At 40.4% G+C, this 144,179-nt stretch overlaps 1 protein-coding gene, 1 long non-coding RNA gene and 1 pseudogene across 2 annotated transcripts; 1 reads left to right on the top strand and 2 right to left on the bottom strand.

Annotated features, from left to right (window-relative positions):
* Positions 1-26,342: 26,342 nt before the first annotated feature.
* Positions 26,343-58,569, top strand: LOC131231536 (E3 ubiquitin-protein ligase IPI1-like). The gene is made up of 6 exons (XM_058227753.1): positions 26,343-26,771; positions 32,338-32,507; positions 44,746-44,801; positions 56,262-56,287; positions 56,373-56,757; positions 57,726-58,569. The coding sequence occupies exons 1-6, from the start codon at positions 26,600-26,602 to the stop codon at positions 58,234-58,236; spliced, it is 1,320 nt and encodes a 439-aa protein (XP_058083736.1). The 5' UTR covers positions 26,343-26,599; the 3' UTR covers positions 58,237-58,569.
* An 8,880-nt stretch (positions 58,570-67,449) lies between these two features.
* On the bottom strand, positions 67,450-138,559 carry LOC131231838 (uncharacterized; annotated as a pseudogene).
* LOC131231554 (uncharacterized) lies at positions 128,577-134,579 on the bottom strand. Its single transcript, XR_009164432.1, has 2 exons — positions 134,142-134,579; positions 128,577-128,899 (listed from the first exon to the last, which is right to left on the bottom strand). It is a non-coding gene; the product is annotated as an uncharacterized LOC131231554 (long non-coding RNA).
* Positions 138,560-144,179: the final 5,620 nt, after the last annotated feature.

The following is a 144,179-nucleotide window of genomic DNA, read 5'->3' as shown; positions in this document are numbered from 1 at the left end:
ATGTTTATGACGTCAGGAAGCCCTGTTGTTCACCATCGTCTCATGGGCATGGTCGGATGGCGATACCCTTTCTAATCTTCATACATTGTTGGTTGGTTGGTAATTAGTTTAATTCTGTTGTTTACTTTGTCTCTTGGGCATGGTTTGGTGATGGATCCATTCTAATTCATATACCTTTCATCTTTTGAAAACCGGATCAAGTAAGTTCAGTTTAAATTCCATAATTCTTGATGCAGGCATAAGATCTCCCTGATCTCTACAAGTGGATCCTCTGAATCCCTAGTTTCTTTCCTCTGAATTCCTTGAAGTTTTAGAAAATTATTCCACAATTATTCCTTAAAATTCTATTTGGTTAGATCACATCTTAGTCTAGTTCTAACTCTACTTGGCTTCAGATAACGTACAGGTATCAGTCCCTGTGGATTCGACCTCGGTCTTACCGAGTTTATTACTACATCACAACCCTATACTTGGGGAGTGAACACGGTCCACAATGGATATCCCTCTGATGTGCATTTTTTAAAAAATATCGATAACTTTTTAGATTGTTGTATTGTTCTTGTAAGTCTAATAGCTTCAGCTTTTTCCTTTCAGGTACATCATGGCTCTCCGGCCCATATATTGCTATTATAATAAAAAGCTAGTATATAAACAATGGAATTTGTCTTATAAGGGTGACGTGTAACACCCTAGTTTTCGGGACCCAAGTATACAACTCATTTCCTGAAAACTCGAATGTTATCAGATAATTAAATAATAATCAACAAGAACAAAGTGCGATTAACGGAAATTAAGCGTAGCATAAATGTAACTCAATGATAACAATATCCTGGGCTGGGGCCCATATACAAAACTTAAGTTCCCAAATATACTGAAATAGATATAAGCAAATAGTCTACTGATTTAATCCAAAATAAGAAGCTGCCTCCTGGTACGGCTCATCCTCGAATGACTCCTCCTTTGCTGCGATGGTAGCAGTCTTGTGGTCCGCTACGTAGTCGTCCACCCCTGCTCCTGTATTCTCAGTACGGTTGAACATTTATGAATGACTGGCCAGCTCAGTGTGATTTTTCTTTAAGATTTCACACCACCACCCTAGACATGAAAGAACGTAAAAATATCGAGGTAACCAAAATATAGTAGAATGCACTCTTGTTATATGCATGGATGCGTGAATGCAGTCATCAACCCAGGGATGCTCATCTGTTTGGAAGTTAGGCTCGTCACCCATGCAAAGGCTGGCTAATAGCGAAGCACATCACGTACCGCATATTAACTGCCTAGCGTACATCACGTACATTAGCGATATACACTGGTCTGTGCCATGTATGCATGATTAGCCAAACCATTATTAGTCCAATTATAATCAGCCAATTTAAATAAACTCAAAAGTTAGTCCGGGGGCTCATCGCCAGTGTATGCCGACGGCTCGGGCATAGTGTCCCATGACCACCATCCCCGGCCCATGAGTTTACCGCCTTAGGGTATGTATAGAACTCATCATCATGTGACCAATCAACTTCTCTTGTACGAGGACTACCATTGTACGCCGACTATGAATGGAGTATTACAACATTAAAACAATGACTAAGGTGAGACGGTATGTATGATTAAATTATGAGTAAATAACGGTAATAACAATTGTTGAAAGGTCATTCCATAGTCGGGTAGATGGTAGATGGTAAACTCCATATTCAAACTACCACTAATCATAACCTCCATATTGAGGGTCTATACTTATCACAACCAGTCTAGTTACACCCTAAGTATGGACTCTCTTTAAATAGAGGTTCCCATAGAGAGATTTCAGACAATATGTGACTTACAACCAAAGCAATCATATGGAGGCTCAGGCATGCTTCAATATTCAAAGTAAAACTCACATATACGAATAATTCAATAATCATGTATTGATAACCTATCAATTTCTAAAGCATATATCTCTAGGAAGCAAATCAAGTGATCCCTATACTTAAATAATTTGTTAATCAATTCTTTGAACATGTACTCCAGTAACTAATCGTGAGTTCTAATCAATCCAATAAATGTTCTTAAGACAAGCTCATCAAGTGTTTAAGTCTAGCTAATCAAGTACTTCAATTAATTCTAGTACATTTAGTTAAGTAATTAAATCAAACATCCTACTAAGTGTTAAATAATCGATCAAATAGTTTATTTCTAATACAGGTGATAAGCTGATTAATCAATTATTCTAATCAATTCACATCATGTCTAAGGTATGAGTTAAGCTATCCAAATATTCAAATCAATTTTAAAGCATAAGTTTAAGTAAACTAACCAAGTATCAAACCACCAAATAAACATAAGCTCAAGCAACTAATCGAATGATTTACCATTTCAGGGTTATCATTCATGGTTACTATAAAGGTTACCCTTAACATAGCTTGGGGATGGAAAGCCCAAGGGGAGAAGTCATCACCTGAGTTGTTGTAGTCCTACCCTTGACCCAATTTCCTGCGTGTAGCTAGTGGCCCCAAGTTACGCAAACAGCTTCCTAGAGGACCAGTTTGCATTAAACAACAATTCTTAAGCCTTTAAGCATATTGAGAATTTGTGGGGGTTTGAAGGGCCCATAAATAAGATCATTTGGGCCCGATCTAGAGTGGCTAGGCCCACCGAATCTTATCCCACTGATGGCCCAGATTGGGCCTGGAATTTGCTCTAAGCTAAGGTCCAAATTGGGCCTAGTTTGGTGCAAACCAAGCTACAACATCAAGGTCCCAAAAGGCATGGGCCAATGAAATTTGTCTGATCGGCCTGGCCCATTTAGGTGGCCCAAATAGGACTGGGCTAGGCCAGCGGCGTGGCCCATTTTGGCAGCCCTCCCATCGTCCAGAGATTGGTTGGGGCTGGACCCTGTCCGGCCCAACTTGGCAGCCCTACTCGCTGCTTGAGTGTGGCCCGCTGCAATGTAGTGAGGCCCACTGGGACGTGGCCCTTAAGGTAAGGGCCATTGGGATTTATGGCGAGGCCCACTGTGCTTCAAATGTGGTGCGGCCCACATGATTTCAGCCCCCTACCATGGCCCGCTGAAGGCCTGCATTCTAACCAAGGTCAGGGTCTCTTCAAGGCTTGATTCCGACCTAATTTCAGGCCCATTTACAAGCCATGACAGCTCGTTTCGGAGCCCAGATAAGGGCCCATCTTCTGTCAAACCTCCGGTCCAATTAAGGGCCTGTTTGTAACCCTTCCACGGCCTAGTGATTGTTAGATTTCAAGCCAGGTTTCAGTACATTTACTTAGCCTGGTGAAGGCTGGTTTCAGTCCAACCCGAAAGCCGTTTTCGGCCTATTACAGAGCCCAATTAAGGGTCTGTCTTTGGTCCGATTCAAGGCCCATAGGGAGGTCCGGTTGGAAGCTATTTTTAGCTCTATACATGGCCCAATTATTGTCAGATCTCAGCCTGATACACAGCCTGATGGAGGCTAGATCTCAGTCAATTTTCACAGCCTGATGGAGGGTAGATCTCAGTCTTATGCTCGGCCCAGAATGTGGGCCAGTTTCAGCCCATAGCTTGTGGCTGAGACCCAGCAATGGGCGAGTGGATGGTATATGAACATTGTGTTGATGCTCCTCAGATAATCCTAACCATCGACTGAAATGGCAACTGCTGATCAGTGGACTATCATCCGTTTCTGTTGATGGTGCAGTTACGAAGGTAGGATGTAACACCCCAACTTTTTAGGACCCGGGTATATGACCCGTTTCCCAAAAGCTCGAGTGTTAACTTATAGAGAGCCAAATTTTATTTTATTTTATTTTCATTCAGAGTAAGCAGTTAGCGTAGAATGGACAAGTCAGCATAAAGAAAAATTTATATTTAAATTTAGAATATAAAAAGGTTGTCCATAATGACTTATATAAACCAATGTCTCCACATTAACAATTACAAGATTACACACATGAGAAATTTAAAAGCATATGAAACATATAAACGAAAGTCGTAAGATCGCGCAGTTTCCTTGACAGGTACAACCACGTATCCTTGACCACCATAATGGCTCCTCATCAATCTGAACCTGCATACCACTTAAGCCACCTGTGCTACCTGTACGGTTATATATTTGATGGATGAGTAGCTAACTCAGTATGAATTTCTCTCAAGATTACACACCGCCGCATTAGGTAAGCATAACCATAAAACAAAGCATACAAAACAATACATGATGCAGGTCTTATTAGATGCATGGATGCGTGAATGTAGTCATCATCCCGGGAACGCACATCCGTACGGAAGTTAGGCTCGTCACTCATGCAATCATCGAACCTGGAAAAATCATCCAGTCGGAAAGGGGCTACTCGTCAGTGAAAACATACTATGTGCGGCGTAACGACTGCCTATCGTACATCACGTATGTTAACGATAAACGCTGGTTTGTGCCATGTATGCATGATTAGCAAAACCATTATTAGTCCAGTTACAATCAACTAGTTTTAAATAAGCTCAAGGTCACTATGGGGGCTCGTCACCAGTGTAAGCCGACAACTCGGGCATAGGTCTCATATCACCATCCCCGGCTCACGAGACCACCATCTTAAGATGTTTAATAAAAACCCGTCAACTAGTGGCCAATCATATTACAGTATATGGGGGTCACCATCGCATGGTTGTACGGTATAAAACATCGAACCCATATATGAAAAATAACAGAACAAAGCCACATAAGGCGATGTCAAAACAAGCCACATAGGGCAAATATCAAAATAAGCCACATAGGGTAATTTGCAAAATCATGAGATAAAAGACTATCTTTGAAAATCAATTAGACACAACAACCCTGGATGGTAGGCCCACATCAATGATCTATCTAGACCACCACTTAATAACCACTAGATCGAAGGTCCATTGCAATCACCATCAATTGAGTTACATCCCAGGTATGGGTGTATATTTATAAGTGGGAGTTCCCCACTAATGTACAAGTTTAAATCCCAAAAGCAATCCACAAGTAATCCAATAGCATGAATTAAATATACAGGATAAACATTAAGCATGTGATGTAGCAACTCAATTCTAACAATTAACACATGTGGTTATAGAATGGAGATATCATTTATAAATTAAAATAAAACTATAACTTAAGCTAATGGGAAAATGGAAAGCTTAAGGGGAAGAATCATCATCTGATGAATCGAATCACTTTTTAGCATCGCTAAGTGCTTGCGCCCTTAGAATTGAATCTTACCACAATCATGAACTTGTACAATTAGATCCAAGTTCTACACACTATCTAGGTTTAAGATCATAGCCTAGGGTTTGGATTACCTAAGTTCCAGGGTTTAGTGTCTAATTAGGGTTTCATCCTTGAGTTTAGTCCTAAACTTAGATTCTAGGGCTAGAGCTCTAGTTGGTGTACCATTAATTACAATATAACTTATTAATTATACAAGAACTATTAGCATTAGTGTTATAATTTATATTTGCTAACGTGACACTAATGATCATAATAGTGAAAATACATATTACTCTCTAATATCAATGATAGTATTTAATAATGACAAAATAAAATAATAATATTTAATAATGATAATTCTTATATGTAATAACTAATATCAAAATAGATAATTTACTAACGGCCATTCATTTCTAATATTAACAATCCTAATATTAATAAAAATGGTAACAATGTGTGATTGATCACAATGTTAATCACAAAATTGCCATTAACATTTACAATGAAATTGATATTAGTTATCATGATAATAATAGTCATTATGATGATGGTAAATAGCGTGATCTATTATCAATGATAATATTTAAGAATACCAATATCTAACATTTGATGGTTGTAGTTTGTTTATAATACTGATATTAGCATACATAACATGATTTATAATTGCAATAAATATAACAATACTAATTATAATAATAAATCACATGATTTTCTTTGGGAGAGAGTCGACTTACATTGGTTAACTTGACAGCAAGTTGGGTTTGAAGGGTCCCATGAATATGGTTATTTGGGCCTGCATTGGGGTGACCAGGCCCACCAGATTTTGTCCAACAAGTGGCCCAGATTGGGCCTGAAATCTACCCACAATTAGGCCCGAACTGGGCCTGACTGGCTCAATACTTTGCTGCCCATTTGTAGCCCGAAGTGGGCCTGAACTCAACCCAACTATGGTTGTCCAACTGTGGTCCAGGACTGGGCCTGGTTTGGCCTATCACTATTGCCCACTGAGGCCCAAACTGGGCCTGAACTGGCCTAGCCCGTTATATGCATTACGTGCCCAGAATTTGGCTAGGCTGGGTTGACCGTTCTAGGCCCAATGACCATTCGAAAGGTTGGGTCGTCTCTAGCCCAGCAACATGGCTGCAAGGGCTCGGCATGGCGCTGCTTGGTGCAACCCACTGAGACCTGAAACGTGGCCCACCTGCAATGTGCAGGGCCTGGATTATTGCACAGGTCCACTGCCTCATGTGGTGCGGCCCATTGAGTTATATACTCAGGTGCGGTCCACCCTTTTTGACGGGTGGCCCACTGAGTTCTATAAACTTAGGTGCGGCCCACCAGATTTTAGCATGTGGCTTATGACGATTTAAGGTGTGGTGCAGCAATGACAGCAGTGGCAACACCACCACCCAACCTCTCTCTCTTGTTTCTGCTTCTCCTCACTTCCTTCTTCTTTCTTCTCTCTTCCTGCTTCTCTTTCTTTCTTTCCAGTTAGAAACGTCCCACGGAGGACGCCAACCCAGCTAGCCTTGGTCTAGACTCAACGCGGATGACACAATGCGGCTCCAACGAGGAAGGAGTTGCCATTAATGGTGGATCACAAATGACAGGGTTTCCTTCATATTCTATCCTAGTGGAGGGTCTGGATTGGTGGTAGGGAGCTTTTGGAATATGGTTTTAAAGTATGAAGGAGGTTTGTATGGTGGTTTTGAAGGTAGGAGGAATCGATCGTTCCTCAAGCTCGGCTGTAACAATGGAGGGTGAGCTCCTGTTGCTCAACCCTCAGGCCTTTTATGCACTCCCTAACTATCTCTCAACCCTTAAATGGGCAATGAACGACCTGGATTTAACTTGCCTAAAACCGCTAAGTACACAGCCATAACCAAAACCAGCCACTAGTTTTTCTATTAAAACCATGGTCCTATGAGTGAAATGGATGGTTAGGATATTCCTAGATGAGTGGTTGGGATTGAGAGGCTCCACTTCATGCAGATCGCCCTCCAGGCAGACCGAAATAGGAACGACAGTTTTTCTATTTTTAGAAATGCCGCACGCGGCTTTATTTGGGCCCAGTTTGTGTATACACATATATATGAAAGCGTGTACGGACGACATGGATTTGATCAGACGGAACTACTCTATTGGATGAGTGGTTTGGATTGGCCTAAGGTGGCTCACCTTGATTACAATAGGTTAATCTTATAGAGTCTGGAAACACATTTTCGCTCGTATGTCAGCTCAACTTAGTTGAAACTACACTCACGCTTGCAGCGTCCAAACTCTGGGTTCTAGTAGAATTTGAGGGTCGCACCTAATAGATATTGAGGGTCAAATATTGCATATTAGACCCCAGTTATTACCTGATTTTACGAACATGGTATCGGTTAACGCCCTACTTTAATCGTGTTTGTGCTGAATGGTGAATTTAGGAGCCTAGATTGGAAAAGGGTATTAAAAGCATGTATTTAACACTCATAAATCACCAAGGTAAGGGATGGACCCCAGAGGACCGAGATCGAAGAATTTACATGCCAGAGATCTGAGAAAATCACGCCACTCACATTAAACGGGCCCAAAAATCATCCAGAATACGAGATCACAGGGTTCCCACCATCCATTTGGCTCAAAACTTTATATATGGCCTGAGGACCATAAATTAACCGTACACGTCAAATTTCAGCCATTGGATCATTCTATAAGAGGCCCAACGGACAGATTAACCCTTAAATTCTCGATTTGGGGCCCGCCTGATATCTGTATATGCTTCAAATTCAGTTTCAATCCCTTAAATGGGGTGAAAAAATAGATGGACGAAGCGGATTTCTCACATACATCATAATGGAAACAGTGCACGTGCACTTGTAGTGCACCAGATTGGAGAAGTCCGGTCAACAGAAGCTGACCCGAACTCAGAAACAGAAAGCTCTGTTTCTCGCCAACGTCCCACAGACGATTGCGGTTAGGTCCTTGTGGGCCACCATCATTGTGACGCTCCATCACTGTGATCATATGTGGGTGAGCACACTTGGGCGGGGCATGTGGACCTGAGCGAGTTACTAGTGATTGAGAGGCTACTGTGCTGGTAGGCTACTGTGCACACTATGAAGGCAGAACCTTGTCCCACATCGGGAGCATCGTCTGACATTGTGGTGGCTATAAGTTGAATTCTTTCCTTAACTATCGTGACGCGTTTTAAATCAGTGAGCCTATCTTGATATTTAAACTAAATCCGGCGTCTTTCTGTGGACCCCCATCATTTGTATGCATGTTGTGATGGATGATTGATTAAAGCAGATGTCATTGGGCTGAGATGCTTATGGGACTCCTTGTGAGATGGAGTTATCCCCACATGATCGCGCGATACGCGCAGGTTTGATGTATGGCCTAGATTCTTCTGTCACGCCCCAAATTCGAAAACCAGGCTCACAAAATTTTCAATCACTGAATTCGGTGTCGACAGCCTCCGTAGTGCCCCATTCTCTGCTCCCAATGCGCATACGCTAAATTCCAATCCTGGGATCCTAAAATAAGGATTTTTTAACGTACATTGTCTCATAAGAAGTATAACCACAAGTTTACCAAATCACAAAGGCAACATCATCATCACATATCCACTAATATAATCAATTGAATACAATGCTGAAAGGGAAATACATGTATCGAAAATCAAAGCTCCAAAAGATCGTTACACGCTCCAAGCTCAACGCTGATGCGACTTAACACCACCTGCACGCATCTATCATGCATAAGCTTATAGAAAGCGTAGAGGGTGGTGTAAGTGTGTGCGATGCACATGCCAAGCATATACCTATCGGAGTAAGCGGAAATACTGGCAATTCATAAATCGTACAATATCAGAGTAATGCGAAAACATGCTGGTAAGTTCATGAATATCATCAGCATAATCCAGACTATGCGATGTAAAAGCATAAACCAATATCATATACTAAGGAAGCAATGTAGATCAGCTATGCAATGCGGAGACATAGTAAGCTAAATATTAGATACCGATGATGCAATGCAATATACAAATCCTGATGAGTCTTTGAATACCGTCAACCTCATCCAGGCCATATAAGTGGAGAAATATAGCAACTCAAAATGCCATATGCCACGGATGTAATGCAATATACAGTACGAATGACATGACCAAGTTAGAGTGTGAAGTTGGGATGATAGTACGTAGTATCGTAAGCTATGGGGTCCATCCCAAGGGACTTTTATCCAAACTAGTCTCATACCTAAATTTGGATAGTCAAACTCAATGTGGTAGACTCCTGATCTTAGGTTAGTCGCACGCCCCAACTGAAATCTTGGCCATTGTGAAGGTACACGTAACAAATAGTTGCGCACCACCAGCCCGAGTGCATAGTAAATGAATGAATGGATGAATATGCAACTCCTGCTCAATAAGTCCACATATCAGTACCGTACATCTCTGGGATCATCACCGGGGTCTAGTAAACTTCAAACTAAATTGCTGCCCCATCACGTGCAACTAGGTGAGTGAAAGAGACCTCACTATCCGCCTGGCCAGTAGTCAGTCATTACCTACTAGGCACGTCAATAACGGACCCATTTATGAGCTGGTCAAACTCGGTCTAGTTTTGCCCACTATGAATCAGGCGGATAAGGCCACACCCTCTTCCAACCGACCAGACACAGTTGGAGACGCGACCTACTGGTATTCGGCACTCGGGCGCTCATGTAATCCACTTGGTCTAGATGTTGGAGCATCTCTTGGCCACGAAGGATTAGGGACTTTCACCCACGGACATCCAAAGTACCCAGATGCTCGAACCAAACATTTTCTATGTCTCATTTAGCTATCCATGACATGCGTGTGGAGGCTACGGCCTTGATGTCGCTAGGGCGTATAGTAATTACAACACACAATTCAAAATGCATGAGTCATACAATCCAGTCATGCATCAATCCTACGCATACCATGCGCTTATATGAGACAATCTTCGCCTATCAGGGAGTCTTATAATAACCTACCCAATGACATATGCAATGGTCAACCACGTCTCATAATAAACATGCAGATGATGTGTATGGGCATGTACATGATGCTATGCTGTCACATACTCATAATCGGTATCGACAATCGGCACCGATAATCGGCCTCGATAATCAGCCTATACAATCGGCCTTGACAACTGGTCTCGGTAATCGAAATCGGCCTCGACAATCGGAATCAGCCTCGACAATCGGAATCAGCCTCGACAATCGGAATCGGTCTCGACAATCAGCCTCGATAATCGAAATTGGCCTTGATAATTGGAATCAGCTTCGATAATCGGCATCAATAATCAGAATTGGCTTCGACAATCAGAATTGACTTCGACAATTGAAATCAGCCTCAATAATCGTAATCGGCCTCGACAATCGAACTTGGCCTAACAAAGGGCCTAAGGAAAGGTCACAATATAGACATTTAATCATCATTGCCCATCAATGTGGACATTTAATTATCATTGCTTCCAAGGAGTGGCCCACATAGAGCCAAACATATAGTGGGGCCCATAGCCTCACACAATGGCCTAATACACATCATTATGGGCCTCACTCATGGGCCGCAAATACATCACAATGGGCCTCGACACATGGGCCATAAATACATCACATCGGGCCTCACTCATGGGCCGCACATACATCACATTAGGCCTCATCAAAGGTCACGAACACATCATAGTGGGCCTCGCCAAATGGTCACAAATATATCAGATTGGGCTGCACATATGGGCCTCTCAAGTAGGCCACAAATACATCAAGGTGGGCCTCATTACATGGGCTGCACCATTGGGCCAATATACATCACATCGGGCCTCATCAAATGAGCCCCAAATACATCACATTGGGCCTCAACGAATGGGCTGCAAATACATCATATTTGGCCCCAACGAATGGGCCGCAAATATATCAAATGGGCTACATCATCGGGCCACAGCAACTACACCATTCATCTATTTTTTTAGATCATTTTAGAGTATTATCCAAAAAAATGAATCATATCAAAAGATCATTTGGACCATACCACAAATAACAGTGGTGATAATGATTTCTACTGTCGAAACTCCACAGGGCCCACCATAGAGTTTATTTTCCATACAATCTATTCATAGGGTCACAAAAACCTGAATCAAAAGGAAAACAAATTTCATATTGATTCAAAGCTTCTGTGACCCCAAAACAGTTTCAATGGTGGACGTTCAATCTTCCACTGAATTTACAGTGTGGTCCACTTGATAGGCAGATCTGCCTTATCCTCGTCTAGGCCTTATCCAATGGTGGATGGTGAGAATGAAACACATGCATCATAGTGGGCCCGTTAGACGGACGGCACAGATAAAACATATACATCATGTGGGTCCCACCGTCCAAGGATCGAACGATGTGGATGCGCCACATAAATATCACAGTGGCCCCCCGGGAGGACCCCACCGTCCATATGCACACACCTCACGTGGGATCCACGTGTTGGACGAGTGGTTCGGATGATCACATACCCCACAGTGGTTCCTACTGTCCAGACAGCTGGATGGTGTGGATTCCACACGTGAGGCAGATGCGTCCAGTGAGATGGACGATGTGGGTATAAAACATATACATAACGGTGGGTCCCACGGAACTTGGTGACATCACTCCATCAGCTAAATAGCTAGTGTGAGATGCACCAACCAATCCTCATCCCTCACGTACGAGGTATACCAGCCAATCCGTCCAGAAGGTGGGTCCCACATGGGGCCCACCACATACATATATATATATATACATATATATATAGGGAAAAGGTACTATGCGCTCGACCTCACGATAAGCTCCCGTGAGGTCGAGCTGTGTGGGCCCCACCGTGATGCATGTTGACCATCAACACCGTGCATTTGATGGGTCCCCTTTAAATTATGGGATATCCCAAAAATCAGCCGTATACTGAACTCAGGTGGGCCATACCATCTAAAATCATGTGAAGACACCGTTAAAACATATAAAAGTACTTGGTGGGGCCCACTTGAAATTTGCATGCGTCTGAAACTTGTTCTGAACCCTCATGCAAGTGGAACACACATAATGGATGGGTTAGATTTGCAAACCACATCTCGGTGGGCCCAAAAAATGATTATGAATGTTTTAATGGTGCACGGCCCCTCCCCACTTCTGTTTGTGGTGTGGCCCACATAAGTCATGGATTTACTTGATTTTTGAGACCTAGGCCCACGATGGAATGGTGCATCTGACTGATGGGGTAGATGTTCGAAACGCATCACGGTGGGGCCCACACAGCTCGACCTCATGGGACGGACTCGTGAGGCCGAGCGCATAGTACCTTTTCCCATATCTATATATATATATATGTATATATTATACGGTGGTGTACCGCCCATGATGTAAGGGTTATATCTAGACCGTCCATCTAGATGGTGGGCCAGTAGGCCACACGAGCGTCATAGTTGTTGTATCACGTCAGCCAGTCTGTGGGTCCCATATGAGGTATGTTTTATATCCAAACCCTTCATCTGTGTGGGACCCACACATGATGCATGTCTTATATCCACTCGTCAGTTTTCTGGACAGGTGGGAGACCACCGTGATATGTATTATAACCCATCGTCCGTCCGTTTTCTGGACGGGTGGGGCCCACCTTGCTGACATATATCCAAACCGTCCATTCATCTGGACGCTGGCCCTTTTTCAATATATGTGTGTGTGTGTGTATGTATGTATGTATGTATGTGGTGGGCCCCATGTGGGACCCACCTTCTAGACGGATTGGCTGGTATACCTCGTACGTGAGGGATGAGGATTGGTTGGTGCATCTCACACCAGCTATTTAGCTGATGGAGTGATGTCACCAAGTTCCATGGGACCCACTGTTATGTATATGTTTTATACCCACGTCGTCCATCTCACTGGATGCATCTGCCGCACGTGTGGAATCCACACCGTCCAACTGTCTGGACGGTGGGACCCACATGATGTATATGTTTTATCTACGCCGTCCATCTAACGAGCCCACTACGATGCATGTGTTTCATTCTCACCATCCACCATTGGATAAGGCCTAGATGAGGATAAGGCAGATCTGCCTATCAAGTGGACCACACTGCAAAATTCAATGGAAGATTGAAGTCCACCATTGAAACCATTTTGGGGTCACAGAAGCTTTGAATCAATATAAAATTCGTTTTCTTTTTTATTCAGGCTTTTGTGACCCTATGAATAGATTGTATGGAAAATAAATGTTATGGTGGGCCCTGTGGAGTTTCAACAGTAGAAATCATTATCACCACTGTTATTTGTGGTATGGTCCAGATGATCTTTTGATATGATTCATTTTTTTGGATAATACTCTAAAATGATCTAAAAAAAATTAGATGAATGGTGTAGTTGGTGTGGCCCGATGATGCGGCCCATTCGTTAGGACCTAATATGATGTATTTGCGGCCCATTCGTTGAGGCCCAATGTGATGTATTTGAGACCCATTTAATGAGGCCCGATGTGATGTATATTGGCCCAATGGTGCAGCCCATGTAATGAGGCCCACCTTGATATATTTGTGGCCCATCCATGAGGCCCACCTCGATGTATTTATGGCCTACTCGAGAGGCCTATATGTTATATATTTGTGACCCATTTGGCGAGGCCCACTATGATGTGTTCGTGACTTTCGATGAGGCTCGATGTGATGTGTTGAGGCCCATGAGTGAGGCCCATAGTGATGTGTATTAGGCCCTTGTATGAGGCTATGGGCCCTACTATACATTTGGCTCTATATGGGCCACTCCTTAGAAGCGATGATGGTTAAATGTCCACATTGATGGGCGATGATGGTTAAATGTCCACATTGTACCTTCCCTTAGGCCCTTTGTTAGGCCGATTTCAATTGTCGATGCTGATTTCAATTATCGAGGCTAATTCTGATTATTGAGGTCGATTTCGATTGTCGAGGCTGATTCCAATTGTCGAGGCCAATTTCGATTGTCGAGGTCGATTCCGATTGTCGAGGATGATTCCGATTGTCGAAGCCGATTCCGATTGTCGAGGCTGATTCCGATTGTGGGCCAGTACCATCAGATGAAGATCCAAAATTGATCAGAAGGTTAGCTAATGGATGAGGTGGGTCAGACTCAAGTTTTTCACCTGATCCACCTCTCACGGCTGTCCGATCAGGTGAAGCAAACAGGGCCCGCGCAAGCCTTTGTTGTTGCGTAAGGTATTGTGGAATTCGCCAGCCGACCTCCTTATCCACCATCCACACCTTTTCACCGCCTTTGTGGTGAGAAAGCCCTCACCGACCGACTCTGGCAACTATAAAGAGGAGAGAAGAGAGAGTTAGAGGATCTTTTTGGGTTTGAACGTGAGAGAGAGAGAAAGATAATAGTTTTTTTTTCTTTTCTTTTTCTTTTTATTTTATTTTTTTGTTTAAGGGATCCAACCCATTCATGTTGGGCTGAACCTCTTAGCCCGTGATGGGGTTGATACTACGGCTTGGATGCATGTGATGAACTATATTTGATTCTAGTTAAATGAAAGAATGCTTTAGTTTTTAATGATTTATTGTGACTTACATTAAGTAGATATGCGATGGCTTGAGTATTTCCTTTTCTTTTCTTGTGATTATGAAGCCAGGATGCCCTGTTGTTCATCATCGCCCCTTGGATATGGTGGAATGACGAAACTCTTTCTGACATTCATACATCGCTCAGATTGGCTATGAATTGGTTTAATTCTGTTGTTTACTTTGTCTCATGGGCATGGTTTTGTGATGGAATCCATTCTAATTTACACCTGTTTGATCTCTTGAAAACTAGATTAAATGAAGTTCAGAATTGATTTTCAAGTTATATCTTCCAACCAGATGAAGATGGGACTCGAAGTCCAGTTGAGTTCATGAATCAACTGTAGATCTCCCTGATTGCTGCAAGTGGATCCTTGGCACCGTAGTTTCCTACATTTGATTTCTATAAATTTTAGATTAATATTTTCACCATTATTCCCTCATATTCACCTGATTTAGATTTCGTCTTAGTCTAGTTCTAGTTCTACTTAGTTTCAGATAACGTATAGGTATCAATCCCTCATGATTCGACCTCGGTCTCACCGAGTTTATTACTACATCACAACCCTATACTTGGAGAGTGAACAAGTTTTTGGCATCGTTGCCGGGGATTGACAGTTACGTTTTCTGAGATTAATTACTTTTAGAATTAGGTTAAGATTAGGATTTTACTAACTTTAGGTTAAAGTTTGTTTTATTTCTAGAAACTAACCTATTTCCTATTTTGTAGGATCCTGACATAAACTTCTATTTTGGTAATCTCTTTCTAAATTCTCTACTTTTTCTAATTTCTATTTTTAGAATTAAGATTTTATTTTTTAGAAATTTTCTAATTCTAGGCTTTCTTTTTTTTAAATTTTCTATTTTCTAATTTTGGATTTTTTGTTTTCTAGTTTTAGAAATTTTTCCCTTTTTAGAAACTAACTTAGCGTTTTATTTCTAAGATTAGAAACTTTCTTTTTTAGAAACTTTCTATTTTTATTTTTAGTAACTTCCTAATTCTAGGATTTTCTTCCTTTTTAGAAACTAACTCGTTTTCTTTATTCCTTAGAAAATTTCTAATTTTAGATTTTCTGTTTTTAGAAACTAACTTGTTTTGTTTTCTATTGCAGGTTTGCTCCCTACTGTTGACACATAAGGAATATCTTTCATCTTGTCATTTTCTAGGCTGTTCTTAAGACACTGAAATTGGTCAAACTTATCACCTTTTACAATAGGTGCTTAGCCAAGAGCACAACTTTACATGTCAAATCTTTCGAGAACCCTATCGATATAGGCCCTTTACGATAAGCCAAGCAGTCCACGTGATCTATCTCAACTAATCTGAATGCTGATGACAAATGACGCATCACCAATATCTTCATGTTAAAGTTTTGAGATAGAAATTTTTTAGTCTCACGCGACAATCCAATATGACTACTGGCCAACAAAATATCGTCAACATATAAGACTAAAATAATAAACTTACTCCCATTGACTTTCACATATATACATTCATCCGCAGTGTTTTCAATAAAACCATATGGGGAAACAACTTCATGAAACTTTAGGTACTACTGTCGTGATGTCTGTTTCAACTCATAAATGGACTTCTTAAGCTTGCAGACCAGATGTTCTGAGCCTTTGGCTTTGAAACCTTCTGATTGCAACATATATACGTTCTCACTTAGGTCTCCATTGAGAAACGATGTTTTCACGTCCATTTGATGCAGCTTTAAATCCATATGAGCAACAAGATCCATAATGATCCTAAAGGAGTCTTTCTTCAATACAAGTGAGAAAGTCTCCTTAAAGTCAATGCCTTCACGCTGACTGAAACCCTTTGCAACTACTCTGGCTTTATACCTTTCGATATTGCTCTTAGAGTCCCGTTTGGTTTTGAATATCCACTTACAACTAATCGGCCTAATCTCTTTAGTTAATTCAATAAGGTCCCAGACTTTGTTGTCCTTCATGGATTTCAATTCGTCCTTCATGGCATCGAACTATTGAGAAGAATTGACACTTTGTTCAACTTACAAAAAAGATATAAGATCCTTTTCAGCTCCAATGTCAAAGTTATGTTCCTACAGATAGACGATGTAATCGTCTGGAATCGCAGATCTTCTCTCTCTATGTGATCGTCTTAAAGGCTCATTATTCTGAATTGAGTTTTCTGTTTCATCATCAGTGGATTGTATTTGAGGCTTTACATGGTCATCCATAGGGATCTCAGGGTCCAATGCTGGACGAACGACCACGCTACTCTGAATGATTGTGGTGAGAATCACAATCCGTTCTTCCTCAAACACAATGTTTCTAAAGTTTATGCTCCCACTATCTTCAGTATTCTCAATAAACTTAGCATTCGCAGTCTCAATGACTCTCAGGGAATATGATGGACAATAAAATTTGAATCCTTTGGATCTTTCTAGGTATCCAATAAAGAAGCAATTAACCGTTCTAGGGTCAAGCTTTCTTTCATGCGGATTATACGGTTTGACTTCTGTAGGACAACCCCATATATGAAAGTATTGTAAACTGAGCTTTCGCCTTGTCCACAATTCATATGGAGTTTTCGTTACAGCCTTACTAGGGACTTTATTAAGGATATGCACAGCTATTTTCAACGCATCACCTCACAATGATTCTAGTAATGTTGAATTATTAATCATGGACCGCACCATGTCCTTTAAGGTGTGATTTCGCCTTTTCGCTACACCATTCTGCTCTGGAGTATCAGGCATGGTGTACTAGGTGACGATGACACAATCTTGTAGGTATCTAGCGAATGTCCCTATATTATGCCCAGATTCGTCATACCTTCCGTAGTACTTGCCACCACGGTCGGATCTGAAGACTTTGATCTTTCTATCGAGTTGATTCTCGACTTCAACCTTATATATCTTAAATGTATCCGGGGCATCTGATTTGTCGTTAATGAGGTATAAGTACCCATAACGAGAGTAGTCATCTATGAAAGTGATAAAATACTTCTGGCCATTCCAAGATGCTGTAGGGAACAGTCTATAAATGTCTGTATGAATCACTTCCAAGAGTCTTATACTCCTGTGACACCCTTTTTCCTGGTTCTAGTCTATTTACCTTTAATGCAATCTATGCAGACTCCAAAGTTTGAGAAGTCCATAGAGTGAAGAATTCCTTCTCGCATGAACCTTTCCAATCTCCCATGAGAGATATGACCTAATCGCCTGTGTCACAGCATGAAAGAATTTTCACAATCTAACCTTCGCTTAATGCCTTTAGTGTTTCTATGTGATGAGTTAATACTGTAGATATATAAAACATCCAAATCTAGCTGATAAAGGTTATTGACTAAAGTGCTAGAACCAATCATAGCGGAATCATAGGAAATACTTAATTTTTTATTTTCAAGTTTAAACTCATAACCAAATTTGTCTAAACGAGAAATGAAAACCAAATTGCACCTTATAGAAGACACACAAACAATATCTACTAGATCAAGAATGTATCCTAACGATAACCTAAGCCTACAGACTCCAATAGCTTCCACGTTTGCTCTAATGTCATTCCTCATACAAACCGATCTTTCTGTATTAGTTGGTGTCCGACTTTGGAGTATATCTTGCATGAAATTACATATATGAATAGTTGTACCAGAGTCTATCCACTGGGAATCTGTGAACATATCAGCTAAATTAGATTTAAAACATACTAAAACTTTATTCTTACCCTTATAAACTACCTATTCTTTAAATTGTGTGCAATCCTCTCCAGGACCGAAGAACGATTTCTTAAATAATGTTTCATTTTCTTAAAGTTAGACCCAGTAAGCAAATGTATGGAATTATACTGGTTTAGAACATTGGAAACAATCATGGTTGGACATAAAAAAAGCCTAACACTCACATTAATGAATGAACAAGTCCCACATAACACTACATGAATAAAAATTACAAACATTATGCATGTATTAACATTCGATTGATTTGGGCCTTCAATCAAATGACACATAATGATGATGGGTCATAGCCATCAAATTCTTGCAAGAGCCCGGCGTCTCATTGTGACTCCTCATTTGGGTGAAATTATGACATAGAAGAGGCTCTACTGAATATGAAGCTGACCAGTGCTAATGAAATAAATCTAAGATGTCCATCACCTTTGGGCAAAATGAATGTCTTAAAGTTATATTACCATCACCAATCATTTCACCCTGCTCATATCCTGCCAAGCGATGATACCTCTTTATTCTGACTATCGCCCGCTATGGAAACAAACGCAATTAAATGCAATCTTAATATGGATGGTCACTGAATTCCATAAACAGAAGTTTGAAAGTAAAAATTTTCGCCGATTGAGGTCACTTTAGTAGCTAACACTACCAGCTCTAATTCCCACTCCCAAACTCAAGGATTGTCACATGGTCCTGCCCATAATGGACCATTTTATAATAGTTCTGACTTGGCCCAAAATACGGCTAATGTTGACCGCCCATAGGCTAAATATATTTAAAGTGATGGTTAGATTAAATTCCAAATGGTCAACAACTTAATATCAGTCCTAAACGTATGGGTAATGGCCCTATTTGATGTCAAATTAGAACTTAATGATGCATTTAACCATATTTATTGAATTACTAGAGCCTACTAACCATCAATTAGGTTTTATTTATTCTAAAATGGCCCAAGGTGAGGCATAGAATGGGCATCAAACAAAACCAAATTAGGGCCTAAGGTAGCTTGCAAACAGACCTTGTCAACGGGCCTGAAATAATTGGGAATGGGCTCAAGCTTATCTCCAAGGTGGGCACTAAAATAGAGGCCAATATATGCTTAAATTAATCCAAATCAAGCCCACAACCTGTTGGAAACAGGTTTATCATTTGGGCCCAACTGAGTCCATAAATAGGTCTAAAATAGGCCAGGTGCACAGCCTAGCTAGACAGGCCCATAGAGAGAATCCACGTGCCGGAGCCACTACACAGGCCCAACGGCCTATTCCACAGGCCCAAGTACTGGACCTAATGGACAATTTCAAAAAGGCAAACACTTTTCAAAAGGGAAATTGCCAATGCTCAGATGTTTCCTAGAATGTAGCTGCACATCTCAATTCCTTGCCAAATAGGAACTATTGTCCTCAGCAGTTCCTGAAAACCAGCCGCATGTCTCTCCTCTCTGTTTCTTCCTTTAGCCTCGACGCCACCGCATCTCGCCACCGTAACCATCAGCTACTATCGATTACCATTCTCCATCCATCATGTTGACGGCAATGGAAAACCCATCAAGTTACAACAACTCCTCATGGCTGCTGAATCCAGTGGCTGCGGCGGAATAATGTGGTGATGGGAGATGGGTTTAGCCATTGATGGCTGTTAGAGGCGTTGGAAGAGATGGGCTGCGGGATTGCCGCTGAAGCAGTTAGATGTGGCTGACATATCCAGGGATCCAAAACCCTTAATCATTGCTGCCGTTAATGGAGGTATATTCCACCATAGATCACAGCCGAGAGTCGTGCCATGGGAGAGAAAGACGGTGGGTTTCTGCAGATGCGGTAGCCATGGGTACCGACCCTAGTCGCGGCTGCTACCGTTGATGCAAGTGCATTTCACCATTAATGGCAGAATGGATGTGGTATAAGGCTGAAGCCCATGTCTGCTAGAGCGCCACCGTCAATGGGTTGTTGTCGCCGAATCTGATGGCCATGGCTGCCGAAAATGATGAGGTTTCAATCCTTGATTCCATGGCAGCCGATAGTAGCCATCCAACCATTCATGTATGCCGGTGCTCGAGACAGGCTATGGCCATGATGGTTCATGGTAGGACAATCATGGCTACCATACGCCCACCAATCCACCGCCAGTGCACACTGATTGCAAGGGCGACCCACAAATATTGATTATACATAAAACCTTGCTAAAAACCCAAATCGTTGAGACTGAATGAGTGCTCGACAAAGGAATCTATCATAATCGATGTATAGGAAGCTTTTATACCAAATGTTACACCTGTATTGCATAATTGATGGATCGTTTATGCATCAATAATGGAGATCCAATACAATAATCTTAAGGCGTGCCTGATTGGGAAGACATTCTTGATTCCTTGTTGTAGCCGACAAGAATCCTGATCTTCCGCACCTCACGCCTTTAGGAGAATCTCTCAATGGGACTAGGGTTTTCTCAGTTGTATTGGTGAGGGGACTAAGACATCTATTTATAGGAAAAGGAGCTAAGAGCTTACCCATCACACTGAGAACCTCTCAATGGGACTAGGGTTTTCTCAGTTGTATTGGTGAGGGGACCAAGACATCTATTTATAGGAAAAGGAGCTAAGAGCTTATCCATCACACTTCTCCCTCTAAGGTCTCCACACCGTAGGTTTACATATCTGGCTTAATAACCGAGTATAAGGATAGCGGTTCAAGTATCCCGCCCCAAACCTATATACAATGATTACAACTGTAGTGGGGCCCACTGAATCGTTCAATTTGAATAATCCAACGGTCATATCTAATGATCATGTGTGGCCCACCTGATAGGAGTCTTACACATTCTTCCTGCTATAGAGATGAAATAACCATCTTAATCCCTTTGCGTTAATAGGCAATGGATCAAAGGTTTATTTGGCCTCCATACTTCTTCATTGAAATAATTGGATTTTCCTAAACATCTCCCTACTAATAGGGCAGTTGTTGAAATCATGCCTCACAACACTGAAAAATGTTGTCAAGCACTTCAGGGATACCTTTATGTTGTGATAGTCCAGGCAGAGGCCGAGTTCCCTCGCTCGCAAAAGGATTTTGTAGTAAATGAAAGACAAAGTATTATATTTAAATATGATCATACCAATATATCCAAAGACACCATCTGTACTTTACATTCACATAGGGCCGCTGATATTCACTATGAATCACGGATATTCATATAAGACCGCCAATATTCATTAGGAATAATGAAAATTCACAAAGAACCCCCGGCATTCACTATGGTTCACGGATATTTACAGAGGACTGTTGATATTATTTGTGAATATCAGCGGTCCTCTTATAATATCCGTGAACCACAACTAATATCAGCGGTACTCTGTTAATATCCGTGATTCACAGTGAATATCAAAGGTTCTCCGTGAATATCCGTGATTCATAATGAATATTAGTGATCCTATGTGAATATCCGCGCTTCATAGTAAATAACAATAAATAATCACAATGCATGTGGTCTCATTATTTATACAACCAAATAAAAAAATGAGACCTCGCGCTCTTTTCTCTTTTATTAACTCCCACCATTTATATAATAAGAAAAACTCACAATATTTATAAAGGAATTGCTACACCCTCTTTCTTTTCACAAACTCCCATCACACCCTCCTTTCTTTTACCAACTGTCACCATTTATGCTCACCAATAAAGACAAAACAAAGAAGAAGAAAAAAACTTACTTTTGCTCACCATACCTTATACTTTAGAGATTGTGGTTGTAAAACTTAAAATTTTTTTTTTCCAGAAGTTGTCTGAATCTCGTCGGATCTTAACTGAAGGTATTTGTCGTTGCCCAGAGAGTGGTGACTATGGCTGTACAACTACCAACTGTTAAAGAAGCTTTCACTTCGTGTGATCCCAAGGAAAAAAACAGAAAAAAAAGAAAAAAGAAAAATAAAGAATGAATCGCCAAATGGCTTTGTCAAGGGCTCCATTTTTTGAACCCATTCACATTTTACGTGGGGCCTACTGTGTTGTCTCGAAGCAAATTCAACTCTTTCATAAGCAAGTGATCTTAATTTCATGTCATTAGTCCAAGTTTGAGGGTAGATCTCATCATAAATGGAATATATCAAAAGAAATAGTTCAAAATTAACACATAAAGTTAGCGTATTGGTGGGCCACAGACACCTTCAAACAGAATTTTGAGAAGTCGTGGATTCACGAATATCTAATTAAATTGAACAGATCAAATTGATAAAGAGATATTTTTGCCCCAAAAAAATTAAAAAGTAATTTGAAAGTTAAATTTTTTTATTCTGGTTCATAGATGCCTCCTTACACAGCTACAAAATCCCGAAGGGCCATGTAAACTAAAAACCCACCCTATCGCAAGCATAGTCCTTCCCCTATGGATGGATTCTGTCAGAGGCCTGGGCTATGAATCAACGTGGTGTTAGGACCCATCGTGATATTTTTTTTTTTTCATAAGGTCACCTATACCTGAATGAACACACATATAAGATGATCAAAACTTTTGCGGCTCCCAAGGAGTTTTTAATGGTGGCGTTCAATCCAAATTGTGTGGTCCATTTGTCCCTTGGATCTGCCTCAATTTTAATCATAGATCTTAAAATGATCTGAAAATAATGAATGGACGGCGTGGATAAAACTTATACATCACTGCGGGCCCCACGGAGCTCCTGCCTGGACCGACTCAATCCACATCCCTGTCTTAACCCGAGTTAATTAATCGAGTCAGTTCTGACACGGACATGGAAACTCCACACTCGCGCGTAGGATTAGAATCCCACTCGAGAGAACATGGTGCCGGCATGGCATACTTGTGCAAGATCCAGGCTGTTTATAGTTCGAGGCCCACAGATTATCACTCTATTATAACCATCAATTCCGTCCATTCATTATGTGGGAACATCTCTATTGTGAAAGTGTGTGCACCGTCCGTCAGTTTCTTTTTCATCCATTACCGTACCTCTATCGTCCAAACAATAACATGCTTGGTATGATCAGGAAAACACATATTGGGTCCACTGATGAACAGCTAGGATCTTTCGTCCATCAGACAGTCTGCCACGTACGCCCGCGAGTAGGTTTTCATTCATAACCATGCCAGTTTCCTTAACGGCACGTCAAACTGGGATTTTTGTAAGCGGCGGTCAACCTAATCACTTCCGAAACAGGTTTGCTATAATACGTCTCGTGATGTATTGTTATATGATACGTCGGGATATAACAGTTGGATCTAGATATATTTCAGATGATCCAAATCGTAGATCTGATGAGATACAGATCTGGTGATGTCTTATTAAAACATTTTCAAAATTGGAAATTTCTGAGATTTTGATCAATGCCTCAGAAAGTGGTCCGTATTTAAAAGAAAAATTGAATATAAGAATTTTTCTCTTAATTGGACCCCAAACCATTAAGGAAAATTGTGTATACGGTTTGGATCATTGACATGACCCAGATCCAACGGCTACATTCCCGACGTATACTGTAACAGTACGTCGTGACGTATGGGAAGCATTGTAAGCTAACCATTTATTCAGGAAGCTTTTGATACGCTAGAAGAGTGTGATGTCCATACGCAGGCACTAATTATTTTTACATGTGTCACATAATTAGTTCAAATCGAACCAGACCATTTATGTTCCAAGATTAGATGAACAACAAAAAAACTATGATCTGATTGAAGCATAGTTTTTGGACGGTAAAAATGAAGAATATCCAACGGTCCCATTTCACCCAACAAGTGTCCACAAAGCAGAGGTTAGGTTTATTCAGCCAATCTAATTTTGGGAGTATGACTTAGTTTCAGTGACTTAATGCGGTTTAATATGGGTTGATTCGTGACATTTGCATACGATTTTATGAGTGCTTGCATATCATACATCATACACTTCAGAGTATCAAATAACTCGACGGAGGTTTTTATTTTTTGGCTGCGGATGACGGTGCAGACGGACGCGGATATCCTGCAAAAGCTCTTCGCATGAAGTTCTGCGAAAGTATTCTGGTTGGGGCCCACTGCGATTTCTGTGAGAAATCCAACCCGTCCATCAGTTTTTCGAGCTCATTTTAGAACCTTATTCTAAAAATAATATGGATCCAAAATTAAAATAGACCACACGAGAGGAAACAGTGGAGATTTATTAACTACAGTTGAAATATTTATATGGTCACAAAAGTTTTGTATACGTATAAGTTTTCAGTTTTTTCAATTTATCCCACTGAAGATGACCTTATAAACATTTTGGATGGCATATAAACATCAAGGTGGAGCCTAAGAAAGTTCCAACCGTAGGCATTTCTTTCCCCACGGTTTCATCTACTATGGTTTACTTGGGTCTCCTAGACTTCTCATTTTTTGTTGCATATCTTAAAATGAGCTTGAAAAATGGATAGATGGATTAGATTTCTAATAAATATAATGGTAAGATATACCCCACCTTCCATCACAGCGCAAGGAATTTCCTGCCAAAGGCTTCCGCAGGAAATCTGACTATACTTACACGTGCCAGAGTCGGACGCGGTTTGGGTATTACTCGCATGTCCCAAGCTCGGGACAGACCTGGCTGGTGAAGGGCCAACGTGATCCATGGGTTTTTTCTACACTTTCTATTCATTTTTTTGGTATCATGTTAGGTTATAAACCCAAATTTAGCAGATATAAGTCTCAAGCAGACCACATAAGATTATTAAATTCCTGCTGCTGAAAATTTCTTGGAGGCTATGTAAGTTTTGCATGAAGCTGGTATTTGTGTTTTACCTTCATACAGGCCATGTGAGCTTATGAGGAAGTTGTATGGTAAATAAACATCATGGTAGGCCTAAGAAAGGTTTGGCTAACTCCACTGCCACAGCTGCATATTAATGTGTGATTCACTTGAGTTTTGATCTACCTCATTATTTTTTGTCTTAACCTAGGGGTATAGGAAAAACTGGATAGACAGCGTGGATAAAATTCATACATCATGGTGGCCCCTCGTAGCCCTAGCCTCTTCTGTGCCCGGTACCAGCTGGGTAGTACCCAATCAGCATCTCAATAAAGCCGAATTAAATTAAACTGACTAAATGTGAGACCTCCTGGGTGATAAAATACAGAAAATCAAATTAGTTGAACAATCCTATCTATTTGTTCGCTGACCATTTGACTTTCTTTCATTTTTGACCGTCCAATAGTGTCAACCAATCTAATAATCAGATCACCACCTAACTGTGGTTTTTTTTTTTTTTGTATGACTATGCATCTAAATTGGGACCCGTAATTTGGACGGTATAATTTGAATAACTTATATTCCACGCATGAAATTTCTCAGTGCCTGTGTACCATCCATCATGCTTTCATAAAGTCTCAACCTTTTTTCTCATGACAAGAAGGAGATTGGACTGCTGTTGGAGGCTAGGTGGGGCCAACACGATATTTGTTAGAAATCAATTCCGTAAATACGTTTTTACAGATCATGTTAGAATATAATAAAAAGAGAAAAAAGATCAATTTAAAACTCTAAGTGGGCCACGTTATAAAAAAAGTGAGGATTGAATTCCACCGTTGAAACATTCGCTGGGTGGCAAAAGTTTTGTATCAGGATGATAATTTTATGTTTTCAGTTCATCCTGGTGGAAATGCCTTACGAACGGTTTGGATGGAATACAAACATCAAGGTTGAAGGTTTCAACGGTAGGCATTTCCTCCCCACTTTTCCGGTTGTGTGGCCCACTTTAACTTTGCATCTGCCTATTTTTTGTGTTACGTCCTAACGATAGCTTTAAAATCGGATGAACGGAGTGGATTTCTCAACAACAACATCACAGTGGGTCCCACCTATCTTCCGGCCGCAGATCCAACTGTCGGTTCGGAGCGCCTCAGACCGCCCGTATAAAAAACCCCAAACCACGTAGTAAAATCCGCAGATTTAACTGTTCGGAATAGAAATCGCTCCTGATCGGTTCCCGTCCGAAAGAGAATTTCTGTTGTCCAATTTTCTCTTCTTCTTCTCTCTCCTTCTCTGTGATTCCCAGAAAAACTTCGATTTTCTAGGGCGTCTGAAATTTCTGCTGTAATTGTTCGTTATTTCCAGAAAGGCGTCGATTTGAAAGGAATTGGGAGAGTTTCCCCCCAATTTTAGACGGATTTTAGGGTTCTGGTATGAAGGTATGGGCCTAGGTAAGACAGATCTGTCGGATGATCGGGGTGGGGCCGGCGGTGATAAACGGCTGTCGTTTGTCGCGTCGTCCTCTGTGTTTTGCTCCATTTGTCTCGAGGCAGTGACGAATAATGGGGATAGATCGACGGCGAAGTTGCAATGTGGGCACGAGTTTCATCTTGGTGAGTAGAAATAAATGTTGGATTTTAGAGATTTATGATGTAGAATTCCAATCGAAGGTGTTTAAATTTGTAAAATTGGCATTGTTTGGCTGCTTGATGCATGGGTATTTACGTTATATTTGTGTTGGTTGGGGGTATTCCATGTGTCATTGTAAACAAGACTTCAATTTTGTAGAACTAGGAATATGTTTTGAATTTTGGGTAGATTTTATCTCAAAGATTTTTATTTTCCCACCATGTGAAATCAATCAAAACTTTGTAGTTGACGGCAAGAGTGGTTGATATTTGTCAACTGGGTGGACTTGGTAAACCTTGAAAAATTTTGCCAATTGTGCGTTGTGATCTGGATTCACATGTAAAATCCATATTTTGATGTGGAGTGTTGATGAAGAGAAAAAAGGTATAGATCTCTCTCTACACACCACCTTATTTAGAGAGAAAAGAGGGACACCAAGAAACCCTGGTACTTGAAGACAATTTACGTCCCCTTAACAATGTAAAAAAGCTCCTGGTACTGTCCCTGAGATTTATCGTAAAGTTTGTATCGGGTCTTAGTACTAGAATGGTGTCTATCAATGGTTTGCACTTCTAGGAAGATAGACTATTATCTTGAAATCTTGTTTAAAACCCAAGAACTCAAACCTCTTAAACTCTTAGAATGAATAGAGAGGATTTATGTTATATATAGCCCTTAAGTGACTCTTTGTGAAATGTCATGTGCATTAAACATTCATGGCACATACATGGAACTTTGTTAATGTGGTGCATACATCCATGTATCTTGATGATGGATGCATGTATGTGCTTTTAGAAAGGGTGCATTAAACAAGTTTGTGGTGGATACATGTATCCAATAAAATACTTGTATGACATTATTAATTAGAATGCAAAATACATGTATGGCCCCACTATAAATTTGCAACACGTATCCAACAATAGTTAGCTTTCCACCTACAATACAAATCTAGTGGCCACTAATATAACACTCCATAATGATCTTCCTAAACAAAGGAAGTCAAACCTTGAAGAACAGTGGTGATAGTAATTCCTCTAAATTCATGCTTATGGATGGCCTAACTCACAATCGTAACTTGAATTTTCCGCTTGGCCCACTTGACTGGCCCTCCGTGATTTAAAAAAAATGGAATTTCTTTCCTTTCATATTCCCCAATATAATGGTAAATGGAACCATCATCTAGATAATATTCCCTCATGCATGGAATGGGCCTCTCGACCATCCCATTCCTGCTAGACACCAAGAAACCCAAAAACATTGCACTAAGGGTCTTAGAGACCCAACAATGTCAAATAAGTAGCGCCATACATCCTTGAGTATTTACAACGATTTAGATGGTTACATGATCCCTCATGCTCTCTACACATGATGCGAATATTGGGCATCACTATTTTCCTCTTCCTAAGATTGTAAATCATAAAGATTTTATTAGCTAAGGCGATTCATGCAAACATATGTACTCTAGGTGGAGTTGAGATATGTCATACCTTGGCGAGTGGTAATATGGTTTCATTGCTAGCATATGCAATCTAATAAAAGAAAAGCAGGAGCTCTTCAAAGAAAGGGATGCCTACATAGCAACGCTCCTCATAGCTCTTCTAATTTTCTCTATATCTCTCTCCTTTTCTTTCTTTCTTCCTTTCTTTTTTAGGAACCGTTTCTCTCTCTTAAGATGAGAGAATATCCACTTAAGAGTTCCGGTACTTCTATGGATTTCTCAAGGAAATGGTATTGTTAACTATGTATGCACATACTTCAATGCCCACATAATGTCTATACTCATATGGATTATTTAAAGAAATGATACAAGTTAGGATCAATGCCCACATAATGCTTGTCCTTGCTTGATTTTTAGGCTAGTGCATGTTAAGTGTGAGGCCACATATTAAATAGGTTGGATCTTACACAAAATTTCAACTCACACGTCTTGTGTACCTACGATTGAGCAATGGACAAGAAACTACCCTTAAAAGACCACTTTCAATCATAACTGTCACCATTTGAGGTATCAGAATTCACCCAATACAACTTTCCTACAAGTCTACCATAGTCATGTTGGAGTTGTGCCCTGGAAAACCAATGTGGTACTTGTCCACAGATGGCATGGATGCCATAGTGATGATCTTATCTATGGATCATGATGACCATGTGTTTGATCTGGACGGGTTGGCCATGGACACAGGGTCATTGGCCAAGGGAGAGTTGTGGGCCATGGATCTCAATACTCTGTTGTGCGATGATCACGTAGTAGGTTGTAAGATAGGCCTATTGTTACCATCATCATTATGTGGTCATCCCGTGTGAGGGGGTTGATGATGAGGACATCAGTGTTGCGCCCTTTAGAGTGTACCAGAAGAGGAGGCGTCACTGACAGAGTACCAGATCCATGTGTCGGATTTCACATCCTACCACATGAGTGTTCACCCCGACCATAGATCCATGGGTCAGATTTCACACCCTACCACATGAGTGTTCACCCCGACCATAGATCCATGGGTCAGATTTCACACCCTACCACATGGGTGTTTTAGTTTTGAATTTTTTTTGTTATTTTTCTTGTTTCAAGGGCTTTAGTGCAACTTTTTTTATTTTTGTCTTTTTGTTATTTTTCTTGTTTCTAGGGGCTTTAGTGCACTTTTACTTTTTTCATAGCTTATATATACGTTGTGAGAAACCTTATTTTCATTATTATTGAATGAGTAAGAATTCGTTTATTTTCTTCCTCTTTATTTGAGAGATTAGAGTTTTAGGATTGACCTTTGGGTGTTGAGGATTACACCCCGATTTCGGATTTTCTTCTTTCTAAGATCTTCGAGGTGCAAGAAAAGGTAAGAATCATCTTCATTCTTTTCTTTTGACGACAAAAGGACTTATACTTTCTTCATATCGAACCCCTTATCCTTCACCCCTTTCGTTTCTCTCTGGATACCCCTTTCTAGTTTGAACGGAAAAGAAGGATGGTTAGTCAGTAGAATCCCATCCAAGCTTATTCATGGACTGACTTATGCTAGATCTGAGATATTCTCATATCCCGAGGTCCTCCCTTTTTATTGTTTACGTGATCTTATGCTAAGGGGCATGATCCTAATGGAATAACCTCATCTTTGTGTTGAAATTTACCTAATCCCTTTGATTGAAAACAGTTAGTTAATTGGTGTATTTATTTGAATATTCTTTAACCTGATTATACATGCATCTAGGGTTAGGTCATCACATGTCCCTGCATCAATTGATGACGAGTAATGATAGAAAGTTTCCACCATCGGGCATGGTGAGGAGCCAGTGTGCCCTACACCACAAGGACTATGAGTGTGTGATGGGAATGGGCTCCTAGTTTGGATATGGTGGGCAGTTACATTGGTGGATCGAGTTCCAGTCTGTAGATTGGGAGGCTCATCATGCCTGGACTAATTAGCTTGTGGATGTACTAGCTTTGATTAATCCTTAGACCCAAAGATGTGAGGAGTTCGAAGTCCTGATTACATGCGCTTTGGCTCACTTTAGGAGGTCAACTTGTGGCTAACAAAAGTGGGTTTTGTTGTGTGCATACATCAAGGTTTGTTGAGGCTTGCATGATCAAATAAGGGAGCCACTAATTTTCTGGGAACTTCCTCTTATGGCATAGATCGTGGGGATCGGATGTTCATCAAGTGCTTTTTTCGTTGGGCCTAACACTCAAAAGGTTTTAAAAATATTTTCAATGTGAAAATTTTATTTTAATGGCTAAAAGGGTTTTGATCGTACTTGATGATGATTTAATGGTTTAGATATGGGGTGGTCCACCATTTTATATTCTTGGGCATTGGATCATTGGTGGATGACCATGACAATGGAAGGATTAGATCAATTTGGGTACGTGGATTAAAGTAAAGATTACATGATTCCAATGTAGTAGGGCATATGGAATATTGTAGGGTGGTAGAGTACAATAGTTATGTCTCCTTGAAAAGCCTAACTCATATACCATTCCTATCCTAGAGGGAGAGGTGATGGTTCTCTCCTTCCTCCAGGTTGCATGTGTAGAATGTGTGGGGGTCCACTTGCGTGGACGGCTTTGTGCATCTCCTTTGGTCCTGCTCTACGAGGTGATGTGTGGCTCTCATCCTCTCCAATATTTGTGATTGGGGATAAACTTTTTAGTTGAAGGAATGACATTGACAAAATCAACGGTTTCTCAGTGTTATTGATCAAGGTAATCCTAGCCATAGGATTTCTATATTTTCTTTTCTAGAAACTTAAGAATATCTAAATGGGGATCCTTAGATTGCAATTCTGAACTTTGAGAACTTCTGGTTTCTGCTGCGTTTCGAAAGCCCTAAGAAGTCACATGTCTCATCCTCACATAAAGAAATAAAAGAAGGAACTGAAAAGGGTTAAGGCGCCAACTTTTGGTATTTAAAAAAAATTTGTGGTACCATCCATTATTGGCACTTTCTCTGCCATTTTTCAAGTGTCAAACAATATTGGAACAACACAAAATTCATTCTATTTAAGGCCTCTTAGTTAGCTTTTTAATGAATCTAAGCTCATGTGATCCTGACATCCTGACATCAGCTGGCTGTGTTATGAGTGATTTATGCAGGAACTATATGGTTGTGATGGGACTTGGGGTATTTCAGTCATTTCTTGATATTTTACTCAAAGAGATGGTTAGGAACACGCGAAAGATATTTTGTGAATGGTTGAATGAAGAAGGTTCCTTTTCGAGAGAGGTTCCTCTACACTTTGGATTAGTTGCTCGATACATTGTATTAATTTCCCAAATATTATCTTTGCACCTTGTTCTGTACTTACTTGGAAGTGCATTAGTCAACATTGAAGAGTGGTTTTTGTCTGAATTTTTGGAGTTGCTAAAACTTGCCAATCATGGTGTATGTTAACAAGTCCTTTTTCCTAGAGGTTATTCTGTGGGTTCGATGGTCAACTGATAGTGCAAGCATAGAATACTATAGATTTATATAAATTTTTTTTTTTTTTTTGATGGTCAACCGATTGTGCAAGCATAGAAGTTCTTTGTTTTTTTGGAAAGGCAGATCTATATAAAATTCTTGATTTCTATTTGTAGAAAAATCTTAATTTCCATGTCTTGTGGCTTTACATCAGTTTTTGCTGTAGTAGCATTCTTTAGATTATCCTGTGTGCACTTGAAAATAGGGTTCTTTTAATCATCTTTCCTGTAGTGAGCTCTTAGAACCACACACTCCTCCCCCCCCCCCCCCTCCCCCCCCGCCCGCCCTCTTTTTTTTGGTTCAATGAGTTTACCTATTTAGAGTTGTGTTATTGCTAGTACTTGTTTATTGAATTGGCTGCTTCTACTCTTGAGGTTCACACATTTTTCTAGTAAAATTTTCTGTAATGTTAAGACCTACCCCATTCACTTAGGAGATTTTTGTTATGTTTTTTTTTTCTTTCTTTTCTTTTCTCATTGCAGTTCTGTTTTCCTTCTGTTTTGGGTTTTCATCAGATTATTCATATCACCATCTTTCCAAAAATAATTGCTTATTTGGATATGACTATTGTTTGGCTAAAAGAATCTCATAATTTCTCCAGATTGTATTGGTTCAGCTTTCAATGCTAAGGGACAGATGCAGTGTCCCAATTGTCGAAAAGTTGAGAAAGGTCAATGGCTCTATGCAAATGGTTATCGGTCATTTCCAGAGTCTAGCATGGATGACTGGACACATGATGAGGACCTATATGACCTAAGTTACTCAGAAGTGGTAAGATGACAAGTGATTCTCAGTACTTGCTGTGACCTGTTTCACAATTGTTTTTTACTTTTTTTTTTTTTTTTTGCAATGGAGAATTGAGTTGTTGCTGGTCAGCATAGAATTTAGAAATTCAATTTTAGTTTCTCTGAATTCCTATTGGTACCCATGACGATTCGTGACATATGTTGATCTTATAATTTCATTTACATCTATAAAGGATTGAAGTGTAAGATATTAAGGTATTACCTATGCTCGGCCTGCTATGTTGTACAGAGCTGCCTGAGTTTTTAGTTTGTATCATTGTTCACTGTTGATATTGTGCCTCCTGCTGTGGATGACCATGCAATGGAAACCCCCAGATTGGTAACCGTCCAATATAAGCCTTTTAAGAGATAAAAGATAGAAACTGTTCACATTTAACCACAGAATGGCCAGATATTACAAAAGGTGGGATCTTTTGATCTGGTGCATTGGTCTGCCATGATGAGGCTGTCATATAAGCAGTTTGGATCATTGAACCATGAACACTTGAAGAAACTAAGTACCCGTAATGTAATACTGTAAAACTGCCGAGCATTGCATAGTACCTCCTATCCATCCTATGTTACAATGGATATATTACATTACAATAAGTCATTATGTCTTCATCATCACCATCGTCATCTAAACCTTTTCCTAATTAATTGGCCGTCTACATGAATCTTGTTCCACCATTCCACTCTATCAAGGGCCATACCTTCAGTCAGACCACATGCCATCAAGTCTTTTTTCTTACTAGCTACATCCGTGTCCTTTTGGTTTACCCCTTACCCTTTTAGAGACTTCACAATAAGTATTTTGATGCAGGACATGGAAAATAAACATGTTATGCAAGATTTCAGGCGTTAGGTAATACCAAGTTCAGAAACAATCACAGAAAATTTCACATCCCACAGAAAAGCTCAAATATTCAACAAGGGGAATCGGCACGGGTCCAGGCCTACACGGGCTAGGACTAGATCAGTAAAATTATGAACCAAACGACACTCAATGATAAGTAATAATCAGCCACACATGCACAGTCAGTCCCTAACCCAAGGGATTCACCAATTTCAATCCAAGGAACCCTAGGGTGGAAAAAAGGTGCAAACAAATTAGGGAAAACACAATCTAGGGCTAGGGTTCATGAAAAACAGATATGAAGGGATAAAAGAGGATGAAACCTGATCCAAAAGACGGCCCCGCGTGTGGACAGCGGGCCTGGGGCGTTCGCACGTGCGCGGGTACCTAGCCGCACATGCGAGGGAGCGTCGATTCCAAAAAACGTCTCCTTGGCCCTGGTCGGCCAGGGGTATGCTCTAAAACCTTGGAGTTTCGGGTCGATCCAGGCTACGGCCTGTGCGTGGTGCTTCGCCGAAGCTTCAGCCCTCATGCAGGGCTGAAATCTGGAGTTCTGCTACAAAGAAGAAATCTGTTGCCACCAAAGACGAATTTGAAGTACGGATGATGGTGGAAGATGAAAAGAGAGATGGGGGAGGATGGGGGTGAGTCGGGATCGATGTGGCTTCGCACCACGGTAGTTAGCCCTTCGAAAAGGGAGAGGGCTTTGCACCCACTTGAATTCTCCTGCAACTCACGAAGAGAGCAGAAAAATAAAGCATGAATTTATATGAAGCTTGAATGAATCAAAAGAACTACAATGAGTGCCTATTTATAGGAAAACCCTATACCCCAAAACTCGCGCCATGTGTGCAACCTATTACTTGGCAATGAAGTAAATTAAAATAAAAACTAAACAAAAAAATCTAAAGTGTTTATGATGTTCTAAATAATAACAATAAGTAAAACCTAAAATATGAAATCAATCCGACTAGTGAGCTACGATCATGAGATCCCATGGTGGGCTTTTCTTGATTGTCGGGCCCCCTCTTTTGAATCAAAACTTCGTCTCCTAACTAGGAGGCCCTCCCTGGACGTCGTCATCGATCTAGATCGACGGTGGGGTCCTCCTCCTTCTGGCGTACATGCGTAGGGGGCGGCGTTCGTGCGCGTGATGTCCCCATCATATTTATTATCTATGAAAAAAATGTAGTGAATAGAAAAAACAGGTTATGTTGAAGTGCTATTTTAGCGTTATCTTTGTATCTTCTGTTGTTTTGAACTAAATTATTTGCTAAATGTGGTACCCAAGCTGAACAATTAGTATAAAAACCTTGCTTAATACCAAGCTGGTAGAATTGGTTTATCTTATGGAGATCTATTGTATAAAGCATCAATGGAGGTGTCGTGTCATTGATTTGGCCAAATGGTTTCAGTGGTTTTTTCTTATTTATGGAATGTGTTTATGATGCGACTTGAAACAATGGATCTACTTGTTAGGAAGTGCCAATCTTGCTATGCTGGATTTCAAGAATATTTTAGAGACGACTTTTTAAAAACAATATATTTGAGATCCACGAATCATGTAATAGACTAATAGGATGGGGTTGATCCTCTAGCTTAGTTGAAGTGTTCTCCATATGTGGCAACCACAAGGTCATGGGTCCAATCCCTTCTTTACCAACTGAAAAAATGTTGGAAAGAAGTGTGTTTGGAAAGTATCCTCTGTCCAGAGAATTCTTAATAGGATCAGTGCTTTATTGTTGGACTGGGCGAGGGTTAACCACAAATCTAGGGGCTTTTCGAGGGCTATGATCTTGCATAATTGGGAAAAGTGCTCCTTTTTAATTGAGTTTTTGTTTGTTTTGGTTCGGATCTGCTTTCATTCTCTATGTGGGTCAGATGTCGTATTTCATGTGGGCTGGACTGCTTGTAGTAGCAGTGCTTTTGCAGGCAGTGCTTTCTTTGGTTTGTCTGTTGTGTTGTATTTATGGTTTTAGATTTTCTGAATAAAGATCTTTTACCCATCAAAAAAAGAAAAAAAAAGAAAAAGAAAAACAAAAAATGTTTTATTATTCCAACCAGCTAAATTCTGTTATCTCTTAGTCTAGTAAGGTGTGATGTGATTGGTGTACCTGGTGTAGGTATAGGTGAATATCAACATTTTGTATGTTTCATGTGCAAGTCGTGCATGCCTTCTTTCATGTCTAGATATAAATGTTGGTTTCGATGCATCCAGACATATTGACGCAGCATAAAGCTGACTTGGAGCTGGCATTGAAATAGATTAAGAGAGATTGAGTGTCTTAATTTAGGACTCGACAACCTTCTACAATGAAGCAACGCAAGTAGTAGAAATTCACTAAGGCTCTGTCTGGGATCAAGGAAATGAGACTGGATTTGATAAATCTGTGAGCTTGTCAAATTCATGAATTTGCATTGGATTTGGCTGACAAATCCCAAAATCCACATCCACTGTTTGGGAATGAAACATCAAATATTTCGATTTGTGAACATTTATGGCAATGTCAAAGCATTTAATGCAATCGAATAACTTTTATTGCTTTTAAGCATGTCTCTCCTTTTGTGGATTTGCAAAGTCTTTAATTTTTTTGGGGGATTTGGATTTGCCCCAAATCCATGGATTTATGGGGGTGTGGATTTGGGAAATCCATGAGTTTGACAAATCCTCATCAAAAAACAAACAGGAGGCTTTCGTAGACTTCACAAATCCTTGCCCCAAATCCCTCACCCCAAAGAGCACCTAAAAAGAAGACTAAAGGACAGCCGAATGAAATTTTAATAAGTAGAAGATGAGTGATAACTGCTAGGATTGGAAGAGAGGAGGAAGAAGAGAAAAGATGAGAGGAGAGAGAAGGAGAGAGAAAAGATGAGAGAGATGGTGTCAAGCATCACATCAGTAACTTTTGAAGGATCACACTTCACAATAGAACCCATCAGGGGTTAAGTATCATCAAAATAAGTACGCATGGTTCCATATGGTCTAGATTATATTGACCTCACATATTGCTCTCCTCATTTATCTTAAAGATAATAGTCTAGCTTGTTTAATAAATTTCAAATTAAGAAGGAAACTAACTAAATAGGAAGTGAATATGTCTCATCATCCTCATCATAGCCTTATTCCAATTAATTTGGGTTGGCCACATGAATCCTGTTCCACTGATCTGTTCTATCAAGGGCATATACCTCACTGTGACCTAATGATGGCGATCAAAACTAAAAACTCTGTTAACTTCAAATTCGAAATGAAGAGTAGCACTTAATTGCATGATACTACTAACAAGGTGCCGCTTCCGCACCAAAGTACTTCAGAGTTGCACTCCCACTTCCTAGGTGTTTTATACGTGCTACGATTTTAAGGCAGATACTTCCTACTCCCACGCTTGAACATGCTGCTGCTTTGCTTCATGCTTCGTGCAACTATAGAGTAGCACATGAAACGTCTGTTTATCGTTTTCCAGATTCCAATGGTTAGAAAATCACCTTTAAGTTCTCCAACTTCATCCAGTCCAACACAAGAACATTACAGAAGCAAAGGAAGTAGGGAAGATGATAAAAGGGGATAGATTGTGTAGTCCCACCACAAGATCTGAACGATAGGAGTCTCATCAATAATTCTGTTGAAGAATCTCTTTCCTGGTGTCTCGTTTCCTCTCTCAGGAAACTGTGATGGAAAATTTATTCAGTAAAATTCACTAGCATACCTCAAAAACTCAATACATATGGCTCTCTAATGTAGCCATGACATAAGTCTTAATTAAACCCAACGAAGTTAAGGCTAAAAGCCCACTGGCCCATTAACAAAACATTCCTAAAGCATCTCCAAACTTGCAGTGGAGGAGGATAAAATAAAGAAACTGAAAGAAGTTAAAATTTCCTAAAACTCTATATGTATGTACCGTTTGGGCTGGATACAGCATGGAACATGGAGGCCAAACGGTTCATGTAGAAAGGCTGAAAGTACAAAAAGGTTTGTGTATAGAATCCACAGATTGCAGGTGGTTGGACTTGGGGCCTCATAATCCAAATATTTGGTATTTAATGCCATTCAGTTGTCTCTGTGGGCCCCATAGCCCTATTGAATGGTGGACCATGTGCTGATCTTTCATCAGCCAGTAGCGAGGTCCATTGGACCTAGATTTTGCTATTGTTTTGAAAGATGGATCTAGATTTTGCTAATTGGATGTGGTCCGATCACCTACGGGGAAGACTGGTGGGATCACATTATATGTGGGACCCATGAAGAAAGTATTGTATCACGTTACTGTACTGATGCAACTCAGTACTTTTTGATCCAGTCTGCTGTTACCTTTTATCATATTCCTGTGGAGGGTACTACTTGGAAGATGTGTGATGCCAGGTCATTACCACAAACCATTACTATATGCTTCTTGGAAGCAATCGATAAAGGATCAAAATGCCATCCATGATGTAGGGAAGAATACTTGTTCATTCCTGAAGGCTAGGAAGAGATTCATAATGAATCCAATGCTTGAGAAGATCTTGATGTTGACACATTTTGCATGAAGAAGAATAAGAGAAATCGACAGATGAACCGAAGGAAACTTGACTGATTTTATATTGGGTGGATCCATGAATGTTTGTGAGATGGATAGCAGCTGGATTTACCAAGAAATTGCTGGATGGATCTGTTGATGGATCAATGACTTGAAGAGGAATGATTAATGCAGAGATCTACAGAATCAGATCAAATTGATAGATTAACTGACATATATAACAGTTGGATCGATTGATGAATCCACATTGGATCAACTGAGGAATCCATCCATGGATACCAACTGATATGTAGAAGAATCAGAAAATGAATTTGATGGAAGGATCGGAAGTCAGATTGATGAAAATTTGATGGACAAATTGACAGGTAGATCACCGGAGTCAGTAAACATGTTGATTGATACAAGTGTGGATATGAAAATTGTGACCTGAAGATTGGAGCAAACAACTCAAGGACTGAAAAGAAAATGGAAGATTTAATGGAAGATTTGGGTTATGTGAAAGTGCAAGAGAAAATGAAGTGGTCTATCGTGGACTGCAGCAAGAGATGTGCTGAGGGACACATAGGATTACATCACCAATGCTTGCCGTCGTTGAAAATGGCACAATGTGGAGGCGGATCATGGTGATGGGTTAGCACCGTTTATGAACTTGAGGATGAGTTCTTTCCAAACCGAGGGAGAATTGATGCATTCAAGCCCCTCAATCATAACCATCTGCTACCTACTTAAGATTGATGGGCTCCACATGCGATTAGATCAGATTGTTGGGTCCCACAGGTGGTCCTGTCATATTGTGAACCCCATGCATTAGCACTGTTCACACATGTATTGTTCAGACACTTTTCACATGTGCGCACAGTTCACACGTGCACACATTTCATGTGCGTGGACTGTTCATACATACACTGCATTGTTCATCTGTATTAAGGTATCCCAAATCGGTTACGTTTCGGCTGTAACGGCCGATACAACAGTAACGGCATCAGCCATTACGCGATTCGGCCCCGAAATGGGGCACCTCTGTTTTTTGAGTTCGTAACGGCCATTACGGGACTGTAACGTCTCTCTATCTCCTTCTACTTCTTCCTTTCACTCTTTTGAAAAGAACAACCCATCAGTGAATCAGCTCCTTTACTTGGTTTTAAACCGAGTCGACTCAGCGACTCTCCTTCCTCCTCCTTCTCCTCCTCATTCTTCTTCTTCTTCTTCTTCTCTCTCTCTCTCTCTCTCTCTCTCTCTCTCTCTCTTCTTTCCCTCCTTTTTCTTTTCTCTTCTTTCCCTCTTTTTTTCTTTTCGGTTTCCCTCTCTCTCCCTTCTTTTTTTATTTGCAGGTGTACCACACACCAGCTAGCTGCTGTAGGTACGTGTCATGCTAAGACGAGCGCTGACACTCCTCGAGCTCCAAGTTGTACGAACGGTTCAAAGGAGGTCAAAGTTACATCGGCTCCACAACGATGTATTTATTATATCTACACGGTTCATCTATTTTTAAATATCATTTTAGAGCATTAGCCAAAAAATGAATCGTATCCAAAGATCGTCCGGACCACACCAAAAATAGCAGCGAGATGATGATTTTCAACGTTACAAAATTCGTAGGCCCACCATAACGTTTATTTTCCATCCAATCTGTTCAAAAGGTCAAAAAGACCTGAATGAAGAGGAAAAACAAATTTCATATTGATCCAAAAGTTCTGTGATCCCAAAAAGGGTTTCAATGACAGACGTTCAATCCCCCATTGCTTTTTGCAGTGTGGTCCACTTGATAATTAGATTTGTATTATTTTTTGTGTCAAGCCTTAAGACGACGTCAAATGAATGGACGGTTTAGATGTAACACATACCTCATGATCAGACCCACGGGACTTGCTTGCGTCAAATGAATAGATTGGTACGCGTTATGCAGCACGTTGCACAATTTAATAAAATGTACATGTGCCACATGGGCCCCACCATGTTGTATGTATTTTATCCATGCTGTCCATCCATTTTGCCACATCATTTTAGGTTATGATTCAAAAAATTAGTAAGATCCAAATCTCAGGTGGACCACAACATAGGAAACAGTGGTTATAGAATGCTCACCATTAAAAATTTCTTAGGGTCCACTGTAATGTTTATTTTCCATCTAACCTGTTAATAGGGTCACACAAACGTGGATGAAAACTTTTGTAGCCCCGATAAATTTTTAATGATAGTCGTTTAATTATTATTGTTTCTTATGGTGCGGTCCACCTGAGCTTTGGATCTGCCTCATTTTTGGGCTCATGCCCTAAAATTATTTGGCAAAATGGATGGACGGTGTGGATATAACACATTCATCATGAGTGGGGTCCAAAAAACTTTAACACTTGTGGGCTACACTTCACAATCTGAGTCCTACCTAATTCGGGCCCTTAAAAAATTATACACGAGACATGTATTAACTTAAAATTTACCAATTAAATTATGGACTGTAATTGCTAACTCAAAATGCCAAAATCAAATTGTTTGAATAGTTTTAATTGTTAATTTGTGGACGCTTATTTTTTAAAATAGGGCCTTTTGATTTTTTTTCATGATTCACTATCCAATAAATGTCCACCAATTCACAAGTGAGATAATGCCAATAAATTGCATGAATTTGAGGCTGATTTGGGGCATGGATTGGTCCTCCAAGTCAGCCCCAAATTGGCAACGCGATCTACCTGAATTTAATTTCATTTTTTAAAAGAACTATTGGGAGAAATGATATCAAATTGTTAAGTATATAAATTAGATATTTAGAAAATTAAATATATGAATTTTGTAGTCAAATTCAGGTTATCTGGTTCATAAATTCATCAGACAGTCCGATACAACTTCTCACCAAAGAGTGGGCCGTTACACCACCATAAACATGTTCCAATTTATAAATGAATGTATATTTGGAATGCTTAGAATATTCCGGCTTTAATCCATATTTTTTCATATTTCTTTGGCATAAAAAAACCGTATCCGTATCGGTGTCGGAGGGCACCGTTACACTAACCGATACTGATATGGGACACCTTGATCTGTACGCACATATATCCTAGTATGATTAGCAAGCTAGTTTCCTTTGTTTCATGTTTAGTAGAAGTTCTCCTTTTCAATTAAGGAACTTGTTCAGCAAGCTAAAGACAATTGGTGTTATGGTTGGATTAGGAAAGTTATTAAAGAAAAGCCCTAAGTGGACCCCAAAGTTTTGGTAGCAATTTTACATTGCTACAATTGGTGTGGCCCATTAGAGTTTTTAATTTTTTGGCTCATATTTTGTATGTATGGTTCAATTGAGGGTTCTCACTTGATGGATGGAGTGGACTTGTATATTCAATATGGTGGGTTGCATAGAACTTGCATAAATTCCATTGGGTTTTTGGGACAGAGGACCAAAATCCTCTGCGGCACGTGTTTTATGTGGCAAACACGTCTCTGTAGCCCACCATGTTGTATATATAAAATCCACTTTGTCCATTAGGTTCTATACTCGATGTTAGGTCCTAAGGCCAAAAATCAACTAGGTCAACAACTTAAGCGGGCCACACCACATGTAACAAGGGAGATGGGATACCAACCATAGGTTTGTTTCTAGGGCCACCTTGGTGTGTCTCTTTCATCAAACCCTTTAAACTGGTGTAACTCACCATGATAAAGTGAAGGTACAAAGAGACTTTCAAGAAGGCTGCACCTCAGGAGCTTAGAATTTTTAGGAGCAATTTTACACTGTTCCCAGTGGCGTGGCCCATCAATGTTCTATATGAGGCTAATCTTTCACATGTACAGTTCAAATAAGCGTTCTCACCTGATGGATGGAGTGGATTCATATATATACAGCATAAGGGGCCTCACAAAGATCGAATGTTAAGACACCCAAGTCTATGGAGCCCACAATGTTGAATATATAAAATCCACTCTGTCCAACAAGTTGGGCCCAACAATCAGCTAGATAAACAACTCAGGTGGGCCACACTACAGCACAGTGTGGAGATGGGATGCCAGCCATAGTTTTGTGTGTGGGTCGACCTTGTTGTGTTTCTTTCATCAAGCCTCTTAATCAGGTGTAATTCACCACGAGGAAATGAAAATACAAATATAAGCTTAATCCAAAACTCAGGCGGGCCACAGTGTGTGAAACTAAGAGGTTTTATTGACTGTTTTAGATTATTTCCATTGATGGGACCCACTAGAGTTTTCTATCAGGCTGATACTTTGTACGTGCAGTTCAATAAGCATTCCCAACTGATGGACAGAGTGGATTTACACACACTATGGTCGGCTGCATAAAAATTAAGTGTTTTACTTGCTGCCTAAAAATGGTGTTGAAGACGATCCTGGTCCCAAGAGAGTAGAGAGGGAGGGAGGATTTTGGTTCACACAATGATTTGTTAACATTGTGGGGTGTTAGGCTTCACATGCTGGTGGTGTGATGCCCTAGAAACGTTTGAAATTTCATTCAACAGCCATTTTCTTTTCTATAAAATTTTGCAAATTGCATGGAGAATTTTAGGTGATTTTTATTCACAAACTAGTATGTTGTTTCTTATTCCATTATCTTTGATTGTGGGCTTGATTTCAGGTTCTGTACCACTTCACTGTGGATCTGAATATTGGGCAGAAGAATATTTAAAACTGCTGGTTTAAATTTTGCTGTCTAGCATTTGGCTTGTGTTCTGTACAAATCCATGCTATGTTTCTCCTTGATGGATCTAGATGTTGTTAGTTTAGCTCCCAAAATTTCTTCAGCTTCAATGTAAAAATGCTAATATGTTTTGGTTTGGTTACTTATAAGCTTGTTCATATGAATAAGATGTTTTGCATCTGAAAAATAAAAAAAATGAAAGAGTCTCACTTGTTTAAGGATATAAAAGCAAGCTAGTGTTAACTGCCGCAATAAAATTCTGATGATTTGGTGTTGTGTGGCCTACAGAAATATGATTTTCCGTTCAGGAATTCAACATTAGTGCTCTTATGTATTCTACGATAGAGCTGATTATATTGACTGATTTTATCAGTATCGCACCCTACTGATACAAAACATGGGGGAATGACAAATATTGGAAAATATCATGTTGCTGATATCTCACAATATTGAAAATAATTGACAACTCTCATTTATATTTTCCTTTATTATAAATGATTGTATCATTGATACATGAGATATCACATGTATATATCAGTGGATATCACATTTATTGATGACAACAACATAATTCGTGTGGAAATCAGGGAAAAAAACCTAGAAGTCTTCGATCTTTAGGAAAATTTGTGGGCATATCTTCGTAGGGGTGTTTTAACAGCTCCGCATGAGTTGTTTGACATCAGAACACGGGGAAAAATGCTACTCTTGAGTCGAATCTGACTGGAGCTGAAAAGTGACAGAAAAAGCTTTATTTTTTTGGGGTACATATTAGCATGGATTCTAATAGAGAATTTCATGCACTAACATGGATTTGAGGGGTAAAAAAGGGAAAATAAAAGAAAAAAGAAAAGAAAAGAATTTGGAGGTGGAAAATGGAGGAAATTGGGGTAAATCTGAAATTCTTCATTTTATTACTTGTAATTGCATGTCATTTTAATGATATGAACCATTTTGGATATAGTTGCATCACTTATGGCTGACGATACATGATTTTGCCCCTGAACAATAAAAAAACTACTCAGTTTCTTCTTTTAAATCTTTTCGTTTGTGTGTAATCATTTATCTTTTAGTATCTCCTGAAGTTTCATTGAAAAATGCCACCATTTTCCCAATGTTTCCCCAATGTTTCCTAGCGACAGATTTCCTGGTATCTGCGACATAATCAATGATATTACATGTTTTTGTATTCTAGAGGTGTGATACATGTAACCAATGTTTTAAATAGCTTACTCTATGAAGTGTGCTTATGCTATGTAGCATAGCTTCCTTTTAATGGTTTGCAGCCCATGAAAATAGCTTAAATTGTGTGTAGCCTACGCTACATGCTAATTTGCATACACCACATGCTATATAACCTGCGCTCCACGCTACGTAGCTTATATTAAGAATTACTTTTCAATGATATAACTTATATCTTTCAAAAATTTAAGTTATAGCATTAAATCAGTTATGTTGCCCTTTCTTTATCTTTATACTTAATCTTTACCTTATCTTTCCTATTATTTTAGGTTGTGTTTGGTTGCAGGAAATGATTTTTTCTTCTTATTATTATAGATCAATCTAATTTGGTGCAAAATATCACGAGGTTCATAATATTTGGTGCAACCAAGCACACCCTCAATTAAAAAATCTAGAAGTAGCGTGTAGCTTATGCTACACGCTATGTAGCTCATGCCTTACGCTTCAGAGTGGTGAATGCTAAGAAGCTACATGCTATTCACTATTTAAAACACTGCATTTAACTGTGATGATACATAAACCATTGGTCAACATCAATGGGTTTATTACATGGATATATTGCATTTTATATGAAATGGTTTGTTTTGCCATTGACTGTTTCATCCAAGTCTAGTAGTCATGGATGGAAAGAAAAAAAGAACCCAAAAAAACTAAACTTACATCAAAACTTGAGGTTGCTATTACACTAACCTGGGATACCTCAACGCTCATTCTAGTTTTGCTTTGTTTCTGTTTTTGGGCTGCATCATGCTTTTGATGATGGGTCTGCTGCAGCTGACCCTCTGACTATGCCCCTGAAGAGTGAAGTGTAATGCTTGGCCAATTTTTAAGTTGTGCTTGTTTGACCTATGTTGGATTTTTTCAATGATAATCAATTAGTGGGAATCTTGTTCATGCATGGGAATACGTAAGATTCTGTATCACTTGCAACATTCCTAATTTTCTTTTCATTTTTTTCTTGGTTTTGCAGCCATTTGATATTCATTGGTGCCCATTTGGCCTAACACGGTTGACATCATCGTTTGAGTGAGTGTGATTACCCATCCTTGGGATTTGGTTTTGTATTTTTGTTTTCTGTTAAATGCTGTGATTGGATGAACATGGGAATTGAACTGTGATGACTAAAAAAGGATTTGAATTGCAAACATTCAGTTCAGTGAATATGAAATGACAAATACTAGTGGTGCTTTCTGTATTCAGAAGTAGCCTTGTGTTGCCATTAAGTTTCTTTTAAATCCAACTTACGTAATGTTACTGCAATTTGGAACCAAGACATGAACACTGAGGTAATTACAATTTGGTTGGTTCCACTTTTTTTCGACCAAGTATCATAATTCAACTATCTAAATGCACTCTTAACTTACCAGGGTTTCATTTATTTGGAATGCTTTATAGTTTCTTTTAGAATACGGTATACTGGGTCTACTTGCATAGCATGGTTAGGGAGTGTGTATATTGTTTTGTAGTACTTTACCATACCTTAAGAAGAGTTGATCATATCTTAGCTGATATCTTTAGGGTTATCTATTGTTATCATTTTGATTATAATTGAAGCTCTGAAGAGGGCAGGAAATCATTAAGTCCTCGACTTGCTTTCCATCTCAAGTTCTCCACACGTTCTCTTCTTCTCTTTAATTTCTACATGGTATCAGATAAGGTCTGATCCAACCTTCTTTCTGTCTCGAGTTCCCTTCCTATGTTGTTTCTTTTTCCCTTCTCTTGCTTGGAGAGTCTATCGTCACTCTCCTCCTTCAATCGAACCTATATGGGGACGAGGAATGAAACGATTCCCATCATCACCATAAGGGATTTTCAGATCTTGCAACAGACTGAATCAGCCTTCGAAGCCTGTTATTCTCTCTGGAAGAGGAATTGATCATCAGATCCATCATCTGTGATATCAGACCTTTTTCTAGAAAAACCAGCAATCAGAAGGCGCATAGGCATTTTTTTACCATTTTGGACGATTGTTGTGGTGTTTCCAGACAGATCCAGTGATCCCTGTGAATCCAGAGTTGTCTCTGGGTAGATTTGGCAACTCCAGAGGCATTGCCTGTGAGATCAAGGGGTGTTTCCCAGCAAATCTGGTATTCCAGATATTTCCAATGTCATCTGATTCCTCCGTCAACTCTTAACCCCCCTTCCGGTGAACCTAGAGGCGCTTTGATCTGTTTCCGACGAGCACAGAGGAGCTTGCAAGCAGATCTGACGACCTTGGAAGCATTCCCAGACATCCCCGACGTGGTCCGATTCCTCCATTAGTTTTGGACTTCATTTCCGGTGCCATCCGACACCTCTGTCAGTGTTGGACTTCACTTTTGGCAGCCCCAACCTTTCCAGGAGTTTCGTCTGGCACATCTAGTAGAGTCAAAACCCTTTCTGGCAGGTCCAGACACTCCAAAGGGTAGGCTGACGCTCCTAAGCATGCTGGATCCATCTTTCTGTTCTATTGACTCACATTCGCCATTGTTGGATGTCCTTCAGCTGTTCTAGGTTTTATTTGATCAGCTCGTGTAATTCTTTCCATGTAGAGAAGGATTGTTATTGTTGTTGTTATTATTATTATTATTATTATTATTGTTATTGATTTTATTATTATTTTGCAATGGGATTTTTGGCAATGATCATAAAAGCCTGGTTTTCGACGGGACACGGTGATAATCTTGGACTATCAATCACTTTTTTGTAGCTTGACAGTACCAATTATTGAGAATGGTAGCAAGCCGTGCAAATGTATATCGGTGCTTGGAAGAAATTAGGGTACATTATCGGCACCAAGAAACAACCTAAATCTGATGACCCCACTTATGATGATTGGGAGAGAGAGAACTGGCTTGTCATGTCTTGGGGTCTTAGATTTGATTCAGCCAAACATTACTTGAGTGCTGTACTTTCTTAAGATTGCAGAAAGATTTTTGGGACAATGTTGCAGAATGTACTAGCAGCACGAAGATTTAAGGCATTTATGCAAGCTTCACACTGAAGTTAATAAGAACCATTAAGGGTGATGGAATGGTTTTGCGAGCCTTAATCATTAGTGGGAAGAGCTAGACAACTATCAGTTCTCTTAGACCTCGAAGACATGAAGAAACAAATATGTCAATTATGAATATTCAAGTTTCTTGCTAAGCCTTAAATTGGACTTCGAACCTCAACACGTACAGATTCTTGGAAGAGAATGATCACCCTCCTTGGAATCTATTTATCATTATATCCGAGATGAGGCTTATCATCTGCAAGTGGCCTGTTCTTCCCGAGAGATCAGCCTTAACAATAGACTCCAAATCCTTCAAGGATCCAGGTGGAGAAATACAGGCAAAGATAAACTGGTGGACATACTGTGGCAAGAGTAGACACACTCGGGAACACTGTTGGATCTTGAACCCTAATCTTCAACCTAAAGAATTCTGGTCCAAACCTTATGTCAAAATGCCTACCACTGAGGGGGAGCCAGCTGCCATCAACGATGGTGGCACAAGGGATAAAGCAATCAGTGATCATCAACAAGAAGTACCGGCCCTTCAAGCCTTTCTCCAACAATAACCCATGAGGTAATCAGGTACATCTGCATCTGCTAACCACGTCTCTCAGACCTCATGGATCATTGATTCAGGAGCGTCTGACCATATGACCCGTGCGACAGAGGTTATCTTTAATCATTCTTCTATTTCTAGCAATATTAGGCTTGCTGATGGGTCATTTTCCAAATTTCGTCTGTCGTTCATGTTTCATCTTTTCTATCTAATTTGCTATCTTTAATTGCTTAACTATACAACTAAGTTGCAATATTATTTTTTATCCATCTTATTGTCATCCAGGATCTGGAAACAGAGAAAGATTAGTGGTGGTCGTGAAGATCGCCGTCCATATCTACTGCTTGCTTTAGGGAATCTCGCTTCTGCCCTTGTTTGTGTTTCCGATATTAGATAGATTGAGTAACTGTTTGGTATACTCAATTAGGTCGTTTACCTCTTTCATCTCTTTGTTTATTATTTCCTCGAAAATTTAATGAACTGATAGTTTTCCATGTGAGATACGTCAACTGTCCAAAACATTGTAGGACTTCCTTTCCTCCGAGCAATACAAAATATTTGCACCCTTTTCTGCTTATTCATTCTGATATGTGGGGACCAGTCCTGATTGTTTTTACATTTGGTGTCTAATATTTCCCGTCTTTCATTGATGATTATTCTCGCCATACATGGGTTTATCTTTTGAAAGTGGGGAGGAGGTCCTAAGTAATGATAATAAAGTTGTTTTACAAAATGATCCTCACCCAATATGACCCTGAAATGAAATGTTTTTTATTTGACAATGCCCAGGAATATGTCATCATGACCTATAGAGGGGTATTTTAAAAATCATGGAATTGAATTCCAATCATCAAGTCCATATAACACCCTAACACAATGGTGTCACTAAATGTAAAAATCATCTACTGTTGGAGGTTACTTATTCCTTATAACTTGGCATGTTAGGTTGAAGTCATTCTCATGGCTGCCTATGTTTATCAACATGGCCCCTACTATTGTACGTAATGATAAATATCTATTGCAAGTTCTGAAACTAGATATTTCTATGTTTGTTCTTGATGTAGAACGTGTCACAAATAGGGGTGCACATTGAACCGGTAGAACCGTGGAATCGGACCGGAACCGACCAAACGGTCCGGTTTGGTCCGGTTCTAGAGTGCACCGGTTCCGGTTCCAAAAATCAAAGAACCGGTTACATCGGTTCGGTTCTCGGTTTGGGGGTATGTAGAACCGAATTGAACTGCGAACCGATCCGTAGAACCAAACCGTAAATCCGATCCGTAGAATTGAACCGTGGAACCGAACCTAGAACTGAACTTGGAACCGAACCAAGAACCCTTTGATTGTTTCCATATTTGACTCATGATTTATGGTTTATAATGCACCATTTAATTTTTTTCATAAATGTATTTTTGCACACCTTATGCAATATCTAAATCATTCATCAAATGGACCACAACATGGATGGACATGGGTTAAATAATAAAATTAAACATGCAATTGGGCTGGATTATAAAAAGCCCAGAACCGTGGAACCGATCTGGAACCGAACCGGTTTTAACGGTTCGGTTCCGGTTCGGTTTTAGGGTGCCAATGGTCCGGTTCCGGTTCCGAATATCCTAGAACCGTTAGGAACGGTTCGGTTCTGGTTTCACCCCAGAACCGGACCAAACCAACCCGTGTGCACCCCTAGTCACAAATACGTTCCTAGCATGGTTGGCCCAAAAGAAGGTGGACCGTAAACTAACAGTAACTTTTGATCCGGGTATCGTTACGGGGCGCACAACCTATCAATCTTTACCGAAACGGGTCATCTGAGGTGAACTGACCCACAAAGTGGGTCGCATCTGTCCGTTTCGTCAGAAAATGCGTGCTTTCAGCTCAAAAACGATTTTTTAGGAAAATATTACTATTTTTAGTAATTCCGAAAATTTTAATATTTTCCTATTTTTAGATTTTTAGATTTTCTTCCTTTTTAGAAATTACTTGTAATTATGCTAAGACTCTTCTGGCAAAAGTTTATTTGGAATTTTCATTTTTAGAAGTTAGGCTTTAGAAGAGTTTTAGTAGAATTAGGATTTTTATTAGAGTTAGAAATTTACTATTTTTGGTAATTACGATTTTTGGTTTTTTTTATCTTTATATTAATGGTGTAACAGGTACATAGATATTAGACATTCAGCAATCAATTTTGAATTTTATAGAATTTATTTTCTATTTTTCTTGTTCTTTTCCTCGTGGATTCGAGAAGTCTCTATGAGAAGTCCAGAGATGTTTCGTGGATTCGGAACAGTTATCCCCTTGAGGAAGACAGTGCTCAACCTCATGTCCTTTCCTGTGTTAGTTTGGTATCAGAGCGAGGACTCCCATCGGGCTGATAGAAAACAACGAAAGTATAGACCAAAATCCTGTGGACGGTGATTCAGGGATTCGTTATTTTTCGAAAAAAATGGAAACTTCCCAGCAAGGGTTGCTGGTTTCCATCGATCGCTTGATGGAGGCCACAGAGCAGTTTTGTGTTCATGTTGGTAATTCATCCCCAGTAGGCACTAGAACTCCTAATCGCACTAATCATAGGATGGTGCCGGCAGTGAACCATAAGATCACTCCTGAGAAGGTGGGATCCAACGACATGATTCCACAACATCCCATACGAGGCATTGATCAGATAGATCGAACAGATCAAGAATTCAAGATGAAAGTCGATCTTCTTAGTTTCAATGGCCAACTCTACTTCAAGGACTTCCTTGTGGTTGCTTAAAGTCGAACGGTTCTTCAACTACATGCACATCGTGTAAGAGAAGAAAGTTAAACTTGTGGCTTGCAAGTTGACGGGTAGAGCTTCAGCTTGGTGGGAACAACTTCAATTTGAGCGGACGAGATAGATGAAGGCACCAATCCGCATGTGGTCGCGGATGAAGTAGTTGTTGCACATGCGATTCCTTCTTAGAGATTATGATCAGGTATTATTCCAACAAAACCAAAATTATTGGCAGGATAACCAATTAGTAAGGGAATATGCAGACAAATGCCATTATTTGTCGGCAAGGGATGACCGCGTCGAAACGGAGTTGCAACAGGCTACAGGATTCATCGGTGGCGAACATATGGCTCCTGTGGGAATGAAGAACCAACCCAAGACTTTTAAAGTGGACGGGCAATCTCTCATAACTAAACAGTCATTTGTTAAACAATCTAAGGAAACGGGAGATATATATGCATTAGTTGAAAAGAAAAAATAAGTGGAGCCTGTGAACATCCCAGAGGATTTGGAACCAGTGTTGCAGAAGTTCAAGGCGGTTGTGCTTGATGAACTCCCTAATAAATTGCCTCCCATACGAGATATACAAAACCTCATTGATCCCGTCTCAAGGGCAAGTTTGCCTAATTGCCCACATTATTAGAAAGAATGTGAGATCTCGAAGGCAGAAGTGAAGGAACTGATTGATACTAGTCAAGTCAAGGAAAGTATGAGTACATGTATTGTGTCAGCTCATGCGCCTAATGCCAAGTACAATAAAAGGGCTAATAAACATTGGCATCAGAAGTTATCTCAAAATCATGAGCCAAGTCCCTTGAGTAATTCGAGGACGAGTTTTTTCAAGTGGAGGGATTTGATATAGAACGTGTCACAAATACGTTTCTAGCATGATTGGGCCAAAAGAAGGTGGATCATAACTTTTGATCCGGGTATCGTTAAGGTGCGCACAACCTATCAATCTTTATTGAAATTCAGCTCAAAAACGAATTTTTAGGAAAATATTACTATTTTTAGTAATTCCAAAAATTTTAATATTTTCCTATTTTTAGAGTTTTAGATTTTCTTCCTTTTTAGAAATTACTTGTAATTATGCTAATACTCTTATGGCAAAAGTTTATTTCGAATTTTTATTTTTAGAAATTAGGCTTTAGAAGAGTTTTAGTAGAATTATGATTTTTATTAGAGTTAGAAATTTGCTATTTTTGGTAATTAACGAATTTTGGGTTTTTTTTTTCCCCTATATTAATGGTGTAACAGGTACATAGATATTAGAAATTCATTAATCAATTTCGAATTTTATAGAATTTATTTTCTATTTTTCTTATTCTTTTCCTCGTGGATTCGAGAAGTCCCTGTGTGGAGTCCAGTGAAGTTCTGTGGATTCGGAACAGTTGTCCCCTTGAGGAAGACGGTGCAGGACCTCACATCCTTCCCTGCGTCAGTTCTTTTCCTCAAAAGTGTTTGGCTGTGCTTGCTTGTTTGCTTACTTTGGCCATCACGATCTGAACTTGGACCTCAACCCATTGAGTGTGTTTTTCTGGGGTATTCTACCTCTCATCAGAGTTTCAAGTGTTACTGTCCTACAAATCAGAAAAGATATGTTTCAAATCATGTTACAAACACACACACATGGCCCACCCACAAGGAGGTTCCTACCTATGCTCCTGGAAAGGAATTAAAAGTTTTTGGCCACATCCTTTCGACCCCTTAAATATTTTCTTGGAAATGAGGTAGCAGGCTCAAAACGGGGGATAATTCTTATCCTGACAAAAATGTGCTGGTCTTCTTGGCCTTCTTAGTGCTTGTCCAGCTGATACACCTATGGAGCCCAATCACAAATTACATGACTGACAATTCGAGGGAATTGATAATCTAGGCATGTATTACCTTCTTGTGGTCATCCCATTTATCTCTGTATTACTTGTCGCAACATCACTTAGGCAGCTGGGATTGTGACTCAATTTATCCAAAACCTCGTTGTCATTATCCAAAAACATTGTTTGACACTTATGACATACATGCATTAGCTTGAGCAGGTACACCGTACTTGGTGTACCTGCTCAGCATGGTTAAGGAGTGTGTATATTGTTGTGTGGTACTATAAAGTACCATACCTTTATAAGATTTGATTGTGTCTTAGCTGATATCTTTAGGCTTATCTAATGTAACCATTTTGATTATAAACAAAGTATTAGGAAAGATATTTTTCCAAAAAAAAAAAAAAGAGTATTAGGAAAGATTTAATTCAGGATAACCTCCTTCCATGCTTGCTAAGATTTGATTTTTTCCTTTTTTTGGGTCATTCCCTCTGTATTTATACACCACAATATACTGAATAGAAACATATGAAGATTTTCTCATCGACAATTTTTTCATGGTATCAGAGCATCTGATCCGGAGCTACCTCCAAAGAGGAGAGGAATCAACAAGTCCTCTACCCTCTCTTTCCATCTAAACACATTCTCTCCTTCTATTTAATTTCTACAGTTTCCAAGTGAACATACATCTTTAAACCATTCTTAAGAAATGAAAAAAGAAAAAAGAGAAAAAGAAAAATAAAAAAGTGAAAAGGTCTGTGGGTTTTGATTCTCTTCTTCAAGGCCACTAGGAAAAGTACTAGTAAAGATAGCAAAAGACAGCTTTGTATTTCTGCTTTTTGTTTCACAAACAGTGTACTTTTGGCAGTTAGTAACTGTTCAGACTTATGATCTTCGTGTGTAGAAGGCCCTATCCCAAGTTAAAATTCAAATTCTGAAAGTTATCCATTCAGTTGTCACAAGTGCTGGTTGTTTGGAAGTATAGCCAGGAGTAGTATGATATGTTACAGTAGAGCTGATTGATATGCTGAGTGAGTATGAGAACCAGACACATCAGTAACCCATCATTCATGTAGCACACATGTAACTAAATCCAAACCGTTATTTGATACACAGTACACTACTTAAGTACGAGAACCATACACATACACTCAACCATTATACATGTGGCATACATGTAACTAAATCCAAACTGCCCAAACAGTGGACCCACTGTAGGTGGGGCATCTCCGAAAGCAGATCAATTAGATAACCATGAGTCCATGACTTTTGATTAGTGATCACTTGTCTATTGAATTCAGGTCACCGACTCTTTTTTGTTAACCGTCCATTAGATGTCCATCAATCAGCCAGTTAAGTTCATGCACTCAATGTAATTTTGGTCATGATCCATCTATATGGGTCCCAATATTTGGATACGTCAATTTGATGTCTATGTAACGCCAAACATTTGAAGCGGTGTATAGCATGTCATAGCTAGAAGTGTCACGATAAGTAAAAATAGAGAGATTTAATATGCTGCTCGAGTATGAGAATCGCACACATGCACTTAAACCATCATACATGTGGGATACTTGTAACTAAATCCAAATATATTACATATAAAGGATAGCTAGACATAGCATAATACATCATCATAAAATAACAGAGTTATTTGATATGCTGCTTGACTATGAAAACCTTACACATGCATTCAACCATCAAGCACATGGCATGCATTTAGCAAAATCCAAACCTTTATTTCATATGCTTCTTGAGTACCAGAACCAAGCAAATGAAATATGTGTAACTGAATCCAAGCCACCCAAAAGTGGAACTCAGTGTAAGTGGGTGCATCTCCGAAGTCGGAGTTGATTTGATGTGCTGCTTGACTAGGGCATAAGTGGAACTAGTGTTCGAAATATCGGTATCGTGTTACGTATTGCTGGGATACTGATACGTGTCGGTTATTGCATGGGATATATCAGTTGTATCGCTGATGTTGGAAACATGGGGAAACATTGGAAATTGGTCGAATTTTTCAATGAAATTTCAGTGATTGTTAAAAAAGACATCAATACACACTTACAAATCAAAATATTACAAAAAAGCAAGTGCACATAATAGGTTTTCTTTGTATGGGGTCCTATATGTTGTCTAACTGAATTGATGCAAGTATATTCAAATTTTATTCATATAATTTATAAATGTAAGAAGACGTGTGGAAACACAAGCAATACATTCAAAAGCAAAAGAAGAATCACTAAATCAGGTTACATACATGTTTGATTTTATGTTTGGACACAGAGATTGCAATCGATTTGTGAGAAATTGGGAAAATAAATTTTTTTTTTTTCAATTTTTCGCAACTAGGTCCTTTTCCAAATTTCAAAATCGAAGCTCCCAATTCATGATTTTTGATGTTAAACATGAAAAATAACGGATTTGTAACAATCTGACATCTATTTAACATGATTTACAGAAAAAAAAAGATCGAAAATAAAAAATGCTCACTGGATCGAACATGTGGGATATATCCCACTACTTGTGCGTTTCGTATCGCACAGGTGGGATACAAGAAATATCGTGGGATATATTGGCCAATATTTAAAACACTGGGTGGAACTCACTGTAGGTGGGTTCATATCTACAAAGTCAGATTTGATTTGATGATCATTACTTTTGATTTATGGTAATTTTGTTTGTTGAATTTGAAACATGGGCTATTTTTCGCTTAACCATATATCAGTGTTTTAAATAAGCTTACACCACAGAGTGTGTAGCTTACACTACTTAGTCTAGCGGTAGCCTTCGCACTATGTAACTCATGAAAATGGCTTAATCATGTGGCGCACAGTATGCACTATGTAGCATATGCTACACGTTATGTGGTGTGCGCTACCCACTCTAGTCTACTCTAAACACTTTGTAGTGTCCGCTATATGTTACTTTCCACTAAAACAGTAAAATCAATTAATTTTTCAATGATGTGTTATATTTTTTCATTTTCACTAATCTTAGTTAATGGTTTCAATGATTTTAGTGAAATGATATGAGCAACAATATTAAATCAGTTACATTGCTATTTCTTTTTATTTTTATCTTTGCTCCTTGCACTATTTTCCTACTATTTTTATTGAAAATTCAGAAGTAGTGTTACGCTACATGTACGTAGCTTGTGCTTCACGCTTTAGAGGGGCAAAGCTAAGCTACCTGCTATTTACTATTTAAAACACTCCTGTATATTAGCTGTCCATCAATCAGCCAGTCAGGATCATACATTCAATGCAATTTTGTGTTATGGCCCATCTATATGAGCCCAAGATTTGGATGAGTTAATTTGATGTGCATATATGCTCCATGTTCAATTGTTTTGTGCATCTACAAATCATTAGGGAGGGAGGGAGGGAATGCTGTACCCCAAGCATTTAGGGAGAACCTGAGCATTTAAGTTAGTATAGTACATATGCACAGCATAGCTAGAAGTTGCATGATGCGTCAACAGTTGAGTTATTTAGTATGCCGTTTGAGTAAAAGAGCTAAATGCATACACTCAACCATCGTGCGTGTGGCATATGTGTGACTAAATTCAAGCAGTTGTTTGATATGCTGCTTGAGTACGAGTCCATACACATGCCGGTAATCATTTTACGAATTGCATACATGTCCAAACCGCCCAAACAGTAGAACTCACTGTAGGTGGGGCATGTGCAAAATCAGATTGATTTGATGATCATGATTTTTTAATTAATGGTCATGTATGTCGAATTTGGACCACTGACTATTGTTCGTTTAACCATCCACCAGATATCCATCAATCTGCCAGTTAGGATCATACACTCAATTAAAAGTTATGGAAAATGACCCGACTATTTGGGGCCCAAGATTTGGATGGATTAATTTGATGTGCTTGCATCTCCGTTGTACAAATTTTTTTACCACGCATTGTGCATGTTTTTGTGCCTGTGTTCGTGTGTTTGAAGGTGTGGACGTGCATGTGTGATACATTATGGTATGAATCTTGCAAACTGTACTCTCGTAGAAAAAGAATGCCAGGCATGAAGAGTTACATGTTTGGAAGTTTGTGGTTTGTGCTAGTTTGCATTTTAAATTTAGAATGTTGAATTGCACGGAGTAGTTTTATGAAAATGCATTATTCAAAAAGTAAAAATATGAAAAAATTATTTTTGACTTTTCACGGTAGAATAGATTATGGTTTTGGGATATAACACTGCCAGGCACCCATGCCTGTTCAAAAAATTCTAGACATTTGATATTTCAGCCTGCACCATTTCATGCTCAGTAGAAGTGCTGATTGTTTGCTTTTTAAGTATTATAATTATTACTTTTTTGTGCCTTATGGTCCACTGACATTTCTATCTTTAAATTCTTTCAGGGATGGGGAATCACCACCAAATCCTTGTAAGTAATTCATTTTTCTGATTTTCCATTTCAGCACTTTCTGTTGGAGGGCTTCCAATTGACATCACAGATTTTCTGTAAACAGATAATGATCTATTAGGACATCATGCCATCTTTGCCGAACATATAGCAGCTTCGTCGGCTGCTGCTCATTCGTGCCCATATATTTCTTACTTCCAATCGATTCAACCGCTGCCCTCTGCAAATTCTTCTGAAAGTGTTGATGGCCCTTCTTTCCATCAACCCTGGAGTGGCCTCTCTGGGCCCAGTGACATCCCAAATTCACAGGCTTTTCCTGCCACCGATTTCCATTATCAAAATTGGGAGCAGCATTCTTCTCCATTTCCTCCAACTAGCAGCCGTACCGATGGTGCCGATCATTCTTCTTCTTCTGCAGTGCTGAGATCCACAAGGCCTGATTTGGATGGTCTGCTAAGAGCAGGCCCTTTTGTGCCTCCGTTTCTTCATGGGTAGGTGTTTGATATGTTTACCAGATAGAGAAATGTGATCGCTACTCAGGACTCCCCAGCCACATGCCAATGAGCATTCTAGATCCAGGTCATTTATCAGGCGTGCTTGTCTATTTGACTGTTGGCCCCAAAATCAGGCTGGCCTGGTCATAGGTGGGCCACACTTGTACAAAGAAAACGACAGGGAGTTGAGCAATTGCCTATTTTCAAAATATAGCCCCACTTCATGATTGGATCAGCCACAGACACAGGCACTTTGGTGCTCTCAGCTGTTTTACTGCCTTGATCTTGGACACGTCAAATTGGCTCACATGGGGAGGAATCAAAGATCCTAATCTCATGAGTAGCCATGGCAGGGCTCCGGCCGATGTGATTCTTTTTCTTAAGAGGAATCATCCAATAATGTAGACAGCACAATAAATTATAGCGTCTGGCACTCTGGCTAAACTGGGACTGCATGCTGTGTATGCCATCCAAGCAGGCCATCATATTCGCACCGTGTGGAACACTAGGTGATGGACACCCAGCATAGAAAACTGTCGGTAGCAAAGTGGGGTCAATGTGACATGCGCGCACCCTCCCATCCAACCCATCCATCAGGTGTGCCCCACTAGGCCCCCCCCCAAATGAAGGCACAACACATCAATTCATAGGTTTTTGGGTGGTTCTCCACTGGTGTGGCCCACTTGATGATTGGATTGGCCTGATTTTCAAGAATGTGGGGAGCACCTAATGGACTGTTTGGGTGACATACACAGCACACAGCACATGGGTCCCACTTTTGCTCAACTGCATATGGTCCTTGGATGTTTTTCTTAATAAATATCAAAGCACAACAAACAGTCGTCCCTCGACTTTCATTTTTAAGGTTCAAAACCATCGCCATGCACAGTTGTTTCTTGCTTTTGCATGTGCTGATTTACCAATCCAGTTGCACCTCACTGATTCTTCTGATTGCATGTTTCCAGATCTGCTTCAAGAGCTGGTGGCTCGGTCATCTCCTCAATGGTCCCACCACCCTATCTCGGCAACTCGCGGCCTCCTGCCCGCGTTCACGGTTTCCATTCATATCATCAACAACCCAATTTGTCAGGTGTGCGGGGGCCCATTTTCTCTGGCGGGAGAAGATCTGGAGGCCCAAGGGGCTTGGCTCCTGCAGGGCCAGCACCCTCGTCCTCCTCTGATCAGGCCGGCCTCTACTTCTTCCCTTCTTCCGGATCATCTGTTCCGAATCTACAAGAGGCAGACAACCACTTCTACGCATGGGAAAGAGACCGTTTTGCACCGTACCCGTTGGTCCCCGTGGACAGAGAGTCGAGCTTGTGGGGTCCATTCCATCAGGCCACCACCGGTGGATCAGATTCAATCAACAGGACGGGCTTCCGGCACAGGCATGGCTCCGAGAGGCCATTGTCGCATGGGCAGACAGAGACCTCTCCTTACCAGCATGACCTCCCTCGGACACATCCATTCATCTGAGGAGTTGCAGGGATTGAAACACAATCGAACATATGGAAATGTTGTATGCTCCAGAGCATGTAAATACTGATGACTCTCTATCATCCACTCAGGTGATCCCGATAAACTGGAACGATCTTTTGGTGGTCACATGGCCTATTTGGTGCCTCTGGCTTTTTCCTCTAATTTCCCTCCTCGAGGAACAAAATGCAATTCCCCTTTGGAATTGGAAAGAACAAAACTGGAAACAAATGATAAAAGGGGGAATGAAGCCGTGGCAGTTCTGGTGTTTGTTTGCTCTTTTGGAGCCTGACAATCTGATGCAATTCGATTGCTGGTTCCAGCTTTGCTTTATGCTTTTTCCATCGCCTTTCTTTTCCTCTTCTTCCTTCGTCGTCTTTAAAGCAGTGTTTTAAATAGTGGTAGTGTGGCCCCTGTGGCATGTAGTGTAAACAACCTGGCGTGAGACAGGCTACACGATACTTCTATTTTAAATTTAAAGAAGAAGAGAAAAAAGTTATTCAAAGCCAATCCTCAACAACTTTCTAAGCAAATGACTTTAATTAATGTCTAATTGATAATTAATGTCTAATTGAAACCACAAGTCACAAGTATGAAAAGAAATAAAAATTTCATCGGTTATGCTAAGTGCAATACAAGTGTCACCTTCGCCAACATTAGATATAAAGAAAACAAAAAATAAATAAATAAAACAATAAAAAATTATGTTGTAGTATATGCTATGTACATTACATTATATGTAGCTGGAATGTATGCTACGATCTCTACAAGGGATTTACACTATTTAGTAAACTACGTAGTGCTATGGCAATGCCTACGCTATGCTACAGCTACTCGGCGAGCAATATTTGAAACACTGGCTTAAAGTTTCAGAAATGAGAAAAAGAACATCCTCGGCCTCAGGAAGAAATGATCTAGTGGACTGTGTATGGGAAACTTCCGAAGTGCAGGCTCGCATAATGTAGGCTATTAAAACCAAGCTTCTCCAGTTGCTACGGCAGCAACTTGAATCGATGAGCCATGCATCTACTTATAAGAAAGCCCACTTTCACAGGTACAAGAGATGAAGGAGAATGAATCTGTGTGTGTGTGCATGTGTGTGCGTGTTTGTTTGTTTCCAGCTTATTTTAGTGCATGGTCCAAATATGAACCAGATACATTGAGAGAATTTCACCTGTGTTTTTCCAGGTTATTCTTTCATTCCCTTTTTATAGAGAATCCAAGGCAAGGTGAAATTGAGAGAATTTTACTTGTATAAGAGCATGATATGTTTACACTATATCGAAATAGAATCGAAGCGAGATTAGGTTGGATAACTCTTGAAACTAACCCTACAAACATGCCAAGGTAATAACGAACCAAACCAGTCCTTCGATTTATTTGTGGCTATCGAGGAGCCGTATGAAGCTGAGGTTTCATGTACGGTTTTGGAATAGCGGTATGAAGCTGAGGTCTCATGTACGGTTTTGGAATAGTGATGGGGATTGTTCGATGTAGTTGAAATAACTGAATTTTGGGCTGAATTTTGGGTTGTTCGGTCAAGTAATGGAAACTCAATAGAATTCATGACTGTCTCAACGGAATCTTTTCTTTCTTTTTTATTTTGATTGACTGAATATTCGAGAGCTAAGACCATTCCAATGCTCCTTTTAGCAGGATTGAATTCCCACCATTAAAAGCTGCTTAGGAGCTAAAAAAAGTTTTGGATCAAGCTGTTATTTATCCCTTCATCCGTATCTGTGATCTTATCAACAGATTGTATGGTAAATAAACATTACGGTGGACCTTGGGAAGTTTTTAATGGTGGGCGTTCCTTCAATGACCACTGTTTCGTGTGGTGTGGTCCACCTGAGATTTTTATCTGCTTCATTTTTAGGACCATACCCAAAAATAAGCAGAAAAAATGGATGTACGGCGTGGATATACAATGCAAACATCAAAGTGGCCCACTGTCAGGGTGGCATCCACCTGGCTGGATTGGGAGTTGCAGCTAATCCACGTTAAAAATATACGCCATCTATCCTGTTTATGAGTGTAGCTCTACCATATCTGGGTTCCTCTATTTCTACCATATCGTTTACCCTCCATCTTTTCCACAGTAATTAAAACAAAATCTGAAAAAAAAAAAAACAAAGAAAAAGGAAAAAAGAAAAAAGAAAAAATCTAAAGCTTCCCAAGTCATTGGACGCGGATTGGCTGGTGACACGACACCAGCTAGCTAGCTTTGCCATGATGTATGTGCTCTATCCATGCCGTACATCCACTTTGTCATCTCATTTTAGGACATGAGCCCGAAAATGAGGCAGATCTAAAGGTCAGGTGAACTACACCACATCAAACAGGGGGTACAATAATCTACACCGTTGAAGCCTTCCTAAGGCCCTAGTTATGTTTAAAGTTCAATCCTCTTTGTTTCCTATGGCGTGGTCCACTTGAGCTTTGGATTTTTTTCATTTTTTTAGCGTATGTCCTAAAATGAGCTGGCAAAATGAATGGACGGCAGCGTGGATAAAACACAAAACACATACATTATGGTGGGGGCACGGAGTTTTGAGAAGCTAGCGGCTGGTGTTGAGGTCATCAGCCAAACCGCATCCCAAGTCATTTAACACGTGGACCCCACTCTTAACACGCATTGGCCTAAAAATAAGCAACGGTTGATATCATGGTACATGAATCAGACAAGTATATCTTGTTGAGGTACGTGCCTACACCATCATAATACTATTCTTTAAAATAGTCCATTGAAGCATCGAAACTCATTGGTTACTCAACACCTGTTTTATATTTTAAGAAGAGTGGCTCTTTAGATAGCAAAGCTGTGTTCGTAGAGAGTTATTATCTATGGTAAAATCAGTCAGGAATGCCCTGCAGACAGCGGTGTACCTTGTAGCGAATGTCAACGATTCCGGTTTGTTTATCTGTAGCTCATTACCTTCGCCTATCCAAAGATATAGAATAGTACTTAATTAATTATTTGTTTTTTTTGATTTGATGAATGATTGCTAAAAAAGAATAAAATATAAAAAAATTAAAAGAGAAGTGAGAAGATAAAATAAGAGCTATGGTAGAGTTGATCGAGTGCCTTTAATCTAGTGTAGAAAAGCCCTGTTTCAGTTCGATGGGTGTCTCTTTCGGTTCGATCCAATCAGGGATAGATTCTTGATTTGCATGCTGTCTACTTTTACATGTTTTTGGTTTAATGATATATGTGAGTCGGTTCCTTTCGATTCAATTGAAGGTCTCATCGGTCCAATCAACAAAATACGCAAATATGGGTTTTATTTCCTAATCTTGTATGTGAGTGTATAAATACCTTTCTAATTACAATTAAGGTTTGTACAAACTAGAGATTCGTCTGTAGAGATGAGGGTTTTGGAGTCTATTATGAATTCTTGTAACATTCTTCTGATTATAGTTGTTTCATCTCTTATAATATTCTTTTGATTATAGTGAATTGATCATCACTTTGTGCTGTAGTTTTTTTCTTCATATGTTTTTTCATGTTAAATCTTGTGTGTTTTTTGTATTTGCTTAGATTTTTCATTCTCTATTGCTTATTTAAATCGATTTGAGGTTGCTTTTGCACCCAACAAGTGGTATAAGAGATTATTGATCCTAGACTAGTTGTGATTATGTTTCATGTTTCAAGAAATTTTATGCTGCGCATTTAAACCTGATTAAACGCAAATTAGTAAAAAAAATTCAGAATAAGTGATAACCAAGAAATTGGGAGTTGAGTATATGCACGACCCCTAATTTTCAGGGCGTTACATGCACTCATTGGGAAAGCCCATTGTCTGAAATTTATGAAGGAAGAGGATTGTGATGAACTTGATCAAAAGGCAATTATCACAATTCAATTATGCTTGGCTGATGAAGTCCTTTATAATGTCATCGATGATATGACTACCATGGGCTTATGGTCGAAGTTGGAGAGCATCTAAATAATGAAGCTGTTCACCAATCATATATATTTGAAGAGACAATTTTATACTCTGAAGATGGCTGATGGATTGGATTTCTCTGAGCATATTAATATCTTCAAAAAATTGTTTTGCAAATTCATAAGCGTAAAGGTGAAGATCGATGAAGAAAACAAAACCCTTATTTTATTGACATTTTTCCTAGAGTATTATGGGTATCTGGTTGATACTCTTTGCTATGATAGGATATCTTGGACGTCGACATTGTTATCTCAACCCTTTAGTCGAAGCAATTGAGAAAGAAGAGTGGAGACAAATGTGCTTTTACGGATGCATTGTTTGCTCGAGGAAGATTGTATGAGTGAGAGAAGGAAAAGTTGCGATCTAGATCCAAGTTGAAGTGCTAGAATTGTTAGAGGGTGGGACATATGAAGGACTATTAATATCCCAAAACTTAAAAGGAGGAGAAATTAAATGATTTACTAAAGGAAACCAATTTAGTGAAATTTAGTGAATGATTTGATGGTTGTGACACATTGTCAGTGTCAAATGTTATTCACTTCTATTAGAAGTAGATTTTAGATACGAGAGCATCATACCATATGTGTCATCATCGGAGTTGGTTCACCATACATAGCGATTATGATGGTGGCCTGATTCTTATAGGCAATGATCATGCCTATAAGATGGTTGTGATTGGTTCAGTTTCTATTAGGATGTTTAATGTGGTGGAGCATAGTCTTACTGATGTGAGACATGTTCTGAATTTAAATAAGAATTTGATTTCTCTATGAGCTTTATATACACTTGGGTGTAAATTCGCCGGTTATAAAGGTGTCTTGAAGGTTTCAAAAAGGGCACTCATAGTTATGAAAGCACAGGAAACGAAAATATTTACAAATTGATCTGGAATACCATATCGGGTGGAGCTGCAATGTTTGTAGTGGAGTCCACGTTGGCACGTTTATGGCATGCGTGCCTAGCGAGCGAGGTATGAAGGTACTTCTTGATTGTCATTTTATTCCTAGATTTAAAAGTTTTGATTTAGATTTATATGATCATTGCATATATTGGAAACAATCAATGTTATACTTTAAAATCGAGAAGCATGTTAGAAATGGTTGGCTGGACTATGTGCATTCGGATGCGTGGAGGCCGTCGCCTATTGTTTCTAGAGGAGAGTTGTCATTCTTTATTACATTTATTGACGATTTCTCTAAGAATGTTTATGTTTACTTTTTGAAGCGTAAATATGATGTTTTCACCACTTTTAAGATTTGGAAGGTAATGATTGAAAACCAAATATAACTGAAAGTGAAAATCTGAGGACATATAACGACGAAGAATTTACTTCAAGGGAATTTAATGAATATTATAAGAATAAGAAGATAGTGAGGTACAACACAGTGAGGCATACACCAGATCAAAATAGTGTGACAGAACATAAGAATCAGACTCTTTTGGAAAAGGTCCGGAGTATGTTATGTAATTATGGGTTGGGCAATGAGGTATGGGCTGAGGTCCTTGTTATTTGGTAAATCAATCTCCATCTATAACTATTCATTTTAAAATTCTAAAAGAAGTATAGAGTGGTTAAGTAGTTGATTACTCGGGCCTGCAGATATTTGATTATGACGCTTACTCTTATGTATCATCAATTAAGAGAGATAAGCAAAGGGCCGAACCATTCATAGATTTTCTCAGATCATCCTAAGATTTGATACAAAAAATGATGCAGTTCCAAGGATTATGTGGACCACAAATTGAGGATTAAATGTCCACCATTAAAAAGTTCTTGGGAGCTGGAGAAGTTTCGGATCAATATGATATATTTTTTTTTTCACTTCATCCGCGTCTACATGACCTTATGAATAGGTTGTATGGTAAAAAAAAAAAAATCACAGTGGCCCTTATAAAGGTTTCAACGGTGGTTGTCATTATCACTGTAGCTTCCTTTGATGTCATTACATCCCTCTATTTTTCAGGAGACACTAGAAGACAGAGATGCAGAGAAGTGGATGACAGTGATGTATGATGAGATAGACTTTATACAAAAATGAAACGTGAGAGATGGTTGAACTACTTGTTAGGTGGAAAGTTATCGGTTGCAAGTGAATTTACTATAAGAAATTGAATATGTAAAATGCTAGAATGGTAGTGAAGGGTTATGCTCAGAAGGAGGAGTCAACTTTAGTGAGATATTCAAGCAAGTGAGTGGTAAAGTATCCATCAAATTTATATTGACTTTGGTTGCCTAATACAATATGGAATTGGAATAGTTAGATGTGAAGTCTATGTTTATATATGGGGAACTAGAAGAGCAGATTTATATAAAGCAACATGAAGGGTTTAAGGGGTAGGGAAATGAGAGTTCAATTAGTAGGTTGAAGAGGTTGTTATACGGCTTGAAACAGTCACGTAGGCAGTGGTACACAAAATTTGATTCTCTCGTGTTGAGTCAACGGTTTATCAAAAATGAATTCAATCATTGTGTCTATTTTAGAGCACTGAATAATAGTGAATTCATGATTCTGGTGTTTTTTCTTAATGATATACTTATCGCTAGTCATAGCATGTCTGAAATCAATATATTGAAGGCTCGGTTATCCAGGATATTTGAGATGATAGATTTGGGGGCTGCAAAGAAGATTCTCGATATCGAAATACACAAAGACCAAAAAAGGAGCAGGTTATGGTTATCTTAGGAGGAATATCTTAAGAAGGTGTTAGTCAAGTTTGGATTGAAAAAATGAAAAATCGGTTAGTACTCCTTACGCTGCTCACTTTCGACTTTCTTAGGAGTTATGTCTTACGTTAGATGAAAAAAAGGGTATATATCTTGTGTGCCTTACTCGAACATGATTGCTAATCTTATGTATGTCATGGTTTATGTTAGATTAGATATTTCACATGCGGTTGATGTTGTGAGCAGATATATATTAAACCTTGGTAAACAACATTGAGAAGGAGTGAAATGGTTACTTTGGTACATATGGGGTATGATAGAGTACGTCTTGTCTTTCAAAATTTTGAGGAGAAACTTATAAGCAATGTGGATGCGGATCATGTATGGAATGTGGATAATAAAAGGTTGACTTCTGATTACTTGTTTGTGTTATTGGGTTGAGCTATCGGTTAAATGTTGAAGCTTTAGTTTGTGGTTGCACTTTCCATAACCGAAGCTGAATATATGATAGTGATGGATGCATTCAAGGAAGTTGTTTGATTGAAAGAGATGATGAATGAGTTGAGGCTTCAACAAGAAGTCATGCCTGTGCATTGTGAAATCGAGGGCGCAATCAATTTGTGAAGAACTCGGTATACCACTCCCAGACTAAACACATTGATATCGTCATCACCTTATTCAGCAGATGCTAGAGGAATGAAATGTCACTCTTGAGAAGATTCACACTAGCAATAATTCGACGGACATGCTTATGAAGGTTGTTCCTATAGAGAAGTTCATATTTTGCTCGACTTCTTTGGTCTTGGCAAAGAAGAAATGAAGACAGAGTGTGCACGAAAAAGTAATGATGACATTACTTTAAAGATAATTAGAGATGGTGATAATATCATGGAACAATGGAACTGGAGGATTAAAGCTATTGTAGAGATTATTGATCGAGCACTTTTAATCTGGAACAAAGATGCCTTGTGTCAGTTCGACTGGTGTCTCTTTTGGTTTAACCATATTAAGGGTGGATTCTCGGTTTGCATGTTGTCCACTTTTGCACGTCTATGGTTCGGCCGGATGGAAGTGAATTAGTTCCTTTCGGTCCAATCAAAGGTCCCATCGGTCCGACCAACGGAATGCACAAGTGCGGGTTTTATTTCCTTATCTTGTATGGGAGTGTATAAATAGCATCCTAATTGCGATTATGGTTTGTAGAAATTAGAGTGTTCGTCTGTAGAGACAAGGGTTTTGGAGCCTAGAACGAAATTTCAAGGGTTCTAAGGGAAAGTTAGGATTTTTATTGTAAGTTATTCCATTGCTTTTAACCTTCTTTTGATTATAATAGATTGATCGTCACTTTGTGCCGTGATTTTTTCCCACAAGAGATTTCTACGTTAAATTTCATGTATTTTCTATGTTTGTTTGGATCTTTCGTTCTCTATTGCTTATTTGATTTGATTTGATATTGCTTCTGCTCTTAACAAATGATGGTATAAAAGATTATTAATTCCAACATACCAACCCCTAAGGGCAAAGATTAGCTTTAGCATAATGACTTAGTTACCAGCTTGACCACCTCCATGACACTAATCTCACAGTTTGCAGATGACACTAATAATAACAAAGCTAGATAAAGATGACATTTGACATTTTAAAAATGTATTTAATATTTTTCTTAAAGACTTTGGTTTCCTAACCTTCTTGTATTAATAAGATTATAAGTTAAATTTTGGTATAATAAAAAGTGAATATTAGGTTAAACATATGATATAACAAAAAATAAATAAATGATTCCATGGTTTCTTTTCTTCATCTGCTTCTTTTAAGGTTTTCTAGGAAGATTGGGAAAGTTAATATTGTCCATAAAGAACATTAAATCGATTTTCGAGGCAGCAAAGGAAGAAGGCATTACGCTCTTCAATGTTCTGATTTCCTCTAAGGTTTTTCAAATATTACAAGCCAAACCAAACAATAGAATTATTGTTGGAATCCACAGTTTTTCGTATTTGCGTTTTACTTTCTCTGTATAAAACCTCAATCGATAAAAAATCGTATCACATAAGTATCCCCATTGAAAAGAAAATATATCACTAATGAAAGCTCCTCCTATACCCCCAAAGAATGAGATTTCCCTTTGCTGCCCATCACCTATCTTGTCCAATTGTAGCGTGTCCCTTCACTTGAAGAATTAGATTACTATCCTGTTTAATAGTCTAGAAATACTTAAGGATTTAAAAAGGCTATTGAAATCAGGTACGTTGACTTGTATCCCTCCACCGCTCCTATCAATGACACAAGCTATCCCATCTTCAATTTGATATTAACATAGATTAAGCACTGCCTGAGGGTGATTGATATGGGAATTCTCTAACTCAATATCTCCGTTGATTTAAGAAATTGTGAAAAGGAAAGAAAGATGGAAAGTAACACATGTGAGACATTCAACTCATGCTGCATATTGAAACATTGACACATATGAGGCAGTTAGAAATCATAGTGGCACATGTTGCACATGTACATTGACATGTGGGGTAATTGACCATGATGTCACACATATCGTACATGTGGCACATTGGCACATGTGTGATCCTCTAAGATGGCACACGTGGGACATTGTTAAATGTGGGCCCACTCCAATACATACACCAGGCAATATACTGCAATTCATATATCAAGTAATTATAACAACGATAATTTCGGGTCACTAAAACTAATGGTGCAGATTGCAATTTGTCTGGGTGACTCGTTGTATTGAACCAGATCAGGTCGAACTCAGTCCGAGTCAACTCAGGCGAGTTGGGTGGGAAAACCATGTTGGGCCATTGCTTGCTGGCTGGGCATCTCTATGTTCATTACCTTGCTTTCCTTGAGTAAATCAGCATTCCAATGGGCCGAGAGCTTGGGCCGTCTTGTTTGGGCCTTATCTTCAAAGTCCACATGATAAAGCCAATACCTCCTCGTATATCCGCTCAACAATTCAAAAACATCTAAGAATGACCACAAAAAGTATCCTTTGGTGTTTGATCCGTTCCTGCATGGGACCCACATTTTTGTATTAGATAATGTTTTCTTTTTAAGTGGACAAAAAAAAAAAAGTACCTGAGTTAGATGGGCCATACCTGATCGCGCTTGCGGTCGCATTAAGGAATCCAGTTACGTACTCGATCCTGGCCGTGTCGTTCAGAGTCTCATTAGATGGCCCACCAAAACCTGATAATGTGCATAGGCAGTAAGATCAACGGAGAAAAATCTCCCCGGTGGGCCAAGTTGGTGTCATCTAGACCGTTTATGTAGTGTGTTGGAAATTAGACAGGGTGGGCCTTTACCTTAATCAAATATGATCCTGGGCCCATCAGGTTTATTTCGGTAGGGAGGGCCCACCTTGGCGAAACATCAAGTGAGTTTTGTGAAGTGAAAATAGATTTACCATTTTCTTGGATATAGATTGGAGGATTGCCGTAGTCAGTTTTGAAGTATTCTAGCATGGCTTGCAGGCCTGATGGATTGATGGGCACGTTGAACGGCAAGATCTGTCTCCAGTTTTTGTTAGTAATCTCCAACGGCTGAAATTAAAACTAAAGTGACTAACGGTTTGGATCTTACCTGACCACTGGGCGTTTCGTCTTTGGACACTGCAAGACAGTATCAGCAGTTGATGAGAGTTGGGAACATCAATTAGCTTCTTCTCTTTGTTGAATCTTTCTCTGGGAATGATCACATATGGAAATATTTGAACTGTGTGGGGCCCTCCTGTGATTTTTAGTGGAATCCAAACCGTGAATCTGGTACACATCCTTTTTTTCGCCGTACATACCAAGAATCATCCGGATCCAAAATTCAGGTGGGACACACCACGGGAAGAAATGTTCAGTTACGTCTAATGCTTGTATATTCACTTGTTTTTGGTGGACATAAAGTCATGAAATGGCTTGAACTTAGTTGGGTCCCTTAATCATGGTGGGGCACACCTAATGAATGGGTTGGATGGCCCACCTGAGTTATGGATTTGGCTGGATTTTGGAGTCAAGTACTAACATGAGGAGCATCTAGTGGAACGGTTGGTTGTGACTCAAACATGATGGTGGGCCCCACAAGTAATTACCACGTATTCGAGGGTATGTGATCGTTCTCCAGCAGAAGGATTCCACGTAGGGTGTAAATGGGCCGGGCTCGGGCCTAAAAAATCATAGTTTGAATGTGGCCCGAAACAGCTCAAAATCCGGGCCGCGACTTACACCGGCCCGGCCTGGCCCATTGACAGCCCTAATTCCACGAGAACGACGAGAAATGCTATTTGCAGCAGTACATTGCACACACCAAACAAATACACTTCACAAGTGCCAATTCAACATGTGTGTGCAAGATCCGGTCCGTTCATCAAGCGGGCCACACCATGAATGTTCCTCCATTCAAAAGATCCAACTCCTTCACTCGTCGATGGGCTAGCTTCGATAAGGAATAACTGACGTTCCACATTCGACATGCATGTGTGGCCCAACTGAAGAGTGTGCTACACTGAATTTTAAGCTAGGAAACATTCATGATCGTGGCCCATGAAGATTAACATCCAATAGCACTCTTATGAGAACCGTACATCCGAATTTGACTAGCATGTCCGCGTAGTAGTCTCGAACGTTGTTCTTTGGGCCGTTGGAGTCGTCTTGTATGTAGAGCGTTAGGTAATGGTTTACACCCAGGAAGTCGATGGAGCCCTTCAACCGTTCCGATTCGGATTTGGTGAAAGATGGGATCCTTGATCCTACAATCTTCTTCATGACCTTTCGGATAGTCTCCGAACACCACCGGTCGGATAAACCTAGGGTCAGATGAACTTATCATAGAGATAACGGTGGCTGATGTGCACGCACGTACACAGACTGTTTTTAAGCATACATGTATATTTGTGGGCGCCGGATCCACTGCACGGACGCCCGTCCGGGCAAGGCTCTGTGGGGCCCACTGTGATGTAAGTGTTTTATCCACACCATTCATAGATTTTCTCAGATCATCCTAAGATTTGATACAAAAAATGATGCAGTTCCAAGGATTACCACAAATTGAGGATTAAACGTCCACCATTAAAAAGTTCCTGGGAGCTGGAGAAGTTTCGGATCAGTATGATATTTGTTTTTTCACTTCATCCACGCCTGCATGACCTTATGAATAGGTTGTATGGTAAAAAAAAATCACGGTGGCCCTTATAAAGGTTTCAACGGTGGGTGTCATTATCACTGCAGCTTCCTTTGATGTGGTCCACTGGAGATGTGGAACTGCCTAGTTTTAAGTATTCTATCTTAAAATGATATGAGAAAAGTGATTAACGGCATGGATAAAACACTTACATCACAGTGGGGCCCACGGAGCCTTGCCCAGACGAATTACTGTTTGGGCGAGGGTAGGACGCAATCCGCGTCCTCACTATTAGGGGTGCACATCGAACCGGTAGACCATGGAACTGGACCGGAACTGTTGGATCGGTCTGGTTTAGTCCGGTTCTAAACGGTACCAGTTCTGGTTCCAAAATTTCGAGAACCGTTTGATATGGATCGGTTCCGATTTAGGGCCATGTAGAACCGAATCGAACCCTGAACCTAACCGTTGATCTGAACTATGGCCCGAACCGTGGATCCGAACCGTGAACAATTAATAGAGAGAAAGTTGCATCAATAGATGGGTTTCAATGATTCATTATGCATATATAAACATTTGTCTCCACAGTAAAATATATGTGCACATGTACGTGTGTACTAAGGATGCTTGCTTGAGTAACTACAGATACAGGTGCATGTGAATGCGTGCAAAACATGTCCATGTAATGGCTGTTACAATTTCCTGTTCCTTTCAAAGATAACTATGGAGTTCTTTATGGATCATTGAGCAAGTAGAAAGAGAGGTCATGCATATGAAAGTCAAACATACATTTGATTTATCAAGCAGTCTTAAAATCCCAGAATTTGTGACTATTCACTCAAATCCTACTATTGCTCTGAATCCAGTAGAAGAAAATTCAAGAACCAGTCACCTGAAGTAGATTTAAGAGTAGTCACAATTGGAGAGTGATGGAGAACATTCCTTCTATATTGAAATGTTGCAGCCAATGGTATTAGGGGTGAGTTTGCTATGAACATTATCTAATTGGGCTAGATTTTTAAAAGCCCAAAACTGTGGAACTGATCTAAAACCGAACCGTTTTCCATGGTCCGGTTCCGGTTCCAAACATTGTAGAACTATCAGGAACGGTTCGGTTCCGGTTTCACCCCAGAACTAGACCAAACCGACCCATGTGCACCCCTACCCACGACACAACTTCTTAGGATAAGCTAAAAGTAAATTAATGTTACTTTTGTCTTTTCATAAGTGAGTCTACTCTCACCATGCCTTTTTTGTGTGTAGGTTTTTTTTTGGAGTCCCCATCAATCTCTAAGTTGATGCGGCTATCCTTGCTCAATATTTTATTATAACTTTAGCCCTAAAATTAGAGGGGCATTTAGAAGGTTAAAATAGGTCCCATGCATTAACTTCATTGATCAGTACCGTCCATAAGTTTTTCCATCTCATTTTATATCATTGGACAAACAACGAGGTAGATATGAGTGATAGGTGGGCCGCAGAAAGTCTTGTAGTGGATAAACTATGGACCATTAAATAGAATATAAATGGTGTGGAGCACTTGCTTATTTGATTTGCCTCATTTTTTCGGGCCGGCATAAAATAATATGTATATTCAAATGAACGGCATGGATCATCAATACAAGAAACGGTGGGCCACAATGCGGGGCCCACCTTGACGTGTGAGTAATAACTATTGAGACTCAACAGTTAGGTGGGACTGCAACCTTAAGTAAGAAGGTGCGACCCTTTTCGTGGGGCCCACCATGGTGTATGTATTCTGTATCCCTGATGTCCATACTTTTTTTTTTTCCATAAAATTTTAGAGTATTATCACAAAAGTGTAGCCAATCTAATTATCAAACAGACTATACCATAGGAAATAATGGTTATTGAACATACTACAATTAAAAACTTCTTAATGCATATGTAAATGTTTTTTGTTATCGTTAAGGTCACGTAAGCATGATTGATAAGGTCACATATGCATGGATGGAGGGAAAAAAACAAATATAAACTTTATCCACAACTTTTGTGGCACATTAATAGTCAATCACCACTGTTTCCTATGACATGGCCCGCCTTATAATTGAATTTTCTTGGGTTTTTTAAATAATGCCCTAAAATGAACTAGAAAAATGAACGTGTGGACACACAATGAATACATCAAGATGTGCTCCATGGTAAGGGTTGCACCGGCTTTGGTGAGTCCATGGAGGATACAAATTGTGTAAGGGTAACTCAACTTACTGTGTAAACTCTGTTGGGGCCACCTTAATTTATGTATTTTATCCACTCCGTGCATCCATTTTAGAAGATAATTTTAGGACTTTAGCTAAAAAGGGAGCATATTCCAAGCGCAAGTGGACCACGCCATAAGAAAAGTGCATTAAATGTTTACTGCTAAAATCAATTATTCTAATTGTTTCCTATAATGTGTTCCTATTGAGCTTTCAATATGCTTCAATTTTGAGCTACACCCATAAAGGAAGCCGAAAATTGGATGGATGGCGCGGATAAACCGTACGCATTCCCTATGGGGCAATGAAGGACTTCGACGTACATTCGAAGGAACTACAGCAAAGGTCGGTGTTGATCGATGTATGTTGATGTGTCCAGAGTCTCTATAACCTAATGCAATGTCTTCGCAAGTGGATACGCACCCACTCAGATCCATAGCTCAATTGGCAGACTAAGTGGAGATACCTCGTTTCAACACTTGAGGTCTTGGTATCGATCCCTAGCGGGGGTGGCTAACATGGAGTGTGTGTACTGACATGGGTGTGTACTAACAAGCTAACCCAAAAAAGAAAAAGAAAAAGTGGATACTCACCCACTCTTAGTTTAGTGAAAGCATTCGACATGCATTTGAAGGGGTTGCAGTGCAAGTTGGATTGGATTGATGCTATTTAGGGGTTCAGTGTGGGTTGATGTTCGTCGATGTGGGGTTCAAGTGTTCTCGGAATCTCCGTGCCCTGATGCAGTATTTTCTTAAGTGGATACGCACCCACTCGTAGTTCGATGAAAGCGTTTGACATACATTCGAAGGGGTTGCAATGTAAGTAGTTGATCAATGCTATTTTAGGTGTTTAGTGTGGGTCTGTATGGGGTTTGATTGTTTCCTGACTCTCCATACCTTGATGGAACGTCTTCTCAAGTGGAGACGCATACACTCGTAGTCGGTGAAAGTATTCAACGTGCATTCAAAATGGTTGTTGTGCAAGTTAGAGTGGATCGATTCTATTTTTAGGGGTTTAGCATGTGTCAGGGTGAGGTTTGAGTGTATCCAAAGTCTCTACATTCTGATGTAACATCTTCTCAAGTGGATACACACACGTTCCTAATTTGATGAAAGGGTTCGACGTGTGTGTTAAAAGGGCTGCAATGCAAGTCAGAGTAGATCAGTGTTATCAGAGTGGGTTGGTCGGTGTTTGTTGGTGTAGGGTTCGACATTCACTCATAGTTCGATGAAAGCATTTGAAATGCATTTGAATGGGTTGTAGTACAAGTTGGAGTGGATCGATGCTATTTTAGGGATTCAATGTAGATCGGTGTGTGTCAGAGTGAGGATAAATTGTTTTCGGAGTCTACGTACCCTAATGCAACGCTGTAATGAAAGTCAGAGTGGAATGGTGGTATTTTAGTACTTCAATGTGGGTTAGTGTTCGTCAGTGTAGGGTTCGATTATTTTCGTAGCTTCTGTACTTGATGCAACGTCTTCACAGGTGGATATGCATATACTCGTAGTTCGGTGACACTATTCGACGTGCATTCAAAGGGCCCGCAATACATGTTGGAGTGGATGAATGTTATTTTAGGGGTTTGGTGTGGGTTAGTGTAGGTCGGTGTGCATCGGTGTGGGGATCAATTATTTTTTGAGTATGTGTACCCTAATGTAACATCTTTTCATGTGGATACTCCCCCACTCGTAGTTCGGCCAAAACATCTAACGTGCGTTCGAAGGGATTGTAGTGCAAGTCAAACTAGATAGATGGTATTTTAGGGGTTTGGTGTGGGTCAGTGTTCATTAGTGTAGGGTTAGAGTGTTTTCAAAGTCTTTGTACCTTGATGCAGTGTCTTCTCAAGTGGATACACACTTACTCATAGTTCGGTGAAAGATTTTAACATACGTTCAAATGGGCTATATATAACGTCCCAGATTTTCATTATTTTAAAATTTTAAAAAACCTTTGAAAATTTTCAATATAATTAAATTATGTTATCACTTACTAACCATTAACACTCAGTATTAGCTTATACGTGGGTGGTACAAGTAAAGAACCCCACGAATTCAATTAATTAACCGTGAAAACCAACAAATCCACCCGATTACTTAAGCATCGAGTTGAGCCTCGTGATTTGTTCACATATGGCCAAATCTAGCTGACCTATCATTGACTAATCAATACGACCACAACTAAATTAAAGATCTACCTAAAGCCGAGACAACTATGGATCAGATCTTAATTAACAAACCAAAGTGACTCAATTATCCATTTAGCCTACGAACCAACGGTTTTGAGTGATTATGACCGAATCGCCATTTTCGCTAATTTCGAATAGGTCATACTATGAATATAGTTAATCCAAACCCTAATAATTGCACATAAGAAATCTTAATACCTAATTCATTACAGAAATGTCCCGATTATTTGAACAAGATATACACCACTCATTAGTATCCCACTAAACTCAAGCTATAGAAAGACATTCGTCTTAGTGGGCTTAACGTCTATCACGAGTGGTGAACCAAAGAAGTACTTGAAACTGCTCAACTTGGGCCAGAAGCTAAGTGCTTGAAATGCGTAATTCTCCTATGTATAAATCTGAAACTTAAGTGGGGGAATAATTTCTCACCGATATCACGATGGCCCCACCAACCATCTCTAGAAGGAAATTCGCGTCCAGCAATCCGCGCCACATAACATGGGCAAGGGCCGAATCCACTCTAAGTAAGCATTTGTGGGTCCCACCTTAATATTTATGGTAAATCTACAATGTCCATCCTTTTTGAGAGATCATTTTATGACGTGGGACTAAAAGTTACGTGGATCTAAAAATCAAGTGGGCCGCACGACTGGAAGGTGTGGGTAGAGAATTGCATATTGTTAAAACCTCCTTGGGGTCCAATGTGATGTTTATATAAAATCCAAACCGTTAAAAAGGTCATTAATACTTAGATGAACTGAAAACCTAAATATATTAGCCTAATCCAATTTTTTTTCCAGCCCAACGTATGTTTTAATGGTGAACGTTCAATTTCACTGTTTCCTGGCCACTTCAATTTTGGATCTGCCTCATTTTTCGTCCCATGTCCTATAATGATCTTGGAAAACGGATGAACGGGGTAGATTTCTCACAAACATTTCGGATAGGCCCAAATAAGTTCCCACACACAAATTTTTCTAACAGTATGTTGCATTTTTACAAAACGGCGGAAATACCCTTACGATAAGTAAAGAAGAGTCAGGGTGTTATCCCCTGTGGGGTGGCCCACCTGAGAGTTGGATTGGAGTGAATTTTGGCCACTAAGGAAAACATTGTTGGACGTATGTGATGGACGGATTGGATTTTATAGAAGGACCAGTATGGGACCTACGGATTGCAGTGTACTTTTACCTTAAACTACAAGCGCTTGGAGTAGATGATAGATCCGGCCTCATATTTGCAATCATGCATGCATGCATGTATGTATGCATTGTTTTCGCTATATATATTTGTAATCCTGCATGCATGTATGGATGCATTGTTTTGGCTTTATGTACATGCCACCCATTATAGAAATCAAGGGCTCTTTGGGTTGCATCAACGTCTGCTGTGGAGTTTGTAAAAGGGATGCACATGGTTGCGTATACATTCATGCCTATCCATCCTTTTTGGTGGGTCTGCAAAGTGACTTAGATTAGTAGTCTCTCCCATTTTCTGGTGGCTCCGAGTCAGATGTGACTCGTTCGAGTAGATTTTGACTCAGGCCGAGTTTGATCTGGTTTGGCACCATGAGTCAGAATTGAGAATAGAGGGTGAGTCAGCCAACTTGGGCGAGTTACGACTCAACTCACGAGTGAATAAGTCAGTCTGAGTCACTGAGTCAAAAAAAGAAAAAAAAGAAAAGAAGAAACAACCATTTAGGCCACGTTGTGCTGATGGATCTGCATGGGTGGCCCACCACTTTGGAATCTCAGTAATTTATGAGCCGGTGGCCATGATGGTGTTTTTCATAGATTGTGGTACAAATTCTTATGTGGGGCCTACAATAGGTTGAACATAGCCCGTAAATATGCATGATTGGATAATCACAGCCATGAAATTAAGGGCATGCAAAATGATTGTACTAGATTTTTGCAGGGCCTTATTTGAATGGGTGCCATCATTTAATCATAGATATATACATTGGACCCACTGCAGTCCATAGTGGGTCAGTCGTCTTTAAGCTAAGCACAGCTTGGGTGAGATCCTGATCGTAGGACCCACGTTTCAGGTATACCACACCGCAGAAACAATGATCATTGAACTCCCACCATTAAAAGCTTCCTAGTGTTCACTGTAATGTTTATTTCCCATCCAACCTATTGATAAGGCCATACGGATCTGGATGTAAGGGAAAAACAAATATTAGCTTGATCTAAAACTTTTGTGGCCCACAAAAGATTTTCAATGGTCATTAACCATTGTTTCCTGTGGTGTGATCCACCCGAAATATATATCTCCTTCATTTTTGGGACCATGGCCTACAATGAGCTGCTAACACAGATGAATGGTGTGGATATACAATTCATACATTAAGGTGTGCCCCTATATGGTCAGGGTCTAACCCAAGTTGCACTCCTTTAAGCTACTTTGATCATATGTTGGCCCACTCATATAATTATGAATAATTCGTATTAGATTGCAACTCTCCTTTTAGCTTTTTGGTTGATATAAGTTACATACATTTAATGGAATATTTAAGGAATGAATAAAAAATGTAGAATTCAGTAATTCTTTCATTGTTTGATGATCATGAGTACTGTTTTTTATGAAAATGTTAAAACGTCAATAGTCAAATAATCATATAATTTTAAACAGACACTTTCATTGGAAAGATGGACTAGAGAAAGCCCGATCGGAGGTGGAAATGATCCGGACCATTATAACCTTAAATCAGTTGTATCTCGCAAGTTGGGATGAGTTTTTTACACACACACACACACACACACACACACACACACACACATATATATGATTTTGGGTGAGTTCTGTGAGTAGTAGTTTAGAGAACTCCACATATTCAAAGTAGAGAGCTCGTGGATTCAAAGTATTTTCTTCCGTAGAGTGCTTTATGGATTCGAAGTATTTATTTCATGAGGAAGACAGTGATCGACCTAATCACGTCCCTCCATGCGTAGCAAAGTTAAAAAGGGTTATTGGTTTATCCCACCTGATTTTTGGTTTTTGAAAGGGAGGAAATTGTTTTCTTTTCCATAGTTTCTATAAAACAAGCCTGAATGTTGCCATGATCTGACATTGGGTATAATCCAAGACTTAGGTGGGCCACACTACAAGGGAAGGTGTAAAAATCATGCCTGTAAATATAAATTCACATGGGGAGCCCACATGAGTCTTGAAATGACCTGATCTTTGAAATCCATTCATCCTGGCCTGTCAGATGAGCTCATTGGATGGCATATAAACACTACGGTGAACCCCAAACACAATTTGGACGATTTTAATGTGGAATGGTGTGGCCCACCTAAGTTTTGAAGCAGCCTGATTTTTTGGGCCTCAGTTCAAATACAAGGTGACGCACCTGATGGACGCAGTAGATCTCATCCACAAAGTCCTCCATGCATGTCAACCAATAATCTGGCACCCACATGAGACGCATCGGCATGCAAGCCTCTTTTTTTTTTTCAAACCTATAACTTTAGTCCCATGACTTCAGTCCCACGGGCTAGTCTCAGGCTAAATGTCGGGCCGAAAACAACGGACGTGGTTTGGCTAGTGACGCTGCCACCAGCCAGGTGGCTAGTGGTCAGTGATATGTGGACCAGACCATGATGTATGTGTTTTATCCACGCCGTCCATCCATTTTGAAAGATAATTTTAGGGATTGATCCCAAAAATAAGGCAGATATAAATATCAGGTGGACCACACCATGGGAAAACAGTAGTGATTAACTGTCCACCATTAAAAACCTCCTAGGGCCTACTGTAATGGTTATTTGACATCTAACCTGTTGATTGTGTCATATAGACTTGTATGAAGGGAAAAAATATATATCAGCTTGATCCAAAACTTTTGCGGCCCCCAGGAAGTTTTTAATGGTGGGCGTTCAATCAACACCGTACGGTCCACTTGAGATTTGGATCAAGCTCATTTTTGGGCTCATGCCATAAAATGATCTAAAAGAATGGGTGGACGGCATGGATGAAACACTTACATCATGGTGGGGCCCACAGAGCACCGACCACTAGCCATTGGCTAGTGTCAGGGTCTGTAGCCAATCTGTTTCCGAAAACAACACTGAAGATTTAAATGGGACCCATGATCATCTGGTCCAGCTCATGCACGTTTCGCAGTATTAAGGTGCAAATCATTGTACTGGATTTGGTGAGTCTAAAACATCGATCAGTACCATCCATCATGTTGGCCCATTTCCAATGACCCACCATGCCAAACCACGCATATATTACCATACGATCTTAACCACCCTAAGCAACAACACAAAGAACTTGATATTTTTCTTTGAAGTCTAGATGATCAAAGAACTCACCTGATATTTTTCTCTGTACAACGTGGCAGCTGATGCATGTGCCAGCAAGGCATGGTGGCCCGCGATATACGGCTCCACAGTAGAGTTTCCAGCCGTGCAATTGATGCCGAAGGAATCGGAGCATCGCCCAGGCGCGAACAGTGCATTGTCGTAGGCTCCAACTGCATTGATGTTGGGTTCATTGAGAGTGGTCCAGTGGGCCACCCTATCACCAAATTCTCTAAAGCACGCATCTGCATATGCCTTGAAATCCTCCCTGAATTAAATCAAAGCCAAATAACTGTTAGTGTTCTTCCTAGTGCCAGCATGGCACAAGTCTGAGATATCCAAGCCGTGCATCAGGTGGGCCCCACCAAAAAAGGCTTACCAACAGTCCATATTTGACATGATCATGTGGTCAACCTGATAAGCGTAGTGGTGTGTCTTTTGTTCCTGTTAATCTACGTGAGGCTGGCCACCTAATGGATAGATCGGATGTTGCACGCATGTGCCATGTTTGCACGTGTAGGCATAGTAATCAATAAAAAACTATTCAACTTACACTATTTTTGGGCTTAGCCATCCTCCATATTCATCTTCAAGTATTTGAGGGAGATCCAAGTGGTAGATGGTAACATGTGGTTGAATTCCTGCTTCATCCAACAGGAAAATGTAAGAATTTTAATTTAATACCAACAGGGAGACTGGATGGGACATTCTAGCCGTACATCAGGTGGGCCCCTCAATGTATATAACCCAAGTCAAAGATCCAATCAACTACTTAGATGGGCCCATGTTTGCGTTGAGTGTGGATGGTCAGCAATCTTTCTTGGCTGGTTGGTTTAGGTGGACTATGGAAGAGGAATAGAAATTTTCTCATGGGAAAAATTGAAATTTTTTTTTATTTATAGATTTTTCTCAAAAAATGAGTAAAAAATTAAAATCTTATTTGAAATCATGTAGTTGATGGCAAAAGAAAATACTTCAACTTGTTTGGACATTTTTTCGCTATTTGATTTGCAAATAAAGATGGATTATATATGCAAAGTCATTATTAGGCTTTTTTACATATTATTATTTTATATATTAAAAATTAAAATAATAATTGTTTAATGAACATGAGATTTCACATTATTTTTTTATTTTTATTTTTATTTTTCAAATCAAACAGAACATGCCTTTTCGAATCTGTTATCTTCCTCTAACTGTGTAAATTCATTGCATTTTCTTTTTCATTCTCTTGAAATCCAAGATTTCAAACTGGCCTTCAAAGAAAAACATATTAAATGTATATTTCTATTGATATAAGAGATATCTGAGATAACTTTCGTTGTTCAACTTTGACCTTTTAATATTTTCACTGAAAAGCAACAATTATAACCAAACAACAATATCACTGTTTGATTCCACAATTTCTCATTTTCTCATGATTTCATAAAGGTTCTCCATTTTCATATTTTGGATTCTCTCTCAAGCAGGCTCTCAACTGTCAATTGGCTTCATACATGTCCCCCACCCCATGAATTCGAATGCTAAATGGGCTAATTAATTCACACAACATGCCCCTCCTCTCAAGTTCGATTTCTAACAAACTGTTGGGAGCATTGCACAAAAACCTTAGGATCTCGCCTCCTAAAATATCAGAATTATTGGATATAATAAAACAATAAAATAAATCAAAGCATAAACCACATGACACAATCACGGGACCTCGTCTAGAGCAACAATTCGCTAAGAAGTAGAACGTTACAACCGATCACAAGCACACACCACTTGGACCAAATCTTCTTCACTCACGCAGGAGCGGATGAATAATAAGAGATAAAAGAAAAACGGAGAGATCTTACCGATCACGAGGACGTAGCAGTGCTGAGACGTCGACTGCGAAGTAGATCACCTCTACGAGCAGAACCCTCCCTTTCACAAGTTCCTCTCTCTTTTCTCTCTCTCTCTCTCTCTCTCACCTTAGCTGTGAAAACACCTTAGCACAATAGCTTTAGAAAGCCTTCTCAATACCCTAGAAAAGCCCTAGGGACCCCTATTTATAGTTTAGGTAACTCTCTTTCGCACATCTTGCGAAATCGCCTCAAATTTACGCAGTTTGCACCAAATCCAGACTGAATCTGTATAACTCTCGACTAGTCGAGCTGGGCCTTCAACTGGTCGAGTGGCCCACTCGACCGGTCGAGCCCGACTCTTGACTGGTCTAGCCCCAGGGAATTCCAAAACAAATAGCTCGCTAGACTTTTAGTCGAGCACCGCTCGATTGGTGAAGCGACTCACTCGACCGGTCGAGTAGTGCCCTCAACTGATCGAGCAACGCGGTAATGCTAAGGTTTGTGGCATCCGATCCGCACTACATCTCTTCTAAACTGAGGAGGAAAACTCCATCAAATCTCCCCCTTTCCGACTCAGGAGGAATTCGCCTTCTTCAAACCAGCCAGGTTTCTACAAACCTCAAACTTGCCCTTGAGCAATGCTTTGGTCATCATGTCTGACCCATTATCGTCTGTGTGGACCTTCTAAAGTTGTAACACCTTGTGTTCCAAAGTATCACTGATCTAGTGATACCGAATCTTTATGTGCTTCGAGAGTGCTGACTTGGATTCTTGCTCAAGTGTATAGCATTTTGACCATCGCAATAGACCACGTGCTGCTCCTGCTTCAGGCTAAGTTCCTGTAAGAACTTCTTCATCCAAAATATCTCTTTACATGTCTCTGTGACTGCAATGTACTCAGCCTCTGTCGTCAATAATGCTACGACCTTCTATACCTTACTCTGCCAAGAGACCGCTCCCTCGACAAACGTGAACATGAACCCCGATATAGACTTCCTGGAGTCTATGTCACCTGCCATATTTACATCTGTGTAGCTTTCTAACACAGGTTTTCCATCATGTAACGACCTTGGAATTTTTGTGCTAATCTTTCCTTAAGTAGTTGTTTTCGGGGTAATTAGCGCTATACTCGATTGCTTGTGAAATTCACATCAATCACTTTAAATTGTATCTGCATGGCTCTAAACGTGTAGATTAGTTAGCGCTACGTTACTCTGAAATCTGGGATCCATCGCTAAAGCCAGTTGTTCTGGAGAATTTTTGGAAGATCTAGATCGGACCTGGACCGCGTGTCGAAAGTCCGATAGTGATGATCTTAGGCTGTTGCGGCCACCGAGTTGGGCTTGACCATCTCCTTGAAAATCAAGTCCATCTGATGTTCTGGGTCGATTTGATTGAGTTCGGAGTGAAGAGTGTGAGAACGGTTGGAATTTATTAAGTTTTTATGAAATCTGAGTCGTGTCGCTTGCGCGATGATTTTAAGCTATCTGACCGTTGGATTCTGACCCAATTTCACCCTCTGATCAGGATAGTTGGCCTAGGCATATCCTAGTGCTTGTGGACCTGATCGAGATTCCGTGACCGTTGAATTGAGTGTGGTCCGCCACGGCTGATCTGAAAAACCGGTCGGTATGAAAACTCAGCTTGACCTAGATCTATGGTCAATGAGCTTAAGTCCGACCATTTGTGGTTATAGGCCCACCAGAAGTGCTTCGTTGGATCGAGAAAGGCATGCTTTGGTTATGACCTAAGTATACCTTGTCCCTAGGGTTATTTTCATCAAGAATAGGCCCATTTATAGTCCTTAAACCCTAGCCCTCTTTTCCATACGAATTTTTCTCTAACCCTAGCTTGGAAAGAGAGTGGAAAAGAGAGAGAAAGTGAGAGAGATAAGTTGGTGAATCATCTTGGATTCTTCCTTGTTTTGCTTCATCTTTGAACCTTCACTTTGAATCGTTCTTCTGACGGTTCTGAGTTCTTTTGGGGTAAGTTAACCTAACCCTAACCTGTGTTAGAGCTTAGATTAGTTTTGGTGTTGTTGTATCTCATTTCTATCTTTGTCTTAGGGTATTCCATCGCCGTTGACGAAGACAACTCGTCTAAATCAGTTCGGTGGTTCTTTCTTCGCTTAAGGTGCGGACTTTAAGCGTATAGGTTATGGTTTTCAAGGCTTTCAACGCCAGTTAGTGATTTATTCTTGTTATGGACGAGATTTCACATGTTAAATGTTGTGTTTACGTTGCTTTCCTAATATGCATGTACTATATTGAGATTTGTGTATTCTATGTGTATTTATAAAGTACCGTATACGTATAAAATATGCACTTATGTTTGCCATGATTATTTGTCATGTATGTATGCTAGATGCATGTATGACAACTCCTTGGTAAAAGGAATTGTCTAAATGCATGTATTTCAACATACGTCATGTATGTTGTTCCATGTATGCTAAGTGTTTGTAGAAATGCATGAATGATCTAAAGTGTAACTTATTACACTGATTGCGGGCGTTGAGAAGTGATTCTCAATACTCCTATTGATGCGCATGATTTCCTTTATGCAAGTTACATTCCATGTTATTTAAATTCAAGCATTTCCTATGCTTACATTTATGTTAAGTTGATATTCTTCAGATGCGTATGTACTATGATTTGAGTTGTTGTTCCATTACTGTTCTACATTCCATATGAGTATCTGTAGTAGTGTAAGGTGTTTGGGACTATGCCTTAGTCCAGGAAATCGGTAATTGACCCTATATTCATGGTCGAGATTGCTTTCGCCACGTAGGACGTATTAGACGAACCCGAGCCGTATTAGAGTTGGCGGCAGTGGTTTGGCCACGCGGAGTGTTTGCGCACTCTATGTCGCTCAACTCAACGTGCGCTCGTGCTAGTCGAGTTCGTCAAGTAACCCGATTATCCGATGTATGTTCACCATGTATGGACGCTATTGCTTGAATCTAGGGTACCGAACTTACCAGTGAAATCCTATTAACTATGGTACTTGATCCGCTAAGACTCATGAGCCGGACATGGTGGTATGGGACACCGTGGTCGAGCTGTCGGCCTACGCTGGGGTGACGAGCCTCCCCGTAGTGACCAGTGAGCAACTAAACTCGTGAGCCGATTATGGTGGTATGGGACACTATATTCGTGTTGTCGGCCTACATTGATTGGTGACGAGCCCTTTGTAGTGACCTCGAGCATACCTGGATACCGCAAGGAGGTGACGAGCCGAACTGTGGTAGTAAGGGCATGAAAGGCGTGCATTGATTGGTGACGAGCCCTTTGCTACGACCTCAAATATATGATCGTATGAGATGTCTAGGATTGACGACCCTAGTATGGATCACTGTTTGGATGGTGACATGAGGAAGGTATCTTAGCTTCCCAATCCTGCTGTGTGAAATGGACTAATAACAACTTGGTAATCATATCCATGCACCGCATTTGCATGTGCTTTGTAGATGTGGCGCACTTTGAGGCGATGTCATGCGTAACGTAAGATGAAGACGCTGAGGGTGTACGCGTGAGGGCACGCATCATATTGCATACATTCTTGCATTAACAAGAGTACTTAGGATTTATTTAATTGTTCTGCTTTATCATTACTGTTTGATTGAACTGATAACATGTTAACCAGTGCCTTATTGTTCCACTGAGTTGATCACTCACTCCCACGTTTCTGGGGCGGTGTTAATCACCCACCAGACTCTGTCTTAGGTTCTGATGTTGCAGATGTTGATGCGACTTCTGAGGCAAAGCGGGAGCTGGATGATGATGAGGCTGCCTTCTCCTATATGCAGTTTTCAGACGGGTTCTAGCGAGCCTCGGTCTGATGTGCGGGTTTATGGGATTATTTTTGGGAACTCAAATGATGTAATTTGATACTTGTAATTTTGCTAAGTAACACTTTCAGTACGACCTGGTTTGTATATGTACTTCAGGGATTCACACTTGTACACATATATTTCTATAAGTCTTCCGCTTGCTTTATTCACTTATCCCTGAATTATATCTGTGTTTTGGCTTAATCTATTCCATGTTTTATGCACTAATACAGTCAACATACATTCATCATTACATATGTTGCATAAGTGATGTTTTGGAACTCGGGAGCTGAGTTATGCTCGACCCCCGAATTTCAGGGCGTTACACATCACCATAGCATAGACTCAACCTGGAAAAGCCACTTAGATACTGCAGTATCCATTTCACCGCTGCCCAATATTCTGTACCAGGATTGACAAGATACCGGCTGATAACACCAACCGTATATGTTATGTCTGAGTGCGTACACACCATAACATACATCAAACTTCCTACCACTAATGCGTAGGATATCTACTTTATCTCATCCACCTCTGCCTTTTTCTTGGGATACTGCTTGTCGCTTAATTTGAAGTGACCATCTAGTGGAGTACTGACCGGCTTTGCTGCATTCATATTGAACCACCTTAGGATTTTCTTAATATACCGCTCTTGTGACAACCAAAACTTTTTACTGCTTCTGTCACGGGTTATCTCCATTTTTAGGATCTGTTTGGCTGGGCCCAAGTTCTCCATCACAAACAACTTGCCCAACTCTTGTTTCAGCATGTCGATCTTCTTGATGTCTTTACCCATGATGAGCATATCATTAACATATAACAACAGAACTAAGAAATCACCATCTGAGAACTTGGGCGTGAACACACAGTGATCCGACTCCGTTCTGTCATATTCATGCTTTAACATGAACGAGTTGAACTTCTTACACCATTGCCTTGGAGCTTGTTTTAGCCCATACAAGTTCTTTCTTAGCCTACACACCATATGCTCTTTGCCCTTGACTTTAAACCCCTCTAGTTGGTGCATGTAGATCTTTTCTTCTAGGTCACCATGGAGAAAGACAGTTTTAACATCTAACTGCTATCGCCAACCCAAGCAACACCCATATGAATGTCATCTTCACTACTAGTGAAAATATCTCCTCGAAGTATATAGCTTTCCTCTGACCAAACCCTTTCACCACAAGTCTGGCCTTAAACCTTGTTTGTGAATTCTTCTGCTCATTTTTCTTTCTGAACACCCACTTGTTGCTCAGAGCTTTCTTACCCTTAGGCAATTTCACCATATCATTGGTGTGGTTCTTATGCAAGGATTCTATCTCCTCTTGCATAGCTTTCAACCACTCCCCCTTATGCTCGTCGGTTAGGGCCTTAGAAAAAACTCATGGCTCTCCCCCATCAGTGAGCATAAGTACTCATGTGACGAGTACCTTTTGGACGGATGTCTATCCCTAGATGACCTCCTCACCTGTGACTCAACAGGTGGATTAAGTGGGAGCTGCTCCCTCAGTCCATCTTCTGTACGAACTCTCTCATCCTCTGCACCTTGTTGTACTCCTCCGTCATCAAGCACCACGGGAGGAATAACCGGATCCATGTCCTCTAGCTCACCTGAACTAGGCTGGGTCTTCTCTGGCTTATAAATATCTTCTATACATTAATCTTCAAAGAAAACCACATTTTTGCTCCTTACGAGCTTCTTCTCGGTCGGATCCCATAATCTGTAGCCGAACTTTTCATCACCGTACCGTAAGAACACACATTGTCTGATCTTCGTATCGAGCTTGGACCTCTCGTCCTTCGGTACGTGAATGGATGCCTTGCATTCAAATACCTTGAGATAACTGTACGATGGATTTTGTCCAGTCCACACCTTCTCAGGTACTTCTCCATTCAAAGGGGCTAATGGAGACCTGTTTATCAAATACACTGCCATGTGCATTGCTTCTCCTCAGAATATTTTGGGTAACTTTGCATGGGATAACATGCATCTGATTCTCTCTACAATGGTGCGATTCATTCGCTCAACCACACTATTATGCTACGGAGTCTTGGGAACTGTCTGTTCATGCTGTATACCCAGGGACTTACAATACTCGTGGAAGTCACCAATGTATTCACCACCATTGTCAGTGCGGATGCACTTTAATAATCTACCTATCTCTCTTAACCATAACATGAAACATTTTAAACACACAAAGACCTCATCTTTGAATTTTAAAGCATAAACCCAAACCCTCCTAGATACATTATCTATAAAAGTAATAAAATATAATGCCCCACCCAAGGTTTTTGTCCTCATTAGACCACAAACATTAAAATAAACCAATCTGATGCGTGCACTTTATTAACATGAGAAACAGATTTAATAAATAAAACTCTATGTTGTTTCCCTGATAAACAGTCAATATAGGTTTTAAGAGGTATACCTATTACATCTGGAAGGAGCCGCTTTTTTGCTAGTAGCTAAAGTCCTTTTTCACTCAAGTGGCGTAGACGCCTGTGCCACATGCCAGTGGCTGAATCTTCCACTGCGTTCAATCCACCCTTGCACGCACTGATACTTGCCTTGTAAAGAGTGTAGCACTTCTTCCCTTTAGCTGCGATTAATGAACCCTTGATGAGCTTCCAACGCCCATCAACAAATCGACTTTAATAGCCATCATCATCCAACTTTTTCGTCAACATCAAGTTGAGATGAAGGTCTAGAATGTGCCTCACATTCCTAAGAACCAATGTGCAGCCCACATTGGTCTTCACACAAATATCACGAACTCCTACGATCTTCGATATTCCTGAATTTTTCATCTTCACGGTCCCATAGTCGCCTGATTTGTTGCTTGTAAAGAAATCCTTGTGTGAAGTCGTATAAAACGAGGCTCCCGAATCTATCACCTAGTCAGTGTCTTGACTTTTAGCCGTGAGTTAAACATCATGATCTGCTGAAAGAATAACTACAACGTCACCATCTGAAGCGACCACGGTGGAGTCTGATTCATCTTCTTTCTCCTTTCTTTATCCTTTCTTGTCATTCTTCTTCTTACGACGTTCATACTTGTAGTGGCCCTTCTTGCTACAATTTTAGCATTCAACATCCTTCCTGGTACTCGACTTACCTCTTGATTTATCTCAGGCCTTACCGCCCTTTCCATTCTTTCCTCTCCCCCGTTCTTGTGTCACAAGGGCCTCTTGTTGAGTAGACCCCTGAGACTTCCTCCTTGTCTCCTCATTGAAGAGACAACTAGTTACTTGTTCCATGGATACCTTTTCGTCTGGCACGGAGTTACTTAGAGACACCACCAATGTCTCCTAATTGTCGAGCAATGAGCTAAGCAATAGCAAAGCCTGTAGTTCATCGTCCAAGACCATCTTCATAGCGGAGAGTTAGTTCAATATGTTGCTAACCTCATTTATATGCTTAGCCACCGAACCACCACTTTGAACTTGAGATTTACAAGTCGTCTTATCAGAAAAATCATATTGCCAGCTGTCTTCCTCTCATACAACCCTTACAATTTCAGCCATATGCTAGCGGCTGAGGTCTTCGTAGACACATGATGAAATACGGAATCGTCCAGCCATTGTCTAATAAACCCCACCGTCTTCCAGTCCAGCTTCTTCTAATCATCATATGACATATCCTTTGTCTTTGCTGATATGCCTAGAATTTGAGCATACAAGTCCTTGCAATAAAGTAAGTTCTCCATCTTAGCCTTTTATATGGTCCAGTTAGAACCATTGAGACTGATCATCCTTGATGAGCCACCTTTTATAATTCAGATCTGATCCCACTCTGTTCAACCAATTTGAACTCTCTAATACTACTTTGTTGGGAGCGTTGTACAAAAACCTTAGGATTTTACCTCCCAAAACATTAGAATTATAGGATATAATAAAGCAATGAAACTTTCAAAGAGGTAAAAACCACGGGACCTCATCCAGAGCAACAATTCACTATGAAGTAGAACGTTACAACCAATCACAAGCACACACAACTTGGATCAAATCTTCTTCACTCACGCAAGAGCAAATGAATAATAAGAGAATAAAAGAAAAATAGAGAAATCTCACCGATCACGAGAACGTAGAAGTACTGAGATGTCAACTGCGAAGTAGATCACTTCTACGAGCAGAACCATCCCTTCCACGAACTTCCTCTCTCTCTCTCTTTTTTTTTTCTCTCTCTCTAACCTTGGCCGTGAAAATACTTTAACATAATTGCTTTAGAAAGCCTTCTCAATACCCTAGAAAAGCCCTAGGGACTCCTATTTATAGTTTAAGTAACTCCCTTTCGCACATCTTGTGAAGCCGCCTCAAATTTACGCAGTCTGCACCAAATCCGGACTGAATTTGCGTAACTCTCGACTAGTCGAGTTGGGCCCTCAACTGGTCGAGCGGCTCACTTGACAGGTCGAACCTGACCCTCGACTGGTCGAGCCCCACGAAATTTCAAAACAAATAGCTCTCCGGACTTTGAGTCGAGCAGTCCCCTCGACTGGTCGAGCAACGCGGTAATGCCAAGGTTTGTGACATCCGATCCGCACTACATCTCCTCTGAACTAAGGAGGAAAACTCTATCACAAACATGCCAGGCATGTTTGCCTAGTTACTACGATAATGTAAAGGAAATGTGCAATGATTAAAAGTTTACCTTTCTCCTAACAATATAATTTATATTTGATTAGTGATTCTCATATTTATTATCGACGCTAAAATCTTAATGATGATATTTTTATATTTCTTAACTTTAAATCATTAACAAAATACATTGACTGATGTCGCTATTTCGATTCAAGATTTTCATAATAATACCATGAAAAAGTATAATGATCATAAATTCCTTTACTTTTCTTGAATACATTTGCATTTGATCAATGATTCTTATATTTGGTTTAATAGTAGTAAAATTGTATTGATAATACTTTTCCTTTCAATTACTATGGTAATTGGTGAAACAAAGAAGCTCTAAAGATATTGAGCCCCATGGCGTTGATGGTTTGTCAACGAGATTAAGAAGAAGAATACCGTGGCTAATTAGTTCGTTGATGATATTATTGTAGTACCGGACCCCTTTGGGATTAACGGCTCCTCTCCCATCTACATCAAATGAAGGATGGATCACATTAGAAAAAAACCTCTATCAACATATGGCTATGCAAGAAAAAGAGATACATACTTGGGAGGAGCCTTGACCATGAGATGGAAAATCTATAGGCATCAAGGTTGATATCACTCATGAGTTTGACATCTTCCTACAGGGCTTTCAATGAAGAGATTAGGATCTTAAACACAGGTGTACATATACACACACATGTATGTATTAGGGGTGTACACCAAGTTGAATTGAGTCAAGCGGGCCTCAACTCGACTCGGCTTGGCTACTAGTTGATCCCAGCTCGAACTCGGCTTGGCTCAATCCTCGAGCTTGACTGGCCAGCTTGGCTCGGTTTGGTCAACAACTTGACTAGTTCGAGCCGAGTTTGAACCAAGATCGAGCCGAGTTCACCTGTGTAACATTTTCGCAAACACATGGACTACACCTTCAAAATCTCACTGTACAACAACAATAGTTTTACAGGTGTTTTATCAAACACCTTCTAAGCAACATAAAAATCAAGAAAAGATGTTTTTTTTTTTATATAAAAGAGTTAGCTTGTTTCATATGCATACTTTCCTTGCCACCGTCCATACTTCGTTGAGTCATTTCATCAAAGACTTGGTGAGTAACATCAATATCAAAGCAACCGAGTCACCGAGCTGGTTCAATCCAAGTCGAGTCGAGTCGAGCTAGGGCCAGCTCGAACTCGGCTCAAACTCATTTTCGAGCTCAAAAAATCAGCTCAACTCGGCTCACACTCAGCTTCGAACCGAGTCAAATTGAGCTTTTTCGAGTCGAGTCGAGCAAGCGAATCGAGCTAGCTCGGTTCATGTACACCCATAGTATGTATGTATGAATATGTAATTAGGCCATCAACATTGAGGCCACAACACCCATGTATCTATAGTAATAAAAAGTCAGAATAAAATTTAAAGATTATTATGTGTTTAAATAGCCTAATTTTCTAGCATTATGTTGAATTGCACCTGTAAATCTATACCAAAATATCCTTCAAGGAGAAGTTGCTCATGTAAAATCTATGACAAAAAAAAAAAAACACGTTTGCATCACAAAGAGAGTTGAAAAGTTAGTGTAAGGGTTTTCTATCACTGTTATGGACAGGATGTCCATTGTTTTTTGTGAGGGAGTCCATTGTGTTGTGTCGGTGACCCTTCAACCAAACACATGGCAGAGGTGTTAACGAATCCTCGCCGTTCAAATGGATCATCCACTTGTGGATAGAGCATAACCGAAAAGTTACCTGAGATGATGATAGGAACCATCTGATTCTTTTCAGATTCGGACCACAGACTATTATACTTCCAACCATCCAGATGATGGCCCTCAATTGGATCTTATCACAAGATTTTTTAGATGTGTCCTATCAACAACCTCAAAATTTGAATGGTTGGAATATCTGCACGGGAGTAATCTTGCAAAATGAATGGACGGCATGGATGTAGAACACATACATCAAGGTGGGCCCCATGATAATGGCCGCACCATGTTGGGTGAGGCCGGGCGGCATCTAATCCGCTCCCCCCATCCATATGCCAACCAACTTCTCACGTGGCATACATGCTCGATGTAGAGGCCTCCCATCAAATGAGCCCCACCGTTGATTTAACGGTTATGATCATTTTAAACAGTATAAACTTTTGAATCGTAGCCAATCAACAGAGGGCCCACATCTTGGCCGTTCTGATCACTGACTAGGTTGTGAGAGCCACCTTCTACTGATTCAAATCATTCATGTGATGGGGGCCATGGAGAATGATGCGTGGCCCCAATAACCGTCAGATTAGGCCCCGTAAAATGTGGACCATTAGTCATAACTATACATTTTCATGTGACAGCTACGATCATCTGACAGGTAGATGTTAGGCCATTATGCGGATAACAAGATCGATGGCATAGATTACGGAAAAGTGGGTCCCATCAAGATTATTACTGGTGATCTAGCTTTCTTGACTGTCCGTCGACAGGCTAGACCAATCCACGAGTTTGGACCGTCCAATCAGCACAATTTTTGAGCCATACATGCACGGCCCATCTACCAAAGATATGCTGCGCAGACACTGTACTGTATGTATGATTGTACATCGTGCCGAGCCAAGTCAAGGTGGGCTGCTATTGGCTTGTCTCGTCCATGCTCTCCTCAAGTTTAAGCTGGCCTCAAGCTTAGCCTCGAGCTTGCCACGGGAGCTTGGCTTGTTTGCTAAAATTTTAAAGTCGAGCTCCAAGCAAGCTAGTGGATTAAGTGAATGCAAACTTACCTCAAATTGAGTACTGCTCCCAACCCGTCCTAACCCAACACCTGACTTACACCCGACTTAATCCAGCAGCCTGACCCAACTCAAACCTGATTCAACCCAGCCACCTAACCCGTCCTGCACCCAATATATATATATGTGTGTGTGTGTGTGTGGGAAAAGGTACTATGCTTTCCGCCTCATGATAAGCTCCCGTGAGGTCGAGCTGTGTGGGCCCCACCGTGATGCGTGTTGACCATCAACACCGTCTATTTAATGGGTCCCCTTTAAATTATGGGATATCCCAAAAATCAGCCGTATATGGAACGCAGGTGGGCCATACCATCTAAAATCATGTGAAGACACTGTTAAAACATATAAAAGCACTTGGTGGGGCCCACTTGAAATTTGCATGCATCTGAAACTTTGTCTGAACCCTCATCCAAGTGGGACACACATAATGGATGGGCTGGATTTGCAAACCACATCTCGGTGGCCCAAGAAATGACTATGAATGTTTTAATGGTGCACGGCCCCTCTCCACTTCTATATATGGTGTAGCCCACACAAGTGACGGATTGACTTGATTTTTGAGACCTAGGCCCACGATGGAATGGTGCATCTGACTGATGGGGTAGATGTTCGAAACGCATCACGGTGGGGCCCACACAACTTGACCTCATGGAAAAGACTCGTGAGGTAAAGCACATAGTACCTTTTCCATATATATATATATATATATATATATATATATATGGAGCATGATAAAGATATGGAGTGCTAAGAGAGAGACGGTGGAGCTTGCCATGGAGCATTAAAAGAGAGACGGTGGAGCTCGAGCGCAGCAAGGGTTGACTTTTTTTTAATATATATATATATATATATATATATATATATATATATATATATATATATATAATATAATATAATATAATATAATATATATTTGACCAGAGCCAAGCTCGAGCTCGAGCTACATTTGAGCCGAGTCGAGTCAAGATTTACTAAGATCAAAATTAGCCCATTTTCAAAGTGGGCTGGGTTATATAAAGCTTGCCTCGCATAAAGTGGTTGTCGAACCGGGTCAAGCTCCGAGCGAGCCTTTCCAGCTATTTTGGCTCGTGTACAGCCCCAGCCCCAGCTAGATGAGATGTAAATGTTTTATTCCAGTGGATGTACCTTGTATTTGTGGTATTGGTCTGCAGCTACATCTGCGTTGCTCTTGTCCACCATTCTCCCTGCAAATTTCAAATATCTTGGATTTCGTTTCACAAAATAGAGAAAAGAGGAGGAATTTGTAAATGTGGGGCCCATGGTTCAGTGATCGAGACCATTGATCTGTTGGACCTGACTGTGGATGGGGCATGGCCAAAAAATCTCCATGATAGACCAATCATAACCTTTCAATTTGTGGCCGGTAAACAGATGGTAAGGAAGATAAAATACATCAACGATCCACATTCAACTGAACAAGCGCCCAAGGTTGGTGGATACAATCCGGGAGAATTTTTGGCATGGTAAATCTACGTTGGGCCCCAAAAGATGCAGTATCCTTGCGTCATTTCTACAATCGTTGTAAGAGATCGAAACCGTTCAATTGGTATTTTAAATAGCCAGTGGGTCATATTAAGATAAGCACAATACTGGCGTAATTCTCGCCCTTAAATTGGTAGTGCACAAACGACCACCAAAAAAAAAAAAACCCAGCAACAGCTCCCATTATAACGGTGAATAATGATCACATAAGTCCGGATGTATGCGAGTTCCATACGTTAGTGGGACCCACCGTGTTGTGTATGTGCTATCCGAAACGTCCATCAGCTGAGTTACCCCATTTTAGGCCCACATATCAAAGCCTAGTCCAAAATTCAGGTACGCCACACCAGACGGAACAACGGGGAGCAATGTGGTGGGGGACGCACAGCATGGAAACTTCCAGATTGCTTGTGGGGCCCAACGTGTATAAGCCATCCAATCAATACATCTTACCCTCTCCATCATGATGAAAAATTGGCCATTCCGTAACTCAGCTGGGCACATCACACGAGAGGTTCTAGGTGTATTTTTCATTATTTTCCGTGGTGTGGCCCACCTAAGTATTTTATCGCCCTCATTTTTTAAATATAGGTAAAATAACGCTTGTGACCTGATGCACGGATTGGATTCCACATAAAATCACGGTGGACCTAAAAGAAGCTCGAGCTTATGGAGACTCACAAACCTCCAGACGTGAAGAACCAAAATACGGTAGAGCCATCTTTCTAAGGAACACGTGGCAAGACGATGTGATAATCAGGTCCGTGCATCTAGTGGGGCAACTCATGGATGGCCAAATTTCCGAAACTATACGAACATACGATCACTACCGTCGACTCTTTTCGTTTTCAATCGCTTAACACTGACCATTGAGTACAATTTCTTCCCTATCGTCTATTTTCAAGCCACTGTTCGGACGGATAGGATCATCAGATCTATGCGTATCTTGAACCATTTTCCATCCATAGTGAGCCCAGTAGATGGACGGTTTCGATTGACACATCATCTTACCACGTGTACTGTAGGAACTCGTACAGACCTGCATGAGTGAAAGTGTCCCAAATACTCGGAGTCCTTCCATCCTCAGCTACTGCACCTTCAGCCTATATCAAACGCTCCAACACAAGGGCAGTTTGGTCATTTAAAGTAACATTTTTATGGCCCAAGTTCCCCTGTAGGGGTAGAAAGAACATTTTCCATGAGAGAGAGAGGGACCTGATAAGCTGAGGTTCCAGCACCCAAAACAAAGCCTGGTGGGAAGTCGTCTCTGCTAAGTTTGGGGGTATTTTGGGAAAAACCAACTTCTGATAAAGTTGGAAGAAGAAGAAGAAGAAGAAATAGAGAAGATACACCCAACATCTGTGTATAGCCTCTGTTGTTATTATTCTTCCTCTACTTCTCTCTCTTTCAGGTAATTATTTTGTTAGTCTTCCTCCTCTTATCTCTTTCATGAATCGGGGATATCCTTTCCCAACCAAACATTGTCAACGAATCAGAGGTTAGGATAGGGAAAATATCTAATTGTGTGGCTGTGACCAACGGACGCGGATTGGGTACTACCCTCACCAGTAACTAGCTAGAAACGGACGGTTCTGTCAGGGAAAATGTGGGGCCCACCGTGATGTATACGTTTTATCCACGTGGTCGACAGATCATTTTAGGCCATGAGGCTAAAAAGGAAGTTGATTGAAAGCTCCAATGGACCACACACCACAGATTGGAGCGGGGTAATGGGACCCACCGTTGAAACCTTCCTTGGGCCCACCATGATGTTTATTTGACGGAAACGGATTGGCTACTCCTCCTGCCACTAGCCCGGTGGCTGGTGGTCGGGAACGGATTGGCTACTCCCCCTGCCACCAGCCAATGGCTTGTGGTCGGAGCTCTGTGGACCCCACCATGATGTGTGTGTTTCATCCATACAGTCCATCTATTTTTTCAGATCATTTTATGGTATGAGATAAAAAATTTAGATATATAAGAATCTAACATGGACCACATTGCAGGAAACGGTGTTGAACCATTAAAAACCTTTTGAGGCCATAAAAGTTTTGGATCAAGCTGATCTTTGTTTTTTCCCTTCATCTGGGCCTGTATGACCTATTAAACAGATTGGATGTCAAATAAACAGTACAGTTGGCCTTAGGAGGATTTTAATGGTGGATATCCAATCATTATTGTTTTCCTATGGTGTGGTCCACTCGAGATTTATATCACTCTAATTTTTGGTATGTAGCACTAAAATGATCTGTAAAAATGGATGAACGGAATGGATTAAACACATACATCATGGAGGGGCCCACAGAACACCGACCATCAGCCACGGGGCTGGTGGCGGGGGAGTCGCCAATCCGTTTCCCTGGTGGTCGGTGCTCTGTGGGTCCCACCATGATGTATGTGTTTCATCCACGCCGTTCATCCATTTTTACAGATCATTTTAGGATTTAATTCAAAAAATGAGAGGATATAAATCTCCGGTGGACCACACTACAGGAAACAATATTGATTGGATATCTACCATTAAAATCCTCCTAAGGCCCACTGTACTGTTTTTTTGACATCTAATCTGTTGGTTAGGTCATACAGACCTAGATGAAGGGGAAAAAACAAAGATCAGCTTGATCCAAAAAGTTTTTAATGGTCGACACTCATTCAACACTGTTTCCTATAATGTGGACCATTTAAGATTGGGATATATCTAATTTTTGGTCTCGTATACTAAAATGATCTATAAAAACATATGGACGGCATGGATGAAACACATACATCATGGTGGGTCCCACGGATCACCCACCATCAGCCATTGGCTGGTGGCAGGGGGAGTAGCCAATCCGTTTCCTTGTTTAACATCCAACCTGTTGAAAAGGTCACACCGACCTTGATGAAAGCAAAACACAAATACCAGCTTGATCCAGAACTTCTGTGGCCCCATGAAGTTTTCGGTGGTGGGTGTTCAATCTCTACTGCTTTCTTTGGTGCAGTCCACATGAGCTTTAGATCAAACTCATTTTTGGACCCATGCCCTAAAAAGATCTCACAACATGGATGGACAGTGTGGATCGATCCCTCTCAGACCCTGCGAGATCGAAGCCGTTCATCCATTTGGGCCACGTTTAGATGCCTCATTTGAGAAAGTCCACCATCTAAACATCACATCGGCTGAACTTTTAGGTCAAGTTTGGAATGTCTTTAACCGTCCATTTGTTATGTACAAGTGGCAAACCATTGTCATGTGTGAGAGGTGAGTGCCGTTAAGAGTAGAGTGCATGTATCAATAAGAACATTACATCCGGTGGTCCCGGCATGCCAATTCAATCAAACACAAGGCCACTTGTGTGATCGAAGGCCTGATTTAGTTGTGTAATTAAAAAGAGTGGGCACGCCAGAGTCATAGTTATCTTCATGCTTGATTGAACGTTAATGCCCTGTACTAAGATAATTGAGTAAGACCGGATTTGAAAATTCGACTAACCTAATAATGATTAGGAGACTTGTCAAATGGTAGAATTTAGTTATTTTGCATGGATTCTTTTTTCCTTGTGTTAATGTTAAGTACTTTTCTTTCACCACTAATTGAATATAATTTATTTTTTAAAAGAACGAAGATGAACAAATAAACTAAAAAGACTAAAGCAATGTTAATTTTATTAATATAGAGGTGTAGCTTATTATAATTGATAGAGTAAAAACCACCGGATAAAATAAGAAAAATAAGTACCCAATTTGTCTGTATGAACGATCGATGTAGGTGGATGGTTAGCTGGATGCGGCTAAAAGGCTTGGTCACCCAAATAAAAACTCAATTAATCGGGATCTAACAACGTAAGGTTATAGATATTTAATCTAATGATATGATATTATAGTGATGACACTGATAGTAGCAATCTATACTAAGATTAAAGCGAGATTAAGCTATGCTAAGATAAACATAAAGGTAAATGCGAAGAAGATATATTGTTTTTGACATGGGCCTCGACCTCTTCATCACATGCTCTTTTTATAGATTGTTAAGGCACTAAAATTCTCATTGGGTTTCCTTAATAGTCTAGGATCTTTCACGTCCACGACTTGTAGTTTTCCCATAGAGAGTCACCGTAAATCTAATATCGTTAGTTTTAAGGTCTCTACTTTGTATAGATGGTCCCTTATTAAAGACCTTTAGGAAAATGTTCCATCTAAAAATTGCTCGATGGGAGCTATCTCTATCATTCATCCTTTCTAATTGTAGAGCTGGTGGGACCGAATCCACTAGATCCGAATCTCTCATTCTTTTGATTATGATCCACTAAAATATGAGGCCAATCATATATATATATATATATATATAAAACTTATATTAACACTTACTAACTATTAACACTCAATGTTAGTTTATACACGGGTGTTATCAGTAAATAACCACACAAATTCGATTAATCAACCGTAGGAAGCCAACGAATTCTGCTGATCACTTAAACACCGAGTTTAGTTATATGATTTGTTTACATGGGGCCCAAATATAGCTAACCTATCACTGACTAATCAAGGCAACCGCAACTAAACGAAGACCCACCTAAAGTCGAGATAACTTGAGGTCGAATCTTAATTAACAAACTAAACTGAACCAGTATCTTTTTAACCCAAGAACCGACGGTTTAGAGTGATTATAATTGAATCGTCATTTTCACTGGTTACGAATAGGCCACACTATGAACTTAGCTAATCCAAACCCTAATAATTGCACACAAGAAATCTTGATACATAATTCATTTCAGAAATGTCCCGACTTTTCGAAAAAGCTTTAGACCGTTCATTAGTGGGCCACTAGTTCCGAAATTATAGAATAATATCTGTCTCGCTGGGCTTGATGTCCATCGTGAGACATCGAGCTAAGATTGCGTGTCGAATTGTTTAACTTGGACTCACAAGTCAAGTGCTTGGGTTGTGTGAATATCTTATATGAAAATATGGAACTTAAGCGAAATAAGTTCATTTCTTCTTTCATAAAGTTGTAACTTTCGGACCGTCAATTCACAACTAAAGTTGGAGTACCGACTAAAGATATTTCCCTAAACATATCCTTATAGCCGCGGCCTCGATCAACTATCGGTGATTGATGAACAGACTTCTAATCATATCTGTCGATCGGCGCATCGAAATGACGGGCCGATTATATCCATACGTAAATCATCATTAGGGCTAACTATATTACGGTGTATATCAATATGTATACCTCATAATGGGCCCTAGAGGTTAAAAAAACCTTCCTATAGGGCTAGTATAGTAAAAACCCAACCCTTGGGACCATTTACACCAAATCTGACACTATATAAGGGCTTCATTTGGGCACTTCATCTCTCCATACGAATTTGTATTTTTTAAAGGAGAGAAAGAGAGAAAGAGAAAGAGAAAGAAGAAGAAGAAGAAGAGTGAGATTAGGAGTTGGAGGTTTTAGTGCTTCCTTTCATCGGTCTCCTCCAACCAAGGCCCTGACTTCGATCATTTTCTTCCACCGAATCCACCCTACTTGCGATTGGGAGGTAAGAAACAAATCCTACTTCCTAACTGTTGAGGGTCGAATTTTGCATATGAGACCCCATTTATTGCCTGGATTTACGAATATGATACTATTTAACAGCCCGGTTTAATCGTGTTTGTGATGCAAGGTGTATTTACGAGCTTGGACTAAAATAGGGTGCTAAAAGCATGAATTTAATGCTCAAAATTCACCAAGGTAAGGGATGGACTCTAGGGGACCAAGATCGACGGATCTACATGCCAGAGAGCCGAGAAAACTGAGAAACTGAAGCTCAAGTGGCTCGAAATTGGTCCAGAATGTAAGATCACAGGGTTCCAACCATCCGTTCGGCTCGAAACCTCATATATGGCCTAAGGACCATAAATTAACTGTACACGTCAAATTTGAGCCATCGGATCACTGTGAAAGTGGCCCAACGGACAGATCAGCCCATAAATCAGCGAGTTGGGGCCTACCTGATATCTGGATATGCGTCAATTTTGGTCTCAACCCATTAAAAAGGGTGATGAAATGGATGGTCGAAACGGATTTCATATATACATCACAGTGGACCCTGCATGTACAACGCATGTACATGGGGTCCAAGCGCCCGCGCCACACCAGACGGTCAGCTTGGTCAAAGATGGGCTTACCCGTCTCTCTCTCTCTCTCTCTCTCTCTCTCTCTCGCGAACGCGCGCAACATGCAGCGTTCGCACAAGCAATGGACGTGCATCTGTTGTATCATGTAATGGGCCACCATTGTCTATTATTTGGATAATCTGGACTGTCCATTCGCCTCAGAGGATAGCCACGACCACAACCATGCTGAATTCTTGGTCTCATGCAAGCGGACGCGTGAATATCTTGTCCAAACGGAAGATGGACGGTGGACTAAAACGGCTTGTGATCCACACCGATTTCACTCCAAAAAATCCCTTCAAGAATTTTTTTTCGAGTATATTCCAATATACGGAATGGATTTTCTTCCTGACATCAATCAGTGGGCCACCATCCATCATAGTGCCGACGCTAAAACTCTTTTTGTAAACAAAGTTTGCGGTTGATCTCTGTGGGGCTCCATAGGACAGCAAAGGTCTGATCTGGACCGTCCATCAGAAGCCCACGCTCCCTCTCATCCAAGCCTAGATGACGGAATTGCAAGAAGCAATGAAGATCGGTTTTCAACCGTCTAAAAGAAAGACGAATGGTGCGGCGAAAAGTTACGTAGGCCACATTAAATCCGAGCCAAATCAACCCATATCTGACCTAAATTCTGACGTGAATCCACTGGATGGAGTGGATTTTCTTGCTAGCATTGATTATGGGCTCACCAATCATCACGCAAGAAAAGACTGCATAAGAAAATTCCAGAATTTTCTCTGCGTAAACAGAGTCGGTGCAAGGATCCCAGCCGACCTTCTCATGCTATAAAAAGAGAAAGAGAGGGCATCAGCAGAATCCATCCTTGGACTGGGGATCCAATCTTGGACGGGTAGCCGTGGAGGCGAATTCAATCCCATCTGGGGACGTGCATAGAGAAAGAGAGACTTTATTCTTTGTTTTTCTATTTTTTTCTTTTTCTTTTGAGGATTGGTTAATCATGCTTATGGTTAGCTAAACCTTTTAGCTAGGGCTAAGAGATGAAGCTTGTAGCGTGGTTGGGATATTTGCTTGGTTTTGATTCTAGTTTAATTATAAGGAATATTTTTAGTTTTTTCAATAGTTTGTTGTGACTCAAATTACAGTGGATCTGCAGTAGCTTGAGATATTCTTTTTTCATGTATTAAGATTGTGAACTTGGGAACCCTGTTGTTCACTATCGTCTCATGGGCATGGTTGGGTGACGGAATCCTTCCTAACTTTCACAATTTTCTTATGATTGGTTGTGGGTTTGGTAAATTGTTGTTGTTTGCCATAGTCTCGTGGGCATGGTTAGGTGATGGGATCACTTCCAAATCTTCACCACTCTTATCTATTGATGATTAGATCCATGAGAAGTTTAGAGACCTGACAAATCTCTTCTTACCAACTGGATAAGATAGGACTCTGATTCTAGTTGTGTCCTTGAATCATTGCTAGGTAACTTCCCAATTGCTACAAGTGGATCCTTGACACCCTAGTTACTACCTTTAAATTTATTAGTTTTTAATCAATTTATTTACCATTATTTCCTTAAAATCCCTCTTGTTTAGATTTTATCTAAGTCCAGTTCTAGTTCTACTTAATTTCAGATTACGTACAGGTTTCAGTCAGTTGGGATTCGACCTCGGTCTCACCGAGTTTATTACTACATCACAACCCTATACTTGGGAGTGAACACTAACCTAGGTTTTTCTAAAATGAATTGCATGAATCTTATATAGTTGTCGGTGTTTATATAAGAATTTATGATTTTCCTTAAAATTCCTAATCCTAAGAACTCAAAATCGGATATTCCTTCTTAAGGTGCGGACCATTATCTCAGGTTATCGTTTATCGACCCTTAAGGGTCTCAGTTAATGATTAAATGCTTGTAGATAAATTTGTACATGCTAATATGTAAATGTTTTGATTTGTCTATAATATGTGTTATTTGTTAGATATGGATGCTCACATGTTTGATGAAATGCTCGAATGGTAGAATGTATTACTTTTTCGATGCTCATGTGTTTGATTTAATACTTAAGCGATTGTATTACTTTATGTATGCTCACATGTTTGATTTAATGCCTTAGTGAACGTAGTATCCTATGTATGCTTACACGTTCAATGAAATGCCTAAGTAGTTGTGTAGTAAAACTTGTGCTATAATTACTAATGTAATGCTTAGTCCATAGCAACACTTATGCTTGTTACGATGTTGAGTCAGTTGGCTAACCACCTGAACAAAAGGGGTGGCCTGAGTTAGAGCGGCCACCCTAGGCTTATTTGATTGATTCGGGTTGAATACAAATGACTGACAGTAGTTAGACTACACGGGATGCTTGCATCTAATGCCGGTTGTACCGGAATTTTTCTAGGTCAATTAAATTAGTCCACTAGTCGTTTGATCATGTATGACACAACCAAATCGAATCTAAGGTACCCATTTTCTAACGGATGAGTTCAATCATAACTGTTAGTGCCATATGATCCCACTAAGACTCATGAGCCGGGCATGGTAGTATGAGACACTATGTTTGAGCTGTCGGCCTACGTTGGGGTGACTAGCCTCCCCGTAGTGACCAGTGAGCACTAATGGAAGTGATATATCATTGTTCAAACGGCCCCCATCAAATTACCCGGTCGATGGTTCTGTGCCAGAGTACCGTTCGAACGACCCGGGCGTGAATGGAATTGGGTGACGATCTCTTTCCTTTATGTGTTCCTTTTGTTTTATATGACAAGCCCACACCTCAGAACTGAGTGATCATACTCAGTCTGGATGACGACCTATATAAGGTTAATTTTTATACATTTAGGTATTATACCGTACCTTTGGAATTGTTGATTTGTGAGATAAATGGGTGACACCTAAATTTGGATTAAGGGACACTGGTAATGAGTCGCTACGTGCGACAACGAACCACGTGATCCAGATAAAGACTCGTGATATAATGTCAGTATCCTAGTTTTGCCAATATGCTGGATGAATTGAACTTAATAATTACTTGGCTAACATGATCATTCATCGCATCGCATTAGATTAAAATGTGGCGAAACAAGTGTTGAAGTCGCATGTTGAGGAAGTGTTGTCATTTATGAACTAGGTAGTCGGAGTCGCGTGTGAGGGGGTGTTGTTTGGAAAAGGCATGCATTATGTCATATCTTTATATCCACATTTAACAAGAGTATTTAGAAATTGTTTGATTTCTTGTTTATCATTAACTGCGTTGATTGTGTCAATAGCATGTGTAACTTAGAACTAATGGAATCACTGAGTTAGCTACTCACTCCCACCTGAGACGATGTTTTAAAACACCAACCAGGTATATTATTGATGTAGGTTCTATCAAGGCCTCCGGCGGATAGGCTTAGATCGGTTTGCGCTACCACCGTTTTGTTCTGAAAGATTTAGAATAAAATGAAAACTTTACATTTTAACCATCTTGGGTATGTATATTGTGGCTTGTATAATCCTCATTAGGGCGGACACTACTTTTCAATTGTACTTTAACTCTTTGCTCTATATTTATTAATTTTTGTTATCTCTGTCTCGCTTTGGTTCTGTTAAGTTGAATTGCGTAACTCTGATTATTCATGTATGGACTTAATATGAATTAGAATGAAGTCGCATGTGCATTTTATTAAGTTAACACCTGAAAACTCAAGATTGGAATCTATGTATTCGGGTGCCGATTTTTGGGGCATTATATACCCATCTGTTCAAATATCATTCCAATTTTCGGATATTTAAAATCTTCATAATCACCATGAGAGCTCTGAACGTCACTACCAAGATATCTCATTTCAGAAAGATTGCGAGAGACCACCTTACTAAGCGGAGCTCCGAACACCTCTAAAAACTTGTCCCATTTTGAAAGGATGGAAAAAGACAACCTCATTGAGCATATCGTACTCAGATCCGTGACAAGATCTTTGCTTTAATAGATCTTTTATAGACATGTTTGGGTGCGCTGTCTAACACCACAAATTATAATTATATGTCAATCGGTATTTCGATTCCCTAGAGGCATACACATAGTTTTATACCATCACATTAACACTATATATATATTACTATATATATATATATATATATATATATATATATATATATATATATATATATATATATATATAGTAAAAGTTATCTTCAACCACAAGTACAATTATATTGGTATCAAACAAGTAGCATCGTGACGTAATAATTTCTTATTTATCCATATCAATGTACCAAAAAAACGGGTGCAAACAGTCCTTACAATGGATGGTAAATAATTAGAGGGGTATATCATATGATTCTTTCCATCTGATGAACGCACTCAAAGATAATGGCTTAAAATATCTATTTATTAGTGGTCCAATGTCTTAAAATCTGCATTTGTTAGTGGTCCACATGGGCCATTGTTGTCTGACAGTTGCGTTTCACAATTTACTTAGATGATCAGTTGGACCGTCCCAATTGACACGTCACCCTTATAAGTGTATTGTATAAAGATGGCTCTACCATGTTCTAGATCTTCTAGCTCTACCGTATCATCTCCTTAAAAGTGATTTGGGTGTCTTCCTGTCGATAAAATCAACGGTTTATATCGGACGTGACTTGCCTGCAACCTCACGTCCATCCGTTGTTACCCGGCTCCCCTGGAGCCCAAAGCTCTCCGGCCCACCATGATGTTTGTGTTATACTCACACCGTCCATCCACGAGGGAGATCCAAAACTCAAGCGGTCCATACAACAAGAAACAAAGGAATGGGATACCCACCGATGAAACCTTTCTGTGGCCCACCGATATGTTCAGATGCCATCCAATCCGTTCATAAGGTGATACCCCACCTGGATGAAGTGAAAACACAAATAACCGTCACCTCCCACTTAGGATCATGCACGAAAGTGCTGTGGAAAATAGGATGGACGGTGTGGATGCAAACTAATGCGTGGCAATTGACAACGGGGTTCACACATGTTGTACATGCAGCACATTGGCACATGTGTGATACTTTAAGATGTACATTGTACAAATGTTGCACAGGTGGCACTAGGCACACGGGGGCATTTTGCTGACACTTTACATAGAACCATGAATGCGTTTTTGTTGTTTCCATGAATCTGGATCCTTTTCTTGGTAAGTTGTGATTTTCTAATTGCTGCAATGTGACTGGTCCACGTCATTAGTAATTCATTAAATGCAGTCAATAACGTTGTGACCCAATCCCATTGCAACACAACGAGGATTGCGTCCTAACCCTGCCCAGACGGATTAGCGTCCTGGCAGGGCTCTGTGGGGCCCACCGTGATGTAAGTGTTTTATCCCTGCCGTTCATCATTTTTCTCATATTATTTTAAGATATTATCTAAAAAATGAGACAGGTCCGAGGCTTAAGTTAACCACAAAGTGGGGATTGAATGTCTACCATTAAAAACTTCCTGGGAGGTGGAGAAGTTTGGATCAAACTGATATTTGTATTTTCACTTTGTCCATGTTTACATGACCTATGAATAGGTTGGATGGTAAAAAAACATCACGGTGTTCTTTAGAAAGGTTTTAATAGCAATGTCGTTATCACTACAACTTCCTTTGGTGTGGTCCAGTGGAGGCGTGGACCTTCCTAATTTTTGGGATCAGACCTTAAAATGATATGAGAAAAGCGATGAACAGTGCAGATAAAACAATTACATCATGCTGGCATCACATAGCCCCATCCGAACAGATTAGGGCCTATTTGTTTTGTTGGCTCAACCGTAATTACCATGTAAATGGGTAATAATTATTTATCTCTGTAATTATCACTTCTTTCTCGATGCGAATGTGACAACTTACTTTTTTAACACTTTGTAGACACCCCACGTAAAATAAGGATACGACATTCTTTGAGTTTCAACTTGACTTCAATTAATTGTCTCATGCAGACTGGGAAATCATTGAAAACTCAAACGGATCACGGGGGAAGCATACTCGGCATGCGCCGGAAATAACCAACGGACCAGATTAGCTGACACCAAATCCAGTAGTGATTCGGTCATGGCCAAGTGTCCAAACTCCAAAACCCCTGAAACTCTCTATATGACGTAACCGACAGACAAAAATGGATAAAACGAATACTCTCTACCCATGGATTACTCTTTGTATCATTCAGTCTTTCTGAGTAGCGTTGTGTCGAGGTTAAAAGGTCATATATTTGAAATCAAGGAAAAATTCAGTCGTCCTGATATATAAAATGACCATGGTATTATCATAGGTAAATCATGGCCGATTAGGATGATTTATAATTCATTGGAAAGGTGGCCAAATGATCTTCCTAACAAACTTAAATTTCCTCCAATCCGAGTCATGATGAGGAAGATCCATCTCGTTTATCAAAATCATGCATTGTCGATTGACCAAAATTGAAAAAACTTTAGTTGTGCTTTAAATTAGTCAAATGGGTTCTGATTGAGATGATTTCATTTATGATGAAAAACTTATGAAACGACATTTCCAATGATGTTAATATCATCAAAGGCAGACCATTGGTCAAATTGCAAACAATTGATTTCTTATATTAGATGGACGTATTTTCGGCACATCAAATGATGTCCGATTGAAGTGATCCTAGTCTTATTAGAAAGCTTACCTGATTACCTTTCCAACAAGATAAAGATTACAAAAAACAGACTAGTAACGAAGAAGATATGAGCGTTTGAACATTTGAAAAAAAAAAGAAAAGACAAAAGGTAATAATGACTTTTTATATATATATATATATATATAATCATTATATTTTAACTTTTATATATAAATATATACATATATTAATCATTACCTTATATTACACACACACACACACACACACATATATGCAACGTACCACGCAGGGCCCACAAGCCAGGGCGGGTGCTCACAATTCATGGTGGGTGCCCACAACGCAACCCTATGCATGGGTCGTTCCTGACAGGGGCCCGATGCCTATATAAGGGGCCCGAGCTACACAAGAGGGACAGAGACAGAGATAGAGGAAAAATCAAAGGAAAGAGAGAGAGAAGCTAAGGCAGAGAGCTTAAGCAGACAGGGAGAAACAGAGAGTGAGAGAGAGAAAATAGAGAGTAGAAGAGAGATAGAAAAATACAGAGAGTGTCTAAGGGTTGGAGTTTGCTTGGAGGTGCTCCCCAAAGTACCTTAAAGATTTCTATCGTACTGACATGCTACACAGCACTGGAGACAAAAATGGCCATCAAAGGAATCAAAAAAGTTAAAAATTTGTCTATTTCTATTTAATTTGCATTCCACTCCACACGTTTCTATTGCGTTAATCACTTCCACATTTTATTCTGCATCATTCTTCATCTTCCATTTTTCACTTTATTTGCCTGCCCAGGACCTTAAATCCTGTGAAGTAAGGCTAGTTAGCGTTTATTTCCATTAGTTGTTTTTACTTTATTTGCCTACCCATGGCCACCTAGCTCTGTGATGTAAGGCTAAATAACTTTTTTAATTTTTATTTTTTTTATCTCTACCTGCCCAGGATCTTAAATCCTGTGAAGTAGGGCTAATTAGCATTTTATCTTATTTACTGTTTTTAGTTTATTTACCTACCCAGGGTCACTTGACTCTGTGATGTAAGGCTAGATAACTTCTTTTTTCTTATTTCTACCTGCCCGGGCCACCTGGGTTATGTGAAGCATGACGAAGTATAAATTGTCGAAATTCCATTAAATCCCCAAAAATTACAAATATTGTGAAGTAGAGACCGCATATTGTGGGGGCGGAAAAGGGTACTTAAACCCTTCCTTTTCCGTCACCGAGGCCCTTAGTCGAGATCTACGGCCACAGACCAACCGTGGGAGTCACTTGAGTTGGAAAATCGTGAGATTGCCTAACTCCTAAGCGATTCTACTGTTCCTAGCCGACCATAGATTTTATGCTTCATTTGGCTAGTGGCGACTCCAAATCAAATGCATTTTTACACTTGAGTCAATAGCACACATTGCCCACAGTAGCAAAATCGATATGAAAGCCAACAAAGCGAGGGCACCGCCACGCTCGTGCGCCCATGTGGGGGGGAGGTGTTCACAAAATGGTGACTCCACTGGGAATTGTGCTAGTTAGCAGCCTAGGCCCAACTTGAAACACATGATTTTTCAATTTATGGGGATTTTATAAATTCGGCATATTTACTTTCCTACACTCCAGTGAATACTGGTTTTATTTACTCTCCGTATCATGCTTTCTAACATTCCAGTAAATACTGGTCTCCTATTAACACACTAATTCTCTAATTGTCCAGTGTATACTGGTCCATTTACCTTCTTCCTGCATCCTGCATTCCAGTGTATACTGGTCCATTTACTTTCTTGTTTGCATCCTGCATTGCAGTCTATACTAGTCTCTTTTACTTTCTTGCAAGCATACTGCAATCTAGTTCTCATTGGTCGATTTACTTTTTTGTTAGTCCAATGTGCATTGGTGCTCCTGTATTTTTCAGACATTTACGTTTGCCTTTTATAAAAAGAAAAGAAAAAGCAAAAAAAAAAAAAATCAGGAAAAAAAAAAGAGAAAAAGAAAATCCCAAAAAAAAGGGGAGGTGATCACAAGGTATACCTATTGCAAGGAAGTAATAGGCAATTCTGTAACCATTGCGCCCAGAAATCAATTATGGGTTCGTCGTCCTACACAATCATCGCATAACTACTAAAGTATCATCCGAACCTGTGCACAAGTAGCCATGTCAGCTCAAGGTGACAATCCTCCAACTCTACCAGAATCGCCAAGACAACAAGCCTCTCAACCGGCCACATCCACTCCCTTGACAACTGAGCTCGCCCACGGCTTAAATAGGTTGGAGAATATTGTGAATCGTATTCACGCAGAATTGACACCACTCATTCATAACATGTGTCCGCCAAGCATCCATGTAGGTTTATCAGACCCAACTGTCAATCAATTTCAACCCATTCCCCTTAATGGAAATCGGGTTCACTTTTAAAACCCACCAGTCCCAGCAATTCAAACTCCAGCACATCCTCCCCCTGATGGCAGTCAACCAGCACATTCTAGTCAATCACAGTCTGGTCAATTCCAACAACCTTCTCCCAGTGGGAATTTATTTCAATTTCCACCTAGTCAACCACATCAAATATCTATTGTTCATGAATATCCACCCGTCCAAGCTCACCCTCTCGACGGGACAGCATTCCAATTCCCACACCACACCATGCACTCAATCCCTCTGACCGAGAAACACAGGAACATCGAAGAAGTCAACCATTATGAAGAAGAGGCTAATCGAATGCCAGAAGGAGCACGACTTCCTTTGTCCCAACCAAATGAATTTGATCGACTTCGGGAACACTTCGAGAACCAACTAAAGGCAATGAACTTAAAAAACAACATGGGGTGGAACTCCCATCCACAAAATTGAAGGATCTTTGCCCATTCCCCAATGCTAGGGTACCTGCAAACTTCGAGGTACCTAAGTTTCAACGATACGATGGCACGGGATGCCCAACTGCATATTTAAAGGCTTTTTGTGGTGAACTTGATACCATGGCAGAAGATGATGGAGCGTTGATCCGTCTGTTCCAAAACTCCCTAAGGGGTGATGCATTAGATTAGTATACGTCTTTGGACTATCACAAGATTAGAACATGGGAACAATTGTCCCAAGCTTTTGCAAATCGTTTCGCATAAAATTTAAATGCAGCACCCTGAAGGTTAGACTTGGCAGCCCTTAGGCAAACGAACGACGAAACATTGTCTGCATACATAGGGCGATGAAGAGTCATGGCCGCACGAATGAAAACACCAATCGACGAAGAAGAACAAATCTCTATGATTGTCCATTCGGCCAATCCAAATATATCGGGATATCTGATTTCATACCCGTATGCCAATTTTACTCAGTTAATCCGTCCAGGAGAACAGGTGGAGGCCGGAATAAAAACCGGCGCAATTGCACCATGGCCCCGCCAGTTTACCTCGGTATAAAAAGCGAAACTTGAAGAAAAGTCATGCAAATACGGAATAAGAAATAGAGATATGACTCCTCGTCTAGCGAAAACTAACAATGTTGTTGCCTCCGCACAAGGAATGCCAAGAAATCCTCCGAAGGAACAACAATACCACCCTCAGCAGCAGCAACTTAGGTGGAATCCGCGATACACAAACCATAACAGGCAAATGAGTGCGACACAGGTGTCTAGGCAATTTACACCATTGACCCAATCATACATGGACATTCTCGCCACACTTATCCAAAGGTAGCTTTTGACACCTCTCCAGCCTAGACTGCCGCCAAACTCGTTGCCTCCAAATTACAAAGAAAATGAGTATTGCACATTTCATCAAGGGTGGGGTCATACCACAGAATGTTGTTTCTCCCTGAAACATGCAGCCCAAAATTTGATCGATTAGAACCAGATCATAGTTATGCCCCCTGAAACAGTTACTGCTAATCGTAATAACATACTCCAAAATTCTCTGCCACAACATCAAGCATGCCTTAACACTTTAACACTCCCACCGTCAATGCCATCCAGGGAGAATATTCCCCCTATGATTTCTAAGCATTCTCCGCCAAAAGCTATGACATGGAGATTCCTCCACTCATTCTGCAAGGGGCATTACCTCCTCCTCCATTGGTCCTTCAAGGGAAGGCCCCTAAACCTCATCCCAATCCTCCTAATCACATGGAACAAATATGGGATCAACAATTGGTCCTAAAAGGAAGAGCCCCTACGTCAACACAAGCCAATAACTCCCACCAATTAGGAACTCACCAGCCAGTCGTCCTTATGGGGAAGGCTCCATCATCCACGCCCAGTCATGTCTCATACCATCTACTCGTTGCTGCACATGGACGAAGTCCTCCCTCGTTCTACATGCCACACGAACTCGCTAGATCCGGACGGGCAATCCAAGAAGGCCCTCCTTCACAACCCCTAGTACCCTTAGGGGCACCCATTGGCTTCTCAATTGGACCACACATCTGTCATCGCTAACCCTCTACCTTCTCTAGAATCTTCGCCTCCTCTGGCTCTTCAAGGAAGGATGGAACTGGTCTCAAACAATAAGGCAGTCCCCCGACATTACCCAGAATGCTCTGAGGTGGGAAACATGCATCCTAATGGGAGATGCTTTTGAAAAGAAAGACTCAGAGGAGATCCAAAGGGACCTTTGACCGGAACGAAACACAAGGCCGACACCACATATGATGTTGTAGCCCAACTTAAAACCATCCCGGCCCAAATATCCGTTTGGGAACTCATCTTTACATCGCAGGCACACCAGGAGATTTTTGTTAAAACTCTAAACGGTGCGCATATCTCCCGAGAAGCTGCACTTGAAATGGTCGCGCACATGATAGGGCAACTCCTTGCGCCTCGAGCTATAACTTTCTTAGATGACGAGTTGCCACCAGAAGGTCGCGACCGTGCCAGGTCATTAAATATAACCACTCGCCATAAGGACAAAAGCATCCCACTGGTATTGATTGATAATGGTTCAAGTTTGAATGTTTGTCCACTTCGAACTACCTTATATTTGGGATTGAATCCATCTATGTTCAGGCCAAGCAATATGAATGTGAGATCATTCGATAATTCTCGAAGACAAGCACAAGGAGAAATTGATCTTGAACTACAAATTGGCCCCGATACGTCCACCATTTCCTTTCAGGTTTTAGATGTCCCTTCATCATTCAATCTTCTCCTTAGTCGGCCTTGGCTTCATGAAGTTGAGGCCGTACCATCAACTCTTCACCAGAGGGTCAAGTACATCTATGGGAATAAAGTGCTATGCATTCTGGCAGATCCTGAACCACTTTTTCCCACCGAAACAAATCTTCAGGGGGAGCCTAACATCCCAGTTATTGACGCATGGAAACTGAACAAAGACAAACCACATTACGGCTTCCAATTTGAAGCAGTGGATCACATCCCATCAGTATGTCCTTTAAAATCAAACTATATTTTCACTCCAGCCGAGTGTCAAATCCTGAACTACCACCTTGAACACCAAGATACCACCAAGGTAATTGAGGTCCAAGAAAGGTAGGAAAGGCAGGACTGGGATATGAGTCCCCTCCATCAGAAAAACTAGAGGAGGCAGACACCAAAAGGAGGCGGAAGGGCCAAGAGATGAGCCATCCTTCCCATTTCACACCAATCCAATTCGTTAGTGCCGGAGTCATCCATCCAAGTCAAAATCCAAAGTCCGATATACCAGGTCACGATAATAGTCTCACCCTCACTGAGTTGCCCAAGCAACAACTGGGCGAGGGGCAAGAACTACCCTCTCTTGATTGGACCACAACGATGGTCCCACCAGAGCTGCAACAACCTGAAGAGCTCCACGACACAGGGAATGAAGGAAGGTCCGATGAATCTAACACCGAGTCAGAACCCAGCCCTTGCTACATCATGATAATTGGGCACAATAGAGAAAATCAGCCCACTACATCCCAAAACCCTGCCTCTCAAGGGGAGAGAGTGCAGGGTGCCACTTGGTTCACCACCCCCATGACGTTTGAATCGACCAGTTAACCTTCTCAGAGCGCCGATCTAAAAAAAATGTCCTTGTAAATAGACATTTGCACCCCGGGCAAAACCATAATAGATACTGGTTCAAAACTCCAACTTGCTCGGTGTTCGATAAAATTAAAACACTAAAAAATCTGAAAAACCTTCAGAAACAAAAAAAAAAAAAAAAAAGTGCAAAAAAACAAAAACAATAAAAAACCCTCAAAAATAAAAAACAATAGAAAATCCATAAAATCCAAAAACAGAAGAAAATTTACAAAAACCAAAAAAATCAAAAAAATTTCAAAATTCTAAAAAATTAGAAAACTTTTCAAAAGCCATAAGCAATAAAGTGTCCGACTCACCTGAAGAGCTACATGGAGCCGAAGTTGACATCTATGACTTTAACATAGAGCTAGACTTCGAACTAATGGGTTTAGAAGAAGTCAACGATGAGGGAAATGATGATCCGACTCCAGAACTTGAGGATCTCCTCAATAAGTTCGATTCAAAAGCCAATGTTGCACTTGACGATTTCAAGGTGGTTAATCTCGGACCTCCGAGAATCCTCGGGAAGTACGCATTAGAAAATCTTTATCTTCGAGCAATATGAAGAGAATGATCGAGTTTTTGAAACCACGGTTATCAAACTTTGCCTTCTCTTACGAAAATATGCTTGGACTCGATGAAGACCTAGTGGTACATCGTTTACCCACAAAGCCCGAAATCAAGCCGGTCAAGCAGAAGTTGAGGAGAATGCGACCAGAGTGGATCCTGAAAATACGGGAGGAGGTAATTAAGCAATACAACGCTGGTTTCCAGGTAGTATCCAACTATCCGGAATGGCTGGCCAACATCGTTCCCGTTCCCAAGAAAGACGGCAAGGTTCAGATGTGCATCGACTTCTGCGACCTCAATAAAGCTAGTCTGAAGGACGACTTCCCACTGCCCCACATCGACACTCTGGTCAACAATACGGTGGGCTACAAAATCTTCTCTTTCATGGACGATTTCTCTGGCTACCACCAAATCAAAATGACTGTAGAAGACCGTGAAAAGACATCATTCATTACGTCATGGGGAACGTTTTGTTACCGAGTCATGCCATTCGGGTTGAAAAATGACAGAGCTACGTACCAGCGAGCCATGATGACACTATTCCACGACATGATGAACAAAGAGCTGGAAGTCTATGTGGATGATATGATTGACAAGTCTCAAAGCATCGAAGGGCATTTTAAAGACCTCAAAAAGCTCTTCGACTGATTGGAAAAGTTCAAGATCCGTCTCAAACCACAAAAGTGTGTCTTCAGGGCAACCAGTGGCAAGTTGCTCGGTTTCATCGTCAGCGAAGATGGAATCTGAGTCGATGAATCAAAGAGAAAAACAATTCTAAAGATGCCACCTCCCAAAAATGAGAAAGAAATTTGGGGTTTCTTGGGCAGAGTCCAGTATATTAGTCGCTTCATTGCCCAGCTTACGTCCATATGTGTGCCCATATTCAAGCTACTCCGCAAGAACACACCAAAAGAACGGAACGAAAATTGTTAAGAGCCTTCGACAGAATTAAGAAGTATCTGCTAGATCCACCAGTACTAGTCCCATTGGTGCCCGGACGACCCCTGCTACTCTATATCTCAGTCACCGCAGACGCCATTGGGTGCGTCTTTGGCCAACACGATGACACAGGAAGAAAGGAGCGAGCAATCCACTATCTTAGCCGCCGATTCAATGATTACGAGTCCCGATACTCGTTAATTGAAAAGACATGCATCACTCTCGTATGGGCCACCCAATGCCTTCGCCAACACATGATCGCTTATCCAATCCTCCTACTTGCATGAATGGATCCATTGAAGTACCTATTCGAGAAACCGGCTCTAACTGGAAAGATCGTAAAATGGCAATTGTTACTTTCCGAGTTTGAAATCACCTATGTCACTCAGAAAGCAATCAAGGGGCAAGCCTTGGCTGACCACCTCGCAACACACTCCCTACTTGACTATCAACCTTTGAAGACTTTCTTCCCTGATGAGGATATCTTATTCCTCAAGGGAGAAGAAGGACCAGAGGCAGATGAATGGACCTTGAATTTCGACGGTGCAGCTAATGCTAAAGGAAGCAAAATAGGGGCAATCCTTTACTCTCCAGATGACATCCCCATCCCTGTTTCGAGAAGGCTATCCTTCGGGTGCACGAACAACATAGCCGAGTACGAGGCATGTATAGCAGGCTTAAAGGAAGCAATCATTTTGGGGGTGAAAAAGCTAAGGGTCTTCGGTGACTCTCAACTCATCATCAATCAAACGAACGGTGACTGGAAGACGAAGGATGAGAAGCTGATTTCGTACCACGTTTATCTCGAGAATCTCATCAACGAATTTCGTAAAGTCACTTTTACATACATGCCACGTGCTAAGAATCAATTTGCTGATGCCTTGGCTACATTAACATCTATGCTAGACATTCCCAAGGGAGTAGCACAATGGGAACTTATAGTCGAACTGCAAGAAGATCCAGCATTCTGCCTGTAGATTGAAGAAGCTGAAACGCCACCTGACAAGCACCCTTGGTATACCGATATCAAGAAATACCTAGAAGATCGAGTATACCCAGAAAGCGTCACGCCAACAGACTGTCATACGATCCAATGATTAGCTACACAGTTTACTATTAACGGTGACATCTTATACAAACGATCATTCAACCAGGTCTTATTGCGATGTGTGGACGAGGTAGAAGCTGCAAAAATCATGTCCAAAGTCCACGACGGAATCTGTGGCCCCCACATGAATGGACACATGATGGCCAAGAAAATCCTACGATTAGGATACTACTGGCTAACTATGGAGACCGACTATTGTCAACACGTCAGGACGTGCTTTGAATGCCAAGAACATGCAAATCGGATCAATGCGCCTGCTTCCGAGTTATATAACTTGACCGCACCCTGGTCATTTTCAATGTGGGGCATCGACATCATCGGCAAAATCAGCCCTAAAGCATTCAATGGCCATGAATATATCCTGGTAGCAGTCGACTATTTCACCAAGTGGGTGGAAGCGGTATCTTTTATCACCATCAATGCTTCTCACGTGGTACGGTTCCTTAAAAAGAACATCATCAGTCGATATGGAATCCCACACGCCATCATCATAGATAACGGGACACCTTTTGTGAACTAAAAGGTGGACAACTTTCTCGAGCAATTTAAAGTCAAAAGGCATCGATCCAGCCCCTTTTGGCCACAAATGAATGGAGGGGTAGAAGCAGCCAGCAAAACACTCGTTCGTATCCTTGAAAAAAATGGTGAAAACATATCACGACTGGTCCGAAATGCTCTCATACGCACTTTGGGCTTATCGAACATCCATACGCACCGCAACGAGCGCCACTCCATACGAACTCACATATGGAATAGAGGCAGTTCTACCGGTTAAAGTCGAAATTCTCTCATTATGCATTCTGTTAGAAAGTGAAGTGGAAGAGGGAGAATGGTGACAAGATCGCTAAGATCAACTCCATCTGACAGACGAAAAGCGCATGCAAGCTTTATGTCATTCCCAAGCCTATCAAAGAAGGATTGCGCGAGCTTACAACAAGCGAGTCCGTACAAGAACAGTCAGAATAGGAGACGTAGTAATGAAGAAGATCCTACCTCCTCATCTACCTGACCCAAGGGGAAAATTCAAACCCACCTGGGAAGGCCCGTTCGTTGTACATGAAGTGCTCCTTGGAGGTGCACTCCGCCTCACCAACATGGAGGGACAGGATCTAACCGAGCCCATCAATGCCGATCACGTTAAAATACACTACAGATAACGAGTAAGCTAAGAAAATGTTTCCTAAGATCGAATCTTACAACTCCCTACCTGATTACCCTTAGCAACAAAGTAAGACACAAAAAAAAAGAAGATGTATGTACATATGACGATTCAAAATTTTCAAAATCCAAAAGGAAAAAAAAAAGAGAAAAAAAAAAGTGAAAAAAAGAAAGAAGAAGAGAAGAAAACACAAAAGAAGAAGAAGAGAGGAATGAAGAACCAAATAGAAAATCTAGGGTACACATCCATCAGCCTTACCCCCCTGTTTTCAAGAAAAATTTTGACCTTGGAAAGCATTCCAAAGCCTCTCGTTGCTCTAGAAATCATTATCGGCCAATGTCGAGAAAGTTTTCAGACCAAAAAAAAAGAAGGAAAAAGTGTGTCTAAGCAAAATGGACGAGGTGAAACCTGCAAGGGCACCTCGGGTAAACACAGTGAATACATAGTGGACCTGGTGAAAACCTGCAAGGGCGCCAGGGGCAAAAAGGCACAGCTGCCAAGGGGCAGGCAAAAGCAAATACCCTGGATGTGGTGAAAACTTGAAAGGGCACCACTGACAAAAATGACGAGCTATGCCAAACATAACGAAAACTCGTAAGAAAAGAAAAGAAAAGAAAAGGAAAAAAAAGAACAACAAAGCACTTCAGTCTTGGCAACAAAATCATATCCGAAGTCAAAGACGTCAAGACCGCGATGCTTCAAGAATTATCAAGCATAGCCTAAGCCAAGAGACATTGATTTTCACTGCGTACTCTTGAGGATAATTTCAAAAATCTTCAAAAATCAATTCAGAAGTTGTATATGATGAACAATGGAAGAGTCAAGTGTCTGATCCTTGCCGTCCAAAACACCAAAACATAAACCATGCTCATAAGACAAGTCTGACCACAAAAAAAAAAAAAGAGTTTCCATTTTTACCATCATCTTTATTTACATGCATTAAAAAAAAAAAAAAAACTCTTACAGGTTGCATCATCAAGTTATGGTCGCTTCTTCAAAACACCCGGCCCGACAACAACCTCTACTGGCTACTCAAGTTAGTTTTGCTCCCTTAGCATCAAACTCTTCGATCGTTCTATTAAGCTCTCTATCTTTCTTTATAGGAATCAAAGCTCCCTCAACAATACACTAACATGAACAACACACTTGGAGTTGTACACTGAGTAGAGAACGGGCTTCAATAAGAGCCGACTTCAATAAGGATCATCGAAATCCCTGATGGAAGTGATCGGTCAGACCTATTTTAAAAAAAAGAAGCCAAAATAAAAACAGCCTGATGACGCATCCCCACGAGATCAAGTGGATATTTCCAAAATAAATGGTCTGAAAAAAAATCTTTCAAAAAAAAAAAAAATCAAAAACACGACGCGCATGGTATCCAAGGCACTGGAAGACCTCCATACTCTCTGGTGGGTACCAACGCAACAACAATAATTGATTTTAGTTTTATCTGAATCTTTGGTTTTCTCAAAAATCAAAGTGGAACATGGGACGATCAGACTGAACTTTTAGTGTCACTCCGATCGTCTCGGAATGTGAATTGAATATATCCAAGTTAGCGTAACCATACTTTAAGTCGTGGGAGAAACTATCACAACCATAGTGTCAGACTCGAAAAATCGAATGGCGAAGAAATAACTCAAGGTGACTCTAGTCCGGGACACTTGTTAGCCTAGTACATTGTAATGTGGGAGATCCGTAAAGCCGCAAAAAGCACAGGCAACTGCCCATTACAACAACTAATCTTATAGGTAGTCCTAGGGGATTACACGGCATCGAGAATTACTCTTCAAAATCAAACATGTTAGGCGGATCCCCGTAAGGCTGCGAAAAATGAGCACTAACCACTCAAAAATTCATACTTACAAACATCTATCGATGCAAATCGTCAATCACGACGTGAAAAGGTTGTGATTTGATGCCCTGTAAAGCCATAAAATGCGTAAGGACAAATCACAACGTTTTCCTCAACCCTCATGAGACACCTAAATTACTCTTTAACCAGATGAGTCTTTCGATGATAACACTTCGGTAGGAATAGACTATACCACGTCTACATATGGAAGGTGGGGTGTCCACTTGTTTTGGCATTTAGTTGCCCACAACCTCTGCCAAAGAGGGGCATCTGTAGACACCCCACCTAAAACAAGGATACGACATTCTTTGAGCTTCAACTTGACTTCAATCAATTGTCTCATGTAGATTGGGAAATCATTGAAAACTCAAATGGATCACGGTGGAAGCATACTCAGCACGCGCCGGAAATAACCAACGGACCAGATTGGCTGACACCAAATCTAGTAGCGATTTGGTCAAGGCCGAGCGTCCAAACATTAAAACCCTTGAAACTCTCTATATGATGCAACCGACAGGCGAAAATGGATAAAACGAATACTCTCTACCCACGGATCACTCTTTGTATCATTCAGTCTTTCCGGGTAGCGTTGTGTCGAGGTTAAAAGGTCATATCTTTGAAATCAAGGAAAAATACGATCGTCCTGATATATAAAATGACCATGGTATTATCAGAGGCAAATCATGGCCGATTAGGATGATTTATAATTCGTTGGAAAGGTGGACAAATGATCTTCCTAACAAACTTAAATTTCCTCCAATCCGAGTCATGATGAGGAAGATCCATCCCGTTTATCAAAACCATGCATTGCCAATTGACCAATATCGAAAAACTTTGGCTGCGCTTTAAACTAGTTAAACGAAATCTGATTGAGATGATTTCAGTTATAATGAAAAGCTTATTAGACGACGTTTCCAATGATCATAATTTCATCAAAGGCAGACCATTGGTTAAATTGCAAACAACTAATTTTTTATATTAGATAGACATATTTTTAGCACATCAAATGAGGTCCAATTGAAGTGATCCTAGTCTTGTTGGAAATCTTACCTGATTACCTTTCCAACAAGATAAAGATTACCGAAAACGGACAAGTAACGAAGAAGATATGAGCGTTTGAACATTTGCAATAAAAAGACAAGGTAATAATGACAAGATAATATGCGCTCGACCTCACGATAAGCTCTCGTGAGGTCTAGCTGTGTGGGCCCCATCATGATGTGTGTTGACCATCAACACCGTGCATTTGATGGGTCCCCTTTAAATTATGGGATATCCCAAAAATCATCCGTATAGGGAACTCAGGTGCGCCATACCATCTAAAATCATGTGAAGACACTATTAAAACATATAAAAGCACTTGGTGGGGCCCACCTGAAATTTGCATGCGTCTAAAACTTGGTCTGAACCCTCATCCAAGTGGGACACACATAATGGATGGGCTGGATTTGTAAACCACATCTCGGTGGGCCCAAAAAATGGTTATGAACGTTTTAATGGTGTCTTCACATGATTATATATATATATATATATATATATATATATATATATATATATATATATATATATATATGGAAAAGGTACTATGCGCTCGACCTCACAAGACCGTCCCATGAGGTCGAGCTATGTGGGCCCCACCGTGATGCGTTTCGAACATCTACCCCATTAGTTAGATGCACCATTCCATCGTGGGCCTAGGTCTCAAAAATCAAGTCAATCCGTGACTTGTGTGGGCCACACCACATACAGAAGTGGGGAGGGGCTGTGCACCATTAAAACATTCATAATCATTTTTTGGGCCCACCGAGATGTGGTTTGCAAATCCAGCCCATCCATTATGTGTGTCCCACTTGGATGAGGGTTCAGACCAAGTTTCAGATGCATTTAAATTTCAGGTGGACCCCACCAAGTGCTTTTATATGTTTTAACGGTGTCTTCACATGATTTTAGATGGTATGGCCCACTTGAGTTCCGTATACGGCTGATTTTTAGGGTATCCCATAATTTAAAGGGGACCTATCAAATGCACAGTGTTGATGGTTAACACGCATCACGGTGGGGCCCACACAGCTCGACCTCACGGGAGCTTATCATGAGGTCGAGCGCAAAGTACCTTTTTCCACACGCACACCCACACACACACACACACACACACACACACACACACAGACACACACACACACACATATGCATCATACCATGCAGGGCCCACAAGCTAGGGCGGGCGCCCACAACGCAACCCTATGCATGGGTCGTCCGTGACAGGGGCCCGATGCCTATATAAGGCACCCGAGCCACACAAGAGGGACAAAGACAGAGACAGAGATAGAGGAAAAATCAAAGGAAAGAGAGAGAAAATAGAGAGTAGAAGAGAGATAGAAAAATACAGAGTGTCTGAAGGTTGGAGTTTGCCTAGAGGTGCTCCCCAAAGTACCGTAAAAATTTCCATCGTGCCAACATGCTACCCAATACAGGAGACAAAAATGGCTATCAAAGGAATAAAAAAAAGCTAAGAATTTGTCAATTTTTATTTAATTTGCATTCCACTTCACACATTTCTATTGCATTAATCACTTCCACATTTTATTCTGCATCATTCTTCATCTTCCATTTTTCACTTTATTTGCCTGCCCAGGACCTTAAATCCTGGGAAGTAAGGCTAGTTAGCGTTTATTTCTATTAACTGTTTTTACTTTATTTGCTAACCTAGGGGCCACCTGGCTCTGTGATGTAAGACTGAATAACCTTTTAAAAAAATATATATTTTATCTCTGTCTGCCCAGGATCTTAAATACTGTGAAGTAAGGCTAGTTAGCATTATATCTTATTTACTGCTTTTAGTTTATTTGCCTACCCAGGGTCACTTGGCTCTGTGATGTAAGGCTAGATAACTTTTTTTTTTTTAAATCTTTGCCTGCCCAGTCCACTTGGGTTATGTGAAGCTTGACGAAGTATAAATTGCCGAAATTTCATTAAATCCCTCAAAAATGCAAATCTTGTAAAGTAGAGACCGCACATTGTGCGAGCAGAAAAGGGTTCTTAAACCCTTGCTTTTACGTCACCGATGCCCTTAGTTGGAATCTACGGCCGTAGACCAACCGTGGGAGTCACTTGAGTTGAAAAATCGTGAGATTGCCTAACTCGGAAGCGATTCGACGATTCCTAACCGGCTGTAGATTTTATGATTCATTTGGCTAGTAGCGACTCCAAATCAAATGTATTTTTACACCTGAGTCAATAGCACCCATCGCCCACAGTAGCAAAATTAATACAAAAGCCAACAAAGTGAGGGCACTGCCACGCTCGTGCGCGCACGTGGGGGGAGGCGTTCACACACTTAAATTAAGAAATTTAAGAAATCAATGTGGGGCCATCGTGATGTATGTGACTTATCCACACCGCTCATTTTGTTATGCCAGCTGAAATTAGGGCGTAATATAAAAATGAGGCAGATCCAAAGCTCAGGTGGACCACAACACATGAAACAATGGGAACCGAACGCCTACCATTAAAAACTTCTTGGGGTCCTTAAGAGTTTCAACTCAAGTTGATATTTTTGTTTTCCTCCTATCCATGTCTGTGTGACCCTATGAATGGGTTTGATGATGAAAAAACCTCAATGTGGGCCTAGTGAAGGAAAAAAACTTTCAACGGTGGACAAATTAAGGCCATTGTTTCCTTTCATGTGGGCCATTTGAGTATTGGATCTACCTCATTTTTCAGCTCATGCTCCAAAATGTTCTAATAAAATAGATGGATGGTGTGGATATATCATATACATTATAGCGAGGTCCACAAATTTTAGTCAACACTTTTGTATCGATTTTTGAGGTGAAATTACTCTCACGTTTTCAAACCCGGTAAAAAAGTAATAATTACTTATTCACCACGATTTACATGTATTATGAAAAATCAAACGGACCCACGATTTACATGTATTATGGAAAATCAAAGGGACCCTTACCGTTCGGGCAGGGTTAGGACACAATCCTCGTCCATTGCAACAACCAGGAAAATTTTGACAAGCAGAGGATCCGAACTCTATTTCCACATGTGAGTCCGGATCTTTTGATCGCCACAAACAAGAATTTCTTGTTTGTTGCAATGTGATACACTCCATTTAATGCAGCGGTGTTGACAATATCAATGATAATGTGAACCAATCACAATGAAGAAAAACGTGAAATCCGCATATTTGCTGCAAGTAGACGATCCCAAGACAGAAAAGGTAAGGGGTTTGGTGACATACGTAGTAATATATCTTGGTGAATCGTTGTATGAACCAGATCAAGTCCAACTAAGGCCGAGTCGACTCAGGCGAGCTGAGCGGGAAACCCATGGTGGGCCATTGCTTGATGGCTGGGGATCTCTATGTCCATTACCTTGCTTTCCTTGAGTAAATCAGCATACCAATGGGCCGAGATCTTGGGCCGTCTTGTTCGGGCCTTATCTTCAAAGTCCACATGATAAAGGCCATACCTCTTTGTATATCCGCCCAACAATTCAAAAACATCTAAGAATGACCACAAAAAGTATCCTTTGGTGTTTGATCCGTTCCTGCATGGGACCCACATTTTTGTATTAGATAATAATGTTTTCTTTTTAAGTGGACAAAAAAATGTACCTGAGTTAGATGGGCCATACCTGATCGCGCTTGCGACCGCATTAAGGTATCCGGTTACGTACTCAATCCTAGCCGTGTCGTTCAGCGTCTCATTAGATGGCCCACCAAAACCTGATAATGTGTATAGGCAATAAGATCAACGGAGAAAAAGCTCCCCAGTGGGCCAGGTTGGTGTCTTCTAGGCCGTTTATTTATTGTGTTGGAAATTAGTCAGGGTGGTCCTTTATATAATCAAATATGGGCCTGGGCCCATCAGGTTTATTTCGGTAGGGAGGGCCCACCTTGGCGAAACATCATATGAGTTTTGTGAAGTGAAAATAGATTTACCATTTTCTTGGATATAGATTGGAGGATTGCCGTAGTCGGTTTTGTAGTATTCTAGCAAGCCCTGAAGGCCTGATGGAACGGCGGGCAAATTCAACGGTGAGATCTGTCTCCAATCTTTGTTAGTAATGTTCAACGGCCAAAATTAAAACTAAAGTGACCAACGGTTTAGATCTTACCTGACCACTGGGCGTCTCGTCTTTGGACACTGCAAGACAGTATCAGCGGTTGATGAGAGTTGGAAACATCAATCAGCTTCTCTTTATTGAATTTCTCTCAGGTGACGATCACATATCGTTCCAATGCATGGAAGCATTCCAACTGTGTGGGGCCCACCTGTGATGTGTACATAGAATCCAAAGCGTGAATCTGCTACAGAACCTCTTCTTGACCGTACATACCAAGAATCATCTGGATCCAAAACTCAGGTGGGACACACCACGGGGAGCAATGTGCATTCACTCCTAAAGCCTGTGTATTCAATAACGGGCCTCTAATGGCTAGAGTTTAGGTGTGTCCCTTCATCCTGGTGGGGTACACCTGATGACTGGGTTGGATGGCCCACCTGAGTAACGGATTTGGTTAGATATTGGAATCAAGTCCTAACGTGCATGAGGAGCTGGACGGGTTGGATGTTACTCAAACATGATGGTGGGCCCCACAAGAAATTGCGACGCCTTGGAGCGTATGTGATCATTACTTGTTTCTCTAGCAAAAAGGATTCCACGGGAAGCACGAGAAATGCCATTTGCAGCAGTACATTGCACACACCAAACACATGCGCTTCACACGTGCTAACACAACATGCGTGTGCAAGATCCGGTCCGTTCATCAGGTGGGTCACACCATGAATATTCCTCCATTCAAAAGATCCAACTCCTTCACTCGTCAGCTGGCCAGCTTCAATAAGCTAGGAAACATTCATGATCATGGCCCACGAAGATGAACGTTCAATATCACTCTTCTGAGAACCGTACAGCTTAATTTGATAAACATGTCCGCGAAGTAGTCTCGAACGTTGTTCTTTGAGCCGTTGGAGTCGTCTTGTATGTAGGCCGTTATGTAATGGTTCACACCCAGGAAGTCGATGGAGCCCTTCAATCGTTCTGATTCGGATTTGGTGAAAGCTGGGATCCTTGATGCTGCATTCTTCTTCATGACCTTCGGATAGTCTCCAAACACCACCGGTCGGACGAACCTACGGTTGGATGAGCTTATCATAGAGCTAACTGTAGACGGTGTGCATGCATATACACATATCCTATTGGGCGACCGCGGAAGCACACGGAGATTAACCAAGCCGAGTAATCCGATATCAACAATCAAGCACAATTACTAAGATTTAGAATTTAACATGAAAAAATCTTTTTTTACAAAACAATGGTACAAAGCGAAAGATATCATTATGATAGCAGCATTGAGCAGGACACCAAAGTGTCTAACGACCATCTTGAGAAAATTTGAAATTTTCAAATGACATCGAGCAACACTTCAATAGCATCGAAGTATTCTCAATAGCATCGAAGTGTCATTGATAGGCATATCAAATTACAAATTTAAGACATCTATCAACAATCTCAACCACGTCTTCAATTGTCATTTTCTTAGCTCCTGTAATTTCCGCTTTCATAGTGATATCTGTTGCGCTGTGCCATGGTTTTTTTTTTCGAAAGAATTTTTCCACATTAAATTTGGGGTAATTGTGATTGTGTTTGATTGTTGCTATAGGATTACTTGGCATGATTCATCTTTGTATGCTTCCGTGGTCCGCAAACACACTTTGTGTAGGCATCGATGTACACCTGTAATCGTGCATGTATGTATGTGTGCATTGTTTTAGTTGTATATACATACCAGCCATTAAAGAAATCAAGGGCTCTTTGGGTTGCTTCAACGTCTGCCGTGGAGTTTGTAAAAGGGATGCACCAGAAGCTGTATACATTGATGCCTATGCATCCTTTTTGGTGGGCCTGCAAAGTGATTCGGATTAGAAGTCTCTCCCACTTTCTAGTGGGTCTGAGTTGACTCAGTTGAGTTCGATCTGGTTTGGCACCATGAGTTAGCATTGAGAATAGAAGGTGACTCAGCCAACTTGGCCGAGTTGCGACTCGACTCACGGTGAACATGTATGTACCAAAGCTCAATTGGCATGAACAAACACAGCACATTGAAGTCGATTATCACTTCATTAAAAAAAAAAAAAAAAATCTCATACAAAACAATTCAATTAGTAACAAGTATTTGCCAAGGATCAATTGGCTGATAAATTCACCAAGGGGTTTATCACATGCATAGGGTATAATCATTTGTAACAAACTGGGCTTGAGTGGGAGTGTTAAAAGTTTTCTTTATTAGCCCATGTGAGCTAGAATCTTTTTTTTTTATTTGTGGGCTAGAATCTTTTTTTTTATTTCTGGACTTGGGATTTATGCGCATTCTCCTTCTTTAGATTAATATTTAATAAGAGAGTTAAATGTGATGCCCTAATTGTAAGGTTAGTCTCTCTCTCTCTCTCTCTCATAGCCAAGATGGGTCAGAAAAGGCCCGGTTGATGACAAAAGTGATCCATACTGTCAAACCTTAAATCGGGCATATCTCGCAATTTGAAATGAGTTATTCAATGTACCATATATGATTTTGGGGTAGGACGAGCTACTTTAGCCACCCAATCCTGCTATGCTGGGTTACGCAAGCTGAATTTGTGAAATACCATCAGATCAACGATCGTTTTCCTATTTTAATTCCATTTTTACTATAAATAGTAAATTTTAGTTTGATTATAACTCTTCATCAATTAGGCTTTATGAGTTGCGCCCAATATGAAAAGTTCTTAGAATAATTAGGAGAATAACATGGTGAAGCTAAATAGGACACTTACTATTTTTGGCCAAAAACCTTGCACACTAGTAGACATCATGACCGTATATAAATAGTAAGTTGCGAATTTTAAGAGTTTTCGTTGTAGTTTGATTCTAAAATTTCTTCCATTGCTTAGTATCCCTATTTAAAGAGTTGTGAACTCGTTTATTTCATTCATCAATCAAATTATGAATTTTATAGAATTTATTTATATTTTTATTGTTTTTTTCTTCATGGATTCAAAAAGTGTATGTGAGGAGTCCAGAGAAGCTCCATGGATTTGGAGTAGTTATCCTTGAGGAAGATTGTGATCGACCTCATCACATTCATCCCTGCGTCACTTCTTCATATGCTTTCATCTCTTTCCCTTCCTACTTGGTAGGTTGGATGTGTGGACAACTTGTTGTTTTCATCTTTTCTTCACACCTCTAGTTGGGAGAGATAAGTGTGAGGCCCATCTACCACTGATACTTTTCAACACTATTGTGGTTCAAATTCTTTTGGGGTTGACTGTCCATTGGACATAGCCTATAAATATGTATGATCGAATAATCAAAACCATAAAATTAAGGGCATGCAAACTGGATGGTAGGCTATCTTAACACCATTTTTGCATGCCTTTATTCAAATGGGTACCATCATCAGATTAGAGAGACATTGGACCCAATGCAAACCATATTGGGCCATTCCTATTTAAGCCACTATGATCATATCTTGGCCCACTCTTATAAAGGAACATGTAATTAGTTATGAAGATTTTGTACTACATTACAATTCTCATTTTTGGTTGGGTGTACCCCACGAGGATGAAGGGGTTGGGTTCGCTTGAATATCAATTTGATATTCAAATATTCAAATATTCAAAATTTTCTCAAATGCCACAATCTCCCTTAACGTCTCTAGGAAAATCTTCAATTTAAAAAATAAAAAATAAAAAATCATGAGAAATAACCTCATTGAGAATATCATAAGTAAATTTGTGATAGAATTGTTCTCTCGATGGGTCTATGATAGACATGCTGAACACATTGCTTCATTAATAGGCATGGTTAATATAGCCAAGTGGCTTGTGCTAATTCATTCTCCTAAAAGGAGGTATAGAGTCCACGCCATCGCATTTATGATGAAATATCACGCGCAAACGACGATACCCTCACATGGGAGTATATTTCACATCAGTTGCAGTCACATGGTGTCAACACTAACGCCGTTTAATTCATCCACATCAAGGCGTGGAAAATGCGTGTAAACAAAAACATCAATCAATACCATCCATCATGTCGGCCCACTACGAATGAGCCACCATGCCAAAACCACGCTTACGGTACGGAACGATCCTAACCACCCCAAACAATAGTATTTTTCTTTGGAAGTCATAGATTGAAAGAACTCACCTGATATTTTTCTCTGTACAACATGGCAGCTGATGCATGTGCCAGCAAGGCATGGTGGCCCGCGATGTACGGCTCCACGGTAGAGTTGCCAGCCGTGCAGTTGGAGCCGAAGGGATAGGAGCATCGCCCAGGTGCGAACAGTGTCATGTCGTAGGCTGCAGCCGCATTGATGTTGGGTTCATTGAGGGTGGTCCAGTAGGCCACCCTGTCACCAAATTCTCTAAAGCAAACATCTGCATAGGCCGTGAAATCTTCCCTGATTGAAATCAATGCCAAGTAAGACTATTACTGTTCTTCCTAGTGCCAGCATGGCACAAATCTGAGACATCCAAGCCATGCATCAGGTTGACCCCCACCAAAAAAGGCTTACCAACAGTCCATATTCGACATGATCACGTGGCTAACCTGATAAGCGTAGTGGTGTGTCTTTTGTTCCTGTTAATCTACGTGAGGGTGGCCACCTAATGGATAGATCAGATGTTGTGCACATGTGCCATGTTTGCACGTGTAAGCATAGAAATCAGTAAAACTATCGAACTTACACTATTTTTGGGCTTAGCCATCCTCCATATTCATCTTCAAGTATTTGAGGGAGATCCAAGTGATAGATGGTAACATGTGGTTGAATGTCTGTTTCATCCAACAGGAAATAATTAGATGGAAGGAAAAAATGTAGGAGTTTTAATTTAATACCAACAAGGAGACTACATGGGACATCCTATCCGTACATCAGGTGGGCACCTCAATGTATATAGCTCAATCCAAAGATCCAATCAACTACTTAGATAGGCGCACGTGTGTGTTGAATGTGGATGGTCAGCAAGCTTTCTTGTTTGGTTGGTTTAGGTGGACTGGACAACGAATACAAATTTTCTCCATGTAACAGTTTCTTTGTTTGAGAAACTGAAAAGGGGGGAAATCCATTTCCTTTTTTCTAGATTTTTCTCAGACAATAGAAAATGAGTAAAACATTAAGATCTTGTTTGAAGTCATGGCTGTGATGGATAAAGAAAATAGTTTTCATTGTTTTGACATTTGTTTGCTATTTGATTTGCAGACAAAAATAAATTCTGTTGGGGGATCGCGGAAGCACACAAAGATGAATTTAGGATAGCAATCCAATAGCATCAAGCAAACACAAAGAGAACAAAATGATTTTAACGTGGAAAAACACTTTCGGGAAAAAACCATGGCACAAAAAGACAGATGATCGCTATGAAAGTAGAAATTACAAAGAGAAAGCTTATCCAATTCGAACAACCCCGAATCTCACCCTTGCTACAACCCTTAGAAACCCTAGGAAAGAATCTCAAACGAAATCGAAAACAAATCCCGCAAATTTACAGTTTTGCATGAAATCTGCGCAAAATCTGTCGATGTTATCGAAGACTTGTCGATAGCATCAAAACTAATTTGTCGATGCTATCGAACACTCATAGATGACATTGAACTAACACTTCAACTGTCCAGAGACAAAACATGATTTTTCAAAAATTCTCGATGACATCAAAAAAGTGCCCAGTTAGTCCAGTGACCAACTGAAGAAAATCTAGAAAACATCGATGGGATCGAGAACTGTTCGATGTCATCGAAGCTGACATCGAACAAGCTGTCAATGGCATCGACAAACCATATATCTGACTCAATTTAAGACATCAAATACAACAAATTCTAAATAGTCATTGTTAAGCTTTTTTACTTTTTTTTTGGTATAAAAAAATGAGATAATGATTATCTAATGAATATGAAATTTCACATGAGTTTTCTTTTAAATCAAATGCAATCTACATTTTTGAACATGTTACTTTCCTCAAGTGGCGGAAATTCATTGCATTTTCTTTTCTATTCTCCTAAAATCCATGACTTCAAACATACCCTAAAAGAAAAAAAGTTGTTAAATGTAGATTTCTAAAGTTAGGAGAGATTCTTTTCATTGTTTGACCATTGATCTTTTAATATTTTCATGATCAAAGCAACACTTATAATGAAATAATAGAATTACTATTTGATTTGACAATTTCGCATTACCAAAGGACTTTATAAAAGTTCTCTATTTCTATATTTTGTATTCTCTCTTAAATTGTCTTTAAATCATGAATTGTTTTCATACATGTCTCCTACCCTATGAATTCATTTGCTAATTGGGCCAGTCCATTTGCATAGCATGAATTACCTCTGTAAGACTCGTATCCTTACTCGTACTATTTCGTAGGCTTCTGCGGTCCTCCCAGTCGAATTCCGGCGATCCGCGATCTGTTATCGGCGTTCAGTTCGAGGAAAAACGCCGCGCGTTGCTAATTACAAGAGAATCCATCACATCAATATCATCAATCCTATCAATCAAGTACATATCACACCCCATCACTCACCCATCCCCAAGTACAACTACCCATCCCTAAAGTCAACTCTCCCCATCACCCATCACTCACTCACCATCCCTCTCTCCCATCACCTCTCTCTCTCTCTCTCTCATTCTCTTTTCACTCAAGCAACTCTCAAGAGTAGCCAATGTCCGAAGCATTTCCAAGCACCATGAGAGCTAGGTGTAGCCCACCTTCCTATCTCCCATCCCTACCATCCTAAGCCCATCTCAACTATTGAAGTTGTCTCTGGGACTCTATCATGCATTGGCGAAAGAAGGAAGAAAAGATCTCAAGGTGGGTGTTCGTAATTCTAGATCATGATCTTGATGTAGGGCCAACTTATGATGGGACCCACTTTGATGTATATGATGTGATCTATGAGGGGCCCATAGTGGTGGCATCCCTCATCTATACCGTCTCTCTCCCTCTCTCTTTCCCTTTTATGATGGAGTGTGGCCCACCTGATTCGAACCGTCCACATGTTGGACCCCACCTTGCTGCCTGTCCATTTGGACAGGCCTGGATGAAAGAAAAACACAAATATCAGTTGATCCAGTGCTGTGGTGGGCCACCATGTGGACCCACCTTGAGGTATTATCAATACCGTCCATCTGATGAGACCCACCTCGTGCATATGTTGGATGGACGGCCGGCAGCACCTTGCTGATGTATTGACGTCAGCAGGTTCTGTGGGTCCCACATGAGGCATGTAATTCATCCATGTGCCGTCCATCAGGGTCTGGACGTGGGACCCACCTCGATGGTGTGAAGTATATCACGCCATCCAGACTATAAAACAGATTCAAATCTCAGGTGGACAGCCGTCCATACGTGGACCCACCACCATTTATATTTAAATCTACATCATCCAGATATCTGGACGGTGGGAATCCCACCTACTGGGATGGACGTCAGCACGGGTTGTGGGCCTCTATCATGAGGTATATATATATATATATATATATATATCATATCTACACCGTCCATCTATCTCTCAAGATCATTTTATGGCCTGGGTAAGAAGATCTAGACCTTAGGTGGACCACACAGAAGGAACTAGGAGAGATGATGACGTCCACGGTTGAAGCCTTTGCAAGCACCACCCAGATGCATGTGTTTTACTCCAGGCCGTCCATCTTTGTGGACCCCACACGTGGCAGCTGCTGTAATAGCACAGTAAGTTCTGTGCGTCCGATCATGTGGTATGGGTTTGATTTGCACCGTCCATCTGGACAGTGCTGTGAGGGGCACCATGATGTATGTTTCATCCCTCGCCGTCCATCTGGACAGGAGGTGTGGGACCACCTTGATGTATGAGCTTTATCATGCACCGTCCAGCAGCTCTAGACGGTGGAACCCACAGCTGATGTTTATGTTCTCCATGCTGTCCATCTGTTTGGCAATTGTGGGCCCATCCCACACGTGCCTCACGTGTGAGGGGTGGGGCCCACCTTGTTTGTATATGTGCTACACCTGGCTGTCCAAATCATGGGCCAGCTATGATATATGTGTTTTAATTCCACACCGTTCATCCAACTGACATGGGACCCACCTGTTAAAGCACGTGTGATGATCCACACCATCCAAAATCAAGTAGATCCAATTTCTGGTGGGCCAGCTGATATTTGTGTCTTATCTCCACCATCCAATGATTTGGACGGTGGACACCACCGGTAATGTAATTGTTTCAACCACGTCGTCCAGAACGTCTGGATGGTGCTGGACAATGTTTAGATGGTGCTGTGGACCTCACCTCGACGTATGTTCCATATCCACACCGTCCATAATGTTTGGATGATGCTGGACAACGTTTGGACAGTACCGATTTACATGGATAATGTTTGGATGGTGCTAGTTTACATGGGAAGTGTTTGGATGTCACTGAATTACATAGACAATGTTTGGATAGTGCTGATCATCGTTAGTGGGCCATGTGCCCCATGGAATGGTAGGGTACAGTGATGCACATACACGATTTTAGATGTAATCCAAGCTTCCATCAGTCTGACCCACCTTGATGTATTTTTTGTGGCCCATTCGCGAGGCCCACTTTGATATACTTGTGGCGCATTGGTGTGGCCCATATGATGCGGCCCACTTGATGTATATGAGGCCCATTGGTGCAGATCATATGATGCGGTCCACTTGATGTATATGAGGCCCATTGGTGCGGCCTATTGATACGGCCCACTTGATGCGGCCCATATGATGTAGCCCATTTGATGATATGGGGCCCATTGGTGCGGCCCACTTGTTGTATATGAGGCCCGTTGATGCGGCCCACTTAATGTATATTGGCCCATTGATGCGGACCATGTGATACGGCCCATTTTGATGTATATGAGGCCCATATAGTGCGGCCCATTTGATATATATAAGATCCCTGTATTGCGGCCCACTGTGATGTATGTGATAATATTTATGTGGGTTACTCCTTAGGAGCAATGTTGGTTAAATGGCCACATTATTTGGCAATGATGGTTGAACATCCACGTTGTGACATTCCCTTAGGTCTTATTAGGCTCGTCCTCATCATTCTCTAGTGGGTTAACCCAAACGATTAGGCCCCATTGATATTGCTCGACCCATTATCGGCCGTCCATCTATGAACCCTGCCTTACACCAAGGTTGATTACCGATTTCGACTATCGGGGTCAAGGCTGATTCCGATTGCTGATTACCGATTTCGATTATTGGGGTTGAGGCCAATTCCGATTTCCAATTACCGATTTCGATTATCGAGGTCGAGGCCGATTCCGATTGCCGATTACCGATTTCAATTATTGGGGTCGAGGCTGCTTCCGATTGCCGATTACTAATTTCGATTATCGGGGTCGAGGCCGATTCCGATTGTCAATTACCGATCCCGATTATTGAGGCTAATTCTGATTATTGAGGCCGACTTCGATTGTCGAGGCTGGATATCGAGGCCGATTGCCAAGGCCCATTGTGATGTATATATGGCCCATATTTGAGGCCCATTCTGATGAGCATTCGGCCTCGGCTTAATGCATTTGAGGCATACGTAATGTATGTGAGGTCTATGTGATGAGGCCCATTGTGGTGCATTTGAGGGTCAGGCGATGGAGCCCATTGTGATGTATGTTAGGCCCATGTGAAAGGCCCATCGTGATGTGTATTAAGCTCTTGAGTGAGGCCCATGGTGTTGTATATTTGGCCCTTATGTGACGTCATGGGTCCGCTATATGTTAGGCTCTATGTGGGCTATTCCTTGGGGGCAATGTTCGTTAAATATCCACATTGTCGAGGTTGATTATCGATGCCGGTTATTGATACTGATTATGAGTATGTGACAGCATAGCATCATAATATATGCTCATACGCATCATCTGCATATTTATTATGAGATATGGTTGATCATTACATATATCATTGAGTATGTTGTTATGAGACTCTCTGATAGGTGGAGGTTATCTTACACAAGCGCACAATATATGCAGGATTGAAGAATGACTAGATTGTATGACTCATGCATCTTGCATTATAATTACTATACGCCCTAGCAACATCAGGGCCGTCGCCTCCACAGGCTTATCGTGGATGGCTATACGGGACATCGAAAATTTTTTCTAGCATCGAGCTTCTATAGATGGCCCTGGGTGAAAATTCATAAACCCTCTTGGTACCAGAGGACACCTCAATGTTGAGACTAAGTGGATACATGAGCATCCGAGTGCCGAATACCAGGAGGTCGCGTCTCCCACTGTGTCGTGGTCAGTTGGGAGGGAGTGTGGCTTTACCCACCCTAGGGTAGGGGGCATTACTAGGCTGAGTTTGACCAGCTTGTGAATGGGTTCGTTATCGACGTGCCGAATAGGTATTGGTAGACTATTGGCCAGGCAGATAGTGAGATTTCTTACGCTCACTTAGACTATGCTGCTGGGAGAGGGGCAGTGCCATTTGAAGTGTACTAGACCCCGATGATGATCCTAGAGAGGAACCGTACTGATATGTGGACTTATTGAGCATGAGTTGCATACTCATTCATTCATTCATTCACTATCCACTCGGGCTGGTGGTGCGCAACTATTTGTTATGTGTACCTTCGCAATGGTCAGGATTTCGGTTGGGGCACGCGACTAACCTGAGATCAGGAGTTTATCACATTAAGTCTGACTATCTAAATTTAGGTATGAGACTGGTTTGGATAGAAGTCCCTTGTGATAGACCTCATAGCCTGTGATACTACGTACTATCATCCCAACTTCACACTCCAGCATGGTCATTCCATTAGCACCGCATCTCGCCTTACATTCCCAACATATGACATTCTGGGTTACTATGTTTATGCATTTATACGGCCTAGATACGACTGACGGTATTCGTGGACTCATCAAGATTTGCATATTGCATTGCATCATCGGCATCTGATATTTGACTTGCTGTCTTCGCATTGCATATCCGATCTACATTGCTTCATCATTATATGATATTGTTTTTATTATATTTCTACATTGCATAACTTGGATAATGTTGATGGTATTTATGGGCCTATCAGTATATTTTCACATTACTCTGATATCGCATGATTTATGAACTTGCCAGTATTTATAATATTGTATGATTTATGAGCTTGTCAGTATTTTTGCATACTCTGATTTCTCTGATATTGCTTACTTAGTACTTACCTTATGCACATACTTTCACCACCCACTAAGCTTTCTATAAGCTTATGCACGATAGATACATGCAGGTGGCGTTAGGTTGCAGCAGCGTTGAGCATGATGCATACAGTGGTTTACCGGAGCTTTGATTTTGACATATGTATTTCCCTATCAGCATTGTATTCAAATGTTTAAATTAGTGATTATGTGATGATGATGTTGCCTTTATGATTTGGGTATACTTATAGTTATGCTTCTTATGAAATAAATTCATGTTAAAAAAAAAATCCTTCTTGTAGGATCACAGGATCGGAATCTGGCGTATGAACGCTGGGAGTCGAGAATGGGGTACTACGGAGGTTGTCAGCACTAAATTCGGCAATCGAAAATTTTGTGAGCCCGGTTTCCAAGTTTGGGGCGTGACAACCTCTCAGCTCCAAATTCCTACAAACATGTTAGGTATGTTTCACTACTTATTACAATAACTAAAATGAAATGTGCAATGATTATAAATTACTTTGCATTTCTCCTAACAACGTTTGTATTTGATATCTGATTCTCATATTTGGTTCATCGGTGCTACAATCTTAATGATGACATTATATTACTTTAATGCTAAATTATCATTAAAATATATTGATGATGTTATTTGCATTTGAGATTTTCACAATAATGCCATAAAAAGTATAACGATTAAAAATTCTTTCAACAATTGTATTTAGCCAATAATTCTACTTTGCTATTAATAAAATCGTAATGATGACATTTTTTCTTTCAATTATTATGGTAATTTACAAAATATGCAAGCTCTAAATATGTTAAGCCTTGAGACGTGTTGATAGTTTGCTAATGGGATTAAGAAGAAGAATACCATGACTAATTAGTTCATTGATGAGATTATTGTAATATTGGATCCCTTTAGGATTAACAACTCCTCTCCCATCTACATCAAACGAACCACCAATCACATTAGATGGAAAAACTTCAATCAATATGGTACGCGAGCAAGAAAAAGAAATGCCATAGCATACATACTTGGGAGGAGCCTTGACCATGAGATGGAAAGTCTATAGACATCCAGGCCGATATCACTCATGAGCTTGACATCTTCCTGAAGGGCTTTCAATGAAGAGATTAGAGTCTCTCTCTCACCACACACACATATATATATAGACACACATGTATTTATATATGCAAAAGTAGGCCATCTACATGGAGGCCACATTATCTAGGTATCTTTACTAATAAAAAGCTAGAATAAATTTTTAAGGACTACTATGTTTTTAAATATCATATTTTTTCAGCATTCGGCTAAATTGCACCTATAAATCTTACCCTTCATTGAGATTTTGCTCATGTAAATTTATGCAGAAAAAAATAAAATAAAATTCGTTTGAAATATCTTAGGAAAGATTTTGTGTTTCTTGTATTTCTTTCTTCTTTTGTTAAATTTGATTAGAAATATATTAACTTGAAATTAATTGTAATTTTTTAAGCCATTTCCCTTGTATAAATTTAGTGTTATTTTCAATAGAGATATAAGCAATTCTTTCATCTTTGATTTTTGGGCCACATGGTAAAAGAAAGTAATAATGGACAACCATTCCAAATCGTCCAAATTCATGTGGTGGCCCACATGATGACTGGATTGGCCCAATTTTTGGGCATCCAACTATCAACTATCATGCTGGGGATTCTTGATGGGTAGGTTTGATGCCATAAACACACCATGATGGGCTCCACACAAAACACTCTTAAGAATAATTTGCTCGGCAAGCTGGCCTCTTCCAGGGAATCCATGCCTTCCAAAGCTATTTTATTTAACTAATCATTATAAAATATCAGGTTTTCTAAGTAGGAATATTGTTATTATTAGGTTGTTTCCATTGTATTTTGGCTAATGTTTGAGAATCTAAACCAATGATCGGTAACGAATTTGATGGTATCGTGGGTCACTAGAAAGTGGGTCCACTGGAATTCAAACACTTATGTATACTCACGCGACCCTAGCAAAGGTACCGTAATAACGTTGAACAGATGGTGGACAACTTCGCGGAAGGTCAAGATTGAAAGAAATAGGGTCACAAAATTCGACCTAAGAAAAAAAAAAAAACCCTACATGCACACTTAGAGCTGGGCACGGGATGACTCGACTTGGCAAACTCGTTTAGATCCGTCTTCATCCGACCAAGTGGGTGAGTTGATCTGAACCGAGTTGACTTCATCCAATCCAAACACAAACAGAATCAAGTTAGAGTCACCCAGTAACTCGACTCGACCAGAAATTCAACTCGGTACTGACTCGACTCAATCCTCATCTCGACTCTTACATATATATTAAAATAAAATAAATAAATAAATAAAAACATGGAGATCCGAAATGTCTTGTAACTGATGGAGGGGCTGCAATTCCGTCAAGTGAATATAGGTTCGAGTTGTGATTTCAGCCGTTGCACCTGACCCAACCCAGTACCGACTCGACCTGACTCGGTACTTGTGACCGGGTCGGACTTGGTCTAGATTAGTCTAGGCCAGACTCGGACTTGGATCGGGTCAGGTATTGCGGACTTGGTACTGAGTCGGGTCGAGTTCGGGTTAGGCCTATTTCAAAACCAGACCGGGTCGAATCAGCCCCAACTCAGTCTGACTCGACTCGATGCCCACCTCTATCAGTACACTATAACTTTCAATACCCATTACGGGGACAACAAGATCAATGGCATACGTTAAGGAAAAGTGGGTCCCATCAGGATTATTACTAGTGATATAGACCATTTATTCACATTGCTTTCTTGACCGTCCATTGGTAGGCTAGACCAATCCATGAGTTTGGATGATCCAATCCGTGCAATTTTTTATTGCAATTTTTGAGCCGTGCTCATCCTCATGGTCCACCAGATACATGGCCCATTGTACGGTGAATATACACTATATTATTTATAAATGTTTTATTCCAGTGGATGTACCTTATATTTGTGGTATTGGTCTGCAGATACATCTGCGTTGCTCTGGTCCAGCATTTTCCCTGCAAATTTCACGTATTTTGGATTTCGTCTCAGCAAATAGAGAAAAAGGAAGAATTTGTAAATGTGGGGCCCATGGTTCAGTGATCGAGACCATTGGTGTGTTGGACCCAACTGTGGATGGGGCATGCCCCAGAAAATCTCCCTGATAGAACAATCCTAACCTTTCAATTTGTGATCTGTAAACAGACGGTCAACAAGATAAATACAGCAACGGTCCACATTCAACTGAACAAATGCCCAGGGTTGGTGGATCCAATCCAGTAGATTTTTTGGCATGGTCCATTTACGGTGGTCCGCTAAAGATGCTGTATAACGTGCATATCCGTCGATTATTTCTACAATCGTGGCACTGGATCGAGACCGTACGTTCAATAGGTATTTTCAATAAGCAGTCGGTGGTGATCAGATAATCAGAATGTTAGGGCAATCCTTGCTCTTAAATTGGTAGTTTACAAACGAACACAAAAAATAATAATAATAATAATAACAAAAAACGAAAACCATCAACAGATCCCATTCATTGAGAAATATTCCATTTGTTAGACGTTTAAGATCGTCCAATCAGAGAAATCTGCGATCAGTGGTCAATCAGCGGTGTAGATCACAGGATGTATGGTCCAGATCATCACATACGTGCTGCATGTATTTAACACAGTTGATAATTATACAGTGCTTCCGGCCAAAAGGCTGTCCATTGATATTTCCAGATTGTGGGTGGGACCCAACGTGTATACACCATCCAATCGATTCATCTAACGCTCTCCGTCACGATAAGAAATTGGCCATTCCATAACTCAGCTGGACACACCACGCGAGAGGTTCTAGGCGTGACTTTACATTATTTCCTGTGGTGTGGCCCACCTGAGTATTTTATCGGCCTCATTATTGGAATTACGTTAAAATGAGGTTTACAACCTGATGCACGGTTTGGATTCCACATAAATTTCACGATGGGCCCAAAAGAAGCTCGAGCATGTGGAGACTCACATACATCCGGTCGTATGTGACGAAAGATGTTACTGAAGATCCGGAAGAAGAACAACAATACGGTAGAGCCATCTCTCTACAGAACACGTGGCAGGACGATGTGACAATCAGGTCCGTCCATCTAGTGGGGCAACTCATGGATAACCACAAAATTACACTAATCATACGATCACAACCGTCAACTATGTACTTTTCTGATCACTCACACTGACCACTCACAACAATTTCTTCCCTATCGTCTCTTTAAAAGCCACTGTTCTGACAGATAGGATCATCAGATCTATGCGTATCTTGAATCATTTTCCATCCATAGTGAGGCCCAGCAGATGGACGGTTTCGATTGACACATCATACTGTCACGTGTACTGTAGGAACTCGCACAGACCTGCATGAGTGAAACTGTCCCAAATACTCGGAGTCCTTCCATCCTCAGCTACTGCACCTTCAACCTACATCAAACGTTCCAACACAAGGGCAATTTGGTCATTAAAAATTAAATTATTATGACCAAATTACCCTTTTGAGAGAGAGAGAGAGAGAGAGAGAGAGAGAGAGACCTGATAAGCTGAGGGAGAGAGAGAGAGAGAGACCTGATAAGCTGAGGTTCCAGCACCCAAAAGAAAGCCTGGTGGGAAGTCATCTCTGCTAAGTTTAGGGGTATTTTGGGAAAACCCAACTTCTGATAAAGTTGGAAGAAGAAGGAGAAATAGAGAAGATACACCCAACATCCGTGTACAGCTTCTGTTGTTAGTCTTCCTCCTCTTTCATGTACTCTTGTTATCTACCGCTCTTTACTTCTTTCAGGAGTCGCAGATGACCTTTTCAATTATTGGAAAGGAAAACTTTAATACTCGGGCAGTGTGATTGATAATACGCAGGCACTAAAAAAATATTTTGAACTTGCATTCTTCCATCTGTTTAGGTGTTAGCCTGACCGTTTGGAGCCGACCTTGATAAATTTATTGAATATCCACGCTGTCCATCTGTTTTTCCGTCGCATTTGAAGGCTTGATCCCAAAACTTAAGCAGATTCTAACCTCAGGTGGAACACACCATTAGAAAATGTGTCCATTGACCATTAAAAACTTATTGTGGTTGTTAAAAATTTTGGATCAATCTGATCCTTGTATTTTCCCTTCATCCCGTTATGTTTTACCTTATCCATAGGTTGGATGGTAAATAAAAATTTCAGTGGGCCCTAGTTAGTTTTTAATGGTGGGCATTCAATCACCACTGTTTTTAATGGTGTGATCCATCTGAGATTTGGATATACTTAATTTTTTTGACCACCTCCTAAAATGATCTTTCAAAAAGGATGAACGGCATAGATATAGAACACATTCATCAAGGTGGGCCTCATGGCCAGGGTAACACCCACTAACGTGTTACTCGGGCAGCACCTAATCCGCTCTCAACAGATTAAATGGATAAAGCCAATTTATTTTGTCAGCTATCAGGTGAGTGGCGGACATTTAGTGGACGGCCAAATTTTAAAAACATACAATCTTATTCCAACAGAAAAGTGTAGACGAATATAGTTTAAAAAATCTGACTCTTGGGCTGTGACCAACGGACGCGGATTGGATACTATACCACCTTTCCCTATCTAGGAATGGACAGGGGTTACCGTCATGTATGGGTTTTATTTACACCGTTCATCCATTTTTTCCATATCATTTTAGGGCAGGAGCCCAAAAACTGAGGCAGTTCTAAGGCTCAACTTGACCGCATCAAATGAAGCAGCGGTGATACTGACACCCGCTGTTGAAATCTTCCCACAGTCCACCGTAATGGTTAATTTCCATCCAACCTGTTCTTGAGGCCACTTAGATTTTTACTAAGGGCGTGTTTGGACGGGCAGTGTGCGTTGGAGTAGCCCATATTATATAGGATAGGGTACTCGAATCCCACAGCGTCAAAATAGCCATATGTTTGGATGGGCAATGGATTTGCGGCTGGTGAGAAAATCCCCCGGATTGCGAGGAATTTGGTCGCTGGATTGTGGGGGTTTTCGGTGGTACAGCGCAATCCTACAGGATTCAATGCTAGATAGGAGTTTTTTCTCCCTATCATTCTCCTTCCCGATGTCCATCATACGGTTGAAATTCGGATCGGTTTTCAGGTGTTGGGATTTGGCAGGAGGGTCAGGAAGAGATGGTGGCGGGAGATGATTACTGTTGGCACGAAAACATTATTGACTCTCTCTCTCTCTCTCTCTCTCTCTCTCTCTCTCTCTCTCTATATATATATATATATATGGGAATGCTCAGCTGCGCAGCTTCGCATGAAACTTTTTTGAGAACTCATCAGATTAATGTGACTCCAAAATATGAATGGTCCATGTGAAGCAGCACCTCGTGAAACCCCCGGGTCCAATTTTTTACTTTGATCCAAAACTTTGGTGGGCCATGAAAAATGAAAACAGTTTCCTCCCTTGATTGACATTTCTCTTTTCGATGGCCCACTAGAATTTTAGATCAAGTAAAAATTTATCCCTTGGAGTTTCATGGGATTGACATTTCTCTTTTCTATGGCCCACCAGAATTTTAGATCAAGTAAAAATTTATCCCTCGGAGTTTCATGGGATTACACATCACATGGACTGTTCCGATCAAACGCCCATGACATGTGTGCAAAGGTACGCATGTGTTAGATGTGAGGTGAGCATGACTCTCTCTCTCTCTCTCTCTCTCTCTCTCTCTCTCTCTCTCTGTGTGTGTGTGTGTGTGTGTATAATGTGCAGAATTGCAACCACAAAAATCTTAATTAAAATTCGTTAGGATACTCTGAAAGAATGTGAGTTTTCAGGTGTTATTTCATGTTTTTCTAATGTACGTACCCTACCTAATAGTTAGATTAACCTTATTTTGGGCATCTCATTTTCATGATGGGATCATCTCAGTGGTGGGCCCCACATGCCTACTAGTTGGGTGTGAGCATTAATCATTTCAGGGCATTATCCCATGTGGTCGGGCTGTGTGGGCCCACCGCGATGTGTGTCGAACATCTACCCCTTTAGTCAGATGCACCATTCCATGGTGGGCCGCGGGCTTAAAAATCAATTCAATTGATGACTTTTTTGGGCCACACCACATACAAAAGTTGAAAGGGGTTACCCTCCCATTAAAACATACATAATTATTTTTTGGGCCCACCGAGCTATGGCTCACAAATCCAGCCCATCCATTATGTGTGCCCTAGTTGGATGAGGGGTCAGACCAAGTTTCAGATGCATCCAAATTTTAGGTGAGCTCCACCAAGTGCTTTTATATGTTTTAGGCATGTCTTCACATGATTTTAGATGGTATGGCCCACCTGAGTTCAATATACGACTGATTTTTGGGATATCCCATAATTTAAAGGGTACCCATCAAATGCACCGTGTTGATGTTCGACACGCATCATGATCGGGCCCACACAGCTCGACCTCTTGGGAAGTTCCCATGAGCTCGACTGCATAGAACCTTTTCCAAATATATATATATATATATATATATATATATATATATTATTTTGTGTGTGTAGGGCCAACATGGTGAGTACCTCTGATCAAAGACGTTAATCAAGTGCAATTCACCTCAACGAAGTGAAAATAGAAAAAGAACAGCCTGATAAAAGTATCAGGCATGGTACACCATTGAAGTTAGAGGATTTAGGGGTAGTTTTACAATTGTTCCCATTGTTGTTACCCATCGAGTTTTTATCAACTTGATAATTTGTATACGGGGTGAAAATAATGGTTCTCACTTGATGGACGGAGTGGATTTACATATAAACATGATAGAGGATGAGTTGGCTAGTGTGCATGCACGTGCACACATTGTATGCAAGCATCTATGCGTGCATGTAATTTTATATGCACGTATGTATGTATTTATGGATTGTATAGTTATATGTACTTACCAGCCATTGTAGAAATCCAAGGCTCTTTGGGTCGCTTCAACGTTTCTTGTAGAATTTGTAAGAGGGATGCACCAGACACCATTAATATTCAGGCCTATTACACCATTTTGCTTCGCCTGCATGGTAACGTGGATTAGTCTGGTCTGAGTTGATTGGTCCTGATTTGAGCCGACTCAGAATTGGTTAAGTATTATTCAGTTCAGTTCCACAGGTCAGTTTTGAGAATAGAGGGTTGGTCGGCCCAACTCAGCCCAGTCACTCGAATGCTTGGACATGTGGAGCTTGATCATCATAGGTGTATTATTCATTCAGCTATCACTTTCGCAGGGGTGCAGTGGTCCTTTGCATAAGGGTTTGGAGCTTAGCTAGTCTTGGAGAGCAATTTGATAATTTTACAAGGAGTTTTATGTAAACCCTAGTTCATTTGAGGAAATATATATTCTTTCATGAGAGTGAGAGACGTCATCATATCGAGAGATACTTCTTCATTTTAAAATAAAAAATAAAAATTTTTGTCTTTGAGTATATTATTGAGGCATTGAAACTATATTTGATAGTCAATGGGTGAGTCCAACTCGGGTGGTACCCAAGAAATCCGTAATTACTAACGTAGCCAATACTAATAATGAACTTGTGCCGACTAAAGTTACCAATGGTTAGAGAATGTGCATTGACTATATGAAGCTAAATACCGTTACAAGGAAGGACCACTTTTTCTTGCCTTTGTTGATCAAATTTTGGAAATGTTAGATGCTCATTCCTACTATTGTTTCCTTGATGGGCACTCGGGTTACAATCAGATTGAGATAGCCCCGGAAGATCACGAGAAAATCACTTTTACATGTACCCTTAGCACCTTTTCTTCTGGCATCGTTCTTCCTTCCAATCTCTAATCTAGTTTGTTTTTCACTCTTCTTTTGTTTAAGATGTTAGCCATGTTAAGCTAATCTCTTAGCTAAGGCTAAGGGATGAACCTTTTAATGAATATTTGTATTTAATTCATTTTTTTTAATGAAAGTTATTGGTTTTTCATATTAAATTATGATTAGATGTAATTGAATTCTTAGATTGAGGAAGGAATCAATTTGTAAAATTGATTAATCTATTGTGAACTCTGGGTACAATAGATGCTTTTGATTTCCTACGATTGATTGCATAGATCTTCAAGGGAGATCAACCTATCGTGATTCTAATCTATGATGGATGTTTGTTATTAATTTTATTGCTCTATCTTTCGATTAGAATGAATTGGAATTCAGTTCTAGTTAAATTATCGACTTATAGATGAATTAAGTTCAAGTTCTATTAATTGTGAATTCTTATATCCTTAGTTGCTTTTATTAATTATTTAAACCCTTTATTTAATATTCCCTGTGGAACAATCTTGGACTCCCAAGTTAATATACTACATCGCGACTTTGCACCTAGGGTTGCCAACATATTGCACAAATCAAATAATTAGGAGATGTGTTCGCAATAATGAATAATCTAGTGTTGTCTCCTTTTGTTACTCATAAGCTTGTGGAGGTTAATTTTTAGTAAAGAAAATCATCACTAAGATTCTTTAATGTGGTTTTTATTGGTTGACCATGTTCAAAGATATTTATGAGTTTTCAAGGCATGTGAGCAATGTCAAAAAATAGGAAAAATGTCCCAAAAAAATATGATGCATGAAAATCCGATTTTAATTATAGAAAATTTCAATTGTTAGTGTATTGATTTCATGGGACATTTTTCTCAATCTTTTGAACATCTTTACATTTTCCTAACTGTGGATTATGTTTCCAAATGGTTAGAGGCAATTCCTTTTAGAATAAATGATCACAAAATTGATATACGATTTTTAAAAGAAAAATATTTTATTAAGATTTGGAACGTCGAGAACCATAATAAGTGATGGTGGTTCCTACTTTTGTAATAGGCCATTTGAAAACTTAATGAAGAAATATGGCATAACTCACAAAGTGGCTACACCCTATCATCCATAGATGAGTGTTTAAGGTGAAATTTTTAATAGGGAGATCACATAAATTCTAGAGAAAACTATAAATCCAGAACGTAGTGATGGTCTTTACGACTAACTGATGTGTTGTGAACGTAATAATGGTCTTTACGACTAACTGATGTGTTGTGGGCTTATAAGATCGCATTCAAAACTCTTATTGAAATGTCTCCTTACAAACTTGTTAATGGGAAAACTTATCACTTGCCAGTAGAATTGGAACATAAGGCATACTGGGCCATAAAAAAGTTCAACTTTAATATTAATAAAGCTAGCTCGCTACACAAACTCCAACTTGTTCTGTTAGAGAAAATCAAGAAAGATGTGTTTGATAATGTAAGAATATATAATGCGTTGCACAGCACGCCAACAACGCAGTGAACCGAGATCCGATCTCTGGTCTCACCCACAAACGATAAACAGAAAGAAATATAAACTAGAAAAAGAATCAAAGCATTCCAAACAAACCACAATACAAGATATACGTGGAAAAACCCCAACAAGGGTAAAAAATCACAGATGCAAACTTCCACTATGAAGAAAAATG

Source organism: Magnolia sinica, chromosome 17 (assembly GCF_029962835.1).
Source record: "Magnolia sinica isolate HGM2019 chromosome 17, MsV1, whole genome shotgun sequence".
NCBI classification, from domain to species: Eukaryota; Viridiplantae; Streptophyta; class Magnoliopsida; order Magnoliales; family Magnoliaceae; genus Magnolia; species Magnolia sinica.
This window is presented reverse-complemented; position numbering and strand designations above follow the sequence as displayed.

Bases quoted from the DNA above. Each gene is read 5' to 3' on its own strand.
- LOC131231536 (XM_058227753.1), top strand. From the start codon at position 26,600: ATGGGCCTAGGTAAGACAGATCTGTCGGATGATCGGGGTGGGGCCGGC. The intron at 32,508-44,745 runs GTAAGATGACAA...TTGGTTTTGCAG, and splicing joins ACCTAAGTTACTCAGAAGTG to CCATTTGATATTCATTGGTG. The intron at 44,802-56,261 runs GTGAGTGTGATT...AAATTCTTTCAG, and splicing joins CGGTTGACATCATCGTTTGA to GGATGGGGAATCACCACCAA.